This window comes from Cavia porcellus, unplaced genomic scaffold, assembly GCF_034190915.1.
Source record: "Cavia porcellus strain 051 isolate PalLab524CR breed Dunkin Hartley unplaced genomic scaffold, mCavPor4.1 scaffold_24, whole genome shotgun sequence".
Classification (NCBI taxonomy): Eukaryota; Metazoa; Chordata; class Mammalia; order Rodentia; family Caviidae; genus Cavia; species Cavia porcellus.
In genome coordinates, this window is record NW_026947507.1 from 49,472,420 (window position 1) to 49,616,598 (window position 144,179).

At 42.9% G+C, this 144,179-nt stretch overlaps 4 protein-coding genes, 1 long non-coding RNA gene and 1 other non-coding gene across 7 annotated transcripts; 3 read left to right on the top strand and 3 right to left on the bottom strand.

The window, feature by feature from the left end:
* Positions 1–311: 311 nt before the first annotated feature.
* On the bottom strand, positions 312–35,476 carry Gopc (golgi associated PDZ and coiled-coil motif containing). Of its 2 annotated transcripts, XM_003479400.5 has the most exons (9): positions 35,034–35,476; positions 15,993–16,157; positions 14,243–14,266; positions 11,226–11,401; positions 10,095–10,260; positions 8,186–8,281; positions 7,122–7,286; positions 4,530–4,710; positions 312–3,199 (listed from the first exon to the last, which is right to left on the bottom strand). In XM_003479400.5, exons 1-9 carry the CDS (start codon positions 35,310–35,312, stop codon positions 3,066–3,068), a joined length of 1,386 nt encoding a protein of 461 aa, XP_003479448.1. In that variant the 5' UTR covers positions 35,313–35,476; the 3' UTR covers positions 312–3,065. The 2 variants fall into 2 exon arrangements, with proteins under 2 accessions (XP_003479448.1, XP_003479447.1); XM_003479399.5 differs by lacking the exon at positions 14,243–14,266.
* Positions 7,175–15,689, top strand: LOC134472760 (uncharacterized). The gene is made up of 2 exons (XR_010042723.1): positions 7,175–7,305; positions 10,905–15,689. It is a non-coding gene; the product is annotated as an uncharacterized LOC134472760 (long non-coding RNA).
* Positions 35,477–35,610: 134 nt separating the features above from the next.
* LOC100725620 (nephrocan-like) lies at positions 35,611–67,533 on the top strand. The gene is given in 6 exon segments (XM_023561561.2): positions 35,611–42,540; positions 47,064–47,402; positions 47,404–47,975; positions 56,490–56,518; positions 56,521–56,664; positions 56,667–67,533. Coding segments are annotated over 6 exon segments (1,542 nt in total). The 5' UTR covers positions 35,611–42,351; the 3' UTR covers positions 56,936–67,533.
* LOC106025603 (polyadenylate-binding protein-interacting protein 1-like) lies at positions 49,517–53,423 on the bottom strand. Its single transcript, XM_063234512.1, is given in 3 exon segments — positions 49,517–50,254; positions 50,257–50,971; positions 53,418–53,423. Coding segments are annotated over 3 exon segments (1,188 nt in total). The 3' UTR covers positions 49,517–49,787.
* A 1,043-nt stretch (positions 67,534–68,576) lies between the features above and the next one.
* Nus1 (NUS1 dehydrodolichyl diphosphate synthase subunit) lies at positions 68,577–91,123 on the top strand. The gene is made up of 5 exons (XM_003479401.5): positions 68,577–69,105; positions 79,443–79,568; positions 80,354–80,503; positions 85,621–85,720; positions 87,901–91,123. The coding sequence occupies exons 1-5, from the start codon at positions 68,715–68,717 to the stop codon at positions 87,989–87,991; spliced, it is 858 nt and encodes a 285-aa protein (XP_003479449.1). The 5' UTR covers positions 68,577–68,714; the 3' UTR covers positions 87,992–91,123.
* A 16,184-nt stretch (positions 91,124–107,307) lies between these two features.
* On the bottom strand, positions 107,308–107,444 carry LOC111754565 (small nucleolar RNA SNORA2/SNORA34 family). Its single transcript, XR_002789240.1, has one exon. It is a non-coding gene; the product is annotated as a small nucleolar RNA SNORA2/SNORA34 family (small nucleolar RNA).
* Between the last annotated feature and the right edge of the window lie 36,735 nt (positions 107,445–144,179).

Here is a 144,179-nt window from a genome sequence, read left to right on the forward strand (position 1 = left end):
ACTGGTTTCTAATTTTTATCAATGTTACCCTGAAATTGGCTGTCAGGTTTCTAATGTAAAACTCAGTCAAGCAGACCAAAGTTTTTTTACCCTTTGCTAAGTTTCTACAGAAAACTGGCCTGACAGTTGCTCTGGAAGTTCTTTCAACAGATGTTTTCAACTAATTCATATTAAAAATTTCTTGCCATTAAAAGTTAACTCCAATCCTTTCCAAAATCCAGCCCTAGCACAGGGAGCAGGTCAAGCCTGTGTATGGCCTTTAGTTGGCTGGTGTGACCTGGAATAAACAATAAACCAAAATATACTTCATGTGAAAGAACAAAAAAATGTTTATTTTTTAAAATGAGACCCATACTGTTTTAATGTAGGCGATGTCATCTTTATTTACAGGCTAATAAAAAAATATTGAACTCACCTAGATACAACACATCTGATAGATCTGAAGCCGCCCCTAGAAGAAGGCTGGCAGGTAGACAGCAGATCACAGAACGTCAAGTAATGTGCAACTTGCATTGAACCATCGGTCTGGCTTCTAAGTATGAAACAGTCAGTCCACAGCGGTGGGAAAAACAACTGGCACCAAGCTGTGCTAACTTTAGGTAACTTCAATTTTAAATGCCAACACTCACAAAATTTCCATCTTTCTTGCATGTGTTTTAGCAATACTGTATTCCATCACACTCCTACCAGAAATACTGGAGATGAGAATCTAGGTTAATAGTAAATATATATATATATATACACACACACATACACACATATATATATGTATTTATTTATTTTGGACACTCTCAACAATTGCTTTTCTATGTTAATTTTTTCTTTCCCTTTTTCACTGTTCCTTACCTGTTTGGCTTTTTCCCAGAAGTCTCAGTATTATATGAATTTTTTTCCTGGAAATGTGGAACCACCAGAATTGGTTTGCACTTGGGCCTTTGGGAAAAGCCTGTAACTACAAATCCATTCCCAGGATGATGTGTGTTTTCTAACACAAGTGTGCAGCAAGCTGGGTATGACACACAAGGCTCACAGTGGCCTCGGAATGCACGAATACTCACAGGAGACAGACCAAAAGGGAGCGGCTGTGTGCAAACCTACCATCTGCTGTCAGCTGAGGGGGGAATTTCCATCCTAACCATTTCACTCGACCCTTTGACTGACAAACAAACTCATGAAAATCCTAACGCAAGGTCTTGAAAACCTTTTTAGACCTTCATGTACTTCCTGAAAATCTAAAGAGTACAGCTCACATTTGCTATGGGCTCAGGCCTAGTGGACAGGATCTTTCCAGAAGAAATGCCATGGTCAGTCCACTCCGTCGTGTTTTAAGATAGTAACAGCGTGGTTCCGTATGTCCAGCCCTGCTGCGGTCCCAGTTTTCCTTATTAACAAGTACACAGGCTAAAATCCAGTCTGCTGACCTTATGTATGTCTGGCATGGGGGATGCTAAAGAAAAGACAAGCTATTTCTTAAAAGAAGCTTAACCCCCACCCCTGTCAGGAAAGAAGAACAGTGTACAACTTCCTTATTCATTAAATACTAACTCCTGCTTAGAGGCAATATTATACTACAAAGTATTTTAATATCAGTAACAATATACACTATGAAGTGCACTTCTAGTTGCAAATTAACACGGTGATATACAGATGCATAAAGCCACCCAAAACAAAACCTAAATGAGCTACAGGTAAAACAAAAATTTATAAATAGCAAAATCATGAAATTAAGTATATACAGTTTATAAATTTGACTTTGAACAAATATATAGTGCATCTGGGGAAGACAAGAAAATGTTTCATCAACATAACATCTAAATACTTGAAACGAGACACTGATAATATTCTTAAAGCCATACAGACTTTCTCCCCCTCATATACCCTTAAATGTTTAATCCTGTGAAACGGTGACAGAAGCAGCAAGTACCACCTCTTCAAATGCAATGTGGAACAGCAAGTGGAGAGCGGGCTCCATGCTTGCTCCTGGGATAAGAGAAGGAGCAGTGGTGCGCACATGCACGCCCTGCAGTCACACAGGCACTAACATGAGGAGCATATGGCTCAGTGACTGGCTCTGTTCTGGCCGCACCAGCCCCAGTTGGATGGGTGACTGGCAACCCAGTGCTGAGGCAGAACTGCTGTTTACAACAGCTCAGCATACTTCAGCCTTTCCTGCCAGATACCTTATCTTCACCTGCCCAGTTCATCACAAGACAAACTTTACGAACAATTCAAAACATAAAACTCTTTCACGGTCCCCAGAAAATAAACACTTGAGACTAAACATTAATAATATAATGTTCCAATACCATGCATACAGATCAACATAATTGAGAACAGGTATTTTATACTCATCTCCACTTCCTTTAAAACCAAAAGTAAAATTTAAAGTAACTTCAGAAACTCTTTCTGGTGCACCACTGATTTATAAAGGATTGCTCAAAGAAAACTATTTTGTATTGCATGGAACGAGGCTAGAAGGCAAACCTACTAAAATAAGTGACTATAAAGAATTTATGTATCAGGATGCACAATAAAATTTTTTTAACCCTAAAGTCATTCTTTCTTATAAAAAATTAAGCCTACATTTCTCTCCCAGCATTGTGCAGACTCAATTCATGGAGTCAATTCTGTCCTTTGAAACACCACAGTTAACATTCTGAAATATATAATGTGAACTCCCTTATTCTCGTGAATTTAATGGTTGTTTTTCACAAAATTGCAGTTGGCACTGTCCTACTCCCAAATAAGAAAAGAAATCAAATAAAATAGTAGTGCTTCATTTGGTACCTAAGAACCTAGAAATACAATATTCCTTTGGGAAACACATGCTTTGGTGCTTACAATTCCAGGTAAACCAAAAATGCTTTACATGCAATAGCTAATCGTGGGGTACCACAGAAATGGGGGTTGTGCATTTAGAACTGTTTGCATGAAGCCCTGAGGTACCTGCCTTTCTCTAGGCAACAAAACAGCCTCTCTTGACCCAGGATGGTCTTTGTCACCATTCTCTAGTGCCCCCAATTCAAAACAGTCTGGCGAGCAATCCTGTCTGGAGATGTAGATGCTCAGAAAGACTTTTTATGATACAGACCACTGTGCAGGTCATCTAATTTCGAAGCAGCATCATCTAGTGGAGTCTCACTTGAAGTCTCCAGGTCTCCATTCTCCTGGGCATCAGTGACTGTCTTCTTATTATACCCTGCAAGACAGACAAAAGAAAACAGTGAGTAATACCTAGTTTAAAAATATACTTCGTTTTATAGTTTTTACTGGATAAAAACCAAAGAATGCTCACTGTGGTCAGTACCAGGAAAACAAAAATAACAAACTAACTATCAGTAATATCTGTCAAGGGAATTTTTTCACATGTAATGGTAACACTTAAGTCAACTATACATATATCCAAAATATGAATGGATCTTTCAACCATAAACCATTCTGCAGGGTCATCTATCAGTCATTCACTGAGTGTGTAGCAATGCTAAATGCTTTGCTGTATGAAAACTCGCATTCGTCAGTATCACCACAGATCCGTGACAGTAGTGAGTTCTGAGGTACTGGGGGGCTGTCAAGGGCACAGTGGCTGATGGATGTTTTACAAAATTCTGAGTTTCCCCAAGAGCTCACATTTTATCACTGGCAGGAAATACCATCTGCTGTCTTCCTAGAAATGACAAAAATTTGCATTCATTTTTAAGAAACTGACCACTGAGAAGTCTGGATGACCATAATCTGTGTCATTTTCGCAAGAATCATCTTCCCTGACAGAATAGCAAGTTCTACAGTCAGTCAGGTGGCCCTGAGACTAGCATCTCTGTGCAGTGCGGGAGGAGGGCGTCGTGCACCCTGGTATCCCAGCGCCCAGTACAGGCACACGCTAGGTGATATTTCATAAAATGAGCAGTTTTTGCATTTTCATCACATATGGCTATTTTACTGAAGAAAAAAAGTTCTTACTGTTTCCTCAAGGGTATGTTTCAATAGATTACCATTTTCTTTTCCTTCTGTGTGGGTGACAAGGAAGAAAGTCACACTTGCTGCTAGCCTGGGTGCCATGCATTGACTACCCTCAGGGACCAGCAGTTCTGCCTCAATTGCTTTTATACTACAGGTGCAAATTCCAAAACAGGAGTGAAGTCTTAACATTATTATGACTCCCAAGACCCATGAGTCCTAATTTTCCAACCACTGCTCTGCATAAGCAGCTTCTTCAGACCCCACGTGTGACTCAACTCACTGTATCTAAGAGCATAATCAGCTACATTAAGATAGATCTACTCTAAAAGCCAGGGGACTCTTGTTTCTGTCTGGATGGTTGAAATTTTCTTTATCTTTTAAGGACCTCAGTAGCAGGGAGACAAAATCTGAGCATGGCTACTGGTTTACAATAAAACCATGAGTAGGAAAAAACTATTCATTTGTTGGTTTCCTCCTCCTTAACACATTGTTACTACAGAATATCCAAAGCTTTACCTCTTGAAAAGGTACAAGCAATGCACATATTCACAGTAATTTTCAGTGAGTTCTACCTGGGAACACTTTGACTTCCCCGCTGGTGTCTTTGCAACTAGCACTAGGGTTGCCGCCGCCCTCCAATTCATCCAGGTACAGACGATAACGATGCCCGCTTTCATCCTCATACTCCACATTCTCGTCATCAGAATCCACTTCAGGAGCCACGTACACCACTTCAAACTCAATCTCGCCTCTCTAAAGGAGGGAACAAATGGAGGAAGTCCAACTGTTATCATCATATGCCAAAGGGATCTTCAAGACCCTTGGAGGTAGGCTCAGTGGTAAGAGACTTCAGAAGTTGCTCCTTTGCAGTCCAAAGAAGACACTCAACTCTTGGGACAGCTCGGGGCCAAGAGACCATGACCTCCAGACCAACCCTGGGAATCTGCTCTGCAAATCATCTTATCTTACTCCTACAGTTCTACTAGTCACATTATGTTCTGTAAATAGATCTAAAATTAAAAAGGATGCTTAACTAGTCATAGAATTCTGGAAGAAGTATTCAAAGTCATTTTGCAATGTTGTGCTGTTACATGGCAAATGAGAAAATCCATCTAGAAACTGGATGTTAAGTTAGCTTGTGCATAAGGACATCATATGAACTGTCTGTACTAATTGAAGAAGTCCCTATGTAATGATTTATCAAATAAATCTTAAATCTTTCCGTAACTTTCAAGCAAGGACCAGACACGGCGTCAGTCCAGACAGTGTGTGTAGCTGCACTGTGGTTATCGTGTCTGGATCCTCAGAACAGTCTCATGACAGTCTCTGGCAGGACTCAGAAACCCCAGTGAGCACACATGAAAGTGGGCACTTGCCAGACAGCAGGCTGACCAAGAATGCACAAGACATGCCAGCCCTAAGTCCTTGCTCTTTCTCTGTGCTACACTAAGTTGTAATTTCTGTACCGTTACTCTTTAATAACGCCTGTTTGCACAAGTACAATATTACTGGTCACAGTATCAGAACAATTTCAAGCTGCACTTGTCATTTCAGAAGAAGGAATAACCACTGCATACAAGTCTATGGCTGCAGCTCACGCAATGATGGCCTTTGCTCAAAATGCCTTTTCTGAATGCTCCCCTCCAGGTGGGCCCCTGAGGTGTTTTCTTCCCAGCTTCAATGTTGGCAAAATCATGCCTGATGGTTGTGAAATGTGCCTTGGTTTCCTTTATGACTGCCTAGGCAGCCTCCTCTTGGCTATTAGATCACAGTCACATATACTGAGAAAACACAAACTTACACAATCCTTTATCATCAGATGATGTATTAAAATACCACTGGGGGAGACAAGTGATAATACAGTGATCTCCCATGAAGTTCTAGAGAATAGCAGCTGTCTGTGGTTGGACAAAGGCTGCAGGTTGAATGTGAAGAAGGGATTTTTTAAACAATCAGCAGTGCACAGTAATGCAGTGAACAGTGCTGCTTTAGCATCAGTATGTCTTCCCTTTCACTTCCCACAACTACTCAGACGCTGCTGCTGCTGAAGAACCTACTCATCATGTCGAGCTGAACCAAGAGCTACAATCCCACACCCTACTAAGGTTCAGTCTTACACCAGATACTCCACTGGTGATCCAAAAATGTCTCTAGATACAAATCTCACTCTCTCAACCTTATTCTCACCAGCATGAAAAATAAATGTCATGGTTTGTGTCTAGATGTCCCCTCAAAGTCTCACACAGTCACAGGTGAGGCTTTTCAGAAGGGGCAAGATCTGCAGTGTGTGATGGCTGGGCTTAAGGGTGTACGTCTACTAAATTAGCCCATTAATTGGCATGGCACAGTTCTGCTAGAATGAAGGGTACCCCACCTTGAGTGGGAGTGCTACCCGCCTTAAAGGGTGGTAGCCTGCATACAATACAAAGGGGCAGGAAAAAAATCCATCATTTGCTGCCTGTTGCCTTCTGCCCACCTGCTCTGCGATGCCCCTCTGCCATGCCACCCCATCTTGCTGTCAGCCAACCACAAAGTGAAACCTCTATGAACTGTGAGCTAAATAAACTTTTTCTCCTTTCACTTTGGGTGTTGGATATTATCTCAGCAATGAAAAAGTAACTAAGAAAACAAACAACTTTAAATATTCTGGATAACTTGGATATGAAAGCTCATTCTAAACTTTAGTTGCTCTGCAACTATGAATAAATCCTTAGTCTCTAACAACTTGAACTGACTCATCTTCAAATAAGATAGTTAGGCTAGATGATGTCTAAGGACCCTGTCACTTTGATATTCTACGAGCAAAATCTGCCCACTTCTGGCACTATCTTCTTTATGCTCTACTGTATCTGTAGTGTCTCTGTGATTACTGATGTGGTTTTCCAAGTACTGTATCCTGTTCCGGATACCAACACATTCAGTCCAGCTCTACTTTCATCCCTACCACACCAATGAGAAACTGTAGCACAGAGAACATAAGTGACTTGCTCAGTAATGTGCTCACATGAAAGAGCAAACAAAACAGTCCTTTGTCTGTAGAATCTAACCAATGTCATTATGAATTTCCAAATCAAAGGAAATAATGCCCACCTACAAACACTTTCCTCGTCAATAAACTTCACTGGAACACAGAAACTGTTTATGAGGACACAAAGGGATCATACCTGCTGGGAAAGGATGGCTACAGCTTCTTTATGCTTTGTGTCCCTCAGGTTAACTCCGTTGACTGCCAGGATGGCGTCCCCAACATGTAGGCCTCCACATCTGTCAGCAGGCTGCCCGGGGTGGATCTCAGAGATGAGGATTGGAACACCATGCTCCTTCCCACCCTAACAGCAACAGAAGTCTGTAAGTCAGTTTACACACTGCCATCTACAGCCACAGGTCATTCCAGACATAAAACATTTTCTTAAAAATACTTTTCATTAAATAGTTATACTGTCCCTGTAAGTGCTGGGTGACGTGGTATTTGCTATACTGGTCACAGTAAATAAATCTAATGAACATCAATGAATTACCTCCACAGAAAAGAATTCGTAATTATGCTTTTTTTCACACACATTCCAGAGTCACAAACATGTCAACATAAACAATAGTCCTAACTCTTAAATATGAATAAAAATACTTACAGATTAGGACTACACAGCACTATATTATCAAATCTAAACTGCTACGTATAGTAAGAACAATTATTTAATATACCAAAAAGCTGTAAGATTTCAGATGAATTTTCTGAATATTAATGTGATTGACAAAACTAAAAACAGCCAAGTTTTAGAATGCTGCCCAATAGAACTGTCTGTAAAGGCAGCAAACCAACAAAAGAAGACGTAATGCTTAGACCCGGTGCCAAAGAAACTTAATTGTTAAACATGAAACAAGAAATTGTTAAATATGAAACAAGAAAATCTGTACCTAGAGCATTATCCACAGGAAAAAACGGCCATTATCTGGTCTTAAAGGCTTCCACAAGCATCACAGTATCTGATACAAGACTATGACTTGGGTCATAATGAAAATGCTAATCCATTCCACAAAGGAGCATTGAACAACTGTCAGAAGATTCACATACCAAGAAAGTACACATAAGTGCTGGCACCCAGATGTTGTTAGATGCCTGACTTATCAGACTGTGTATCCAGAATACTCTGTTCCCACACTATGTCCTCCATGGGAGCAGGGCTATATCAGATTACTACACAGAGAAAACTAAAGCACTACTTCTTACTGTAATTGAAATGCCGAGGCCTTCATGGTCTTCCTTAAGCAGAAGAACTTTTCTGATGGGACCAACTCCTTGGCTTTTCTTTAAAGAATCTTGATCCTTATTGAAAGGGAAAAAATTAGTATCAGTTAAGTCATGTACCAAATAAAAGTACTCTCATGCTGTATTATTTGCTTTTAGAAATCTATTACTTTCTTGATATAGAGTACAGTATTAACATACTAAAGTAGAAAAATGAAAACATTTTGTTAATATGGTAACATTTATAGATTATTCTCTCTTATCAATAGTTTTTTAAAAATACTAAAATATTGATACATGTCTTTATATAATAGGACATTACAAAAGAAATTATCACCAGGAATTAATCAAACAAGTGTCTTCCAGGAATAAAAGTGGGCAACTACCTATTCGCTAGAAAGTATCTCAAAAGACTTACATCAGTTTCACCTGGTTTGTAGGGATGAAAACACATTTGCAATGTGATCATTTCTACTTCTGTCAGCTCTGTGATCACTACCATTGAGATCCAGGGCAAACCTGTGCCACTGTGCAGGTTTCTACCCCTGGCTTCCCATTCTTTTGCTTTATACATACTTGCTCTGATGTGTGAGTCAATTCCAGTTGTAAGAGAGGAATGAATGGTTTTTCCTAAAACTCCAACTCAAGCCTCCCCTCCTGAATCCTGGTCACATGGCTGTTTGGATGAGGATCCTGAAGTCCCTGGCAGCTCAGGCATCTGTATAAACATCTGACCTCGTCTTTCCCTTCCGAGCTTCCTTTTTATTCTATTCCTTTTCTCCATGGGAGTTGGATCACTCTCAGTTGGCCAAAACAAAACTCTGGATACTTCCTTCTCAAAGACTTAAGCACTCTTGTGCTCCTGGTTCCAATTCTCTAAAAGCACTTCTTCTGACATGCTGCTTCCCCTGCCTTCATCACTTTCTCTGTGGAATACCACAGTATCTTTCTGACTGGGCATATTACAACAGGGTTACACTATCTCACTTAAAAGCCCCAGATTACCAGGGAAGTCAACAATGCCTTGTTAGTATGAAATAACTTTGGCTATCTGCTCACTGTATACAATCTGTCTCTTCCTTAGCGACTTTTATCACTCAGAAATCACAACACTGACTACTGTTTTCTGAACCTCTATTTTCCCAAACTTCCACACCTACACATGTATGGTGTGACTGATGCCTTAGAGGAGACAATGGGGTAAACCTCTTCCTCTTCCAACAATTCTATGCACACCTCAATTTTTCTGTGGTAACTGCCACAGAGGCAACAACACTAAGACACACAACCCACAAGGCCAAGGCTAGACGTGCTTTCATATATCAAGCTCTGGGCTATCAAGCATCTGCCATCATGAAGGGCTGCAAAGGCACGTGTCACAGAGCCTGTTCCTATCCCAGGGCAGCTTTAGCAAGAAGTCATAGGATACAGACCTCGAGTCCTAGCTTAACCCAGACCTAAAAGGCGTAAATGTTATTCAGAATCTGTACTAGGACTTGGGTTACTGAAAAATCTCCTTAAAGAACTTCCCTCAAATATTCTGTCAATTCCCTGAAATGACCACACACTTTAATCTAACCCTAAACAAACCTCAGTGAACAGCCCAGTCGTGTCAGGAGCACTGCGGCACTGATCCGGAGCACTAGCAGTAAGTCTGCCTACAGTGGCTCGGCATCCTTGGAAATGTCACTGTGAGACATCAGTACATCCGCGCGACCCATCATGACTCCACTGGGCTTACTGAATCTTCCAATGTTTGTCCACTGCAAATAAGCTGAATCCCACTTTCACTCTAGATAAAAGTTCCAAACCGCACCAGAAGAAAAGACAGAACAGAGGGACTGAGGAGTAAAGTGAAGAGGTGGCCCAGAAGCAGCAGCAAAACACGTACATGGCCCGGAGGGGCCTGCATGGGTCGTTTTAGGTCATTCCGTCCCCTGCAGGCTCTGATGACAGTCTTGTGCCGGTGCAAATGGATCTCAGCTTCTAACTGGTTCCAAAGCTTGTCATGAGCAGGGCCTTTCATGTCTCGTCCTAATAACTGTATCTGCTGGACCCTTCATGTCAAGAAATGAGTTCAGTTACTTTTTCAATATACTTAGGAAGAATTACTAAATATAAGTACCTTTTGCCTAAATCTCAATTGGTAATAAAAATATTCAACAGCCTCTCCATATTTCTGATTTATAAAAATATGAAACCTCTACTAAGAACAGGAGTCAAGGGAAAACCAGTAAAACAAAAATTTTTTAAAGGAAACAAATGACAACTCTTAGTCATACACTGTACTTATTTCAAATATTCCTTAAAAAACAATTTATGAGATCAGTATCAATTAACATGTTTTATGTCTTGCATATGATAAAGGTAACAATATCTGAACTCAGATACAACAGTATTAAGTATTAGCTTTTAGATGATCTACTGAACAAAAGCCTTTCTTCTACTGAGTTTCTTTTCATAAAATGATTCTTTTAAATGTGGTAAAGTTAACAAAATGTTTACGTCAAGATGCTATACTTTTGCTTCACATCGGGTGTCAATGTAATATTAAAACAGTAAGCATAAAACCATTTAGTCCTAATAATCATCAAAGTTTGTGAACACAGCAAAATGAATGCCAGCAGAACCCATTTTTTTATTATAAAAATCAGCTGTTAACGTAATCTTCTTCCTTTTTTTTTTTTTTTTTTTTTTTAAGTTTTTGGAAGGGAAGCAAGCTCAGGTTTCCAGGTGACAGGAAGGACTCCTTGCAGAAGCTATGCTGGCTATGACCCCAACTGTTCTGGCACTGAGGCAGGAAACAGGCACATGATTGCAGCAATTCCCAGTGCTGGGCATCTGCACAGACCACACTTACCCAGGGCGAGTGAACTGCAACACAGGATGCTACTGACATTCACTTAAGAAAACCATGTTCTAACCCACTGAACAGTAATTCTGAGGGTCCGTGTTTCATTCCCAAAGCACCGAGCCTCCCAGGTCATCTGTCACTGAGGACGCGACACGACCCGCTACACACCTGCCAGCCAGCTCCTTGTCCAAATACTTGGCAGCCAGCCTGGCACCGTACACCTCGGCCTGGAGAACAGCTATGTGTCTGCGCAGGGCCTCATTCTCTTTTCGCAACAACTTCACTTCAGCTTCAAGCTGGGCTTCTTGCACCTTTTCTTTTTTGTTTGCTTCAAGCTCTCTTTCCTATTGTAATTTTTTCAAAAAATATAATTTGATGTACGTTTCTTTATGGGTTTTAGCAGTAAACCAGATTCCTTAAAATAGTCTCTAATACCCGCAATGGAAGCAATGATGAAAATGATCACATCATTTCTACAAAATGGAACACAAGGGTTGGGAATCAGTACTGTACCATCTCAGGAGTACTGGCTAGGAACATGCCAAGAGGCACTCTGGCACTGAAGACAGTAAGAGAAGTGGTTTTCTCCAAGGGCAGGAGGTAACTGAGGCTGCTGCTTACTTTCTAAACCTAATAGAAGACATCTACTGGTAACAAGAGCATTATAACATCAAGAGACATCTACAGAGAAATGCACCTATGGTGTCAATTCTGACTGAATTGGGGACACAGCTCATCTCTGTCTACAAGTTTAGACAGAGATTTGGCCTTGCTCTGGCTCTTCGTATATGTTCACCCATTTTCTGCTCCCACAAAAAGACACTAGCCTCTGCTCTACCTGTCAGACCGGCTGTCTGTGTGACTCTACAGGTGTCAGCCGGAAAACACCATTCCAAGTTTTAATGACAAATTCACAGGTGAGAAATTGTATTCAATTTCCCGTAAGATACAAAGCACAATCTATATAATCCTACAAACTAGAGGTTACAAATGGAAATGCCCTCAGGATCCAAGCGCAAAATCAATGAGCAGCTTCAACACAAAGTGCAAGCTGGAAGAGGCCTGCTCAGTGGCAGACTAGTACCAATACCAGTACGCACACAGTGTGTAGCCAAAGAGAAGCTCCTCAAAAAATCACATGTGTCCTGGGAGACTTCAAGCTGCCTTTCCCAAAGCACCTGTCTGCAGAACCTCCAGTCCTGCAAAAGCACAGCCTCATCTGCTCCCGTGCATGGAGGGTGCCCATACTGCGAACCATGCCCCACTTGAGCACTTCAGTGAAAGTCCACTTGGCACCAGAAATCACGGAAACTAAGCAGCAGTTTCCATTCTATGGACACTCATTAAGTACTTTTCTTTTGCTTCTAGGTATCAGAAGCTACAAAACAAATTGCTTTGGTCTACCATCTTGACCAGTATCAAAGTGCAATATATTCAAATATAAGGCAATGCATTCGATAATCTTAAAAACTTGGTACTGTCAAAAATATGTGTGTGTATGTATACACACAGAAGTTAAAATGAATAAAAACTGAGCCAGGCATACCAGCACATGCCTGTAATCTCAGCACTCCAGGCGTAACAGGAGGATCATAAGTTCAAGGTCATGCTGGTCTGCACAGTGGTTCAAGGCCAGCCTAAACTACCAATGGCCCCTGTCTCAAAAAACCAAAACCAAAACACACAAAAACATCCTAGCAAAAACCATGAAATGCTGTGTATGTTATTTTTTGATTAAAATATTTGTTTTATAGGTGGCAAACAATTAAGATGAGCAGGTTTGTTTAACTTCTACAAACAAAAATACAACCCTTACACATAGTTTCTAGATTAAAAGATTCGAAAAACAACTAAACCAGGCATGTTGGTGCATGCCTATAATTCCGGTACTCAGGAGGCTGAGGCAGAAAGATTGCTGTAAGTTCAAGGTCAGCCTGGCTTACACAAAGAGTTCAGGGCCAGCCTAACCTACAAAGCAAGATTCTGTCTTGAAAAAGCAAAAAACAAAACCAAACAAAAGAAAAACTAAGCCAGAATTCTCCTTTTATAACAATTCTGGAATAACATATCAATTTATTTCAAAATGTATTTCCTAAAAGAGCACATATCATTTGCTCCCCTGCCCCCAAAAACCAGCCCCAATAATGTACAAAAACCTTTTTATGACATTTATTATCATTTTATGACATTTTTAGAAAATGTATTTCTAACAGACCAAGATTTCTTTGGACTATAAGCTAAGTACACTTGATGGTGAGAATCATCCACTTCCCATTACTTTTACCATACGATAGCAGTGGAATATGAAAAACATACTAAGCTACCACTGTTTTAATGACTTAAACCTCTAATAAATCTACTACTCTTAGGACTGAAATTAAAAGATGTAAGCAAGAATAAGATTAATGAAACTAAAGATAGTTACTTCTAGATTTAAAGGCAATTTTTGTTTTTTAAGTTAACCTGTCTGTTACTAAGTAACAAACAATAGTAACTTAGTTATTTTACTTGCAGGGCTAGGGACTGAACCAGGACCTTGTTCGTGATAGGTTAAGTGCTTTAATGATGAGCCACACCCCCAGCATTATTTTACATTTAGCTATGCAAGTACATATCATGAAGAGAAGTCATAAAACAAACTGAGACCTGATTAGACTGGGGTAATGGGAATGACATTAAAAATTTATTATTGTTATTTCTAAAATAATCTTTGGTAAAGAATTTTTAAGATCTAGTTGTTTTAATGGTAACACAATTATTCTCAAGACTGATGAAAGTTCTAACACATGCAGTGGATGAAGAAGAAACCAACATGCATACTCTTTTCCCAGGAATAAATTCAAACAAACGGAATGAAGTGAGAAGCAGGCTGCTCAATCTGTATCTGTACTCTCATGTGGGCAAACCACTTGGTCTTCTGAAGGAGATGCGGGAAGCAAGTCACAAAGCCCAAAAGCTGTCAAAAGCAGACAGCTCTGCAAATACAGTAATGGCTATAAATCACAAACAAAAGAAAAACCATTAACTCCATGCAACAAGTAAAATACAATGGCCATCCATTAAACTTTTCAGGCATGGGAATTTTAAATTTCAGATACACAAGAACGATGACATAGAATATGCACATGAAGACATGGAATACTTCAGCACAACATACTAAAGCCAAACAGAACTGCTGTACTCACCAGCTCTTCCACAGAGAGGTTAGACTTAAGATACAAGAAAAAGGGTTTATGATTAGAAAACCATCCAAACAATGAATTTATCTAGCGGTAAAGTCATTACAAAGAAAATTTCTAAATGATGAATATCATTTGGTAAAGTTCATTACAATAAATACATATGCAAATCTACAAATAGTCAACTGCATAGTATTAGATTAAAATCTGTTTTACTAAAATTAGTCAACACAACTGGTTCATTTGCCCTTATTTTGTGTGCCAGGGATTGAACTCATGACCTCACGTTTGCCAAGCAGGCACTTATGCCATTGAGCTAAACCCCCAACCACCACTGGTTCAGTACTTTTCTCTACCATCTTGGTGTTCCAAGTCTAACATTAAGGTAAATTATTTTCAAATGAAATTGTAAATTGCTTCTCCGTGTTAACATCAACTATTTGAAGGAAGCAATTATGATCTGATTTTTATTTCAGTTAAATAAAACACTATTTAGGTTCATATAATTTCAGGATTTAAAAGGACTTTGGAAGAATACAATATTTAAACAGATTCTATCACATCAGTATTAGAAACCAATCAAACAACATTAACTGAAGGTAAGTAAGGCCTACAAACCTATCACTCATCACCTCATCACCTCACGTCCTGCCTTTTCCAAGCTCTGCCTGTCTCGTCTACTGCTGTGTCTCCTCATGGTTAATAAGATGTCTTGCACACGGTATACACCCAATACACAAGAGGGTAAACTGAAATGAGACTAACATTTTTTCTATTTAAGCAACTGAATGTGTTAAAAAGATACTCGTTAATTATAATAAACTCATAAACACCAATATGCAGCCTTTCCTGTGATTACAGTGTTCAGCAGGAAATGCTCATAGTATAAAAGAATGTGCTATTGATTAGCACCCAGTTCTGTATTCACCTCTTTTCTGGTTACAGAACTGATTTTACTGCAGTTGACCATGTGACCAACTAAAAAGCTCACACAGGGCTATGTACAGCCAATGAGATATTGGCAGAAATCACTGAGGAGAATGTTGCAAAAAGTTCTTTGGACAAAGCGAACCAGCCCTTTCTTTAGATGTCTGCCCGTTCTTTAGATTCCTATGCTTCCTGCCGACAATGCAGACATGAAGAAATCCTGAAATGCAGACATGAGCTAAGGTGGGACCACACAACAAAGGGACTTGTGTCCTTAATCCCTATGGGGCTGGCATATCAGACTTGTGCTGCCTGCCTTCAGGTTCCTATAACAGAATGTAGCTACTCTTCCAGAATGAGACTACTGGATATGCTTGTAAGCTACTCTTAGGAGCCTGAGGCAAAGCAACTTAGTAAGACTAGTCTCAATAAGTCCAATGGTGGAACACTTGGCTAGCATGAGTGAGGCCCTACTAACAACAACAACAAAAAAAAAACCAACAACACCACATCAGAATAACCCCAATTTGTTATACGCAGCTGAATTTAATCCTAGCTGGTAAAGCAAAACAAGAAAACTGTTCATATGTCTTAATTACAAGTACCTCTTAAACTTACTTATGCACAAGTTTTTAAATGGGAAAAAATTCTATCAGCTGGTTACTGATATCGCTGATTACCTATTACTGTGAAGTTGCAAATGAGCACGGTGATTACAAACTCTGCATCTCCTCTATTTAAATTACCCACACTGAATACACGAACATTTTATACTTAGATGGCCTCACCCTCCAGATACAGAATACATACCACTCTTTCAACCACTCACCAATTTCGCCTTGATGGTACCGGAGTCAACACTGGGCCCAGTTTTCGCATGAAGCTGTAGCTGGATGGAGTGCAACTGTAAGAGCTGGTCGTGGACCTCTTTCTCCAGCACAACCTTCTCTGCCTGGGTCTCTGTCAGTTCAGACCTCAGGTCTACCAACTGCGCCTTAGAGAACAAGTAAAAGCATTAAGTATGCTTAATTTTATTTTACTCTAATAATTAGTATCCAAGAATGACAGTCTTTGGGACACTAGAAGATTATTCACTGACCAAGACACCTATCTAAATTGACAGGAAATAAACAGGACAAGAAAGACACCTAGGTGACAGGAAAAACTCCATGATCAACATATTTTTAAGACAAAATGCTGTTTCTATTTTATTTTAGGAAGGCTCTTCACTGATTTGGCTTTATTTTCAAAACTGATGAGAACACATATCTAGTTCAGCCCATCACCCTGCACAGTACAGACAGGTGGTATCATGGTAGCCATTCACATTAACAGCTGAGTGCAGGGCCAGGCAGAGGTGCTCTGTGTGCAACCCAGAAAGCTTTCATAGCACCCACCCACCCCGAGACCTGGCTTATTTCTTTAGTCCTCATACTCACAATTAGTTTGGCTAGATTGAGACTTCTGGCTCACATTTTGGCTCATTGATCATTTTAAATGCATCACCACACTGGCTTTTGATATAAAACACTGCTACTGAGAAATCCAGTCCTAACTCCTCCCCACCCCCTTACAAGTTAAAAGACTTGGTCTTTTGTCTGAATTTCCCAAGTTCTTTTTGCTTCTTCTATTTTTTTTTTCTGTACTGGGGATCAAACTCATGACCCAGCGCTTGCCAGGAAGGTGCTTATCCTACTGAGCTCAATCCCCAGCTTTTTGTTTCATTTGTACACTTCAGGATTCTATCAACATATATCTTGGGGTTAATCATTCTAGGTCTACTGCAGATTCAATCCTGAGTTCTTTCAGTATGTTCTGTTTATAGTTTTTTGGTTTTGTAAAGAGTTGGTTGGTTATTTTTAAAGTGAAATTCATGTAAGATTTAAATAACTATCTTAATGTGAGTCATTCAATGGCATTTAACACAGTTGCAACCACCCAAAAGAACTGGTCTACAAAAAAAAAAAAAAAACCAGTCTATGTCTGTCAAGTAGGTGCTCTGCATTTTCCCATCTCTCTCACTGGCTTCTGATGGTCACCAATTTGCATTTGGCCTCCAATGATTCCAAATTCCAGACACTTCACATAAATGGAAGTTATCTTCTATGTCTGGCTTCCTTCGCTTAGCATGTGTTCAAGGCCCATCCATGAGATAGCATGTGTAACTGATTCACTTCTCTTTATGACTACCACTCCATTGAGTACATACGTTACAACTGCTTAACCTGTTCACCTGACCAACATTTAGCTATCATTGTCTACCCACCGACAGAACTTCTGGCCTGAAGGTAGCCTGGTATTACCTACAAACGCTGGCTACCTGTGTGGCCAGCCCTGCAGTTCTGCAACACCTCCTACAGTATGTATCCTATCTTGAATAAAAACCTTTTCTTTCCTTCAAAATTATTTCTGCCTGGATGAAGTAGGATTCTACCTATCAGTGATCCTTTAGAACTGATTAAACTCTTTTTCAAAAGAAGCTTTTCTGAGGAACTTCTCAAATCCCCTGAGTCTATCGCTGTCATTGTTGGTCTTCTCGTAGCTCTTCGTGTGACTGACGCTGTCATTGCCTGCTTCCACTACAGTCTAGCTCTGGACGCTGCCACTGTTCTGCGACCCCCAGGGGATCTGCTGGTGCCTGGGTCTCTGGACCCCTCTATTCCTCTGCATGCAGCTGTTCCTTCTCTGGAACAGGATCTGCAACAATATCCCACATTTCCTGCCTTGAAAAATTTCCTCATGTGATAAAAATGTCTCACAGACTGGTATTCATGTAATACACTATCCACAGAAGAAAAACTTACACAAAGAATCACCTTTCCCCAACAGTACAGCACATCCTGAAGAACGTTCTAGAAGTACAAAAAGCCTGGCCTAGAAGTCCTACTTGAAAGGGTTTTGGCCCAGGCCGGACACTGTAGCTGGTAAAGCCAAGGAGCTCCTATCTCCCCCACCCCTAGAGATTTACCTGTAACTCTATCTCCCCCCCACCCTTAGGAATCTACCCCTGGCGCCAAACATGTGCCAATGAAATACCTGTGCATCCCTAATGGCCCTAGGGCACTACCCTAAGCTTAGGCTACTTATATAGCCCCACGCCACGTGTCCGCCACGTGTCCGCTGGAGAGATTGCTGGACTCCAGCGGGCGGGGGCCAGTTATCTCTCTCCGTGTTCTCAGAATAAAGGCCTCTTTTGTTTCATACTTCATATCTTTTGGAAATAATCCTATCACTACTCAGTAAGAGAACACCAAAATGACCTGTGAGACAGGATGGTCTCTAAAACAAATATTGGCACAGTACTATACATGTACTTTGAACAGTATGCAGCTTATATTAGCATTGACATATCCAGAAAGACATACCCAGCCATTTAAACTGTAAACAATTTTTTTAATTGCATTGACTATCATTCCACATTTGTTGTGTTTCTTTGTAATACTAAGATGTTCCTCTACTCCTCATGCTTCCTGTAAAATGCAAATTAAACCCAAGTATTTTTATTAGACTCACGTACTCTTCCTGATAAAGATGTAAGGATGCTGTGTTTTATCAAGAGTCACATAGTATCTAGTTGCCCTACTGTTTTTCCCTTTAAACTGTAACAGCATGATTTATTCATAAATGAATAAAATCTTCTGGAATTAAAGAGGCAGAGTTGGGTATGAAGGCACATGCCTGCCATTCCAGCACTCAGGAGGCTGAGGCAAGAAGACTACTATCAGTTTGAGGACAGCCTGGGCTACATGTAAGTTCAATGCCAGCCTAAATCATACTGAGACATCATCTCAAAAAAAAAAAAAAAAAAGAATAAACAACAACCAAAAAAAAAAAAAAAAAAAAAAAGAGGCAGGAATGATATTTAATGTGTAGACCAAAATGCAAATTAAACCTTTTTTAATATTTAAGTGTTCTAATTGCAAAAAAAAAAAAAAAAAACCAAAAGCACATAGCTACATTTTAAAGATAGGGCAAATAAAACCAGCATAAAAGTCTTTTGAAAGTGGCTCATTATGTGAACTCTTGATTAAAAGAGGTAATTGCTCCTAAAGTTGCTCAAGTCAAAAAGTAAACAATTCTTTAAAATGATAAAGACATCAAAGTTTAAAGTATAAATTTTTTGGATGATTTAAATTTACTCTAAATTTAGTGATGTTTAAGTAAATTTTCTCATCTATGATGTAAGCATTTTCTCTAAGAAAAATTTTTGATAGCTTATTAGAAATTTCTTTTTAAAAAAGAAATCTACATATTTAATAGAAATTCTTCTAATGTCATAGACTTTTAGAATGAAAAGGTCCAGAGAACACAAAGACTATGAGTGCAATTACTGTTTAGATAACAAAACCAAGGCCCATATATTTTCAAGCACTATTGCTGGTCAGGAGCAAAACAACACTGGAATTTAGTGTTCTTGACTGCCCGAGCAGGAGAGAATAACTGAGCAGTGGCCTAAGGACAAATCTGTTTCTACAGCTATGGTACTGATTACTGGTGGCTACAGGTATGGTGATTACTGACCATATTTACAGCACATAAAACAAGCATCTACCTAGCATATGGCAAGGCGGACAGTTCCACACATTATCACACTCAACTTTTTTTTTTTTTTTAAATAGTTAAGGAAACTCAAAGTTTCAGGCTTTGAACAATTTGTTCAAGATCACATATTGAATAAACAAAAGACCTGAAACCCTCAGCCATAAAAAGCACCTGGATTTCTTCCATTTGTCTCAGGTAACCTACACACCTTAGTATGAGAAGAGATACAGCTGATTTCAACCTTTCCCCTACAAATGTTGAATGACACTCAAAAAGCATTTTAAAGAAAAAACAAACAAATGTTGAAGATTATATTACCTACTGATTTTATTTACATCTGGTCACGAAGGTACATTTACAGAAAAAATAAGAATGACCCAATCTCATTCCAGGAAGATCTCTAGGCCCTGAAATCCTGACCTCTGCTCCACTCAATTCATGACATCAACCACTATTTCATAAGGCAGAGATTCTCAAAATGTGGCCCATGAAGCCCAGTATCAACTGGAATGGAGCCAGGAGACAAACTAACGATAAAAGACAGTCACAAAGCCTTCTTCCTATGCTTATGTACCTCTAGTAGTTTCACAGCATCAGGTCTCACACTGAAGTCTCTGATCTACCCATGGCTGACCTGTGTCTGAGGTAAATAATAGGGGACTTATTTCCCAGTTCTGTCGGGCTACCCTGGATTCCCAGCACTACTTTCCCCAGTGCACAGGAGTAGATCCAACCCTGCAGCCCCTAGTCTGTCCCACTGACCTAGGTGTCTTCTCCCTGTTTCCATCCTGCTGTTTCCACTCGTGTACCACGGTGCTACCACAGCTTTGCTCGCTCTCAAGACTGCTCTGGCGACTTAGGACTCAGTCCTTCTCTAACCATTCTGAGCTAGCGTCATCTCTGCTTCTGTGAGTGACGTCACTGAATCCCTAGAACACTCTGAGCACCATGGGCATTGTAACAGCCTTCTTCTTCCAATCCATGAACACGAAGTCTTTCTCTGTTGTGTGTGTGAATTCTCTTATATATATCAGTGTTTATCAGAAAAACAGTTCCCATTCATATCGCTATTATAGAAGACAGTGTGATGCTTCCTCAAATAGCTGAACTACCACATGATCCAGCCATCCTATACCTGCACATCTACCAGGCTCAAAGAGAATGAGATTAGTAGGCCAAAGCCACCTGCAGGAAGATTTATACAATAGCCAAGACACAGCATCACTGAGATGTCTGACGGGTGGATGGGGCAAGAAACATGGGATGCAGATCCAGTGGAACACTGCTCTGCCAAGAGATGATGTCGTCTGCAGGCGCAGGAATGGACCTGGAAGTCACCGTGTCTGTTAGATGGGACACAGGCACAGAAAGGAAAATAAACACTGCATGAGTTCCCTCATGGGAAAAGTCACTCTCACAGGAGGGCACACAGTAGCAGGGACCAGGAAGTGATCAGGGTTAGGTAGGATGGACAGGGAGAGGGTATCTAATTAGGCAGAAGTCAAGGTTAGGGAGAAACAATAAATCCCAGTGTTGCACCACATAGTAGAATGACAATGATTTATATTTCAAAATAACTAGAAGACTGGTTTTTAACTGCTGTCATCATAATAAAAAATGTTTAAGGTCATGAACATGTTAATTACATTAGTATATACTTGGGACACAGAATGATGTGTCCCAATTAAATATGCATAAGTGTTATATGTCAATCATAAACTAAATTTTAAATTTCAAAGTATACTCAACGAAGTGGAAATGACTACCAGAAATAGCAAGAGATAGAGGATTTTAAATAACGTTTATAGAACTACCATAACCATTCTTTTGCATTTAATGAAGTCATTTTCATTTTATTTCTCATAACAAATTCTCTTTTAAAACACTCAAACTTTTCTAGTCTCACGAAGTTATCCAGGCTGGTCTTGAATTTGTGCACTTCTGGGAGTCTAGGAGTCAAAACTTTGTTCACAAAATAATTCCTAATATAATTCTTATCTACTGGATTTTGTAACACCAAAATCGAACTAGATTTTCCCATTATTCTAACTTTGTCTAGATTTAAATCCTCTGCCTGTATGATTTTCTAAAAACATTTCTTTCTACACATAAATTAGATTTCATAGTATTTCTAAACTGTCTTATGGACAAAAATGTTAATTTACCTTAAGCCTCCCTCTAAAAGCCTCAATTTGAGAAAAGAAACTAAAACAATAAATTAGTGAGCATCAATTTGCACATCAGGGAATCTGCATGTAGCTCACCCAGCAGTTTCAGTACAACATACGAGCACAAACCTTTGGTTAAGTGTTAAACGGCCAAGGAACCTAAAACACAATCTGGTACAGCATCTTTATTTTGCACATGTGGAAATGCAGGACATACTGCTACAAGTGTTGCCCCAAATAACAAACTGCATGGGAGTAAAACTCAAGATTCCTGACAACTTTGTCATTCTGGCAATAATGGGAAAGTTGTGAGGAATCAGTTTCTGAGCTCCAAGTGAAAGCATCTGTCCAAATTTCAGAACCAAGAGATTCTGCACCCACCCCACATCCTTATACCTGTGTGCACACTGGCCAAGTACAGCAACATGTGTGCACACACAGGCATGTAAACAGGCAGACATGCACGCACACATTCCCCATGTTGTTTAGGAATTATAAAAGAACAGCTGACTCCAAACAGCAATTTACCTGTAAAGAACTACAGCACAGAAAGTGCTTCTAAAGACCTGTTATCGTCTACGTGTGTTCCTGCATGTTTTGTTTTGAAGTGTATAAAATGTTATCTACTAGAAAGAAACAGTCTGTTAAGTCTATATAAGGCTTATATCTGAAAATGCAATTTAGGATGGAAGGTACAAACTAGAATTCAAATCCCTGGTAATTTATCATTTAAAATTTATCATCCATACCCACCTACTGTACTTTCCAAAACACTTTAAACTCATAAAGTCAATAAAATGAGGATTAAAAAGTAAAAATCAGAGAGATGGTAGGCTATCACTATAAAAATATCTGTAATTTATTGAGTATCAAATACTGAGCTTCCAAATAATAAAATTTTTACAGATGACACAATCCTCTCATTAAAGGAAGTAGTGTTTTATTTATTGTTTTGTGGTACTGGGGACTGAACCAGGGTCTCACACATGTTAAGAAAGTACCCTACATTAAGCCTATTATGGTTTGTGTCTAGCTGACTCCCTAAAGCCTCACACAGTCACAGGGTTTTTTTTTTTTCAAAGGTGGCTGGATCTACTGTGTCCGATTTGTAGTGCAATGCTGGGATTAAGAGGTGCTATCAAGCTTTGACACTGCATTCAAGTTTCCCAACTTTCTAATTTTCATTCGAAAACTCCAATTTTCACCTCCACTGAAGAACACAGTTTTTTTGAAGTAACAAATTTCTTCATTGTCAAGGACATGTAAATACACTGATTGGATTGGCAGCACTCTAATTCTGGTAGGCTGGACACAATGTAAGAGACAGAGGTTTGTCTTGCTCACTCATTTTGCTTTTGCTATCTTCTGCACCATGAACAACATGTTGGCCCTTTGCCATGTCCCACCCTGTCTTGGAGTATCGTGGACCTTGGAGTATCGTGGACCTGACCTAGATCCCCAATCTCCCAAACTAGTGTATGGCAAAGGCTTAAATAAATGAGATAAGTGGTATGATTTTAGCGCTCCAGGAACATACAGAGTTCAACACTCTGAGGGCTACAGAGAATGTCTCTGGGCAGCCTGTATTTAATATTTTTTTTCAAACACCACAGGAACAGATCTTGGGAGTAGTTTAAGGACTTTGCCAAGTAACAAATTATGTTTAATTCAGTAGACTATCTTATGTTAATTTAGGAGAAGATCTCCATGTTGCATTTCACTGCAGGAGTGAAATGCTTGTGGCTACAATCTAGTTAATTGGAGTTGGGGCCAGGTGTCCTCAGCTGTGATCTAATCTTGCCCTTTGAGGCATCTTTTTGTTCTTGGGTTGGCTGGGCCATGATGCAACCCTACACATGCTGAATTTCCAGTTTTAATGGCTCCCAACATTGGAGCCAGCTGATCATGGACTGAAACCCGTATGCAATGTGAGCAGCTGAAGAAATCTTTTCCCTTTTAACTTTGGGTGCTGGGTATTTTGTCACAGCAATGAGAAAAGTAGCAGAAAGCTACATTCCCAAATCTTTTCACATTTTTATTTTGAGAAGCAAAGCATGGTGGCCCATGCCTGTAATCCTACCACTTGGGAGGCTGAGGCAGTAGGATCACTGTAAGTTTGAGGTCAGTCTGGGTTATGTAGTAAGTTCAAAGTCAGCCTGAACTACAGTGAGACTGTCTCAAAGCAACCAAAAATTGTGAGTCAAGGTCTCACGAAGTTATCCAGGCTGGTCTTGAACTTGTACACTTCTGAGAGTCCAGGAGTCAAAGCTGTGTTTACAATGTTGTCTTTTTCACCCTGCCAACCTTTTTACTGAAGGGTAAAAGCTAAACACCAGCACCTGAGTACAATTTAACTGTCCAGAAAGTCAGTTTATTTAATACCCTTCATGAAGTAACCAAATTATTGATTTTTTTTAAACTTCAATCTTTGATTATCTCTTAACAGCCGTAATGAAACAGAAAGTTTGCATACAGCATTTTTAGCTACCAAACTGCAGTCTTGAAAGGGCACTTAAAGAACTTCTTGAGTAGCAAACTGAACTTTCCTGAAGAGTGTTTTTACTTGAAAAAAATTCAGATTTAGACATTTGGCAGACATGTCTTAAGAACAAAGACATTTATTACTTCATGAAAACAGTATTTCTTAATGAAGATAAAAATTGGAGCTCTCGAATGAAAATTAGAATGCTGGGAAACTTGAATCCATTATCAAAACTAGACAACTTCCCAATACCTGAAGACTAACTTTTAGGTTTCAAGACTTCTTCATACTCCTAAAATACTGAGGATCCCAAAGAGGTTATTTGGTGTGAGTTATATGTACTGATGATTGCAGTATTCAAAATTAAAATGAAAAAAATTTTAAATACTTATTATGTCACTTTAAAATAGCACTAAGCCCACTACATGGACACCAGGGGTGGTGATGCAAGCCTGAAATCCAAGTCCTCTGGCAGATGAGGTAGCAGGAATGCAGGTTCCAACTCAGTCTAGGTAACTTAATGACTTAGGGAGACCATGTCTCAATTAAAAGGGAAAAAAAGAAAGAGGAGGAGGAGAAAAGAGGACAAAGAAGGAGAGGGAGGGGGAGAGAAGAAGGAGGGGAAAAAGGAGGGGAAGAGAAGAAAGGGGGAGGGAGAATAAGAGTGAGAAAGGAGGGGAAGAGAAGGAAGGGGGAGGGAGAATGAGAGTGAGAAAGAGGAAGGAGTAGGATGTAGCTCAGTGTGAAGATCCTTGTTCAATTCCCAATAAGGAAAAGAAATAAAGATCCAGAGCTCAGATCAGGCAGTGCATATCAGTCACCTATGATGTGCCCAATCAAAATAAAGATAAATGGAGGCAATCAGAAAGAGGTCAAAGGTGAAGATTAGCTAACACATGAACAAGGAAGAAGAGTGTATGAGACATGAAAACTCTTGACAGGTGAGATGAGGTCATAAGGTCAGAAAAGCTGGTGTCTAATGTGTGAGTTCCAGATTTAAATTTTAAAAAGGTACCAAAGATCAATTTTGTAATCCTATAAATTAATGTCATCTTGATACTCAAAGGATTTAATACCAAGTAGAGCACTATAAAAGACAAAAACTCCTAAAAAAAACAAACGATTCACAAAGAGACAATACGAACCCTAAATTGGCCTTCACAAGGCATTTAAAAGCTGATTTTTTTTTTTTTTTTAGACCTAACAGGGTCCTCACCCTCAAGCAGCTGCCATCCCAGAGGCAGAGACAGGGTGCTCAACTGCACACACCTAAAGGAACAGAGTGAGGCACTGGGGCTGCCTCTGCCACAGAAAGCAGGGTAAGCGGGGTGACAGCCCTCACAGAATGGTGGTATGGAGGTCAATAGGGGTTTGATACTGCAGTTGGCACACAGAAAAGGCATACTATACAATAGCATATGCCAAAGCAGCAGGTCACGAAAGAGCAAGGTTGTTTCAAAAGCTGCAAGTAGACAGCTCTACCGAGGCCTCAGCAGCTACCAAGAGACAGATGAGAAGCCAGACAACCCAGCACTGAGCAGCATGCTTGAGTCTGAGCTTAGGGCAGATGGATGACAGGGAGGTACAAAGAGAAGGCAGACAGAACTGGGTCCATCTTTTTAAATTCTGTTACAGCTCAGATCTGAAATGTTCCCCAAAGTCTCAGGTGGTCAGAGGTGAAGCTTTCCCAAGGCACCAGGACCTCAAGGACACCAACTGTTTATGGGTTAGCTCCAAGGGCTGGCAGGACGCGCCTACGGCAGCTTGTTTTGGAAGGTGGGCTTCTTGCTCACCCTGAGCAGCTTTCCTCCACCCCACCATTTCTGCCTGAATCCACAAAGCCACAGTACACCTTTTCTCCTGCAAGCTGTGTGTGCCACGTATTTTACAAGAACCAATAAATGAATCATTGCAGAATTACTAGGTAAGAAAATGTTTCCTCAAGTAGAGCTAAGACAATTAGGAGACTATGCTAGAGATGTGCAAAAGAGAATGAAGACTTTAATCATGTGCAATATCCTAAACTTACCTCATTTTCCCAACAGAACTGCTCCTTCTGGATTTTCTGCTTCAGTGAACAATACTATATTCATTTCCTACAGCTGTCAGAGCAACTTATTTCAAGTCTGGTGGCTTAAAATACTAAGTGCATTCTCTTACAGCTGTGCACCTGAGAAGTCTAAAATCAAGGTGGTTGGAGAGCTGATGCCCTGGACACATAGGTGCAACTGACCCAGGTCTCTGTTCCTGGAAGCCCGTAGCGTTCCATGGTGTGTAGACACATCAGTCCCTGTCCTCGCTTTCCGCCTTCTCCCCATTTCCATGTGTCCTTTCCTGTCTCTTATTAATACAATCTCAATGGGTTTAGGGTCCACTCTAATCTACAATAATCTTATCTCCACCCTTGTTTATATGTATACAGAGCTTATTTCTAAGTAAGATCATATTCTGAAGTTCTGCTGGGTACAGATTTTACGGGTATGCTATTCAAAACATTATCAAGTCAAAAATCTTTCCCCAAACAGAACTGTAGTCTCATAACAAAAAATGTGATATCCTCCTCATCTACGTCTCTCTCCTATCCTTTGTATCAACATGATGATGAACTGTCATTTCTACTTCCTCAGCTGTCAAACTATCTCCTTTCTTCATCCTCACCACCATTTCACTTCAGGAACATTCTTGACAACATAAAAACTCCTTTGCTACAACACTGGACGAACCCCAGTACCATACCCATTATTTGCCTGTTCTCAGACACAATAAGTGAGGCTTGCCGGAGAAAGTCACAAGTCAGACTTATGATGGCGATGCCCTCGGCATCACTGGGTGATTGATCTAACCCTCTGGCTTTCCTACTCCTTCCTACTTTCTAGCCTTTCCCACTCCCGCCAGGTATGGTTCAGCAACTGACCTAGCTCCCATTTTATTTATGTTTTTAAATTACAGATGGTATTTTTTACTTCCTCTGAAATCTGCTTTCTCATTTCTAATATTTTAACATTAATAACACAATTAAGATATATACATATTTATTAAGACAACTGAGAAGAAAACACTTAAAAAATCATTATCTCCATATTAACCAAAAATCTACTTTTCTTGGTACATTACATTAGAGTACATTAAAAAAAAAATACCTGTATTTAAAGCCTTATTCTTTTCCAAAAAAATTTTGTGACTAAAAAAATGGCAATTTAAGGCAAGAAGTATGATGCTGACTTTGAATTCAGGTGTGTCAGAACTAAAAGTTTTACTAACAAAATATTATGGACCCAAAAAATATAATACAAATTTCTATTTGAAGAGTCTGCTCTTACTTCAGGTTTGTTCATCTATCTTGAAATTTTTTTATTACCAGTCAGGAGGTCTGCCTAGGAGCAAGGCAGGAAACCTGCTGGGATTCCACATGGTTAATCAGTTTGTTTTATAAATGCTTAAATTTTAAAATGAAAACAGAAAGTAAAAACAATGACAGAATTTCAGTATCAGGGGGTGAACAATGGTCAATGTGTTGTGTATGGTTGCTTTCAGAGTAGTTGTTCAGATTACTAGACATGTGTGAAAAAATGACCAAATAATGAAAGCACAAACCATTCTTTTTGTTGAGCTAACAGGTATTAGTGTGTAATTATCTATCTTGTACATATGTTTATATATCTTGGGGATGGGGACTTAGCTCAGCGGCATAAGCACCCGCCTTGCAAGCATGCAGTTGTGAGTTGGATCTCTGGTACCAAAAAAAAAAGGAATGGGTATATATAATCTTTTCCCTTCCTTTTTTTTCTCCTTTCTCCCATCCTAGTTGTTCCTTGCCTTTTTAGACATTACCTCCACTTTCACTTTCACAGTATCTATTGTACATTTTGGATCCCATTAATTCCTTCAGGTTTTTATACTAGTGAAGACAACAGGATGTTCATACTTGTGAGTCTGAACCATTTCACCCATGAGCATGATCTCAAGTTGCATCCATTGATCTACAAGAGCCTTGAGATTATCCTTTCTTTATACCTGAGTAGCTTTCCATTTTATATAAGTGCCTTATCTTTAAAAAAAAAAAAAGTGCCATATCTTTCTTACCAATTCTGTGATTGATGGGCAGTATACCCCTGTTTTTTTCTGGTTACCTGTTGCATGGAACATTGTTTTCTCACTTTTGACTTTGTTTATGAATTTCCTTTCCTAAATGCTTATTATCTACAGCATATTAATGAATCTCATTTCTTGATCCAGTTTTTTTATTAGTAAATTGATGCTATCTATATTAACTGTTATGACTGACATGCAATGGCTCCTCTTTGCCATGCTATTTTGCTGCCTTTGGCTCCCTACTTATCCCCTCTGTTCAACTGCCTGCCCTGCTCAATGATCCCCCTTTGCTGCTATTCCTGGAACCAAGGTCATCTTTATCTTTCTCTAGAATATCATTCAGTACTCTTTGTAGGGTTGATTTGGAGGTCATGAACTCCTTCAGATGTTCTTTGTCATATAACTATCTCATTTCTTCAGCAATCTTCAAAGATAGTTTTTCAGGGTACATCAGTCTGGGTTGGAGGTTGTTTTCTTTCAGGACTACAAGCTCTTCTTGACTTAATGGGTTGTGTTGAGAAGTCTGACAGGATTCTGATTGGATTTTCTTTATAGGTCATCTGTTTCTTTTTTCTAACAGCTTTTAATATTCTGTTCTTGTGCTGAATTTCTGAGATCTTGATTATTACATGTCTGGATACTGATTTATTTTGGTTAAGGTTCTTTGGAGGTCTATGTGCCTCACTTGTCTGTATGTCAGGTATTTTTCCCATGGAAGTTTTCTGCTATTACTTCTGTAAATGTCATCTGTGTTGACTCCTGCTTTGTTGCTGACATTTATAAATCTTAAAATGTTTTTGTGTTGCCTTCCAGCTGTTGAATTATTTCATAATTCCTTCTAAGTCTTCTTTAGATATGCTCAACAATTCATTACAGTTGTCATAATGAGATACTATTTCTAATCTGATTTCTTTTATAGCCTCATGCAGTTATTTCTTGACTTTAGTTATCATTTCAGAAATTTCAAGTGTGCAACTTACAAATTTTTCCATATCTATGTTTCCTGGACTTGTTCTGTGTGGGCTGGAGGTCTGAGATTGCATTTTGCTCCTTCATCTTGATTTCCTGGGTTCCTCCGGACAGGCCAGTTATGGGAACCCAGGTGCTTCCTGTGTTGGCTGCCCCTCTGTGGTATGGGGGAATGAGCCAGATCCCTGGTTTCTCAGAACCCAGTTTCCAGAGAGGCAGTGGGGCATGAGGCATGCTTCTCCAGACTCTTGAGACTATGCCACGTCTTCCCCAATGCCTATGTGGGGTCAGGGTTGCTTCTTCTTCCAGTCTGCACTGGTTATGGGCAAGAAGGTTTCAATGGTGGACAGTGGGCGCACAGCTGGCTCCCTCTCCCAGTCCGCACTGGTTACCAGCAGGCAGTTTCCCAATGGCAGCCAATGGAGGCACAAGATCACGGCTGGCTGGCTGCTTCTCCTGGCCTGTGTTGGCTACCGGCAGGAATCTCCTGCCAACACACAGGCACACAAGGGCCTGGGCTCCCATTCTGTAAGAGGTACAGGAGGAAACGGAAGGAGGGAGAAAGGGAGAAGACAGGAAGGAGAGAGGAGAGGAGGAGGACAGCCACCAACAACACAGACGCCTCTGTACTCATCCTCTCAATAAGGTCGTGCTATCTTCTTGAACTCCATATCTCACTGTCACTCAGGATCTTACTAATATAATTCTGCTCTCCTTTTTTTCCCCATTTTTTTGAGATAGGGTCTGGGGACGTAGTTCAAGCTGACCTCAAACTCATGGTGATCCTCCTGTCTCAGCTTCCCAAATGCTGGGATCACAGACATGCACCACCACACCTGGTTCCTTTTTCTATAATATTCAACTCTTACCTCAACTAGATGCTTCTCACTGATGTATGTTCAAGTTTATTTTTTTGATTAAACCAAAATGAAATGATACTAACCTTGAACTGCACATTCTCCATCTATCCAGCCACACTCTTTCTGGCTTTCTCACCATTTCTCCTAACTACTCCACCAAATATAAATGTGTTTGTACAGAGATTCATTTCTAGCTCTAGAACCTGCAGACCCTGTAAAATCAAAGTAATCATACCAATAATCACCTATCTGGTGGTTACTGGTATGATTACTGGGAATGAGATGAATTGTGTTAAGGAAAGATTCAGGACAGACCTAGGCCATGGTCACTGACCAGCAAGGTGAGTGAAGAGCATTTTCATTGATTACCACCATCCCCCACCTTCCTGTCCAGGCAGCTCATTGACATTGCTGGGTCATACTGAACCCCCTCTCACTCTAATCCACTCCTAGAGGCTGTTGATTTTTATCTCATCATCTTTTTTAAGTTTACTAGTCTATTCTTATTAGTGCATGTTTCCAGTACATAATGTTTACGTCTGTTGCGTGTAACTACTACATGTTTATACCACTTAATTCTTTTTTTTTTTTTTTTGGTACTGGGGAACGAACTCATGACCTCACACTTGCCAGGTAGGCACTTATGTCACTGAGCTACATCCCTGGCCCTAACACTTAATTCTTTTTTTACTTTGTTTTGTTTTTGAGACAAGGTCTCAAGGCTGGCCTAAACTCTTGGTTATCCTTCTATTCTGCCTCAGCCTCCCAAGTGCTGAGATCATAGGCATGCACTACCACACCTGGTTTATTTTTACTCTTTTTCACCCTTTTCCTTCCTTTCAACTCCCCCTATCTCTTGACCCTCTTCCCATCTGAGAAAGATCTATGTTCCTATTTCTCATTATCTATCTTCTATTCTGTTCTTTATTTACCCTTGAAGTTTCTGACTACTTTCCATGTCTCCATTCTCCCATGGATAATAAAACTGCCCAGATGACTGCCTGCATTTCCATTTCCTTCTTCCCACCTTCCTCCACACTGCAGCCAGAGTGGCCAATTCTAAGCTCACACCTGAGGTTACCACAGGGTTTGAACACTGGTAGGGTACAGCCCCCCACAAGCCATGTACAAACTTACCTTATGTCCTATATCTTCTTAAAACACATGAAGGACTACTGTCACTTCCTCAGATGCACCATGCTCAGGGTTATTCCACCTCCTGGTCAGTTTACTGCAGTGTGGACAACACTCTTAATTCGTTGAGCCTCGTTAATTCCCACTCAGTGCTTCTGTTTTCACTCAACTCGAACTTTCCCAGGGAGCCTTCTCTACCCTCCCAAACAGGCACCCATCAGTCTGTGTCCTTTTCACTGCACTCATCAAAACTACCATTTCTCATTTATGCCATTACTCCCCAAACAAATTCCCCTAATGGGACCCAAGCTTTATAATAGCAATGACTATGTCTTTTTTTTGCTATTTTATTTTAGTTGCCCAATACAATATCTAGGCCATTATTAGAGCTCAACTAATATGTAGTATGTCAATATTCAACTTGAAGGTTGCACAACAATCTAATTAAAAACAGGACAGATTTCACACAGCACAGAACAAGTGTATTACCAGCTTATTATGAGTGTTTCTCTACAGATGGTGGTGAGCAGGAAATCACTTTACATGCTAACTCAGCATTGCACAGGGAAAGGAAGATGTGACACAAGCCAACTGTTTTCCTGTTATTTTAAAGGTATAGACAAGCAGGACACTATTTCCATATACCTATCAGCTACTTCTATGGCATGTTGACAGAACAAAGGTTATGAATCAATACTACTACAAGGTTATGAACTACTAGTAGTAATAGCACCACTAGTGTGAATACTCGTAGTAATAGCACCACTAGTAGTAAAGCTCAGAAAGTGGCTCACCACAGCAAAAATTCATTCTTAAGCAAATGGAAAGTTTAAGAAAGAGAGGTGCCAGACATGCCTATAATCCCAGCACTTGGGATGTTGAGTAAGGAAGATCGCGACAAGTTTAGGCCAGCCTGAACTTTAAGGCGAGTCTCTACCTCAAACAAATAAAAAGAAAGAAAGAAAGAAAAAACAATTTTGAAATGGTACTCCCTCAAAATGTCAAAACATCCTAATATTCTCTGTCATCCCCTACCTCCACAGGTATGTTGCTTCCTACATCTAACTTCTGGCATAAAGCAGCCACATAAATGTCATTCATATTTAATTTTAAAATGTAAGATTTTTTTCAATATAAGTGTTTTCATAACAAATAGATTTATATAAACTGCAGTATTACCTAAAACTATAAGGACTGTGCAGAAATGGCAATCTGGAAGGTAACTCAAACAATTTAAATGTATTAAAAATCACTTGCATATATAAACTACTTGGAAATATCTGTGCCTTGATAATATAAAAACACCTTATTATGATACTATGGTTTTAAAGTATTAGTCTCTAAAATCACTAAACTTTGGCACTCATTTGTTACAGAAACCATAAGCAACCTCAAGTATTACACCTTAGGGTTCATACAATTATAACAGTATAACTCATCTGCTTACTAAGGAATAAAACAGAGCAAGAAAGTACAGAAATCAGCTACTATTCTAAAAATTCACACGATTAACTGAAATTGTGCAACTTGTGCATCAGTAGAGCTACTATAAAAGGCACTGTTGACAATGGACTTTCCACAGCATTACAAATAGATTCCATGAAAACTACAGATGCTACAAATGTAAAGATCAACACCAAAGACAGACCAGGTAACAGTAACTGAAAATACACATAAACAACTAAAAACATCAAGTTATGTCTCTCTCTTCATCGCTTTCTAACTTTCTGAATTGGTTTCACATGTGTTGAAAAAAACATGCTTACGGCTGGGGATTTAGCTCAGCGGCATAAGCGCCTGCCTTGCAAGCAGGCAGTCATTAGTTCGATCCCTGGTACCGATAAAGATGAAAAAGACAAAAACAAAATTAAAAAAAAAAAAATGCTCATACTGTCATATGCTAGCATTTCTTGTTTTCAGAAAAAAATGCTACCTCCTAAGCCAGGACAAAGAATCAGAACACAGAATTATAATTCCTGAGAAAGAATTTATTACACCTCAGTACTTATTCAAAATATTTACACAAACATTTAACACTACCTCCTACTCACACACTAGAATTTCTTCAAAATCAGATTGCATATTTCATATCAAAAACCTCACTACTTCATTTCTGTAGGTCATTTTTAAAAATAAGAAACTGTTTCATTTAAAAAAAAATTTATCCCCAGCAGTGATGTAAAGTTGTAAATGATATGCACTTTCCCATGTGATCAATAGCTACTCTTGATGCTTGTTTTAGGGCGAGGATTCAGCTCAGTGGCACAGTGCCTGCCTGGCAACTGCGAGCTCATGAGTTCAATCCCTAGTACCAAAAATAAACAAATAAATAAATAAATAAAAAGTTTTAAAGATAAAGCACTATTTCTAAAAAGCCATGAATGCAGTTTCACTACCAGCTATAACTAACAGCTAGTTTCTAGAAGTGTCACTCATCAAGACATTTTCATTCATCTACAATAAGTGCTCACCTTAACATCAGCACATTCCAGCCAACATTTTCAGAAAAAAATTAACAATTTTCTCAAGTCGCAGTCACAAAACTGGGGATGCAAATCTACATTAATTGAAGGCTAGTTATACTAGGTTTTCCATGGATAACTAACATGAAAGAGGAAATGCTGACCACTAAGTAAGGACAGGAGGGAATGCTTATCTGGCAGACATTAATTTGGATACGATGGTCAGTCTCAATTCTTACAACTAGTAGCAAAGATTTCTTAGGAAAGTGAATGCTCAGAGCTCGGCACATCATTGATTATCCGATTTTTATCTAACTGAAACACCCATTTCCTAATTGCCTAATTAGAAAGTGTGGCATATGTAATAATGTTCATCTCTCATAATTTCTAATTTTCTGCACAGTGTGACAAATTTTATTTTGCTTTGGAACAGCTAGCACTCCCCACCGCCACATCCACATCCAGAATGCCAGACTAAAACAAATACATTTTCACCTACTCTCGAAAACAAATCCAGATTTTGGGAAACAAACCAAAGTACAAACACATAAACCTTAAAGTCAGAAGTTACTTGAACAGGGAGCTCTGAAGATATCTGCCTGTAATTTAAAGACATCTGTAAGGTAAACCAAGAAAGACAACAATATCATCGTATGTATACATTTCATTAAATTGTCCTAAGTGGTCTGATCAGATTTCCCTAAACAGTTCGTGCATGTCTCTTTATGCAACCAGACGTTGATCTGCAATATTTAAAAGAACCAAGGCTGTGACCATCTGAAAACATGCCAGTCTGGTTTATCAATGAGAAAGCAGATCTGCACAACTGTGATGCTCAGAGTGGGTTAAAGGATTCTCTTGACAGCGCACCTTCCAAGGACTCAGCAGCTCTGTCTGGGAGGCTGCTGGAACTGTTTGCAGCCCTCCTCAGTAGCAGCCTAACAAAGTGGGCGAGAGGACCCCAGGAAACGTGCAAGCGGGCGGTCTCACAGCCTCCCACCCACGTCACCGCTCCCGCACTCTCACGCTACGGCTCCCCAGCACACTCGAAGCCCGGGTAACCTCGCCGTGCGTTACAGGCTCTAACGCCCGCGGCCCACCCTGGCTCGCACCACCCGACAGCCCAGCACCCCAAGACTGCCTGCTCCCCGAACCACACACCTCCAGCTTGTGGTTGATCTGCGACACGGTCTGCGCTTTATGGCACAGCTGCGCAAAGCAGGAGCTCAGGCTCGTCATCTTCTGCCTCCCCTCGTAGGTGATGTCCGCCTGATCCGGGTCGATTTCGCCCAGCAGCAGGTCCACGTCCACGAAGGCCTTGTCAAACTCCTTCTCCAGCACCTCCAGCCACCGGAACATGGAGACCCCACCCGGGGAGACCCCCGCAGCGCCCCCCGGGTCCCCTCCAGCGGCCGCCGGGCACGGGCCGCCTGTCGACATGGCGCCGCCTCGGCCTCCTGGACGGCGCCGACCCCCGCCACCGCCCGCCTGCGCGGGACTACTGCAGGCCTGAGGGGCCCCGCGCGCCAGTCGGACCTTCTACCCTCTGCGCTCACGCCGCGAGGATGCCTTACCGCGCCGGGAGCCAGGCTGAGGAAGCGGCAGCCATACACGGAAGCCCCAGCTGCTCCGCCTCCAAGCCACGCCGCCGCGCACGCACGCATGAAGAAGGACAGGACGGCGCACGCAGTACTAAGCGGGTGGGGCGGTGAGATCGAGACCAATGGAAGCGCTCCTTTGGGCTCCGCCCACTGGCGGCCATCTTGACTACTGGCAAAGTCTGAGGAGGCACCCTCAGAAATGGAGGCGCTTGTGTTGGCTTCCAAACAGGACGAGCCCGGGAAAGAGTGTCCACGTCGCAGAAAGAAATAGCCTGTGCCAGACTGACTTCGGAAAAGTTGCTTCAGTGGCGTCCAGGGTCGCGGTTGGGAGATTGGATGGAAGGTTATGTGAACATGCGCAGTCACCTCGTTTTGCCTCCAGTTCCCGCTCAAAGTGACTAAACAGTGTGAGCACGCGCAGTCGCCACGTCTGGCCTTCCTAGTCCGGTTCCAGCGCGGCGTGGAGAGGGCGGACTCAGGTTTCTACTTCTGCACTGCGCAAGGCTGCCGGTAGATGCGACTGACAGGTTTTACGCAGTTGGTTAGGAGCCCTTTGTGATTAGAGCCAGGCAGGCCGAAGTCTATCTCCAGTATAGACTTCACTCCCCAATGAGGTAGAATGCTTGGTGTTGCTATTTTGTACACGTTAAAGCAGCGATATATGTATTTAGTGATAGTGGGATTGAATCTAGGGACTTAAAGCTGAACTACATCCCCAGGGGTTATTTATTTCTGAATTACATCCCCAATTACATCCCCCCTTCTTGGGGGAGGGGGGCAGGTCTCGCTAAAGTGACCAGGTTGGCTTAAACTTGTGACCCTCATGCCTCAGCCTCCCACAGTGCTAAGATTAGGGGTGAGCGTCGTCGTCACACCTAGTTTAAGGCAGTTACTTTAATTAGTGTACTTACTTCGAAAGCTAGTAATGTCCCCAAATGGGACATTTCAGAAAAAACAAAATTCTGGCAATTCAAATGTTTATAAACACTGAATGCAGATCCAGGTAAGGCCTGAAGCCGGAGCTGAACTCCTAGGCCCCAGGAAGGGAATTTGCACAGTTGCAACCTGAATTTGAATTGTGTAGACACCTGGAAGCCATTCAGCAATTGCTGTCTTCACTCCCCCGTCCTCTCTAGCCCCTTCTAGTCCAGTGCCCTGTTAGGAGGTAGGAATTGTCTCTTCTGGGTCGCCTATGGAAGTAGTTTGGAGGCTCTGCTGAATCTGCTTCACTGTCTTCTTGGGATGGAGCCTTTGCATTAATCCACCCGGTGCTAACAGACAACTAAAAGCAAGAGATGCTGCTATCAGCGCTTCCTGGTTAGCATCAAGCAGTGTCAAGAGATTCAGCCCTTGGCTCTCAGCAGGCGACTGCACCAAGGTAACCCTGAGCTTGAGGGAGCCTCCACAGGTTCTAGCACACGGTCAGTAATATAAAGTTAATGTGCATCTCATCTGCGACATCATTGGTACAGCTATCAAACCCCTGGCCACTTCCTCTACTCAAAATGTAGTAGTTAGCAATTATTTGCTGTATTTCTTTGGTCTTCATGGAGGCCTGTGGCAGTATGCATCGTCGCTTTTTACAGACGGGAAGTGCTCAAGTCAGTGCCAAAAGTTAAAAGTTCCTCCCCGTTATAAGCCACACAAAGCTATTAACGTATACAGGATATTAACCAGAAAGTAACACTTAACTCTGCTTTATACGGATTGCGCCCGAATATAAATTGCATTCTCTTTAAAAAGTACCATTCGCCTTCCACAGATTGCAGCGCTCTGGCCTCGTCTTAGCCGCAGCTGCAGTAACCCGGAGATCGGGTTCGGCCCTATCTTGGTTCCACGGCAGAAGCCGGCAGCGTTCCCTAAGTTACAACCTCCTGCCTCAGCAGCTTCCTTGCTGTAGTCTCTTCCCTGTACTGTGGGAGTGGCGGTGCCAGTGCCGCAGCCCTGCGTGCCCGCCTCTGGCGTTGCTGTGGGTTCCTCGTCCGACCGAGCTAGCAGGGCCGAGGGAGCGGCTGCGTGGTCACGTGCGCCCCCTGCTGGTGGTGTGCTGCACCCGCGCTGGCTCCTCGCCCTGCCCCCCTGAAGTCTGGGACTGCGCGCTGGCAACACTCTTGTGGGATTGTTTCCGACGGATGAAAAAAAAAGTTGTAATGCTTCTGTGCGCGGTGCGGTTGGCGGAAACTTCTAGTGACTGCTTCACAAATCATGCGTTTGTGGTTTGAAACAATCCAATATAACCACGAAACCCCGCCAGGTGTGGTGGCGCGCATCGGCACCCTGGCACTTGGAAGGCTGAGGCAGGAGGATCCTGAGTTTGGGACCAGGCTGGGCTACACGGTGAGTAATAAATTCTGCACAGGATATATATATATATATATATATATATATATATTGTGTGTGTGTGTGCGTGTAAGAAAAGTAAAGTAGACACCGAGGACACTGGGACTAGTGGCGAAGGTGCTGCAGATTAGCTGTGGAGTGAGCGTGCAGATCAGGTGCTCATCAAGCACCCCTGACTGCAGAGAGACTGGAAGACATGCAAGACCACCCTACACAGGAGAGGCAGCTCACCCATCGCACTCTACTGTGTCCTAGGCTTTGCGCTTGTTAATTTCCAGTGACCGTGCCAGAAAAAAGGGAGAAATTAAATAAGTGCTACTTGTGGTTAGAAACAGATGCACAATGAGTGAATAAAGTCAGCGTAAATCCACTGCCATTTACTGGGGCAAGGTGAGAAAATCTTGGAATGTTGTGCTCATACGTATTATTTATATTTACTGTATTAATTACTGTTTGATAATTTGAAATTTTCAGGTCATACTAAAGTAAGCTTGGACTTTGTACAGTGATTTATTGCCTAATTCTCCTTCTAGCTGTTCTCTTTTAATAAAATAAGGTGAATGTTTAGCATTTAAAAGTTTACTACAAGGGCTGGGGATTTAGCTCAGCAGCATAAGCGCCTGCCTGTCAAGCGTGAGGTCCTGAGTTCAATCCCTGGTACTACCAAAAATAAAAAATAAAAAAAATAAAAAAATTAAAAAAAAAAAAGTTTACTACAGCCAAAGATTTAGCTCAGTGGCTCAAGCACTTGCCTGATAAGCACAAGGTAAAGAGTTCAATCCCTGGTACCCCCCCCAAAAAAAAAAACTCCTAAACAAATAAATAAATAAAAGCTCACTACAATAAAATTAATTTCTCCTCAAAATGCTCAGCCTCCCATAGAACATGTTTATCACATCATTCCTGCCACTTTCTGAAGCAGTTCTGGAACTCGTCTTTCATATGTTTAGAAGGTGAGCACAAAAATACAGCAGATGCTGCTGCCTGGTGCCATCACAGAAGGGCAAGCCTGTGAGAACACAGTGTGTCTGGTACCAAGTTCATTGGATCTGATGCGTAAGACTCTTGAGCTTTCCCAAAATGACCATGAGAGGGGAAGGTATGAACAGATTCAGGATGCTAAGGCAGCCACAACAGTGCCACTGAAGGCACTCAGCAAGGGACTCCAGAGCCTCTTCAGAGAGCACAAGAATGACAGGATAAGTGCCAAGCGAGGGAGAATGGGTGGTGAGTGGCAATGTATTTACTGTACTAATAATTTTTAAAAATTGAAGCATTCACTGTATTTTTGTCCCATACACGGGACAGCTATTTGCTGTCTTCTTTTAAAACTTGAAGATTTCAGTGGCATGACAAGACCAAGGCGGATGGACACTCCTCTTCCACAAATGGTTTCTGAAAGCAAACCCGAACAAAAGCAGACCTGGAAGCAAGCCTAACCGAAAGGGTCCGACCAACCCACCGGGAATCACATTTCCAGGCCTCTGCAGGCAAAGGTTTTTCCTTTTTATCGGTGCCGGGGATCGAACTCACGACTGCCTGCTTGCAAGGCAGGTGCTTATGCCGCTGAGCTAAACCTCCAGCCCCCAGGCTGTCACTTTTGAGGCACTGGTTCAGGTCATCTACAGTCCCTATTAGGGGCTGTGCCCATCCTCCTCAGTTTCTGTGGGATTTACTTCTCAGGGCCTGGCCCATTCCCCAGACCCACAGCGTCCTGGCTTTGATTGCGAATTCTTTACTGTACCCACTCCAGGCCTGTGGGTGACCAAGGCAGAGATTGCCAAGTCCAGACCAAAGTCCTTGGGAGCTGCCTCACCTCAACTCTGGTTGGGGAGAGTGGCAATTGCTTGGGCGCAGGGAAAGGGTACATCCAGACCAGGCCAAGGGCCTCAGGCTCTCAAGGAGAGGGCCGGGACCCGGTTCTAGTTCTGTCTACCAGCCCGGCCAGCCCTATGTGGGTGGGGGCTACATGCCAGATAGGTCTGATCTTGGCCACCCTCCTGGCTGTCTTGTCACTGTCCTTCCTGCCTGCTTCAGGTCTGGGTCTCCAAACTTCCCTACCATCCTGGTGCTCCCCAGCTTTCTCTCAGCATTGCCTGTGTTGCTCTAATCAGCCAGAACTTGGTTTTGTTGCAATTAACAGCCCAAAGTAATATAACTTTCATTAACTGTCTTTCTTAAGACCTCACTAAGTCCCCAGCATGCACAAACCCCCATGTTTATGTTTTGTTGTTGTTTGGTACCAGGGTTCGAACTTATGACCTTGTGCTTGTTAGGTAGGCACTTATGCCACTGAGCTAAATCCCCAGCCCTTCCCCCATGTTAAAGTGGTCTAGGAGCTGAATTGCTTATCCTGGACTAGAACATGTGGCCCTTCTGCCTCAGTCTCCCAGAAGGCTGAAATGGTAGGTATGTGCCATCCCCCAGATGCGGCCTTATGTGATGTGAGGAGCTGTTTGTTTTCTCTTTTCCTTTCTGTAAAAGGGATATTATCCTTCTTTTTTCTCTTCGTTTTACAGAAGAGAATGAAACTTGCTGAGGTTAAGCAGTAGAACTTAACTTTCCTGTTTTACTTTCAGCTTAACCGTGTCTCTGAGACATACTCCAGAACAAGAAGATAACTGAAAAAGAATCATAATTTTTATTCTTTAAAATTTCTTTTATCTGATATACAGAGGTTTTCATTTTTTATAAAAGGCTTCTGGTTACTCTGTTTTACAGTCTGAACCCTGCACTGACGAGTCCCTAGCCACAGATCTGGGGATTTGAGTTTGTTTCCTTTGTGGATTCAGTTTCCTGCCTGTATCTTCCTGCAGGGCGGTCTGAGTTCTGCACTGTAGGGTGACCTGCAGTGTCCCTGGCCATGACTCACTGTTCCTTCTCTCTCATGACAATTAAAAACGTTTCCAAGAAGGATGGGGAAAATAAAGTAGGGATAGTCCTAGTTTGATAATCTGAACCAAGAGTCCAGGCCAATGTAATCCAGATTCAAAGCAGTCACTGAACCTTCTTGTCCCTGTACTGAAAGACTACATGAGGTTCTGGGTTAGAGGTCGAAGAGTTGCTAGCTAGGTCACTGAGTTCCTATGCACCAGAAAGACATCTTACATTCCTCTGCATAGATTCTTACCTGAAGAACCCAAGTAAAAATACTCAGATAAGGTGTTGTTAAGTCCTTGGAGAAAAACTATAGGCCTCTAACTTAGTCTCAAGGACCCACAAAGGCAGGGGCGGGACTTTACACACCAGCCCTCAGTCCCACATGAAAACTCACAGGCAGCAGAGGCAGCCAGATGTGGGGCATCCATGCAGCTCCGAGGGCCACGCTCCACGCAGCACATCAGTTCCTCGCACCGCCCGCAGCTGCAGCAAACAGTCCTTGGAGAACTGAGGCCATGTCTCCCGTCCTTCCTCTCAGATCAGAGTACTCACAAGACCTGTCTTCCACCTGAAAAAAAGCTGACTTCTTCGCTTAACCTAAATAAATGGGCATAGCTCTCTGCTCCTTTAACACACTCTCAAACTTTCGTTATCATAGTTAATTATGATGGTAAAATTGGGAAAACTTAAAAACCCCATGCAGAGAAAGTGGTGAAGTTAGGAATAATAATCTTCATGGAAAATTATTCAGACATTTAAGTTTATAAAGACTATGAAGTAATATAAAAACTATAATAGCAACAAGATTAAGAAGTTATATATAAGTATATTTACAATCTGACGAAGCTATTTACAGCGTAAATAATGCCAAAATTAGAAATAATGCCAAAATTGCAGCAAAGCTATAGAACTTCCATGGAAAATAAGTAGTTCACAGTGTGATCCCAAAGCCCAAAGGGCTTCACCACAATGCAGAACTTGGAGCCTTCCTCACACCACAGTTCCCAGTAGCCAAAGACAAAAGATTCATCTATGATGTTTTGTTTTAATGGAATCAATAATATTTTTGAAGGACAGAGATATTTTCCAAAGTGAGAAGTGGATTCAATGATAGATGAAGCAACTTATCCACAGTTCTAACTATCTCCTCATCCTATTTCATTGTTTCAGCTAGCAATAAAGTATCACTGAAACAATGCTAAATAGAAAACCTGCTATGTTCCCTTACTAGTTAGTGTGAGGAGAAAACACCTGCCAGGTTCAGTCCTACAAAAATGGTTTTAATATTAGGTCACAGAATAGTCAAAGGTTTTATGGCCTACTATAAAACAGCTCTCTCTTTTTCCCACTAATTCCCTGGTGTCACATTTAACAAAAAGGAAACCACAGATAATAGAGGTATTTGCTGATTGGCCTCCAAGTCATAAATAACATAGGGTTTTGCTCACCTACAAATATTAGGGCAGCTTGTCAATGTTTAAGCCCCTTCTTCTTTGTAAGGGCTGCTAACATTTTAACCCAGGTGAATTGAGAATATTTTCCTTTTCTGTCTTCTCACAATGACAGAGTACACATAAGGTTCTGTTATCAGATCTATGGCATAAAGAGCAAGGCGGCACCTCCATACTGCCTGTAGCTGTGAGCCCTTTCTCTGGAAGATGCAGCTGCTCTATGCCTTCCTCGTTCTGCTCCCTCTGGTCCCTGGGTTCAGGGCCGACTATCCTGGAAGATGCAGCTGTGAGTCCCCAAACTCAGTGCAATGCTACAGACTCACTGGGGTGCCACCAGGGATCCCGCCAACCACCACAAGGCTCTACATCAGCCACAGCAAGATCCAGCACCTCCAGGTACAGGGCCTTCTCTACCCCTGTCCTGCCTTCTTGCATTGCAAGGTGGGCAAGTGGGGCCCAGGGTCAGAGGACACCAGGCTCCCAACACCAGGCCACCGAGGAGGGGTGCGGGGTGTGCATTTATGTATTTGCTCTGAGGCTTAAGCTGCCTGCTAGGCCAGTAACAATCCTGCTGTGCTTTGTAGCCAACAGGATGAAATTAACCTCACATCCAATTCAGTTACTGAAGGAGTCATTTGTTGAACAGGAGTTTTGCCACTTCCCTGAGCTTAACACAGTTAACTGGCCCACCCGGGGTACGCAGTTCACATCTGAAGGACTGGTGAGGAGAGGCCTGCTCTGTGGAGGACTCGAAGAGCTCTGGGCAATAGTGCTCCTCCCCAAAAGACCAGGTTTTATATTGTATGTTACTCAGATGAATCAAATATTAAGTATATTCAGGTTTCCTGATTTGAATTTACAGAATCAGGTTCCTGTATTTAAAGGAAAACATCTTAAATGAATTCTCAGATTAAAGGTACTGTAATCATTGTACATATCATTTAATCATAAATACATATTAATATCCATACATCAATTTTAAATGCTTGCTCAAATAATTCATCTGTGTTTTGGAACATGAATACTTGAAGCTAATCATAGAGAGTTGAAAATTAAGTTTCTGCCCTCAGGAAGAGAGGGGTTGTATTTATCCATTCGTCTGTGAACTCCCCGCTGCCTTCGGTTTGTGCCGTTGCTGTGTCGGTCTCTAGGCTCCTGTCTGTGGGTGTCAGTGATGTTTTCCTCCTTCTGCATGGATGGCTGCTCCCAAATCCCAGTCTTGCATTTCCTAGATGCATAGGAAAGTACCTGTCCACTTGGCTTGGCTGTCTTGGTTATGTCGCAGTCATTGTCATGCTCCTCATCACCTAGAACTTTCCGAATTTGGGAAAATCTCAGATTCGTGGTTGCCATCTCCTTTCTGTTCAGCTGCTGTGCTTGATTCCTATTCCACAGAGACTTCTAGTCCTCGAGTTCACATTCTCCCAGCTAGTGAGTTTATTTCTTATTGCCCTTCTTTTGGGTACATTCCCTACTGCTTCTCACCCAGGCAGCAAGGCCTCACTGTTAAAGTAAGTTGTAGATTCTCCTTTTGCTCCTCCCACACCTGGGCAGTGGACAATGGACACTGCCTGGGAAGACATCTATCAGGCATCTATCAGGCATGGCATGGAACCGAAGTCGCCAGCCTCCCCTGGGCCCAGGCTGCCCTCTGGCTTCTGGGTCAATGTCTGCTACCACCTTCAGCATCTCTTTCTACCGTGAGCCGAGGTCTGGCTATGCCCCCCAGGGGCCAGCCATGCAGGGAGTCCAGCTCCTTGCCCTGTGCCCTCGGCCTGGCATCCCTCTCCTGTGCCTCCTTCTGGGTGTTCACTTGCTCCTTGCGTGAGGATAGCAGATAGCAGTGAAACCCTAGTCCGAATCTTCCCTTCGTTAGTCTCCTGGGCCTAGCACCTCTGCGCTTTAGCTCAGGTTTCCCTTACTCCGCAGTCAGGATGGTTCCGAGCACAGCGCTCACTTTGGTATCTAGGGACTTGGCATCCTCTACCTCCTCTGGGTCTGTGCCTGCGGATGGGCCTGCCGGCATCTGTCTCTCCAATACCTCTCCCTTTGGAGCATTCCCCACGAGTGTCTGGGCCCTGCCCCACACCCTCCATGGGACTTTTCCCCTTGGGATTCGCTGGCTGTCTACTGGGATTCTTCATGCAGATGAAGGCTTTGCAGACCACATTCCAATGGGAATTAAGGCTCCCCTTCCTTGCTGTTTGGGAGCTTGGATGTCTCAACACACTGTCCTCAGTGCTCAGCCAGGTCCTAGCAGAGATCTGAATTTCTTCCTTTTAAAGGCTGAATGCCCCCCTCCACCATACCACTATGTTTCCCGAAAAATAAGACCTAATTAGAAACCAAACAGCCCCAGCGCACCTGTCTTTGCTTTCCTTGCCATCAGGGAGGAGCCAGTGAGGTATCTGCTGCCTGACACTGACCATCACCAAGGTAACAACCAGCTATTGATTACAGCGCAGTTTACTTTCCAGGTAGGTCTTATTTTCCAGGAAACATGTATAACATACCGTGTATGACCGTGTATTAGTTGACAGATGTTTTGATTGTATCTTCTATTATAAATGACACAGTTACAGATATTTAGGTTTCAGATATAAGCTTTTGGGGTTTTTGTTTGTTTGCTTGCTTTTTGAGATAGAGTCTCAAAAAACTTTGTAGATCAAGTTGGCCTTGAACTCACATGGTGGCCTGCACCACCATGCTTGACTCAAATACAAGTTTTTATTCGGACTAAGTTTTCTTTTCTCTCCAGTTTGTACCTAGCAGTGAAATTTCTGGGTCATACATAGTCTCTGAAAACATTTTGAGGAGTTGTCCAACTGTTCCCCAGAGTGGCCGTGCTGTCTGTCCCTATTCCCCCATGTGATAGTTCAGTTTTTCCACAAGCTCGTAACACTTCTTATCTTTGTTCTTTCCTTCCTGTAATAGCCTTTCTAGTATATGCCAGGTGGTATCTTGCAGGTTTGATGTGAATTTTCCCATTGGCTAATGATGTTTAACATCGTTTCCTGCTCATTGACCAACTGTGTAACTTCTATGGAGAAATGCATATGCAAATCTTTTTTGTCTTTGTAATTGAATTGTTCATCTTTCTAGTATTCAGTTTTAAGCATTCTTTAGATGTTCTAGATATAAGTCTTTTATTAGAGATATTATTTGCAAAGAGTTTCTTCCACCCTGTTGATTTCTTCCATTTTCTTGATAGTATCTTTTCATACATAAAAGGTTTCAATTTTGATTCATTTGTGTCTTTTATTGTATGTCATTTGTGTCATTGATGTTATGTATAAGATAGTGTTATTTAATTCAACGGTGTGAAATTTATGCCTATAGTTTCACCTAAGAGTTTTAAAGTTTTAGCTTTTATTTAGGTCCATGATCCATTATGAGTTATTCTCTCGTATGGTGTAATAAGAGTCGAGCTTCATTCTTTGGAAACATCCGTCCTTTTCTATTTGTGTTCACTCACTCCCAGTTGGCTCTCAGCTCTTGATAAACTGCTTGGTTTTGATTGTGTTGAATGGAAGCTTGGAGGGGCAGTTCATTCCATATGACACCAACAGACACTGCCTGGTGACCCAAGTCACTCCTAGTTTGAAGCAAATTTGTGTTCACACACAAACCCTAAATAATTCATCTCACCGTTGTCATTCAGATGGCTCTAACTCAGAGTGAACCTTTCTCCTCTAAGGGGGCAACAAATAAAAGGTGGCTGTTGTAATCAGTTAAAATGATTCTCCTTCACATCACTTTATAGAAGAGAAGAAGCTATATTCAATTTTTCTGGCTAAGAAATATATAAACAGGGTTACACTGAGCAGTGGGGCTGTGGATTATTTTTATCCTCTTTCCATAATTTTAAGACTGTTTATAGAAGACAAACATTTGGATGATCAGGCAGAATCCAGTGTTCCCAACTCCTTGCTGCTGTGGCTCACACAGAGCAGGGCTAGCTCTGTGGGTCTGTCAACTTTGTCGCATGCTGGACCTCTGAGAACCACAAGCAGTGAAAGGTCTCTGCTGCTGGGAGAAGGGCCAGAAACAAAGCCTTTGGGGGGAAAGCTGCGGGGACTCATCCTGGCCTCCAATATACATTACTTGCCCTTGTTTTAAGCAACATCAAGTAAGCTGCCAGCAGCTCCTAGGTTAACTCAAGGGCAAAAGTTCTCATCTCTTCTCACCTTCCTGAACACAGCCCACAAAGGCTGTGGAAATGAAACAGATCTGGCAGGCTTTTCCTCAGTTGCCAGCTCTGCACACCTAACTGAAAATCAGTGGTGTCTTCTCGCAGTTGGCAGCACCAGAGCTTGGTATTCTTCAGCTAATTGGCTGTTACGACAACAAGGCTAAGCAGAAGTACACTGGATAAGATAAAACTAGGGGTACCCTGAGTTTTAAACCTGGCAGCAGAATATTTTGGACAAATGACTTCACTTTCTTAAGCCTTTGTTTCCTTTCTAAAAAAGCAATAATCGTGCAAGTGTATAGGGCTTTGTAAAGAGTAAACACAGTAAATATCGAGTGCCAGATGTTTTAATTAGTAATCAAACAACAAAGACAAAAAGAAATGGTTGTAAAAGATTTGTAGATTGTTCAGTTTCTGAATAATATAAGATAATGCATGAAAAGAACATTCTAATACATGAATCACTGTGCAGTTTGTGAGCACTTCAGGTAGCAAGAATTGGCTAATATATGTCTATCAAGAGTGTATCAAAATGCTTACATTATTTTTAATATCTTACACTAATATCAGCAATCATAAATTAGGAACAGCCAGGACCTGAGTTTCAACCCTTTTCTGAGACAACTGTAAATAGAACCTGGTCTGATATCATTGGTCTTGTAATAATAATGCGTATGGCATTGGTTTGAAACAGTTTTAACTCCCTGGACCCTACTTTCTTCTGTAGCTGTCTAACCTCACAGCAGTGTTGGCTCTAGAAGATTTCATTCTGCTGGCCAGTGGAACAGAGTCTGTAGGAAGTGACACCTTCAAAACTCTGAGTACTTTAAAGACCTTAGAGCTTTGGAAAAATAAGTTAAGACAGGTCCCTCGAGCTCCCCCAGCCAGCCTTGACGTGTTGAAACTAAACGAGAATGCAATCGGTACCCTGCGTGGGTCAGACTTCAAAGGTCTGAAGAGACTGAGAGTGCTCGAGCTGCAGAACAACCTGATCTGCTCCCTGCCTGCCCGTGCGCTGGCCCCACTCGTCAGCTTGGAGAGCTTGGCTGTGGACAGCAACAACATAAGAGTCCATAGCTGGGTCCCTGGCACTCTCCCACCTGAAGCACCTGAGCCTGGAGAATAACAGGCTGCATCTCGTCCCAGGCAGCTTCTTCAGTGCTCTGCAGGCTTTGGAGTCCCTCAGTTTCAGCGGTAACTTGCTGACTAAAATTCCTGTTAGTCTACCGAAATCCTTGTTGTCTTTGAAGGTGGAGAGAAATCCGCTCAAAGTCGTGAGGTTCTGAGACCTGAAACACTTGGAGAACCTTTCTCACCTGTACCTGTCGGGGAACTGCATCTCCTCCATTGAGGGGGTGCAGCTCCTCGCCAACCTAACCACTCTCGAGGTGTCCCAAAATCAGCTGCAGGCCCTGCCCCTCAGGCTGCCAGCAAGGCTACAGAAACTGGACTGCAGCGGCAACCTGATTGGCAGAGTGACAGTGCAGGACTTCCAGGACTTCCAGGACGTGCGAGACCTGAGGCACTTATTCCTGGACAACAATAACGTCAGCCTGTTTGAAGCTGGAGCCCTTCAGTGGTGTGTGCAGCTGTCCAACCTGGCACTGGAACAGAACCTGCTGGGTTCCATCCCACTGAGGTAAAGGAGTGCTCGCGGTGGTTGGTTAGCCTGAGGACCAGAGTTTAAAGATAGATGTGTACCCCAGAGCTGTGGGTCTCCAGCCCTCAGCTGAATCCTTTTCTAACTTAACTATTCATAACCTATAACTGTTGTGCAAGTTTGCATTAATTGATCCTGTTTATTGAAACTATTTCACATCCTACATTTCATTCACTTCAGCTTTTTGAGACAGGGTCTCACTATGTAGTTCAGGCTGGCCTTGAACTCAGCAATTCTCCTGCTTCAGCCTCCAGAGTGCTGTAGTTATAGGTGGACACCACCACACCCTGCATACAGCCTACATTTAAAAATAGATAAATAAAAAAATCAATAAATAAGGCACTATTACTTTCTTTTAAAAGACACAAGTATATTGCTTACTGTGTTGTTAGAGAATTCTTTATCCATTCAGTACTCTATTAAAAAACAGAAAGCTTTCTTGCCCTATTAGCATTACCAAATTTTTTATCAGTAATGTACCAACTTTTCTGTAGACATCTAAATGGCACTCATTTTATCTAATTTCTTTTTTTTTTTAATTTTCAAAGTCTAACTTTAATTCAGACTGAACAAGCAAAAAAGTGAGGAAGCTAACTGTATTAGCAGACACAGGTGTTCCAAATGTAAAACAGTGGGTTATTAACAGAACTATTTACATGCATATTTACAGGCAATTCTTTTATAAATGTCTTTTAGTTAGTTGAAAAACATTTGACATTAGGTAAAAATATTACTTTGATTGGGCTGAGGTGATAACACATTATAGTAAAAGTATTAGAAAAATGATCCTCGAAATGTATCAATTATAAAGCAGATGAAAACTTGAATGACAAATTATCCAGTAAAATTCTCTAGTAAAAAAGTCAATGCAATCCATGCTACAAAATAAAAATGAGAACGTCATATAAATAAAACAGAAAAATGTTTTAGGCCTTAGGGTACTAAAGTTAGTCAAGTATAAGAAACAAAAAAATAATTCTTGGGCTGGGGATTTAGCTCAGCGGCATAGGCACGCCTGCCTTGCAAGCATGCAAGTCATGAGTTCGATTCCCAATACAAAAAAAAAAAAAAAAAATTCTTGAATTGAGATAAATCCTGAGTGAACAATCTTGGCTGTTTAGTTGGGAATTCTAAGTTTTTTCCTCCATTAATGATATTTTTACAAATATGTGTCAAATACAGTCTACATGTGGTAAGTCAGCTGTTGATATATTCAAAGACTAGTGCTACAGATGTTTATGACTATGATCAATTTTGTTTTGAGACAAGGTCTCACTATATAGTTAAGGCTGACCTCAAACTCACAATGATCCTCTTGTCTCATCTTCTCAAGTGTGTGCCATCACAACCAGCAATACTTGAAACTCAATTAATTGAGACATAAGTATCAAAATAAAAAAGCTTTAATATTCCTATCTTTAAAAAAAGCTACATTTTTGAGTAATCTGTATTTCTAGGCTGAGTCTTTTTCACTCAAAAAAGAAAAGCATCTAACCAGCTAGCAAAATTTACTTTCACCATTTCATTTATTTCAAAATCAATTTTATTGTAGCCAAAACAGTGGAATTAACTGTACATAATAAACTATTTTATATATATACACATTTTAAGTTATAGGGAATAAAGTTTATTTTGGCAGATAGTGTTAAACAAAATTAAAGTTGCATACATTAGTAACATAACTCAACATACTTAATTTGGTATAAGTATGACACATGTTCTTGCTTTCTTGTGTTCTGCTAAATCATCATACCTAAACTTTTATAAAAACTGATACAGTGAAATTTAACTTTACTGTTTTCGCTTATGCTCTGATTCCAAACAAGACTTTTCATAAGCTTCTTCAATTTCTGGGTCCATCTCATCATCAATATCATCCAAGTATGGCTCACCAGCCCCTGATAAATCTGTTCCATTTTCTTCATAATCTGGAAAAAAGTCCTCTCTTTCAAGTAACTCTTGATACTTCTCTTGGTAATCTGGATCTGCTGCAGTGAAAGGTACACCATCAGATGTATAAAATGTTGGTTCATTCATAAAGTAGGTAGGGTCATTTTCAGGTGTTGCTTTTCTGTACGTTAAAGTTGCATGTACTCTGCCCCAGTTACTTGACTGGAGTTCTACAAGCTTCAAGAGCATCTGTTTTACATCTATGCTGCAGTTTGCATCTAGGACAACATTTTCAATTCTCTGAATAATTTCTTCCATATCAGTCTTTAATTTTTCTTTCCAAGCATCTTCCAAAACTGGTCTTGTAACTTTAATAATTTTACTGCACAAATTAAGTTGTCATCCATTGGATTAGAGAACAAGGCATTCAACAATTCCCGCAGACCAACTTGAAGAATATCTGCTCTCGTAACCTGCCCATTTGTTCCCTTGATCTCCAGGTTAAGATAAAGTTTTCCCAGAAAGAGTACAAATGCATGAAATCACTTTCGAGTCACTTCATCTCCTTTCGCAGCTTCATCTTTAACTTCATATTCAGTCCGACATCTTTGAAGTAGCAATTGGTGGAAGTTGCCACTCTGTGGACTAATTGTCAGATGATGGGACAGGTAATTACACAGGCGAGCTCCCATGTAAGAGAAGTTTGGGATAGATGTGGCCTGTTGGTAGATGAGTTCCACAAGTTCTTGCAAAGCATCATCAGTTGTAACCCAGCCATTCAGGGTCTCTGCAAATTGTTCAATTTCAGTTTCAAAACTGCCAGGTTGCTCTGTAAGATGATTCAAAAACTCTTGAACATAGTCTGATAGAGTGGGATAATCCTCACAACCATCTTCATAGGATTCTGTATAAGCAGAATAACCTGATGGGTAAAATTTGGGGGCGTTGGCAGACAGCTTAAACATTAACACAGGAGTCACAACCACCTGGGGCTTAGCCTTTGCTGACTCTGAGTTCTGCTGTGGGGTTTTATCCTGTGAGCTAGGTCTCAGGGGCCTCGTTTGTTCCTGAGCTCCTTGGTGGTTCTCCCGAGAGATGTCTTATCTAATTTCATTGTAAGTTATGATACTATAATTATTTTATGAGACAGGAAAAATTATCTTTCATATATATGGGTATTTATTTCTTCTAATTAAAAAATTAGTATTTTATTCTATAGTAGGGTATCTGTACCCAGTAAAAATCATCAAAAATATATTTTTACAAACTGAAATCAGTACTTAAAAATATATACAAAAGGTGATTTGAAAGTGATCAATTTATTTTAATGCATAAGCATGTACAATTATTAATTTAATTCAACAAAAATGCTTTGAATTCGTATTGTGTCAAGCACTTTACCAGATACTAGGAACACATAAATTCCATAAGAGATAAAACTTCCCATTCTGGACAACCTGATGCTCCCAAGGGAAGACTGACAATCTGCAATAAATGGGTAGGTAAAGTCTATCCCACTTAGACTGTGTCAGATGCTGAGGCACAGGGACCCCAGGCTCAGTAGTACAAATGGGGGTGACAAGGCATGACTTTAACATGTGCTAAGAAAGGGGCCCTCACAAAGAGGGACTCTTTGGACACAAGCTTCCAGGAGATGAGGGCCTCAACACAAGAGCACCCTGTCCCATTTCAAGATCTGAGACTTGTTTTTAAAATTATTTCTGCCACATTTTGAGCCTTATTTTCTATTAGTAAATGAACCTACTCCAAGAAAAAAATAGTACTTAAAACAAACTCATCAAGTAGCAAAGGGAGCAACCACATTGCACAAGGGCCTGATGGCCAGCCTTGACAGCCAGGGTAAAACTGCAGACAGCAGCATTTCTGCTCCGGCACCTTCAGGCAGCATTGGGTGAAGTAAGCCTGCTAAATTCAGTGAGCAGAAAATAGCTTAATTACTTACTCTGGCAGAGTTGTGTGTTTCTATGAGTGACCACAGAAGGAGCAGTCTTTACCCAATGGTGTGGTGAGCCTGGCAGCTTTGGTTTCCAAGTCAGGTTTCCTGCTGGAACCCTCTGGAGAAGCACACAAATGCAGACCCACGCTGGGCTCAACCTCAGACCACTTAGACCAGACACCTGAGTTGGGGCCAAATATCAGTATTTTTAAGATGCTCACTGTATGAACTGAAATGTGTATCCTGGGCTGAGAACCACGAGGCAGGGACAGTGAACTATGCGATGTGAGGTTGGGTGGGCTTTTCTGTGAGCTTGAGTCAAGCACATGGTTCAGCCATGGCCCACCAAAGCTCATGGCCATTGATGATAGAAGAGCTGGAGTAATTTTAGAGTACCTGTCACTAGCACCCCTCCACACACATACACACACACAGCTTTTTTTTATTTTGGAAACCGAGAACAACTCTGAGAAGTTTTCTGTGTTTTTCCTCCCATAAAGAATAAAGACACAATGGTTTTACGTTGGCACATGCCTGTAATTCCAGCACTCAGGAGGCTGAAGCAGGAGGATCACTGCGAGTTTGTTGCCAGCCTAGATACAAAGTGAGTTCACAGCCAGCCTGAATCTCACAGTGAAACCCAGTCTCAAAAAAAAAAAAAAAGACCAAAAAAATGGGGGGGGGGCACAATAATATCCATTCCATATCTTTGAATTTTTATTTTTATTTGAGAGCTTGAGACAGTACGTTTTTTTCTTTTTATTTGCATGCTTCTCATTCATATAGAAAAATCTACGCTATAAAATTCAGTTTTCCTTTTTTTTTTTTTTTTTTTTTGTCTTTTTCCTGGTACCAGGGATCAAACTCACGACTGCCTGCTTGCAAGGCAGGCGCTTATGCCGCTGAGCTAAATCCCCAGCCCCAAAATTCAGTTTTCCATAAATAAACTGTAAACACAAGCAACCTGCTCCTGTCACCAAAATGAATTCTACAGGTTTCCTCCTTGGCCCGTCCTCCCGCGTTCCACCTGTCACCAAGCAGGCAGCACAGTCATCCTGGTATGGGTGTACTCTGGTACACAGTGATGCCTCCCTGTGCTCACTGTGTTTCTCGAGTGCTTGTAAGCCCAGAACTGAGCTCTCATATATTCATTATACCTTCTTACTCCACATGAGAGTCCTGTGAGGGCAGACACCTTGCTTTATCTATTATTTTACAGATTGGGGTCTTAAGGCTTAGAGAAAATAAGAAAATTGGTCAAAATTATATTTTCAATACATGGTGAGTCGGGATTTAAACACAGTAGTTTCAGAGCTGGGAGTTTCAGCTGCCTCTGGGGTTCACTCTGCCATTCCCCAGACAAGCTGCTGCTGAGGGTGCATGAGTGAAGCATCCTCTCTCCAGGTTTACCAGGTTGCAGCCTGTGGGCAGAGCAGAGCTCCACCATCTCCTCTGCCTCCCTGGGCGGCTCAAGTCCAGACCAGCTCTCTAGAGCCTTCAGGCTCAGCATTTCATCTTTAGGCACAGTGCTATTTGCTGGCCAAACCCCAAAGATCATGTGTCAGCATTTCTACGAGCATGTTTGCCTTCAAACCCGGGCTACTTTAAAAGATACAGGTTTTATTAAAGCATTAAGTGGCTGACATACAGATACAAATCAGGAAAATTGGTATCTTTCCTGATGTCACTTTGGTTTTAGTTCCTTAGAAACAAGAAAGAAAGAGAAACTTAGACTTAAGAATAGCCATGATTTTTGGCTACACAGTGTGATAACTCGGACCCCAGTATAAAATCCAAGGAAGCAAGAAATTAAAATTTGGGAAGCAAAGGCTTTATTTCCAGGCCTGGTGACGAATCTCTGGGAGCCAAGTTGGAGACTGAGTATCGCTAAAAGTCAGGGCTTTTATCTTGTAAATCCACAAACAGCTGCAGGTCACACAATGTAAAGAAGGGGATGGGGGTGTGGTGCAAACAGAAAGGGTGATTACACGTCTTGGGAAGGGCAAGATCAGGTAAGGGTAAGCAAGTCTCCCTGCATACAAGCAAGTTTAGATAAGAAGAAATCTTGTTTTTCTTAGCAAAGAATAGAGAATTCTAACAGCAATTAACAACCTTAGCTACCCTACTTCAGCACCACAACTGTTATTTGTAGAGGGCAACGATGGATAACATATCAATTAGATAAGATTTTACAATTCTTTACAGAGGAGAGCATTGATTAACATATCAATCCTTTACTCAGAGGGAAAAGGAAAACACATATACAGTAAGGCCAAGTCACAGGTATTGCTATGATACAAAGGAAGCTATTTTTGTGAAGAATAGTACAATCTGATGCAATTAACACAATTTGTGACGGGCTCAGGTCTTTGTTTTGTGGCCTTTTGGGAAGTTAAAACTTAACCGAGTTAGATGTGAAGGGAGAAGGGGAGGGGAAGCAGCAGGTGGGCTTATACAGAACAGGCTTCGGAGCGATAGTTAGGGGGGGCTTAGGTTATAACACACAGCACAGAATTGAATAATTGCTTAAAAGAAAACCCACCATATTGGTTTTCATTATCTAAGGGTTGTTGTGTGACTTCTGCATCCTGAGCACTTTCAGCTGTTAGGCAGAAAATTGAAAGCCTTAAGAAAAGAAACTTACACTACTAGCAAGTGCAGAGGCAAAGATCACTACTCGCTTAGAGAGCAGGGACAAACTCCTCACTCACCTTGTCAGTCCCCAGCTTTGCTCCACGGTATCAGGGACCTGGCCAAGATCTCCAATTGCCTGTGTCAAGGTACAGTGAAAGGATAAAATGGAAACAGAGACAATTTAGTAATACATGAGGAGTGACTGGGAAGGTGATACCTCCAGATGGGCCAAGAGAACGACACTCCAAGACAGCCACTCTTCAGTGAGTGTTCACAGTGACAGCGGGGCTGGCAAAAGATTCAAAATTGGCGGAAGACTCAGAGGCTCATGACCCAGTGGGCAAGTGTGATCTTGGGATGACTGAAGAGGGCACAGATGATCTTATGCCAAGAAGGACCTTGCTTGCCCTAGAGTGTTTTTTAAACCTAGTGGTCTTTTGTAGTCTCAGTGGGAGAGAATGGTCCATCCCTAAAGAGTTAATGGGAAATCCTCAAAAGGGTAATAGGATAATCCTAAACCTCTGTTTATCCCTGAGGGAAGTATGCAAAATAAGCCATTGTGAATTTGTGGTCCCCTGCTAGGACTGGTATTTGTTCCTAGTCCTTCTTCCTTGGGGAAGAAACAAAGCAAATCAAAGGGAAAGAGATTTTCTGTAAGCTTCTTGGAAATTCACCTGACATAAACTGGCTGTGCACAAAATTACATTTTCTTGAAGATTAATTTCCAGCTGAATTGAATGCTCAAGCGGTTAAGGTGTATGAAGGGGGTTTCCGCAGTAAATGAATCTATGAGGTAAGTTTTATTCCATCTAGAGAGAAGACGCTTCAAATAATGAAGACTTTAGCATGCAGCAAGGGGCCAAGTAACAATGTTTCCAGCAAGGCTGACCCCCTGGCAAAGATCAGGGTCTCATGAGATTAATTCATTTGCAATACTGTGGCTGCATGTTTTGTGAAAGCATCTATGTGCTGTTCACATGGTGGCCAAAACTGCCTAACAATCCATTTTGAAGCATTTCCACCAATACTGAAATGCATGATCACTCAAAAAGCATAAATATTTATGCATAATAATAAGCAACAATAATATTTTTCTACACTATGGCTAAGTTTGTTCATTTTCTTTCATCCAGCAAAATGCAGGACTGAAATGCAGGACTTACAGTGCACTCAAGCTGTGAGGAAGACATTTGGATGCTTTTTAATCAGGGAGGGCCTTTATTATTTCCTATAAAAGTTTCCGGCTTTTCTTGGCTCATAGTAAGAAAAGCTCTTACTGGGAAGTTTTTGACTGTAAGAGATTTTCAGGTTCGTTATTGTGATTCTTTTGTATTTTTATTAACAGGCGTAGCATTTTTCAAATTGGTATTTGAAAGAATCTTGCCCTAGGCCGGACACTGTAGCTGGGTGGGAAGAGGCTGGGAGGCAGAACCAGGGGGCTGTATCTTGAGGTCAGCTTTTCCCGCCCCTAGGAATTTACCTGTGGTGCAAAATGAATACCAATGGGCTACCTGTGCATCACTAATGCCCGTTAGGCACCACCCCAAGCCTAAGCTACCATGTATGCCCCCACACCACATATCAGACAGAGAGAATGCCAGCTCCCAGGGACAATGCCAGATCCCAAAGGGTCAGGGGGTCTCTCCCCACGTCCTTAAATAAATTTATATTTCATACTTATCTTTTCAGCCGCACCAAAATTCTATCAGTATTTATAGTATTTTTTTAAAAAACCTTCCCCTTTTTATTATAAAGCAATTTAGCTGTTCAAGGTTGAAAACACAGCGTGCTAAAGATAGATATTATCTCTCACCATCTAACTGCAGCCTCTGTAGACATAAGCAAAATACTTAAAAATATTTGCTTTTATGCAATTGGAGTTACACCTTGGGCTTAGGGTAAGCCCTTGCAGGGTCCCACTGATTTCCTGACAGAAACTGGATCCCTGTGTGTGCTGGTCGTGCCCATGGCCCGCTTCAGCTACCCCTACTTCCCTTACTCCTCCTCCGCAGGCTCCCTGGCACCCTGGCCAGGCTGGACCTGAAGGGAACGCCATCCAGGACATGGCTGAGCAAAAGCTCCGTGGTCTCAAGCAGCTCCAGGTGCTCAACCTGCGCAATAACAAGATCTCGGCCCTGGAACTCAGGGCCCTCAAGGGGCTGCCATGGCTCCGGCACTTCTACTTGGACGGAACCCCTGGAACTGTACCTGTGGGTTGCTGCGGGTGCGGGAGCTGCTGCGCGCCAGCGGCACGGATGTTCGGGGTGGGCGATGCGCAGCGCCTGCAGAGCACAAGGGCGAGAGTTGGATGTGGTCGCGCACGATCGTGCAGCAGTGCCAGCCACTGCTGCGACCAGGTGCCGCTGGGCCAAGCACACACAAGGGTGAGGATAAAGAAGTGGACGAGGACACTGCGGGGCTTGCTGAGGAGGAGGATGAAGACTATGAGGTCGAGTGACAGGTGAGTTCCAGGCCATGAGCCTGGACACCAGGACTGTGCTGTGAGTAGGGTGGGTAGTTCCTTAGGGAAGAAAAATAGAAACATGGACCCACCCACGTGAGCTGTTTCCGGTTCTAAAGATATCTGTGTATCCTGAAGCCTGTGCAAACAAAAATGCCAGACAAAATCACTGTGGCCCATTTCCTGAAAATGGGCCTGTGTTTGCCACTGAGAAGCCTTTGTGCATCGCCAGGCTCTGGACCCTGAGCTCAGCTTGGAGAGCCTGGTAGGCGGGATCGGGTAGGGGAGGATCTTCAGAGTCCTTGGCAAGCTGAGGGACTGCCCCACCACTTGACAGTATCCTAGGTAGGGTTGCCTAGGCCCAGGGCAGCATAGGCTTGCGTCCACGGTCACCGGCCCTGTTCTTTGGGCCTTGCTGGCGGTGCACAGGTAAGCACTCAGCTAATGCACTAGGAAAAGGGTGAACTAAGGCCCCAGTCACCAGTCAGGGAACTTCACTTCTTCCCATTGCGTCCCAGGTGTCCCACCACCTCCCCTTCCCAGCTGGGATGGGGCTCAATCCCTAACAGGTGACCTCAGAGGACAGTGCTGCCCAGGCCGGTGCAGAGAAGGAGCAGATGCCCCCTCAGGATGATGCTGTAGAGTGAGGCTCCTCCTGGCACCCTCCCTCTGGCCTCTGCTTACCCTAGAGAGGCCAGCTGGCCTAGCCCAACTCACAGGTTTGCCTCTTGGTTAGGGGACTGAGGTCTTAAGTGACAGTCTTACCAAGACCAGAGGGACACCAAAAGGGAAATGTGAGTGGCACCTCAGACACCAGATGTCACCGGGGCCTTCCTGCAGGGCTGTGCTTTGAGTTGCGTGCTGCCAGCCCTTGCTGTCCATCGGCGGCGGAGGGTGTTCAGGGTGGCTGTGGAGGAGCTGTAGCTGTGGCAGAGTACATTTCTATCAATCCACTGTGTGAGTAACTCAAAATCCTATCCAAAATTTGTTTCTGTTTTCGTTAGTAAGGTTTGTCTACTGTAGTACTTAATATATCATTTTCCATCAAAATATCACTAATAGCAGACAAAGTAGACCAGGGGAGTGGACTGGCCAGGATAGCCCCAGGAGATAGAACTTTCCTCAGAAGGCCACGTTGCAGCTTAGCATTTCATGCAGACTTTGCGTTTCTTGCTGTCTGGACTTTCTTCCTTTGAACCTGACACTGCCTGGAGAAGAACCTGACTGTCCTGCGGTTCTCCCTCTCCCAGGCACGCAGACACAAACTCCCAAATGCACAAAGCACAGAGATGAGGAACATTTAGATGATTTTGCGTGCAGTGTCAGCTTCTTTTAATGTTTTAGATCTACAGTTCTCTCTAAAAACAGACTATGGATGGGAGATGTATAATAATTTATAGCCTCTGATATCACCTGAATTTTTATTTATAATCAGAATTCCCCGGCTGTGAAGATCTTGAGAAAGAATATGGTAATTTTCAAATGAAGTTCAGTGGTTTTGTTTTTCTTTGTTTTGTTTTGTTTTGTTTTTGAGACAAAACTTTACTTAGTCACTAAGCTGCCCAGCCTAGGCTTGAATTTACGATCTCCTGCCTCAGGCTCCCAGAGGGCTTGGATTACAGGCGTGAGCCACCATGTCTCTTGAAGGAGCTCAATCTAAGACAGTGAAATGATTGACAGACTGCACATTCAGGAACACAGAGCTGGAACTTGATTGCATCTGGGCTTTGGCTCCGTTTTTAGTTGTTTGTATGTGTTTCTGGTGCTGTGTGTTGGGTGTTTTGTCTCAGCAGTAAGATAAAGTAACTGAAACAAATAACATTCCAGTAAAACACCACATTCATCTGCTTGGAAAAATGTAATAAAATACCACAGGCAGATATCTTAGGCAACTCAGATGGGCCTAAGATAGCTCAGTCCACAACTCAAGTGGGCCTTCCCATCTACACTATGAACTATGCCAAACCAGTCAGTTTACAAATTTAGTAATTATATACCTTGGATCCCAGTATCACACACTTAATCCTAGCATCACTCTAGATCCAGCCACCTCTGAAAATCCCCACTTATGTATGACTGAGGCTGGGGGGGGGTTAGATAAAAGTCATAAAATCCTAAATAAGCTTAATTGCCTCCTATATTAGCTTCCTGTCACTAGGACAAAATATCTGATGCTCACAGCACACAAGAAGAGAAGTTTATTTTGGTTCCCAGATTTTAGTGGGTTCAGTTCATGGTTAGCTGGCTCCAAGGCAGAAATGCATGGTGGAAAGGCCTGGAAGAGGACAGCTGCTCCCCAAAGGCAAGTGGAGAGGAGAGAGGAAAGGAGCTGGGGAGGATAATCACCCTTCTAGGTCATGACCCCAGTGACTTGGGTCCTCCAACCAGGCCCCACCTCCTAAGAGAGCATTCAACTATGAACTTATTTGTGGATTAATCAACTAATAAGCATAGCACCCCATGATCCAATCACTTTTGAAAAAGCTTTGCTTTGGAATGAGACTTTTGGAGGATAGTTCAGACCTAAACCGTAACACTTCACTAAGGTCCTGTCTCCAAACATTATTACATCCAGGCCTTAAACATAGGAATTTGGGGGAACACAATTCATTCCACAACAGCACCTATCTATTCATCTAAATTTCTGGTTCTTGATTAACCTTAATGATTAATTTACCAAAAGAAAAGGAAAAACAAATATAAAAGGAAATTGTAAAGCTCAGTTATGCATTTCTACTTGTGACAAATCTTATTTTTCATAAAATCAGATAATTACCTATTAACCTTGGATAGCAGCAGGAGGTCAGATTGGAATGCAGGACAAGTGACTGGTGGAATAAAGATTGGAATATGGACATTTCTTTGAGCCCCTAGAAGGTGGGTGTGAATTGAAACTCCATGCAATTGGAAAGAGAAGGTGTCCTTGGCACCAGGTTCTATTTGGTGCCTAAGAAAAAGAATTGCTTGGGAACAGATGTTTAAAAATGAAAGATCCACTTCCCAAGACATATTTTTCCCACATTAATTCTGTGTGTTTCCTCATGTGTAAAATGATGACAGTAGAGCCCGGAGTGGGGGCTCACGCCTGTAATCCCAGCACTTGGGAGGGTGAGGCAGGAGGATCGTTGGTAGTTAGAGACCAGCCTAGGCTACAAAGAGAGCTCAGGCCAGCCTGGTACAGAGAGACTCTGTCTCAAAGAAACAAAAACAAAAAAATGATGACAGTAGTGCTGCAATTACCACTATATGAAAGGAAAACATTTTCCTCACACCCCCATGACAGGTGAATCTGTCCCTTTCCAGATGGAGCTTTTTCTGCCCACCCCAAATGCCAACACCCAGCCTGGCCAGGTGGAAATAAGCCCTAGGGCTATGCAGTGGGCTGCACATATCCTTCCTGAAGGTCCTTCTCTTTCTTCCAGGAACTCCTCACACTGCAAGTCACACCTGCCTTGACCCACAGGAGTCAGAACCAAGCTACTGCTTGGTCCTACCACGCTTGCTGCCTTTTAGCAAATCAAACCTGTAGGGAGCTGTTGAAGCTGGAAACTGATCACATCTGGGTGGGCCAGTTGTGGAACAGAGTGCCCGTTGCAAACCACCTAAACAAGGTGCTCCAGCCCAGAAAACCACCAAGCCACTAGACAATCCAAGCAATGAGTTTCTAGGCAATGGGGATGAAATTGGCATCATCCTCTTGAGTGTATAAATACATGTGCTACAGTGGTTGAGCAGTCCCTTCTCTCCTATCAGGAGAGGAAGGGCTCCACCTGACCTCAACTTTTCTCTCTTATTTTCCCATCCTCTTGCGGTCCTTCTCCCTAAGAATCTCAAGAGCTGCGTGGGTTGTGGCACAAACCCGTGTTGAAACATTTGTGTTGGTGGCTGCAAGGATCTGATCCTTCTCTGGTGCAAGACTTGTTCCTCTCTTAGTCTTGGGAATGTCATCCCTGTTTGGAACCCCAGTGAGAGTAAATGACATGAATAATCTGAAAGGAAGGCACTGTGCTCCTCTCAGGCACACACGCTGGGTTCCAGGGAAAGTACTGCTATCATGTAGGCTGGGATTGTCAAGAGAGATCAGTCTTAGCTTTTACTCAGAATTGCTCGAAATTTACCAGTGCTAGAAGGTTTCCCCACAAGGCTTACACAAGGTACATGACAGCAGGAAATGCATACACTCACCTCCATCTGGTGTGGGTTTTCTGTAACACTTTTGCAAAGAGTTTGCTGTCTCCAAGTGGGTTTATTGGACCTATGAGTCTCCATTCTTACTTCAGGGGGAGAAAGCCCTTGGACTTACCGGTTATTGGAAAAGAAAGTTTTCTTCCAGTTGATCCCCAGAAAAACTCACCTTTCTCACGGCTGCTTTTTCCTTCTGCCAGTTCCTTGGGTCCCCTCATCACACAGCACTTTGCACATCAAGGCTTCGGCCCATGATCCTGGTCTCAGTCCTCATAAAACAGACACTGGTTTGAGAGAGGGTCCAGGGACTCTTCTATGCCTCTTACATACAGATCGTATCCATTTCCCAGCACCAAGGAACTGAATTTATACATGCTCTAAAGCCCTATTTTTTTAGGGTCATGGTTCATTTATGTCATTTAGTTAATTATTCTGCTCAGCTTGATTTGCTTAATTATCTATATATACAAATGAAATAATTGCTTTATCCAGAGCAGATCTAGATGTTCCTGCAGGGAAGGACAGGGAAAGAATGGGAAAATAAAAGTGGTGAAAGCTGAGGTCAGGTGGAGCCCCCTTCAGCCCCTTTGCTTTGCAACTTCATGTGACTGCCTGAGCACCTCCTGTTCTTGGAGTTGGAACAGCTTGTTTACTTGGCTCTCCTGGAGATCTCATGTTCTCAGGGCTTGCTTTAGTCCTTTAGTGTTGAAGGAAAAACTCACAAAACAGAATTCTGTATCCAACAAAATTTCCTTCAAAATGAAGGTAAATATTGACTTTTTTAGACAAAAGTTGGAGAATGTGTTACCTTGCAAAAGATAGTGATGGAAATTTTTTCAGCGAAGCAACATGCGATCAATTAGAAATTCAGATTAATGCAAAGGAAAGAAGAGCATTAGTACAATAAATAAGTGAAGGTAAAATTAATTCCTAATTGACTTGGGGTAACAGTTTGCTAAAAATGACAGTAACAGTGCATCTGACCATCCAGATATATATGATTGTGTCTACACACATTATTACATATACATATGCAAATCTATAAGCTGAGACATGGAGTGAGAAGGGAAGGAGGACCATCTCATTATCATAATACAGCTGCATTCTCTGAAGTGGTGCAGTGTCACTTGAAAGAAGAACAGGATTATTTATAAATAATACTACAAATTAAAGAAACATAACGGCTGGAGATTTAGCTCAGCGGTATAAGCACCTGCCTGGCAAGCGTGGCATCATGAGTTTGATCCCCAGTACAAAAAAAAAAAGAAGCATAACTCACACTCACACTTTTTTTTTTTTTTTTCTTTTTATGGGTACGGGGGATTGAACTCATGACCGCCTACTTGCAAGGCAGATACTTATGCCGCTGAGCTAAATCCCCAGCCCTGCATAACTCATACTCTAAGAAAGCAGAGGAAATGTACTGGAGTCTGTGCCTAGATCCCCAATCTCCCAAACGAGTGCAGAGTGAAGGCCCAAACAAATGAGACAAGTGGTCTGATCTTTAGGGCTCCAAGAGGACTAAAACCTTCTGCAGAGTTCTTTTTTTTTTTTTTTTTTTTTTTTGTATTTTTACTGGTACCAGGGATTGAACTCACGACCACACGCTTGCAAGGCAAGCACTAATGCCACTGAGCTAAATCCCCAGCCCCCTCTGCAGAGTTCTTAACTTTGCTGGCTGAGACAGTGTCTCTGGGCAGCCTGTATTTATTTAGTACTCAAACAAAGGAAGGGGTTAGAGTGAAAAATGCAGGAAACCTGAGCAGGGCCTTGGGAGAGGTTCAAGGACCCCTCCAAGTAACAGACCTTGCTAATGAAGGATAATTAGCCTAGAAGGAAAAGTCTAGGTGTCCTCAACTGTGGCCTATCTTGCCCCCTGAGGCGTCTCCTCATTCCCTGAAAGCCACACCTGGGCTGGGCCATGCCACAGCCCTGCACATGCATTCAGCTTCAACAGAAGTGGAATTATATAAAGTGCTCAGTTAACACCAAAATAGGCAGGAAAAAAAAAAAAATAGAAGACAAAAGTAGGATCCAACAATATAGGCAAGAAATAGAAAACAGTAGTAAGTAAGTAAGGTAGCTTGTGTCCAACTGTCTATGTCATGAATCACTGTAAACGCTGGTTATATAAACACACAAACTGAGAGACAGATTGTCAGCACAGATTTAAACCAGTGACACAGGGCAGTGGCCCGAGGCTAGAATCTGTTTCTGGAGGTTGACATGTGAGGATCCTTTGTGTCCAGGAGTTGAAAATCAACCTGAGTAGAAAGCAAACCCTGTCTAAAGAAAAAAAAAATATATCGCCTAAAGGTCCAACTAAATGTTACCTGCAAAAAAAACTCACTTTACATGTGAAGACACATATAATCAAAAAGTCATAAGATGGAGAAAGATACACCATATTAAAAGTAATCAAAATGAATAGCTGTATTAATTTGGATAAAGTCAACTTTTGCTTTTTTTTTTTTTTTTTTTTTTTTGAGAGGTCTTGCTATGTAGTCTAGACTGCCCTCAAACTCACACAGTTAGGTGAAGCCAGTTTCTGAACAAAGCAATTTATTAGGGGCAAATATAGGCAATAATGACAAGGTTAATTCTCCAGGAAGATATAAAAATCCTTTATTTGCATGTACATAATAAGAGAACACCAAAATATATGAGGTAAAAATCAACAGAAATGCAAGAAAAGATGAATTTATTATTATAGTTGTACTCTTCCCACTCCTAACAGATCCCAAAGGTGGAAGGAAAGTCAGCAAGCACATGGCTGAACTCATCAACACCCTCAGTCAGCTGATCAGTGTATCAGCTACTCATCAGGCAACAGTGGAGCACACATGCTTCTCATAGCCACATAGGAAATTTATTGTGGCAGGCATTCTTGGCCCTAACATACGTCTTAACTGATGTAAAATAAGAAAAATGCCTACTCTCAGATCATAAGAATTAACTTAGAAATTAATAACAGGAAGATGCTTGGACATTAAACAGCACATTCTTCAAGAAGGAAACCTCAAGAGAAAGTAAAAATGTTATTGAAAATAGAACTTGGGGCTGGGGATTTAGCTCAGCGGCATAAGCGCCTTCCTTGCAAGCAGGCAGTCGTGAGTTCGATCCCTGGTACCGATAAAAATGAAAAAGACAAAAAAAGAAAGAAAAAGAAAATAGAACTGATCAAAATATGTAGAAGGTAGCCAAAACGTGAGTATGTGAAGTTATCACTGAAAGGGTTTTGGCCTAGACAGGGCGCTGTGGCCAGGAAAGCCTCAACTGGAAGCAGGAAGCCCCTATCTCCCCTGCCCCTAGGAATTTACCTGTGACGCCACCTTCCTGCCCCTGGAAATTTACCTATGGCGCCAAACCTAGGACCAATGGGCTACCTGTGCATCCCTAATGCTTCCATTAGGTTCCACCCCAAACCGAGGCTACTTATGTGCCTCACTCCATGTATTCTGCCAGAGAGATCATGGAACACCAGCAGTTGGGGGGGTGCCGGTCATCTCTCTCCGTGTTCTCAGAATAAGGCCGCTTTTTGTTTTATACTTCTCATCTTTTGGAAATACTTTTCATCTTTTGGAAATAATCCTATCATCACTTACTGCATATACTAGAAATGAAGAAAGATCTATAGTCAGTAATCTATGGTGCCACCTAAGAACTGTAAAAAGAAGAGCAAACTAAATCCAAAGTAAATATGAGAAAAGAAATAATAAATGTTAGTAAAATCAAATATGGGAAATTAGTAGAGAAAATCAACAAAAACAAAAGCTGGTTTTTTGATAAACCTCTGGCCAGGCTAAGAAAAACAATGGAGAAGAAAAAAATTACTAGAGTTGTAATGAAAGAGAGGCCATCACTACAGATCCCATGATCACCAAAAGGTTAATAATGTGATACTATGAAAACTCTATGCCTACAGAACAATTTACAGACTAAAAGTAAAAAGATGAAATGGGCCAAGTCCTTCAAAGACGCACTGCTACAACTAAGAGAGGAAGGAAAATCCATTTGAATTGGCCTGTATCTATTAAAGAAGTTGAATTTAGTTATGAATAACTTTCCAAAACAGAAACTACTTGACCAGACAGGGTATACTGGTGAATTCTAACAGACATTTAAGAAACAAATTTTACCAATTCTTTATAGTCTTTTTCAGAAGATAGAAGGAATACATCCTAACTCATCCAATGAGGCCAACATTTTCCCTACGCCAAAAGCAATAGGACATTACAAAAAAAGAAAACTGCATACTAGACTCGCATGCTCATGAACACAGATGCAAAAAGCTCCAAGAAAACATCAGTAAATCAAATTCAATGGGACACAAGAATACATGGCAACTTATTGGGATTCAGCCGAGGTAGACAGGTTTGGTTCAATATTCAGAAGTCAACTAATGGAACTCATCATATCAATGGGCAACTACATATTTAACAGTAAGAAAATATCACTAAAAAGAAACAAGGCGGGGGCTGGGATTTAGCTCAGCGGCATAAGCGCCTGCCTGGCAAGCAGGCAGTCATGAGTTCGATCCCTGGTACCGACAAAAAAGAAAAAGAAAAAAAAAAAAAGAAAAAAAAAAAAGAAACAAGGCATGAACCCATAAAGAGGCATGAATAGCCTTATGACGCACATCAGTAATTGAAAGAAGGTGATCCAAATGGAAAGCTGCTTGCTCAGGATTGCACCTATCAGCACCTGGGAAAGGCAGAGCTGTGGAGACAGGATCAGCGTCAGAGGTTGTCAGAGCCTTGCTGGAGAGCAGAGATGATTTTCAGGTCACAGAGCTAGTCTGTGTGACACTCCATTGGTAAAAGCATGGGTCGTACCTTTTTTGAAACCCATAAAATGTAGGACACAAGCCCCCCTGTAAACTGCCCACAGGGAGATGGTGATGTGTCAGTGGTTACTGAAATTGTACTACACTGATCAGGACCCTGATAGTGGGAGAAGGCATCTGGGGCAGTGGTTACCAGGAAACCATATGGCTTACCATGTTTACGGCAGTGCGAGGGCAGGCTTGGGACCATGTGTAGCCCCTAAAGTACACCTGACCACTAAACATACCCAGGAGTGTGGGTCACCGAGCCCTGGGAAGCCCCAGTCCCAGACGTGGAGGTCAGCCTTGCTCTCCACATGGCTCATTTCTGCCTGAAAGCTGCAGGTGTGGAGCAGGCATCAGTGAGCTCAGGCTGGGCTTCCTTGTCTGTTCATTTCTTCAGTGATTTTGCTCTGTACAGTCCAGATGTCTCCTCCTGGCCTCCACAGAGAGGATTAAATAAGCATAGAGCATTTTGTAATGGAAAAACAAGTCCAGTACCATATCCATAATGTTGGGGACTTGATTGCAGTCTGAGGTTGCATTTTCTTGATATTTTTCTGTCCTTGGTCAAATTTGGGGGAGGGTTGAAATTTAAATGTTTTTAAGTTCAGACTTTATAAACTGAACCCCTCACATTGCTAAAGGACCACATTTATTCTTTTGATGGGACAGCCTAAAGCACCTGTGAAGATGTGGGCACCATGGACATTGGGGTAAGTGTGTCCACAATGCAGTTTAGCTCTGCTGTCATCCTGGATTGTGGAAAGCGATGGATACTGACCTTACCACCTTGGAAGTGGTAAAAACTACACAGGCAAAGTGGGTTTGCCTTGCATTGGTGATGGCGTCCACCCCCTTGTTTGGTGAGGCAGAACCCTGGCACACAGGTTCTGGGAAGTGCACATGTGACAGGCAGGCAGGAGGGGCCAGCAGAAGCCCAGACCCAGGATGAGTCTGTGTCCCCACAACTCAGAATGCTGCCAGTGAGGATAGGGCCCCTCCTGTATGTGTTTCAGTCCCACAGCAGCTGAAGGGCCTCCAAAGAGGCTGCTTGATTCTCTGGGCCAAGTGCAGTGGTCCTGTCTCTGGTGGGATTGGAGCAGAGCCAAGCCACATTCCACAGATTCCCCTGAAAACCGTGCGGGGGAGAGCTATGTTAGTCCAGGGTCACAAAGAGACAAGTCCACCCATACCCTGCTGTAGTTCGTTTTCTCTTTTTCTTCCTTTTCTTTCCTTGGCTCCTTCCCTCTCTCCTTCCTTCCTTCCCGTGCTGGGAACTGAACTCAGGGCTTGTTCATGCAGGCTAAGGATAATAGCAGAGCTACTTCCTCAGCCCATTCTTGGCCCTACTGCAAGGTGTGGAGGACAAGCAGCCCTATTACCCACCCTCTAAGGATAACTGTTACCCGGTTCTGCTTGTTCTAGGAGCACACACCCCTGGGGAGCGACGCAGGGGCTGTTAGAGGGACTGGCCTATAGGGATGTGGCCAGAATCCTCGTGCTTCTGTTCTTCATTCCAACAAGTGCGAAGAGCAGGCACCAGTGCGCGTCCCTTATCTGTCACAGCGGCCCCGGGGACCCGAAGCTGAGTCAGGCGAGGGATGGGGGGTGGCGGGTGGGGAGCAGTTCCTGAGGGAGGAGTGTGGATGCCGGCGGTGTGGGCGGCGGGTCCCGGCGCCGGGGCGCAGAGCGTACAGCCCAGAGACTGGCGCCCCCGCCGGCCGAGCTTCCCTGCGACTGCGCCTTGGCCTCGCGTTGGAGCGGCTTGGGATGGGCGCAGATGGGAGTTTGGAAATCAAGTGAAGTGCCCCAGAAACGCAAATGAGCCTGGCCAAAAAGGAGACAGTGGTCAAAACAGGAGCACATGGCCGGTCAGCTAAGGTTTTCCAGCGGGAAAAGGGAGTTTTGGAGGGGGGAGATGCAAGTGGCTGCACGCGTGCGTGTGCATTTAGCGTCCCACGGCCGGGACAACTGCAGGCTCGGGCAGAAACACCTGAAGCGCGGGCCGGGAAAGTTTGAGCAGAGGGCAGAGATGGCGGCCCGGCCCGGGTTCGGCCCGGGTTCGGCCCGGGCCGAGTACGGCGTGCACAGGCGGGATGCGATCATGGCGACAGGCTGGCCACTGAGGCCGGAGCTGCACTTCCTGCCCGTCCGCCCGGCTGGAGCTGGCGGGCGGCAACTCTGGGAGCGAGTGCGTGAATGCAGGAAATGCCGCGGTGGCTGCAAGGCCAGCTAGCGGGCGCCCGTGGGCCTGTGACCGCTGCGGAGCGTCTCCGAGGCCGTCCCTCGCGGGCGGAGCTAACTCTCTAAGAGGCACTTCTTCGAGGGCCTCGCTGCTCCACCGCGTTAAGTCGACACCGGTAGGGTCTTCCTGGCGTGTGTCATTTCCGAGCCTCTTAAATCACTTGTGTTCCTCGAACACTGGATGCTGGCTGGGTTCCTGGAGCCACTTCCCCGCCCACGCCACGTGTCCTTTCCCAATGTCCTGCCGGAAGCGCGTCGGCCCCCGCCGTCAGTCCTCCGACCGCCAGGGGGCGCAGTGCGCGCTGCCTTCGTACTGGTCCGCGCGCCCTCCTCCTCGCGTACGTTACAGCCGCGCCAGCCAACGAGCGCCGTCCAGGTATCCGGGGCGGGGCGCCGGGCGGGAAGATGGCGGCGGGGGCGCGGTGAGGCGTTGGTGGCGGCGGGGCCTGCGCGGGCGGACGCTGAGAGGATGGCCCGCCGCGGCGGCCGGGGGTAGCAGGCACCCGGCGTGGAGCGAGCATGACGGGCCCGCACGAGCTGGCGTGGCGGCTGCTGCACGCACTGCTCTGCCTGCACCGCGCGTTGTCAGCCCGGCTGCGCGCCCGCTTCGGCGCCTGGACATTGGCCTGGAGGCGCTGCTGCCGCGCCGCTGCCGCCGTGGTCCTAGCGCCGCTCGGCTTCGTGGCGCGCGAGCCCCCGGCGCCCGGGAGGCCCCGGCGCCAGGTCGCCAGGGCCCGCGTTGGCCTGGCCCGTCTGCGCTGGCGCTCGGACGGCCGCGCGCTGCGGAAGCTGCCGGTGCACATGGGGCTAGTGCTGGCCGAGGACGAGCGCAGCCTGCCCGACGTGGCGAGCCTGGTGGTGTGGGCCATGGCTGTGGGCATCTCGTACATCAGTGTGTACGACCACCAAGGTGAGCCCTGTCCGGGGCGTGGTGAGGACTTGGGGCTGGGCCAGGGCCTGCGGTGTGGCGAGCCTGAGTGCCCGGGTATGTCAGTGACACCCCTGATCCCAGCGCGGACTCGGCGAGCTTCAACACCTGGTCGCGGCTCTTGTTCATTAGCGCTTTCCAGGTCCGTGTACTTCTGTTACCCAAGAGAGCAGCGGTCCGAGAGCTTTAGCTGATTTGTCAGCGGGTGCACAGGCAGGGATGGGCAGGCTTGGTCTTCAGCTTGTCGGTGTCACGGTCGCACCCTTGGTCACCCCGTGTCTCTGGTCGCTGCTTTTGAGAGCTTCCACCCGGGACACCACAGGGTCTCTAGTCTGTCCTTTCACAGTCTCACCCCCAGGTCACTCCAACCCTAGTCTTTAGTTAGTGCTGTTACGGTCGTACCCCCGTCACTCCAGTGTCTCTAGTCGGTGTTGTTCGTGATCTAATCCTTCCTCAACCTGGGTTGTTTCTTAGGCTCCGCAACTCCCTAATGCGCAGCCAGGTGCGGGCAGGATATACACGTGGTCTGGAGGTGGACTCTGGAGGGAGCCGGGTGGATTGAACTAGGTCTGAGACGCAGGTGAGGTGGGAGTAGGAGAGTGATACCTGGTGCTTTCTGTGAGTGGCACTTGACAGTGGCTGCCACAGTGCTTGGTGCAGTTGCCCACTGTGAGTTTTGACTGAGTCAATGAACTTCAAGAGGAATTTGTGTAAGTGTGGAAAGTCCACAGTGATGTGGCAGGCACATTCCTGGGAACCCACGTCAGTTCTGCAGACAATCAGGCTTGTGGAGGGAAAGCACACGTGTAGGTGACAAGGTGCTGGAGTGAAGTAACCAGGATGCAAAGGAACTGGGATCGCACTCAGCAGGACATTGGAGAATAGAGGATCTAAAGGTGAGGAAGGCTGTGGGTGTCAGGTTTGAATTTCAGTCTAATCCTTAGTAATGTGACAAGAATGACTTAGTAATATTGATATGAAAGAAAATTGATGTTTTCTCTATTCAATAACTTAAATTACCTATCTGCTCTAGAGAAGCTGCAAACTTGATTTTTATCTTTAAATCCTCCTCAGATAGCCAGACTTAAGTGCAGGGTTGGTCAGATAAGTGGTAATCTCTGGGTGCCTTGAGCAGGAACCTGTGGTCAAATGATGATTGCCCTGTAGGGTAAAGTTTAATGTATCCACCGCTGACATAATGGAGCATGAACCCCACAGACCAGCAGAAACTATGAGTCTGTCAGAAGGTGACACAATCCTGGCCTGATGCAGCCACTCTTGTCTGGGGAGTAAAATAAGTGGGCCAGAAGTGGAGATTAAACACAGCAGTGTGGTGGATTGTGGTGGTTCTTGTAAATCAAGTACATTATTTTATCTTGCATAAGGAAGGAAATTGTATAGTTTAATTGCTTGAGTTGGTGACTGCTTTGTAGCACGGATTGTGATGTTGCCACACTTCCTTGTTCTGGCAGTTCCGTCATTGACTCAGACTCAGACACATCCTGTGGCATAGTCACTAAAAGAATAGTAGTGAACAGGGAAAAGTCAGGTTATACTTGAGCCCCAAAGAAAGGGGTGTTTTCAGCTGGCGGACTTGGGATTTGTGTCCTTTTGTGAAAGCAGTTTTTAAAAAAGAGATAAGGGACAGTTTAATAAGTTGTGTAAAAAACCTTTTATTTACCTTTCCTTGTTTTCCATTGATCGGTCCACTGATTAGTAGGTGACAGGGTGGTTGTCTGGTCAGTATCAGGTCCTTTTTGGGGCACACTGGTGCGCAGGAGAGAACCCCGGATGGACCTCCCTCTGCTGGGATGCCTGAGACAGATGTGGGCATCTTCCTTGGAAGAGAAGGGAGTGACATCCAAGTGGGACCAGCAGACTGCTAAGCAGGATGCCAGAGTAGTGTGGCAAGCTGCAAACAGCATAGGAAAGCTGAGTTAAAAGTTGGAAAATGAGGTATGATGAAGCCTTGGGCAGTTCTTCTGTTTTTCTGTTTTATAAAGATCTACCCCCAAATATAATATTTTAAGTGATTTTCCTTGAGGTCACTCAAGGTCGTAGACAAAGCCAACGAAGATGTGAAGGTTTCTTGTCTGGTGTAGCTGGAGGAGAGAAAGTAACTTGCTGCCTGCCTTCACTCGCAGGGTCACTCCACATGGCTGCTGTGAGTTTTCTTGGAGTGACCAGAAGTCCGCAGGGTTATGCTTTCCAGTGTGCTTCTGGCCTCCCTAACTTCTCTCTTCCTACTCTGTGTAGCTTTTATTGTTTTTAGGTAACTGTTTCCCCTTCCTACAATGTCCCCTGTCTTCTGGCAGGTGTCTGCTTAACCAGCTGGGCAGTGGTCAGCAATCCCTATTTCTCCTGTCCCTCCTGTTAGGCTCTTTTGACCACTGTTGCTGTCTTGCCCTGCCCTAGAATTTCCTAGGACAGTGTGTCTGAGGGCACTTCTGTTTCCTGCTTGGGTGTGTGTGTGTGTGTATATGTCTGAGGTGTTGTAGTCAGGGTTTGCAAGAACAAGACAATATGGGATATGTAATTTATAGTATTTTTTGTGTAATAGTCACCCAAAGAGATAAACACAAAAAGTTCAGGAAACCTGTCCACACACTAAAACCTCCCAAAAATCTGAGGACCTGGATCCCATGGCAATGTTCTGCATGAGTCCAGCTGAAGACCTAGAGCCCATTACAATATCCCCAATGCGTTCAGCTGGAGGCCTAGAGCTCAGGACAATGACTCATGTGAGTCTGTTTCACAGATCTGCCCTGGGGAGGCCCAGAGGTCAGTGGTGGAAGCTAGAAAGTCAGTACCAGCAGGATGAAGGATCTGTGCCTCTAGGTTGAGAGTTTGACACTGGAGCCAGGAAGCAACACTCAAAGTAAGGACCAGAGATCCCCCAAAGTGACCTGCAGTCATCCTCAGCAGCAGCAGCAAGGTCCCGAGCTCCTCTGACTATGAGAATAACAAGTTCATATCAGGAAAGAAGCTTGACAAGCTCCTCCAGATGAACCAACACCACCACTTCTTCCTCTCCATTTCCCCTTTTATGCTGGCAGCAGTTCCCAGGTGGGCTCCCCATTCAGTACCATGTTGATTCAGTTCAACTGGGGTTAAGTTGGCCACCGGGTTTTAATCTCCCACACTCAGTGACTGTGCCACACAAGCACTTCTCGTCTGTGTGTTTCCTGATGTGTGGCTTTGTGCTAGGTGGGCAGTGTGTTCTGGCATTCACACAGGGTTGCATTCCCTGTAGGTAAGAAGTTTCTGTATCCCAGCACTTGGGCCAGTTGAATTACGCATTTACTCTTGCACACTGACAGACCCTGTTGGCAAGTGCGATTTTTCCCATGCTGGAATAGAGGGGCTGGAAGTGGTAAAAGCCCAGGTGGAAATGCAGTTGTATTGGCTATAACACAAAGCACCACTCTAGTGCCTGCCTTGCCTCCCACAGCAGGGCGTGAGAGGCAGCCTCTGCTGTCTGGACTGTTGCCTTGGTGTCCTGCGTCTCCCGGTTTCAGCAGTGAAATGTACTCCGGTCCTTTTCCAGCTGGGGACTGGCTGGAGGCTGGCAGTTTTACTGACTTGATTATGTGCAGGCTTCTGTGTTCCCTCATCAGTTTTGAAAAGGAACCGGGAATCTACCTCAGCGGCACAAGCTGAGGCTGGCAAATGTGAGGTCATGAGTTCAATCCCTGGTACAAAAAAAAAAGTTTTGAAATAATTTCATTCTCAGAGTACCCTTCTCTTTCACCATAGTCCCAGATATCTGCATTGAAATAATAGTAATACGTAGTTATAGTTTCATTGAGCTCGTGCTTTGTACAGGCTACTGTAAAAAAGGGTATTAAATCTTTAGTGATTCCACAGACAAAAGACTGAGAATGAGAAAGCCAAGATCCAGTTTGGTAAGCAGTAGCTCTAGCATACAGACCAGATTTTACCCAGAGGCTTTGCACTTAGCTTCTGTGTTATGTTGGTTTCTGCTGTTAAGAGAAATGTCGGGGCTGGGAATTTAGCTCAGCGGCATAAGCGCCTGCCTTGCAAGCAGGCAGTCGTGAGTTCAATTCCCGGTACCGATAAAAAGGAAAAAGACAAAAAAAAAAAAAAGAGAGAAATGCCGTGGTAGTCCCTCTAGCACTTACTGCGCATACTGGGCTGTCTGAAAGCCCTGAAAAAGGGATGCTTACCTACAGGTGATAGGAGCTATTTATCACAGAAATTAAAGATAACAGCTCCCTTCATGTCAGTGTTCATCCTGAGGACTTACCTTTTAATGAGCTCAGTTTAACTTTCTAGAACTCCTGCTCTGTGCTGAACTGTTACTTTCTCAGAGGGGCAGAGTTGCTCTTCCAATAGCATCCTGACCTGGGCATGTAGCTGAGTGGGGAGCCCAGGACCCATCCCAGCAGCTGCTGTAGTGCCGTGTCCACCCCACCGCCACCCCACCCCCAGCACACTTTCCCACCTTTCCCAGGCTGTGACTGCACATCCTTTAGCTTTTTTTGTGAGGTAGCTCTGGGGCTCTGTTGGAATAAATTGTTTGATAGTTAGATTTATTTGGTTATAATGACTTCAGTCATGTAAGCTTCACTGGATTCTTCTTTAAATAACAGCATGATTTCTTCTCCGAAGAGTCCCCTCCAATAGTGTTACAGTTGGGTCCTTGGAGACATTAAATAAGGGAAACCATTCGATAGTTTATTTAGGTGGCTTTTTTAAAAAAGGCAGATCAGTTGGTAAGAGTGGGTGTCTATAGGTAATTGTTGCTTTAATTCCTTAGATAAGATGCTTGTTTCTTAAGGAAAAGCTCTACTTTTAGATTTAAAAAGAAGATATCCATATATATATTAGAAGTCTATTTTATAGACTTGATGATATGTTTGACATAAATTTCGAACAAGGACTAAGGAAGGCAGACAAGATTTGCTGGCTATGTACTTTCCTTAGAACTCCTCCCGCATGGTTGGTTGGGAATGAGTTTAGGCTAAGCATTGGGGCTTGGAAATCATGTGTCGTTTTACTTCTTCATAGAGGTTCTAGAAACCCCACTGAGGACCTGAAGGCAGGCAGTACATAATTCCTTGGTAGATTGGGCACGGTTCCTCCTGGTCCCTCTGACCTCTTTACTGGCCCTTGCTTCTGTGATAACACATGGGTGAGAATTTCTCTTCTGCCTGTCTTTTCCTTTTGTCTCACTTCCAAGTGTCCTCAAGGTTTGAGCTGTGCATGTATACCCCCGCTGGATAGCCTGAGAGGAGCATGAATGAGCAGGTATGGCTGTGTCCCTGGAGGACACCCTGTGACCCTATCCCAGAGGAGCACTCTGCCCAGGGCTTTCAGGAGCAGCTAGCTGTGTACTGATGCAGTTTGCACCTCCAGTCTTGATCGCTTTGTAGTATCAGACTTGCGTTTGCAGCTCCTCTCCTGAAATCGCCGTTTGTCTGTTACTGGACATCTCATATCTAACATGTCTGAACTATTACTCTTGTATTTTCTCTCCAACCTATGCCCTATCATTTTTTTTCCAATGTCATAAAATATTACTACCTTCTCTCCAGTTGCTCAAGCAAGAAACATAGATATTGAGAGTCTTCTCTTCCACTCCACCACACTTGTTCTATCAATACACTGGCCTCTGTGACCTTATTTGTGAAACACATCCCAAACCTGCCACTTGTGGTCCCCATTGCAACCGCCCAAGTTTGAATTCCCATCAGTAATGTTTGAGAATGTAGAAAACCCTGCAATTGACCTCCAAAATTTTTGTGGAAAAAATACCGAAAACATTGTTAAGTCTGTTTGAGGTATATAGTTTTCCTAGAATAATACTGTGTGTCTTTCCTATAGATATCTAATAGTATTTACATTTGGGAAATTGCATTTCATGAGATGTGACGGAACAACAAAACATAATGTGAAATTCCTGAAACCATTTTCGCAAAGGCTTTTGTAGATTCCTAGGTCATTCACAAAATACCCATTCGCCCCTGACACCTCAAATGCTTTTAAAGCCTTTAGAAAGGAAAAATAAAGCCATATTCCTAGGTTTTTTTGTGTTTTTTTAAAAGAGACTTGTAAGAAGATGAGTTTTATTTAATATAGTACATTCTTTTTTAAGAGAGGCATTCAGAATTCAATAGTAGAGTACGTTTAGCATTATTCCTTTATGAGAGTTAAAAGCAGTTACTGAATTGAACACTAAAGGCAGGGAATTGGGCTTTTAGATCAAATATTTAGGTCTGTAAAGACAATTGCTTGACCTTTCGTGATCTGTTTCTGAATCTGTAAAAGGATGAAATAAAACATTTCTGAAACTCAGTATTATGTAAATATTTTCAAATGTTTTTTTCTTTCCCTCTCTTTATTACAACAACATTTACACATTTTGGGATTTATTGCTCCCTTAGATCTTATTACTTTTTTTTTTTGTAAGAGAATAAAATCAAGCATGATAAAACAAAGCTGTCAGTCAAAACCAAGGATAGACATAGCACATGATGTAAAAACAGTACAAGGTTATCAACAATGGTTACCATAATGCCTCTTATATCCTTAAAACGAAAATGTTTTTTCTTAAGTCTGTTATTTCTGGGTCTTTAATGCATTGACAGGTTTCCTGCACTCTTCTGCGTTTGACTCTGTGGATGACTTACAAATAATCCTATAAATTAATATGTCCTATGTTAAATCTGTTCCCTTGAAAGTCCTGACTGTAACAGCTGTGGAGAAAACAGTGCCATACAGAGGCTGAGTATTGTAATGTGAAATACCGAGTTCAGTCATCTTTTTTGTAATCTTTTTTTTTGGGGGGGGGGGGTTTCCTCACAGTCCAAAAGTTGTATTTGTAATCCCATTGAGACATTATTGGAATCCCAGCAAGTTAATTCCAATCTACCACCACCAATGCAACCCACAGCAGGAGTAAAGACACCAAGACATTCCAAGTTAAGGGCAGCCAAGGGGTCCTAAGTCTAATCCTTATGAGGACAAGGGGACAAAGGCTTTGATCCTGGGCCTCTCCCAGAATTTATTATCTTGTGAAGAAGGGGAGTGGCTTAAGGATGAGTGACAGTGAGGGTGGCAGGAATTACATGAATAATTTGAGCTGGCTAGCCAGCAGAGATAAAAATATACAAAAGGATCAGTTCACATAATCTAATTAACGTAGTGGAATTGTTTTGGGAGGCTGTGGCTTTGGTTTCTGATAAGCAAACTTTTGTGCCCTGGGGAATCATAGCCTCTTTATCTTGAGGCTGTACCCAGTTGACATTCTGGGAGCTATTGGCTCTAACATCTCACGCATTCATATCCTGTACATATCCTGTACTGAGAACACTATTCAGGAAACAGGACTGTCTGTTGGCTTTAGAGATTACATACCAGCACCTCAGCTAGCTGTATTTGCAATGCTTAGTGCCAGTTGAAGGGAGAAGGAAATACCCTGGCCACCTTTTTACATATCAGTATAAGGAAATGAGTCTCGCTGTAACTGTTTTACATTCAATGGGAGTCTCTGGAGTTGTTTCCCACAGTGAGGTTGAGGATTCTGGAAGGAACGCTAGAAACAACGCAGGCCAGGGCTCTGAGGTACCGGTTAGTTTCTGTGAACAACTTAGCAGTGGGTTTGTGTTCCAGTCCCCTGTGCTGTGCCCTGCCACATGTACTGCTGTCCGTTCCAGGACCACATCCCTGTGTGCTTGCGTGCATGTGTGCGTGCGTGTGTCTGGTTTACTCTCAGCTTTGCTGCTGTCTGTTTTAAACTTGATGCGTTGAGAGAGGCCCTGTCCTGTGTTGGCTTTGTTCACTCCACAGGTGTGCAGAACTTTGAGGTGGAGTTAGGAGTGTTAAGAACTGGAGATATTAGGACCAAATGAAGATCCTCCTTTCATTTAAAATTTTAATGTTTTATTTGCAAAATACATTAAGTGATTTATTTTAATTTTTGGCATCTTAAATTTGCACCCAAGATTTTGCTGCACTCCTCTATGCTTGTCATGGCTCTTACGATGTCCTGCAGATGTCTGGGCTCAGGAGCACATGGGCAGCAGGGCTGACGCAGAAGAGGAGCTTCACAGTGGTGGGAAGTGGGGGAGGACATTCAGACAGCTAGGACAGAGGTGGAAGCAGGGTGGGAACAAGGAGTATCCCCTCAGGAAAGAGGAGAGCAGGAGAGGCAGCAGCTGTTTTAGTGGCTGAGAATCTTGTGCTGAGGCCTGGGTTCCTGTGGAGCTCTCCTTGTATCAGGATGAGTGAGCTGGCGGGAGGGGAAGCTAGGGTCTTCACACAGCACAGAGTGGAGCCACTCAGAGTGAGCAAGTGTGGTTTATGTGGGGAATGTGGTCGTTTTATTTGTAATAAGCTTGTGTCTTAGCTGGAACATGGTGGAGCTTTTTCTCTTGAAATTGAGGAATTCTTGGTAAACTGAGAAATTTTTGAAATTCAGGGGGCTTGCAAAATTGGTATCTATAGTACCATAGCATGTATGGTCTATCTTTTTCTGTGCCTGCATAGATAATCGGAAATTTTGTAGCATTTATAAGCCTGTAGCATGTGTCTGTATATAGCAGAGCAGCAGCATATGCTTTTCTTTTATCGTATGTGTGGGTTTTATTGATTTCAATCTAATGATTATATCCTCCATCTTTAGTGTCACTGTGCAGGTACCTCCTGGTTACAGCCACTGCCCTTTAATCCTGTGGTTACTATTGGAAACATACTTTCTTGCCACCTTGCTCTGCTTCCATTCACTTTCCCCTTTTTGTCTGGGTGTTGATTGGCCTGTCTTTCTGGATGGCACCATTTCCAGGAGGGTGCCTGGTCAGTCTCTGGTGGTCCTCTCTTAAGCAGACCACACCTGCTGTGTTGCTCTATGTCCAGCTGCTGGGCCAGGCCTCGAGCTGAGTGGAGAAGGCCCAGGCTGCTGCAGAGAGCTGTCTGTAGGCCTTGTGTGTTCGGTGGTTCTCGGTTACCTGGAAGCACCCTCCCATGTGACTGTCATCAGCAGTCCAAACTGAGCTCATCTTTTCCTTTAAACCAGTCCTTTTCATAGAATTTCCCCACTTAACGTCGTTATTCTGTGACCTGGCATGAGACAGGACATTCTGATGTTGCCCTGAGTGAGACAAGGGCCCGTGGGTGGCTGTTCCTCATAGTGAAGCCTCCTTTTTACTCCTCTACTGCCCTGCTGCTGGGCATACAGCGCTCACACCCGCGACTAAAGATCCACATCCATGCATCTGCTTACCCACAAATTGGTGGTTACCTGTTTGCTAGGCAGTCTGAAAAATTCAAGCCCCTTCTTTCCTCACACAGAGGTGGATTTATGTTCAATGGATGCCACATCGAGTTTTTCAAACCTTTTGCATCAGCAGCCTCTCTCTGTCTTCCAAATGTTGCAGACTCCATTTTTTCTGAAGCATTTTCCCCACTTAATGTCTCTCCGTTTTCTTTTTAACTTTCTCAGTTCAGCTCAGCTCAAATCTTCTTTTGCAAAACCTCCTTCCACACAAGGAGCCTGCTTTCGTAAACTGCTGTTGACACGCACAACTGCTTGATATTTGTGTGTGGTGGATTCTGGGCTCTCACACTGCATACCCGACTCCACTGTGTTCTTTTCCCAGTGTCTGAATCCCGTCAGGCCTGAGAGCACATAGCATAAACACTTGATAAAGATGAAAAAAGGACAGGCACTGGGAAGCTGTCTCTTTAAAAATACTTTCAGATCTTGAGTTCTATCAGATTTATATTAAATGTATGTCACCTCAAGTTTCATGGTTCTCAAGGATGATAAAGTGTTAACTTTTCTCTACATGGTTGGAGGATCAGAAACTAGTTTATTGTTTTATTTCTCTTTGAATTTATTCAATTTTGGTTTTGTTTTGTCTATTTTTAATATAATTCATGTTTTTCATTAAAAAGTCAAAATGAGGCAATCAGTATTGATGGACAGGGAATATCTACAGAGAAATATGTTAGACTGGGAGTCAGGAGTAGATCATTGTTGGGAAAGCCCCTGAGGGCATTTTGTGTCTTAATCTATAAATAAAAATTTCTAGTAAATGAGCCCTTAAAATCCCTTTCCAGGTCTAAATTTCCATCATTTTCCTATCGCCTCTAAGTAATTTATCCTTGTCAGCTTCTTCTGTTAATAGATGATGTTGTCATATTTGCCTTTTACGTTCTAGTTTAGGGTTAGTCATTATTGCTTTATTTAGGTTCTGTTCTGATCTAGTGATCTTTTTGCATGGAGCATCCATTAGTAATTCAAGGAGATAAATTAACCTAGTTATGATTTACTTGTTTACTGTTCATTTTTAAAGGTATTTTCAAAAGAAATAATTCCAGACTGATGGACGAAATTCTAAAGCAACAGCAGGAACTTCTGGGCCTAGATTGTTCCAAATATTCACCAGAATTTGCAAATAGTAATAACAAAGATGAGCAAGGTAAGCGTGCGTGGGGCGTGAATGTGCATTTCAGGGCATATTCCTTCAGGGTTTTCCCTTTCATTTTACTCTTTAGTCTTTTTGGTTATGATTTATCATTGGAGTTCAACTTTTTTTCTTTTTATCATGTTAATTTCATTAAAAGATAAAATAATTTATATTGATATTAAAAAGTGAACACATGTTAAAGATTTTATTTCAATAGGCAGATTTTATAACTGGGTCATTAGAGAGTTTAACGAACAGTATTTATAGATCAGGAAATGAATATGTAAATAGGGGCAAAACTGATTTAGGAAAGGGGTAGAAACTTCTGGATTAGAAAGAATTTGTATGTGTGTAGGTAAAAATTTTGCATTGGTATCAGTTACCTAGAATCACCACTTACAATGTTGTTCCAGTCAGTAAAAGTTTTTTTTTTCAAGTCTTCACTTTGTTAATAATTGTGCTGTGATTGTATGTGGAATTTTGGTTGAGTAAAATGTGGCAGCTGGGATATAGCTGAAATTCCTATTTCCTGGAGGATTTGTTCGCAATACAAGTCATTCTGAGCCCTTGAAAAAGGTGGCAGTATATAAATACACATGTCAGTGTGGCCTGGGGTTTATTGGTTCTTTCAGAGGAAAACAGCTGAACATGTTTCAGTATTGAAAATGAAGGCTATGATGCTCCTTTACTCTGGGACCTCTTATTTTACTGGTTTGAACTGTGTGTCTGCTAAAACTGATTTTCAAATCAGTTTGGAAGGGTGTTTTTAACAGTGTCTTGTTCACCTCTTGCTCCAGTTTTAAATAGCCATTCGGCAGTGAAGGTGCTGTCCCCCGAGGATGGGAAAGCCGACGTTGTACGAGCTGCTCAGGACTTCTGCCGGCTGGTCGCCGGGCAGCAGCACAGGCCTGAGGACCTGGACGTGGACATGTTGGACAGTTTGATTAGTGAGTCATAGATCCATGTCTGGTTTGTCTCAAGGACACGGTGTGAATGAAAATATGCCTACTGCATGTTTCCTTTCCTAGTCTAAAACCTAGTTTGTGTTGGTACACTGTTGATCGTACTGAAATTTAAAAATCCACATATGAAAATGATTTTGAGATAGTGAAATTTGTAGTATACTAACTTAGCTGAGGACATAATGGCAAGAGAAAGGGTCTTTGTGTGTGTCTCCGGGTCTGGGGATCAGACCTAGGACCTTGGGTGTGCTAGGCAGACACTGTATCACTAAGCTACATCCCCAGCCCAAGGAAAGGTTCATGAGTTTTTTTGCAGTGGTGAGTATTACGTTCTTAGAAACAGAACTTTTGGGGCTGAGGATTTAGCTCAGCGGCATAAGCGCCTGCCTTGCAAGCAGGCAGTCGTGGGTTTGATCCCTGGTACCGATAAAAAGGAAGACAAAAAAAAAGAAATAGGACTTTTGCTTATCAGCCTTTTCTTCTTCCCCCACCCGCTGTGCTTTCTTTTTAGTTTGAACTTTCTGTTAAGTGTGAACATAATAGTTTCTTAAAAGCAATGTCAAGAATATAATCAGCATCTTTCTTTTTTTCCCTTTGATTGTACTGGGGATTGAACCCTTCCTTTTTAAGACAGGGTCTCACTGTGCTGTGTAACCCAGGCTGGCTTCTAGCTCTTGGCAGTCCTCCTGCCTCAGCCTTCTGGAGTGCTGGAATTACAGGAGTGCCATCACCACACCCGGCCTGTGTACTCCCTTTTTAGTATTCTGTTATGCTATGTCAAATAAACCTCTATATTTGTCATACTAAAATATAACTATGCATATGTATTTTCAACACTGTTTATTGTAGCCTTATTCTCTCTAGAGTTCCTTTGGGAACTTTTCACTCTTTATGGTCCTTCTTACTGGGATTATTCTTTTCTCTCTTTTTCACATTTTAACATTTTTAAATTAAATATGTAAAAAAGATCAACACAAGTCAAGTGAGTTACACATTCAGACAAGAAACTATTCTGCCTTGCAGCAGTAGGTAGATAATGTAAAATCAATGTGCTGCATCTGAATAAGATGCTTCATCTGTTGCATCATTATTTATCTGTATTTACAATTAACAATGCATGTGTTTACATTTTTTAGTTCACATTTAATATATAATAAAAGCTTTATGGTGTACTATTTTGTAAAAGTAGTGTGAAATGCATATTAAATTGTAATAATGGAAATACTCACCGGGGAAGGGAGGAATTCTTGGTTCCCTTCTAGAGTTTACTTTTCTTGGTCATTGGGGTGTTTGTCTTTTTTTCCTGCTTTTCTGCTTACAGTGAAATGAGCTTTCTCTTTGCTCTCTGCCACAGTCACTTCCAGCCTGGCAATGCTAGCTAACAGTGGGCATGCTAGCTAACAGCCTTCGCCATCCTCTTTCTAGCACATGTATATCCATGATAACTCCCGTCACCACAGGATGCCAGGACATTCACTGATCTTTCATTCATGCATAGCGGTCCTTTATCTTGTTTACTCCTCGACATTTCCTGTCTCAGTTGTGTACTTGGCTCCTCAGTCTCTGCATCTTTGCCTATGTCAATGTCAAGGGAGACAGTCCCCCTTGGGCCTCTTGATCTCTCTGATTCCTGCTTGCACTGATCCTAACTTCTGTTTTTCCTCTCAATGGGGGCTGTGTTGCTCAGTGGTTGCTGGGATGGTGACTGTTTCTGCACTCTGAGGCCCACCTAGAGAGTGGATTCTGAAGACCCCTAAGTGGGGGCACTCAGGTGGTCTTTGGTAGCCTGGAGGAAAGTGCTGAAGTGTTGAGCCCAGGTATTTTGCACAGGATTGTAGGTCTATCCTGAAATGGGACTCACACGTCACTGCACCAGCTTGTGGGTCTGACAGAGCTAGCAGCCCTGCACTGTGACTCCCAAGATTTCCCCCTGCATTCAAGGCCTCCCGGCCTCCCACGCCAGGCAGACACTGGTTTACTTTCTGACTCACTTGTGTGTTCTTTAGATCTTTTATGTAAAAGGAATCAGATTATATGTAATCTTCTATGCCTTCCGTTGTTTGTTCATCTATGTTGAATGTAATAGTGTTAACACATTACTTTTTATTGCTGTGTGGTAGTTTATGGTTAGACAGCATTTTGTTTATCCATTCATCAGTTGATGTGCTTTTTGGTTTAAACACTGCCAGACTGCTTTCCAAATAAGATGTGTTTTTTTTTTTGTTTTTTTGTAGCCCTCTCTGGTATTGTTACCTAGTGTTCCTTTTTTAATGTACTTTGACCATTCTAGTATGCATGGTAGTATTTTCTTGACATTATAATTCACATTTTCCTAATGACTAGAGAATGTTTTTCATGTGTTCATTTGTCATCCTGGGTGAAATGTCTGTTTAGATCTTTTGCCCATTTTTGATATGATTTTTTTTTTTTGTCTTTTTCATTTTTATCGGTACCGGGGATTGAACTCACGACCCCCTGCATGCAAGGCAGGTGCTTATGCCACTGAGCTAAATCCCCAGCCCCTTTTGCCCATTTTTATTTAATAAGTTGTTTCACTACTGAATTTCAAGAGGTATTATATAGTCTGGATGCATGTTTTTTATCAGTAAGGTACAATTTACAAATACGTTCTGGTCTGTAACTTTGTTGTTTCTTAGTGTTTTAATTTTTATAAACTGCATTTTACCTTTTTTTTTTTCTGTATGGGTCATGTATTTGGATTCGTATCTAAGAGATCTTTGCCTAACCCAAAGTCACAATGAATTTTTTTCTTGTGTTTTCAATCTAGAAATTTTAATAGATTTTACTGTTAGATTTAGGCTTGTAATCCATTTGACTTAACTTTTGTAAATTATATGAGATAAAGATCCGAGTTGTTTTTCTGTCACTATTTGTTGAGAAGACTTTTTTCATAAAGTTTGCCCTGATTACTATAATGTAACATAGTAAGTTCTGAAATTAGATAGTATAAAGCTTTCAGCTTCAAGTTACTTCTTTCTAAAATTGTTTTGGATATTCATATCCTTTGCTTTTATATCTCTGCTTGTATGAGTTGAAGTGAATCAGAAGCTCAAGTTGGGAGAAATTCACATTATATAATAGTGAATCTTCTAATCTGAGTCTCTATTTATTTGAGTCCAGATTTTTTTCTCACAACATTTTATAATTTCATGGTTTAAAATTTCTACTTTTACTAAACGTACTCCTAAGTATTTTAGATTTTTTTGACCCTGTTGTTAATGGTATAGTTTCTTACTTTTATTTTTAGATTGATAGCATTTGGAAATACAAATATTTTTAATACTGATTTTGTGTCTTATATTCTTGCTAAAATTCACTTATCAGTTGAAGTACTTTTTTGTAAAAACAGAATTTTCTAAAAAGATCATATTACTACAAATAACGATGATGCTGTCTTTATTCAGTTTTTTATTCTGTTTCCTGTAACTGCTAGTATAGTAGTCATTGGTGGTTTGCACACTGGTTATGCTCAGACACCTGTGTGAGGCTGTAGTATATTCTTAGGTCTCTTTGGCCTTTGCTTTTCAACAGCTGGAAATCCAGCAACTGCTTTGGCCACTCTGTGGCCTCAAGTCCTGCTCTGGCCCTAGCTCCTTACAGGTGAGTAGTTTCCCTTGTCAGTGTGGCTATATGGAATTTTATGTGCCCTTATTTCCCGAATCGTCCTCGGTCTGTAGCCTTGGGCCATAACACTTCGTGTTTTCCTTTCTTCCCTATTGCGTGTCCATCTCATAGCTGGCAGCCTATGAGAATTTGCATGTTGTTCTCTTCCTCCAGGCTGCAACTTCCAGTTTAAAATTCATTCCATATCTTTCAGCAGTGAGAAGCTATTCAAGTAGTTTTGTTTTGTTTTCTTTTTGTGGCTCCTATGCTAGGAAAACTATTTCTCTGTGTTGATTAGTAGTAAAATCTCATTCAAGGCTGCCATAGGCTCTTGCCTTTCTTTTTCTTTTTATCTGAAGCTCTAGCTAGTTTTTATTTACTTTTTAAAGAAATAATTAACTTTTAATGGGTGTTTTTGCCCAGTTAACATGTAAGGGGAGGATATGTCACTCTGTGCACATGAATATTATCAGAAGTCTCTTCTACATTTTTTACTAAAGAGGATTGCTGTTTGGTAACAGAGCAACATGTGACCTGCTTGCTTCCTTTGCTCTGCCGACCCAGATTATGTGGGGACCTCCATATTACTGCAGACAGGCCTGCCTAGCCTGTCTCCTCCTTAACAAGGAGCTGAGCCCTGGAGAAGACTGTGTGATGTACAAGTTTGTGGCAGAACTGCTAGAACTCAGATTTCTTAGGTTAGAGTATCACATCTCTTACCCCAGTGACTCTTCCTGCATTTTTTTTTTTTTTTTTGTCTTGTTCCTTTTTATCGGTACCGGGGATCGAACTCACGACTGCCTGTTTTCAAGGCAGGCGCTTATGCCGCTGAGCTAAATCCCCAGACCCCCTGCATTATTTTTAAGCAGTTGAAATGTGTGTACCTCTTCCCCAAAAGCTGGATATTATATGGAAACTGGTTCATAACACACACAATGTATGTGTGTACTTGCTGAGTCTAGGACACAGCTTTCTGTACCCCTTTGAAGGTACTTGGGCTCTAGCAAGACTGGAAAACATTGTACCACATAGCTGGGAATCCGGGCCTGGGGAGAGAAGGTGAGGAGACAGACTTAGGGGACATTTGCTCGGGTTCTTGTATTCTCTGAAGTTGTCTGTGGCCCATATAGTCATGCCCTGAGCGGTGCCTTTCCAGGATGCCAAGAGAACACCCATGCTGAAAAAGCAGAGAGAGTGTTAGAGGGGTGTGCACTGGATTTAGGGCAAAAATCGTCTTTCCTTATCAAGTATCAGTCCAATGACATGGACTTCTGAGTAAATGTCCACATTTGGAGTGGACATAGCCTCTAAAGTACCTGTTAAGGAGTGTGAGGACGCGTGGAAACAGAGGTAACAGTCCTAAGGAGAATGGGTCCATCATGCAGCACGTGATCACTGTGTGTGTGTGTGTGTGTGTGTGTGTGTGTGTGTGTGTAAGCAGTGTGTATTAATTTCATGTGTATGCCTTTATTCCCAAGGTGCTAATAAATTCCCTGATCCTGATTTAATATTGAAGTTTGGTCCTGTGGACAGCACATTAGGTTTTCTTCCCTGGCAAATCAGACTGACCGAGATTGTGTAAGTAGCAAAGAATACCAACTCTTTCCACTCAGCACTCTGCTAGATCTGGTGGGAATTCCCAAAGAATTGTGATACCAGATCTTTTCTTCAGGCATTTCACAGTGTCAGTGGCAAAGCACAAATGTACACAAAAGTTAGATATGAGAGTAGAGACTGTGCGTGTGTTTGGTACTGGAATTCACATCTTAGGAGATCAGGAGGGAGCCGGGTGGTTGATTGTACAGAAAAGCTGAGATGCAGCCAGGGGTATAGTAGGTATAGAGTGTTTGTATTTAGGATAAAAGTGGAGTGTGGAGGAGGCAGACCAGAAACAAAGGAAAAGCTAGGGCACGTTTTCTTTTTTTGTTTTTTTTGTACTGGGATTGAACTCACAATCTTGAGCTTACTGGGCAAGTGCTTGAGCCACTGAGGTAAGTCCCTGGCACATTTTAAAGACACAGGGATCTGGCTTGGCCAGAGCTGGGTGTTAGGCAGTGTGTGACAAGGATGTCAGGGTTGGGAGACTTTCCTCACAGTGCAAGGAGCATGTGTCCCAGGAGACAGGATGGAGGTGGAAGCCCAAGCCCCAGGTCGAGTGGTCATGTACTGAGAGGAAACTAGAAAGTGAAGGGAAGGGGCAGCGCAGCGGGGCAGATTCTTGTAAACTTGGTGATTGAGAAGTCAGGCTCAAGGTGTTTACTGAGATCATCAGGGCTGAGGAAGTAATTGAACCTACAAGAATAGAAGCTCTTTCTGGAGTGCACAAGCGGTCTTTAAAGAAATGCAGTTTTGGGGACAGTGACAGGAAGATGTATTAATCAAAGAGGTGCAGGAAAGCATGTGTGTGTCAGAGGAAGAGAAGGCTATGAAGGTGCGCCTGCTGCTCGTACAAGTAAGGAAAACGGGGAGGAGAGGTGGTTCACGTTTAGAACACAGTGATGCTAGAGCACAGGTCTCCAGCCTCTGGGTGTCCTTGAGTGGACACACAGGTTCGCCAGCCGGTTTTGCCCGGGGTTTTCCAGGCTATTTCAGTTGCCTTCCACATGGGCTCTAAAACTGGCTGTGGTGATAACTTGGCATGGTGATGTGAGATATTGGTTTGACTCTTGGCATGCAGCTCAGCAGTGTGACCTTGAAAAGGAGCTCTCTGTAAAGGTGGCATTTTACTGTGGAGCGAGGATTGGCATCTGCATTAGACAGCAGGTCCTCACTGTGACGGCGCCCCTGTCCATGCCACTGCTGTGGACCTCCCCTTCGAGCCTGACACTCTGTCTTCTCCCCTCGAGGCGGAGCCCCTACCCAGCAGGGAAGGTGTCATGTGCCCAAGGCACTGAGCAGTGGTGGCTCTGAGTAGATCTTAAGGAGCAGCAGGAGATGAGGCTGTTGGTAAAGAGTGTCAGAGGTGCAAGACTGAGGGCGGGTGAAGAGCACGTGAGAAGCCAGTCTGTCTTTGGAGGCTGCACCAGAGTAGAAAACTGAGACATGAGAGTGGTGGTAGAGATTACTGCCATGTTACTTGATGTCATTAAGAGATTCAGTTAGGACTTAGGAGTGGTGGCTTGTTCCAGAATTTGTGACAGTCAAGAAAGGTGACATAAAGGCAGATCTAGGGTGAGCCCCTAGAGTCAGGCAAATTGTTTCCTGAATGGGGCTTGGTGTCTGTGACCAGGAATGCTTAATGTGACTTGCAACCTGGCTTTGGTTTGAGTCTCTATCATTCGGAGTTGCCAAACTTAATCATAAGGCTGTAGAAATCAGTTCCTGTATTAACCTAACAAGGAGCCCTCTGATCATGCTTATTCTGTCCTTTCCCTGTCATTGCTCTGTGAGCTGGGTTGTGGAGTGGTGGAGGCAGAGGTCCCCTCCCTCAGCACACACAGCTGGGGCTGCTGGCAGGACTGGCCCATGCTGGCCATACTCTCATGTGGGCCTCAGGGAGCCTGAGTGGAGTTCAGGGAGATTTTTGTACACAGATCTGCAGCTTTGAGTCGGTCTAGGCCTTGCATTAGCTGGATATGCTTGCTTTTGTCTTCTTGGGGAAATACAGGCAGATTTTTCACACAAACTTCCTCAGTGGGGTTAACAGCCTTTGGGAGAGAGGACATTGCGGTCACACTTTGCCCCTCCTTGTCACTGTTCTCTGCTTCCTACCATGTCACAGTGAGCCTCTGATGGTTTCCCCTGTGCTTCCTTTTCAGCTCTTTGCCTTCCCACCTAAACATCAGTTACGAGGACTTTTTCTCTGCCCTCCGCCAGTATGCAGCCTGCGAGCAGCGCCTGGGGAAGTAGATCCCTGCTGCTCCTTGGGGCTGGGGGAGAAGAGGACCCTGGGACTCTGATGTTTACAGATACCTGCGAACCCTGTATCCACCTGTTCGTATTCCTAATTTATCAGCAAACATGAAAAAGTGTCTTACTTGAGATGTGTGAGTGAGAGAGTGTGTGCGTGTGTCTGTGTGTCAGTGAACTTATAAATGGGGGAAGTGTTGGAGCGTGGAATGAACCGCAGCCATCTTTCAGGAGCGGCGGTTTCGGCTGTGAAGTCTTCAGGCCTTGCCACTTCCCTGTTTTGAGGGGAGTGGAGGAGTGGGTCAGCAGTTTCAGTGGTTGTTTGGGGGAAGGGACTCATTTTGTTCAGTCTTTCCTGGTGACCAAACTTTAATTTCCAAGAATAGCATTGGATGCAGTAAACAGCACCCCTTGATGTGAGGGGGCTTCCAAGAAGCAGGGCCAGGTGTGCCAGGTCCACACATCCATCCACACTCGTCCTGGACTTCACCGCAGCTGGGCAGGGTGACATGGCATGGAGTGGAGCGTCTGTGTCTCTGGAGTCTTTGCTCCTGTTGTGAAGAACATTTGAAAAAGAACTTGTATGAAGATGCAAAGGTGTAAAAACTTAAACATTGCATTAGGCAGCAAAAACAAAAATGAATAAGGTATCATAAAAGTAAAAGTGGAATTTTCCTTCTGGGAAAACCTTGATTTGTTTGTGGGTAAGCAGTGTGCTGTGTAGCACCCAAAGTTAGTAACCTATTTCCACAAACTGTTGTGAGCATTTAGAAGACAGAGCAGCACTGTCCCTCAAAAGTAACTTGTACCTCTTTGGTATAACACGTGGGCTTTATTCCTCAAGCCTGATTGGTGACATTGTGTGAACGATTAAGGATTGAGGCCTGTGTGGAAAATAAAATATTATCAAAATCTACAGAAATAATTGAATCTTATAGGCTGTCTCTTGTGAAAGAGAATAGCACTGATTCTATTAGTTTAAAATGAATACACTACTCCTTGGAGGGTGTTAGTATATTCATGGGCAACCTGGGACAGCAGCATTCTTCATATTTGAGGACAGTTTTTGGGTTACTGTCTTACTCCAGATCCCTAGTGGTCAGCTAAAACTGTGCACTGAGTATAGTGGCCCACACACTAGGGCTCAGAAGAGAAGACTGGATTTGGAAAGCACGATTTGGAGTTGCTCCTCAGATTCTAAAGTAGTAAAGAATAAGTGTTTTGTCTTTGGATTAAAAAACCCCATTTATGATTTTAAAAATACCCTTGAAATAAAAACGATTAAACTAAATTTTGGTCCAGTGACATCACTTTGCACTTCATAGTTTTTTTTTTTTTTGTATTTTTTTAAGTCTTAATTTATTTCCAAGTTATATGTGATGCGACAGCATCTCTAAACTGTTAGAAATGTCCTATTTCTGTTACTTTGTACTGTGATTCATGTCCTGTTGAGTATTTTACTTTAACCCTTTTATAAACACAATAGGTAATGAAAATGTCATTTATAAAAATTTTGCAGTGTGTACAGCTTTAGCAAATTAAATTTAATGGACCCAATTGAAGTATGGATTTAAATGTTTGTTAAAATGAAGCTAAATAAATTTCTTACTGGGATATAGTCCAGATCTCCACAGGATTTAGTATGATTTTTTAATTTTTCTTCTCTTTCATAGTAGTGTATGTCAAAACAGCTGTAGTCCATGTTCTCAGTCTGTCTCAGACAAGTTCACACAAGCCTTTCTAAAACCTTCTCCTGAAGTGCGCCTGCTAGTGCAGTCTATGGTTTGAACAGCATTGCTCGTTCTGGAATTCTGGCAAGACCCTCCCAATTTCTCCATTGTCGGGGCTCCCTTTGTGCTCCTCAGAGTCAGTTGTTTATGTATATCGAAGGTGTTGTATTTAAATTGTTTCTTCTGATTCTCCCCACAACGGATAAACCAAATCCAGCCCACTACCTGCACGGCAGTGTGGAGCAGAGCAGGAAGGGAGGATCTGAATTCCATTCTCAGTTCTAGGCGTTTCACTTCTTTTTAACTAATGGGTTACTGTTGTAAAGATGAAAGGCTGATTTTGATACGAACAGCAAATTCTGGCTGAAGATGTTTAATATTAACAGTGCCAAATACACTGTGTATAATCTTCGAATGTATGTTAATCAGCTCCTCCTGTGGGATAGAACCATGCCTAGACTCAGATCTTTGTGATATTTTATAAGGTTGTAGACTGGCAACATGTAAGTAGTGTGTACAGCAAGTTTCTATGATTAGGGAATCAAATTTATTGAATTTTATTGAAAATCAAAACAAAATGTGTGAAAACCAGTAAGAGAATATACTCTTCATGGACTGTAGTATGTGAAATGTTAACAGTTACTCTGAACATGTAGGGACTGCAAAAAAAATTTGAGAAACTCCTATGACTAGATAGCAGTACTATTTTTTTAAGATAGTATGCTCTTGATTGAAATGTATTTGCATTTTTAACAGGTTAAACATTTGAAATCGTACAATGCTATTTCCTTTTTGTTAGATAATGGTAAAATAAAATTCAGCTCCACAATTATCAGAATTTTCAGACTTCCCCAATAACTACAAATCTGAGTTATTTTCATTGATGTGGAATTGACAAGTTAAAAACATACACATATACACCTTAAAAAAGGAATTCAATAGCTCTTATCAAACCAGGAAATTGAAAAGAGCTGTAGGTTGTCTTATGCTGCATATTCACTGTTTAACTTGAAGACCTTATTATAAAACAGTTGGTTTTTTGTGCATGGTTTTCACCCTAAAGTTTGTCAAAGGTCACATTTTAACTCTGGGAAATGTTTTTAACAAAAATTATTTAGAGGTTTAAGGATAGTTTTAAAACAAACCCAGGAAGTAAGATTATTGTCAGCAATTGCCCAGGACCCTAGATAACTCTGTACTGATAAAATTGGTGGAAAAGAGGAATGCAGAAAGAACGTGTAAGGTTTTAAAAAATTACACAGCAACAGGATTAGAATAACAAATACAGGAAAATCACCTCATTGATTACATTTTTGCTGACAATCCTTCCAGAATTTTTTTGTACTTTTATTTTAAAAAATGTATCCTGTATCTGTTTTAATAAATTCTTTTAAAACTAAAAGCTCTAATGTGAGTTTTGTGTTGTATGTTTGATTTCTGTGTCTGAATGTAAACAATTACATTGGCCCATGAAAATGTTTGGAAAAAGTATAGTCAGTGTTCAGTTTGTTTCACCTCAACTGGTTCTGTGTTCATTTATTGCCGTCCTGAAATGATTCACACACTTAGCCTTGATGTTTTGCATTTTATCAGTTTTCTAAAGCCTATCAGCTTATTTCAAAGAATGTTTTCTTGAAAGATGGTAATGTTTCTTCATGTATAAATATAAGAAATGTCCTGCTTCAAATCATTCAGTGAACATTAAATGTGTTTCATCTGACAGGTAATTGTGATTTCACAATATAATAACTACTAAAATTGGTCTTAAAATGATCTTAAAATACTTACTTTACTTTGTTTATGCTTATTTTTGAGGTCACATCTTCAATACTACAAGAAGTCTTTCAGACAGTGTATCAGTGAGAAATCGGCTTCTTGGGGGGAGAGGTCTGGGTCCAGGGCCAGCCGTGAATGAGTGGGCACAGCTCTGTCCATGGCAGCTGTGGAGCAGGTCCCACGGGGTCCAGCTAAGTCTCCTGCCTTTACACAGGGAACTTAAGGACACTCCTAACTGTGATAGGGCCGTGTCATTGTTAAGCTTTTCTTTTAAAATAATTCTGGTTTTTAGCCTTGTTAAAGTAGCATTGATTGAGGTTGATATCCCCAAGTATTAGTGATTGCAGTTCAAGCTCGTAGTTACAGTGTGCCCCGTAACGGCAGGTACAGTGGGGTCCTAGAGGAAGACGACACATCTGAGGGGGGCGCAGGGAGGCTCACCTGCTTGTGTTTGGTTGCAGCTGGGATGGAGATGTGTGGAGAACCAGTGCTGATGACTCTCAGTGACCTGGGTGTGACTGCACTGCAGTGTCAAACACAAGGGACTCGGAGCATCTCCAGGCAGATGATTTCATCAATTTGGGAGTCACTTAGAAGCTGAAAATCATCTCCACGTAAATATACAAGCTATCATTGCTTGTGGAATCCATGACGTTCATGGCATTTGAGCTCCCTGTGCTTTTAACTAACATGCAGCTTCCCCACGCCTTCCTCACCGGAAGCCTGGAAGGGGAACGCAGTTAGCAGAACGAGTGCGTGCTTTCAAATGTAGGTTTTAAGTTCACTTTTAGGAGGTAGATGTATTCACATGAAGTACTGCTACTACCTGCTTGCTAAACTGATGTTTGTGTCTGAGTGTTCTGCTGTGTGTTTCAAAAACACACAGTGTGTTGTCTGAAAACATGAACTTCATCCTTAGCGGTCAGGCCTGGCTCCTTTTCCTGATTCAAATCCCTTTCCCTGTGTGTGGAAAACAAGGATTTCTTCATATTGTCTCCACTCCAGCCAGTATTTTCAGTAGTTTCCTTCCTATTTTCAGTATCTTCCCCTCAGCTGCAAATGGATTTATATTTTCAATCTTCATTGTTCCCTGAGCTATCGCTTCTTTCCTTTTTCCTTCACTTTGCAGACATCATTATCCTGAAGGTCTTGAGCAAGGGGGAAGCTCCTTCCCTGCATTGTCCGAGTGGGCCCTCATGCTGTGGCGTGTCTTTCAAGGACAGAAGCCAGGGGCCTGCAGCTGGCACTTGGACAGCAAGGAGCTCAATGTCCCTACACTGCCCAGAGAACATGGCCCATCCAGAGCCAGAGGCCGTCGCTGACTCCAGAGCAGCAGCTGCTGTGGTGCTGGTCACCAAACCATGCAGAGTTACCACAGCACCCACAGGGAGCTAACCCCACAGAAAACACAGGAGGCTGGGCGGATTGTGAGCATTCCGTGGTAAAAGAAAACAGCCCGTGAAATGAATTTCCCAACAACTATCTTGTGTGATTAATTAAAGTTCGACCTGCTGCTATTTGTATGATGTCTGAATTGGTTCAGATAAACCTGGTCGTCTACATAGCTTTTGAAGCTAATTTCTTAAAAGGCAGAGTCCACTTTGCGCTGATGAAATGTGAATCTGGATTTTTGAGACTAAGTCACGTATGGGTTGCTCTCTTTATTTATTTATTTTTTTTGAACTGGCAAACTCCTGGTGAAACCTTTCAGACGGTTGCAAAGGTCATGCCAGCCACAACTCCTAGTATCCTTCCAGTAAAGTCCCTTGTTGCTTGAAAGCACCAGTATTGGTTTCTGTTTCTTCCCCTTTAAGGATTTCTAAAAGGTGTGCTGGTTCTTCTGGTATCTTGGTATTTGTTTTAGGTCTTTACATCCTCTTAGCCATCCAGGCCTCATTAATCCAGCAGGACTTATGACTCGGAGGCATTGCGTGCACCTAAATCCATCAGTCATCTCCATGCAAAGAATGGCAAGGTGCTGAACTATGGTAGGCTTGTTGAGTAGAATTCTGGTTGATACTAAAGTAAAATATAAAAATAGGCATTTTGTTGAATGAATTGTATGATGCATACAGAAAATTATATAAACAGCTTTTATCACGCCAATGATTGCGTTAGGTGCTCACATTTATCTCAGGTGGTCCTAATGCTGAAACCTTATAAGGAAGGTACCCTTAGCATTTCCACTGTGTAGATGCAGAAATGGAGGAGGCAGTGGTTTTACTGCTGAGACCTAGCTTTGGGTCATGCCATTACCCGCAAGCCTGGCCTGGAAACGTCAGGCTCCCATGGCACAGCTTCCCTGCGTGCTTGTGGGTCTCGCTTGTCAGTCTCGTGGCAGCGTGGCACCCAAAAGGGCCATCTGCAGCCATGGTGGTGCCACAGTTCCACTTGCTGAGGCGTGAGCAGCAGTGCTGTTCATTCTTTGCACTGCTTTGTGAGGAACATCTCTCATCTGCATAATCATTTTGGGTGACCTAAAGCAATGTCAATTTTGTGGTCAGCTGGAGTCAAAGTATCTTGATGCTGAAGTGTAGAAAAAATTTAACTTAAATTAGTGCGTCTTGGGTTTCATGATTAAGTTGCCAAGGACACACATCTTTTTAGGCTGTTCTGCCTTCGTACCACACTTTGGCCCAAGGCTATTTTACCTCTGTGTGGAGCTGGAGGTGTGATGCAGAGAAAATGGACTCTAGCACAGGGCTATTCTAGCAGCCACCTGCTTTTCAGCACCACAGACAGTGCTGCAGATGGAAGAATGTCTCATCGATCATCTGGCTTTCTTTGGAGGAGGTTAGTTATTATTTATTTTTATTAGTATGCATTTTCAGAACCATTTATATTTTGGGTTTCTCATATAAGAAAGCAAGTGATAACTTTATGTTTTACGGTCTAAAAATCCATTTTCTTCCTTTTTTTGTACCAGGGAGTGTGTGGAGAGGTTCTCTGACACCTCTAAGAAAGCCCTTGTCACCTTCGGGGAGGATTCACTTGGGTTCCTTGAAGCCCTGGCTGTGAAACCCTGGCTATGAAACCCTGTAGCTCTGGATTTTCTCTGATGTTTTTTGATTCTTGGTAGCAGAGATCTATGAGGTATCTTCTAGCAATGAATCATCCTCTTACAACAGCTGTCTACTATAAAGTTCGTGGGCTATAAGTTAATGGACACAGTAGGAAGAAAATAATAATAAAACACTACTGAGTGTCTGTCTTCATCATCAACATCATCTTTGTTTAGTAAGCACTTTCCCCTCCTGGTAGCTTTAAACATTACATACATTCCAGCATGACAATAGTTAATTTCCTCACCTTTATATCTTTACTCATTTTAGATTTTAATTGCTTGGCGACATCTTAGTTCACAGTTAACTACTCTAGAAGTTGAGGGTTGTCGGCGGCTCTGTCTCATGGTGGGCAGGAGGCGGTCACCAGGGAGCATCCGTGGCCTTTGTGTGGACCCTCCTCCCGCGTTCTCTGCTGGCCATGTCCCCTGTACTGTGACATTACCAAAGGCTTTGTGTCCTTGGGACAGAGGCTTTGGTGTGTGGTCTGTGGGGTTGCAGGGCTGGGACCCTCTGCTGGGCTCCCCTGTGTCCTTTGTAGGGAAAAGGGTGTTATTTTGGTTCTGTTCCAGAAGACTGGACTTCGAGGCCGACGATGCCCTGCACTGTGTGGTGATCCAGGAACCAGTGTGGGCGCAGGATGGGTGGGGCTGGGCCCAGGTGGCTGCCAAGACCTCTATGGGGTGAGTAGGACGCTCCTGGCCTCCCCCGTCCTGGGCCCTGGCCCTTGAACCTGCTCCCTCCCCGCTGCACTGCATTGCTGTGGTGAGGGCCAAACCTCCCTGGGCCCTGTGCCACCTTTGGGTGCCTCGTCATGTCATTGTGCTGTCACCAGACCTCGGGTGCAGCCTCTACTTTGGTCTCTTTCACCCTCAGCCTGCGTCAGTCTCTTCTGGGGTTCCTCCGACACCTTTTCATCAGCACTAATGGATGCCAATCATGTTTCCTGTGGCGATTTGACCAGAGTTGTCTCTTCCAGGGGGCTGGGCACATTCAGTTCACATGTGGCAGGTACCTGTTCTAAAGAGATCCACACTGGTTAATCAACTATGAATGTGAAAGTAATTATACATCACTGATTATTCAATATTAACTTGTAAATAGTATTCCAACACAAGATGAAATTTTATAAATTAATGGAGGTTTAGAGTAAACCTTTGGGTCTGGAGAGATTATTTTCAAAGCCTGAAGAAAGTATGCTTCGTGGATTGGTAATTGGTGGTCACCTTGTAACACCCAGCTGAACTGAATCATCGTGGTGCTGAGCGTTGAGGACTTTCACCAGCATAAAAAGGAGACCTGGAGAGGAAGAGGTGGTGTAGTTCATTCTCTCGGGTGTTGTTGGTTCTCCTGTTGCTGTGGGGTCTCCAGGAGGAGCTTGGCATGCTGGCTCCTCTGATATGAACTCAGATATTGGAGGAGCTCGGGACCTTGTTGCTGAGAATGGCTGTGGTCCTCACAGTCCTCACTTTGGGGAGCTCTGGTCCTCACTTTGAGCATTGCTTCCTGGATCCAGAGGGGAAGGTGTGTGCTGTTCAATCTCCAGAAGCTTGTCACACTGGCTTCCTGATATGAACTTGGCTGTTATCATTAGAGAAGCTTGTCACTGAGGATGGTTCTCTTTGGGGGAGCTCTGGTCCTTACTTTGAGTGTGAATTCCTGGCTCCAGTGCAGATCCCTCAGTCTGCTGGCACAGATCCTTTGCCATTTCTGCAGACTTTCTAGCTTCCACCACTGACTTTGGGGCCTTCCCAGGGCAAAGCCTTGGTACAGACTTGCTTGAGACATTTCGTGGCTCTTGGCCTCAGTTGGACTTGTGCAGGTTATTGCCAGGGGTCCAGGCCCTCAGTTGGTTTCTTGGGGATCTTTAGTGTGTGGACAGATTTCCTACATTTTCTGTATTTGACTCTTTGGGTGACTATCATAAAATAGTTCTATAAATTATGTATCCTGTACATAATCGTTTTTCTTGCAAATTCTGACTAAAATACTGTGGAGTTCCTAAACTCAGTCTCTACAGTTCTGAAAAATGTGTTGAATTTTTCTTCTCCGAAAGTTTTGCTTATTAGTCATTTAAAAAAATCACATGAAAATGGTCCTTCTGTTGCACCCTATGTGCAAGCAAGAGATTCTGAAGTATTTGAGTTTAGGGAAAAGTTAAGTTTCTTTTTTTTTTGTCTTTTTGAGTCAGGGTCTCCGTATGCAGTTCAGGCTGGCCTTGAACTCACTTTGTAGCCCATGCTGGTCTCAAACTCGCAACAGTCCTCCTGCCTCAGCCTCCCGAGTGCTGGGATTACAGGCATGAGCCACCACACCCAGCTGAAAAGTTAAGTTGTTTGACAAGGCGTGTAAGGTGGATGCCTGACACCCATGTTTATTTTTAGGATTATTTCAATCGATTTTATTTTAATTTTATACACTTGATTGTATTTAGTAAACTCTTACAGCCAGACAATGTGCTTTTGGTCAGTGTTGGTTTTCAAGGATATTACACATTTTCATCTCTAAATTATAGTGAGCTTTCAGAAGAAAAGTCATCGAGACCACAACAGAGACTTTCAATTGAAAATCCAAATTTGTTTGTTTTAATGTATTAAACATCTGTAATTGAGGCTGTGAACATTAAAATCTTGTTAAAATCATTAGTAGACAAAGATGAATTGAACAGTGGTTCATATTATATCTGCTGGAAGAATTGTGCCAAAGGGACTGTGACTCCACATCTCAAAAACTGCAAATAAACTTACCTTCCATGTCTTGTCGGCTCACCATCACAGCTTCTTTGGCTTATGTGATGCAAATCATCACTGGTCACTGAATCACTGGGTGACCCTCAACCTCCACCCAGAGTTGTGAAAGCAGGTGGGTTTTCATGTGGCCTTGTACTGAATTTGGCTAATTCTACAAGAAATATCGAAACAAAACATTTAGCAAATTATGAATGCACAGAAACGTAACACAGAGCGTATGGTGAGAAATTCACCTGTTGATAATTTGCCACTCGTGTATGCGCCTTGCTGCTGTCACAAAGATCGCTTCCTGTGTCCCTTCCTTGGACCAATGTGATGCACAGCTGCTAATGTAATGGAAAAGTAAATTTCTTCATACTAAAATTACTATCCTGTGCATTTCACCCACACTGAGGAAAAGACAGCACCTTTCTTTACATCCCTAGGCAGGTGCCATCTCCAGGGCCCCACAACCTGCTCACCTCCTTCGGTTTGGACAGATGCCCAAAGAGGCCATCAAAAGGGGCCTTAGGACTGGCTCGGGCCTGCTGGAACCCGACTTGGGCTCAGCATCAGCCTGCTCCACGTGGAAACTGTGGCCGTGGGAATTGACTCAAGGTCCAATCGTCAGGGGCAGATGTTGGCTGCAGCAAGGTCTGCTAAGCTCATGCCATGAACCAGTCCACTTCCTGTGAAAAGCAGGGAAGGGGAAACAGAAGCAGCGGCAGACATGGGAAGGTTGTGGAAAGTGGTGCGGGACAACACAGAAGCTGCCAGATGAGACACTAGAAGAGTTGCGTGGCCGGACAACAGGTGGAGAGGGCAGGAAGGGAACCCTGGGCAGAGATGGCCAAAGCCTATCCCAGAGGCAAGAGAGCGAACTGGCCGCAGACTTCCAGGACTGCTGCCCTGCTCTGGCACTGGTAGCACCGCTATGAGCTGAGTCAGGACTGCAGGCTGCTTCCTAAAATAATGAGGTCCTCTGGATGTTTGAAGCGTCTCACTCACTGCGCAGAGGGTTGGGGCAGGTCGAGCCAGGGAGGATCAGCACCAGCTACAGAATTTTGAGGACTTAATGTACAATGAAAATTCAAGATCCTGTGCTAAAAAATTATTATAAATTTCAAGATGCTGACAGCAGAGCACGAAACCAAATGTGGGTCTTTACAGCTGAGGGCCACACACACATCTCACACTGCAGAGGCGTTTCTGGGGGAAGCCGCTTGTGTATTCTACGTGGGCCTTGTCACGGCCATGCAGCCGCCTCCTGGGACCCCGGAGCCGGAGCAGGGAAAGCCCGTGTTTGTTTAAATGACATCATGAGTTGTGATCTTGCCTCATGTGGGGGTGGGCAGAGGACGGAGCCGGTTGTGGATGCCGCTGTCCTGCCTGTCACCATACCATACGGGTGGCAAGCAGGTGACAAGGTTTGGATGACAGGCAGCTCCGTGGGTGCCCCCCCCCCCCGTGTCCTCGGGCGGGGCTGGCATGGTGAAGACGCCTTCCCCAAGACGCCTTTCCCCATCGCCCGGAGTGCGCGCTGTGTCGGGTACGGATGTGGCTGGGCGTCTGTCTGTCTGTCTGTTGTCCCAGGCGGCATGGTACCGGTGGAAACATCCCCAAGGCGCAGGAGGGCAGAGCAGCCAGATCTGGGGGCGGCTAGCGCCCTCCGGTTTCGGGTCAGCATTGACCCGGCCGCTGCCACACCGCAAAGGCAGTGAAGGTAGCGCAGGGCAAGCAGAAGCCTGGGGCAGGCGGTGCCTCGGGGCTGGGGCTCCTTCACTGCCATAGAGCTGCCCCCCCCCCCCACACACGCACGCACGCACGCACACGTAAGCTCACACACAGGGCAAGCAAGGGCCTCTGCCAGCAGCCGCGGGGTGGGGGCCGTGGCTCTGGAGCCTGGGGGCTGGGCCTTGGGAGGTGCAGGCATCAGGGTAGCCCCTTCTCTGGCCCCACAAGTACACCTGGCCTCCCACCAGGGGTCACCCCGGAGAGGTAGGGTGGTTCCTCGTTCAGGCTGCTTAATAGGCTCCAAGGCCTTTCCTCTGTAGCGCTTCCTTCTTCCGGATCAAGGCCTCTGTCTCTGACCTGGTACTGGAGGCAGCCGGTGAGGTCCTTTCCTGACTCCATGGCTACGGCCTGCATGCACCCCCTGATTTGCAGGCATGACAAGGGTCACCCTGTCTCCTCCTGGGTGACTCTGTCCTAGCTCATTCACTTCATTGCTGCCTGAAGCCCTGCCTTCTTCCAGCCCAGTCACTGCAGGGACCAGGAGCCCTCCCAAGTAAACACAGAGTACCCTGCATGTGAGAGCAGTTCGTGTGCACTGCAGGTCACGGTGCAGTTGGGCATCTTGCATTTTATTTGCTAAATCTGGTGTTTTACTGCTTGGGTCATGAGTTGCCTGGAGCGGCCAGCTCGAACTGTCCCGGCCTGGGGAGCATGAGAAGCCATGAGTTCCGAGTGCCGTGGGTTTTTGCAGGGCAGGGAGAACTTGGCCTAAAATGCATCTCCCTGCCCTTCACATTTCTTTCTGCACCGGTGGGCGAACACAAAGATCGCTTCCTGTGTCCCTTCCTTGGACCACTGTGATGCACAGCTGCTAATGTAATGGAAAAGTAAATTTCTTCATACTAAAATTATGATCCGATGCATTTCACCCACGCTGAGGAAAAGACAGCACCTTTCTTTACATCCCTAGGCAGGTACCATCTCCAGGGCCTGGAGAAATTTCTGAGGAAATTTTTCTTTAGGGACTTTGTCCCAGGCTCTTCCTGGAGCCTGGTGGGGTTTGCCTTGCTGAGGGGCAACTTCCGGGGTGTTTAGTTCCAGGGCCTCCTCAGGCTGCCTGTTTATGCACTGGGACCTGGTTTTGTCTCAGGTGGATTTGCACAGCACGGCCTGTCCTGCCAGACAAGCTCTGTGCACCAGGAATCAGAGGCGCTGATGTGACAGGGGCTCTTGCTCCAGGTGCCTCGGCCACCTTTGGCTTGCAGACTGAAGTTTCTGGGCCCTTGGTAACCCCTGTGCTGGAGGCTAATTTGGAGGGCACTTGTCACATACTTTAATTTCTGGCCTTTGCTTTTAAAGCTCCTGATAGTCCTGCTTTCTTGAGGTGGTTGGAAGTCAGGCAGTGCCCTGGCGGGGTCCATACTCCTTCGAGAGGGACTGGAGAAGGACCTGTGGGTGTGGCCACACACCCATGTAAATTTGCTGTCGTTGCCACCGGTGACTTTTCATCAACGTCTGCTCACTTTAAGCACTGCTGTCACTGAGAGGGGACCAATGCCAGTGTTTTAAACTAAATGCAGAACGTTTTTCTGGGTTTCCGTCTCAGTGACTCTAATTCAAATCAGTCTTTCTTAGAGCTTTGTAGAGCCTGTTAAATCACATTAGGCAGAATTTGTTCCAGAACAATGATTGATGCTTCGAACAGACGAAATATTTCTCCTCACAATTTTTTTCCAATACATGAAATGCTGTAAAGAGACCGGAACAAATGAGTTTTTGCTCACTTAACTTGCCATTTTTAGTAACAGAATATGATGTTTTCTGAGTTTGGGAAATGAAAATATTAAACTTCAGGATACAGTCCTAGTAAAATGAACAAACCACCAATCTCTCCAGTGCCCCCTTCGCCTCTCCGCCCCTCTGCCCCCTCAGTCTCTTGGGTCTGTTGAATTCCTCCACCCGGATCTGCTTTCTCAGTGGAGCCAGGGTGTCTCTCAGGAGCGACCCCACCTGTTGCTGACGTCCCTCTAGCAGGAGGTTTTAGGACCAGAGCTAAGTTCCTGCCAGCCATCCCTTAGATCAGTCCAGGTTCCACCATGCTTGATCCTAGGTCCTCTGTCAGATGCTTGGCCATGGCTGCGGCCTTTGTGTGGGAGCTGTGGACCACAGCCATCTCTGCCCTCCTCGGAGGCGGGGGTTGCCGACCTGCTTAGCTGTTCAGTGTCTTCGTGAGCACGCAAAGATCGCGCGGGCCACCGATGTCTCTGCAGGCTGGGTCTCTGCAGCCTTGCAGTGCAGACGCAAGCTTGAGCGTGTTTGCCCCTAACATCTCCCCACCTAGCTGACTGGCCCTCAGGAGCAGGCTCACGCACTGTCCAGCTGGCCCGCCTGCCACTGGCTTTGAAGCTGTGTTGGCTCTGTCCCCTCTGCTGCCTGATCCAATAAGAGGCCATCACACTGGGCTTAGCTAGAAGGGTGGAGAAGGCGTGGTTATCAGTCCATTCTCTTCCCTTTCTGTTTAGGGCAAAGCAAATGACTTCTTTTTGTTGACCTTCTGCCCACTGGTGGTCATGCCTGAAAGCCATCTGTGAAGGTCTGAGCCCAGCACTGCCTCCACCTTCCTCCTCCCAGCTGTCTCTGTGTCGAGAGGCAGAGAGAGGCCATGCTGTGATCTGTGTCCGTGGACGTGACGTCTGACTGCTGTGGCTCTGAGCACCCTGGGCCTAAAGAGCCTTGAGTCCCCCAAGGGAGAGCCTTATAAACACATTCAGAGATGTCAAAAATAAACAAAAAAGGTGCTTTCATCACTTCCTTCAGAGTCAAAGAAATGCCCTTTCCCTTCCCCTCATTTCTCAGTCAGTGCAGACTCAGGATGCCATTTCTGTCGGTCTTTCTGTCTGTCTTTCCGCTGCACTTTTCTGATAAAACCTTACTCCTGTTTTTAGACCAGGCATGAGAGGACCTTGAGGAAAAGACACAGGGACTTCAGAATGTGCCTGTGTGCTTGAGTCCACCTCTGCCTCCCCATCCCTTGCCCCTCACATGCCCTGCACCTGTCCCCTCACCCTCCACAGCTCCAGGCCAGCACCCCGACTCCCACATGGCTGGGAGCTCTGTGGCTGGCCTCTGTCCCAGCACCTCTCCACCGGGCAACCCTGTGACCCACAGCTCCTCTCCTAAAGTTCTCCCCTGCCCTCTGTGTGTCAGCTTGTCTTTCCCGGCTCCTTTCTGCCCCTCCCTGTCGCTTTGCCTTTCTTGGCTCCTTGCTTTCTCCTGTGTGTCCTCTCTTCTGCTTCTCCCCACATGCGGTTAGCTGGGCTCTGATTCTCGGTGGGTCCCCATCTCTCTGGCCAGGCTTTCTAGCTAGCCATCACTCAGCTTTCTTCCCTCCCCTCCTCCTCCTCCTCCTCCTCTTCTTCCTCCTGTTCTTTCTCTTATTCCTTTTCCTTCTCTCCCGCCTCCTCCTCTTCTTCCCCTTCCTCCTCTTCCTTCATCCTTCAGTAAACACGTTAGTGTTTTTCAGGGTTCAGTCTTAAACCCTTTCCTATTGTCATTATTTTTTTCTTGACACAAGGTCTTGCCATGTAGCCCACACTGGTCTCAAACTTGTGGTGATCCTCCTGCCTCAGCCTCTGGAGTGCTGGGATGACAAGCGTGAGCCACCATGCTGGCTTCCTGTCATTATTCTAGATCACATCATGGGTGGACAGCAGTCACAGTGTTTGGTGAGTGGTGTAGCTGGAGCTGACACTTGGCATGGATGTCGGTCTCCAGCCATCCTCAGCCTGTGGCAGCCAAGCATCAGGCCTGACTCCCTGGTGTCAGCGTCACCGGGTTTCAAACCTGCACTGCCATCTGGAGTCCCTTTCCCAGGGTGGCCACAGGTACCATGAGCTTGGTGTTTTCAGAACAGCTCTCCCCTGTTGTCTTCTCCCTCCTCCTCTGGGGGCACATGGGAGGCAGCGGCATTGATTGGTCACATGTGATGCGCTGGACGGTGTGGGGTACTATGCGTGGGAGGCCATTATCTCCTTTGTGCTCTGACCTGGGGATGGGGTGATGTTCACAGTGGCTGATACACACCGGAGTTCAGAGGGTTTGTGTGATTTGCACGTGGAGCATGGTGCATGGGAACTTGGATTTAGATCCTTTTATAGGAATTTTGGAAGCCTACCGCTCTACTACCACACAGTACCACCTCCTAAGTGACCAGGAAGTCACACACCATTTAGGCTTTAATTTCTCTCTTACTTCTCATTGACTTTTATTTTTAATCTCAGTGTGCTCCTAACTGCGTCTTTGTGTCTCTTATAAACTGCTCTGAACAGCACCATTTATGCATCTACGCCTCCAGGACGTCCACTGGAAATACGAGTGCTGATGCACTAGAACATTTGGCCCATAGCCTTTTTCATAGTCCTGATTTGAGAGTTTTATACTTATTTATAAAGGCCGGGGATTTAGCTCTTCAGCATAAGTGCCTGCCTTGCAAGCACGTGGTCATGAGTTTGATCCCCGGTACAAAAAAAAAAAAAAAATTATAAAATCAAAATGCGCAAGAGCAAACGACTTCTTGACATAGACCAGGACAGCTCACAGAGCTCTTCCACCCCCATCTACCTGTCCCCACGCATCACTGTGGCCTTCATAGACACCTTTTCTTGCTGGGATGGCAGCCAGCCGTGGTCAGTGATTGCACTGAGGTGAGAGCATTGGCTGGCGGTGCTGCTTCTTCTAAGCACGTCTTCGGTGGCTGAGCCACGCCAGCTTGGGCTGTGTCCTCAGCACATGCAGGTGTCGGTTAGGGTTGCCAGGGAGCTGCACCAACCAAGGGGCTGGGAAGTGGGGCGTTGGTCCATTGCTGGTTTCCATTTCATTCCTTGAAAGCAGTCCACCCTGGGAATGGGGTGAAGCCTCCCACCCCACAAGCACATGCAGAATAGGGACTGCTAAGGAGGAAGAATTTCTCATAAGAGGAAAGCTTAGTTCAGCATTAATTTAGTATCTACTTTGTTCAGTGATATGTAAATAATAAGCAGGGGCTCATGTTACTCAACTGTTTCTTTAAAATTTTAAGTTTTCATTGCTATGAGTTTGCAGTACATAATGACTGCGTTCACTGTGGGGAGCTGGCATGCAGAAGCCCCCTCCCCACTCAACTATCTTTTAAAAACCTCACTGTCTTCTGTACTAAACACGCCCAGCTCCTGGCCTTCTAGCACCTGCTTTGAACCATCTGCCCAAATCGCAGAGATATCCTTGCTGGAATTCTTGAAGGCCCGGGTGGTGGTGCAGCTGCCCCACCTCTGTACTATGCAGCACCCAAAGCCCTGGAAAGAGGGGCACAGTGGGCAATGCATCAGTGTCTCAGGGCTGTCCGGGCTCATGCAGTGGTGGGCAGAAAGCAAAAGGCGCCTTCTCTTAGTGATTGTCCTTGGTGCTCGTGGCCCTCAGGAAAGGCAGAAAATTCTCTCAGTTTGACTCACATTTTGGAGACACAAGGAGCTGCTGAGGCCCCTTCCGCTGTGTGTACTCCGTCTTGCTTCTTTTCTTTTGGATGCACAGCAGGTGACGCTGTCCAGACTCCTGGTCAGCCTAGGAGGCTGGAGCTCAGTCTACTCAAGGAGGGTGATGAGACCTGGCGCTGCTGATGCCTAGCTTCTTCCTCTGCTGGCTCCAAGGAGAGGACTCTTAAGGCCAGGAGGAAGGAGGAGACATGGAATTCTAGAGGAAAAGTGACCCGCATCACCACATGGAAAGTTTCCTGTTAAGTGTTTCTGATGAATTGTGTGGTGAGCGTGGGGGTCCTGGAAGGCAGAAAGATGCTGCAAAGAGCTGTGGGCTCTGAGGAGGGAGGCGAAACCCTGGCTCTGTGACAGACTTCACCAGGAGGCGCCTCCTCACGGAGAGCCCGGCATGGCAGGATGCACAGGGGCACAGACAGCCCACAGAAAGGCAAAGGTGCCCTGGGCGGGGGCCATTTCTCAGAGATGATGTCAGAGGTTGGTGTCAGGCATCTGTGGTGCTTGGCAGATGAAGGGTGGACAGGAAACACAGGTTTTTACTTCTGTTGTTATCTCTTAGGTTTTGTAAGCAAGTACACAGCTATGAAAATATCATAGAACTCTACAGCAAAAATAATCTTTGCTTCAATTGTCACACCCAAGGCAGTCTTCACCCATGACATCTGCATGTTCTACACACTAATACCACTTACGCTGACAGTGTGTTTTGTTTTCCTGTCCTCTCTTGTAGGGCACAGTTGACATCTTTGTTTTCCTGTTATGGTGGTAGTCTTTGTGCCTGTCTGTTCACCTGTCAGCTCACCAGTGTAGTACACAATTTTTATTTTATTTTTTGTGTAGTTCTCTGGGCAGAGGAAAATTTTTTTTCTTTTCTGTAAATGATCTGATGAGTTCCAGTTCTAATCTTCTAAGAAAATTTCCTGGTATTTTGCACTTGTTTTTTTCTTTGTAAACTATCAAACTATTCATGCCACACATGTTTAGGGTAGAGTGAAACACAACCACTGAGCAATGCTCTGTGTTTCAAGTGACATCATAGTTGCTGCAGAATTGATCAATAATATCTACTCTGCCTTTGGTTTCATTGTAGAAAGTTTGCATCTCAGGCTTATTTTGTCAAGGTTTCCCTACCAATAATTTCCATCATGGTGCAGTGCTGGCATCAGCAGCACCAGCTGTTTTTTGTTTGCATAAGGCCAATGTTGTATCTTTCTGAAATCCAAAGATTGTATTATACAATTCTGTTTTGAAATTACAGCATTTCTTTTGGAATTTCTGCTTTGTCCCTGTTTACAGTTCTTGCACTGTCAATTTGTGCTCTGCTAGCAAATGTGATATTGATCAGAAATGTAAGCCACTTGTTGGATGTCACATTCTGAGCAACAAGTCTGTGCACAACGTCATTTGATAATTATCATACAAATGACAACATGATAGTGGAGAATCTCACCTTCTACGTTATTTTACCAGTGTAATCTGGGTCCATGTCTCCCAAACTCTAGGAATGAATTCAAAGGTAAAGAAAGTAGACAGGAGAAGTGTAAAGACAGGAACAGCTCTCAGTTATGGGTGGACCTGAAAGTGGGTTGCCAAGGGGACTCTTTGTCAGGAGTTTTATACCAAAAAATGACTGGGACTCAGACCACGCTGAGTCAAAGTGAGGTCTGCCTTGAGGACCGTAAGTGGGACCATGTGGAGTCAGTGTGTGTCCTGCAGGTGCCTCCTGGCCTCTCTTCTGTCTAAATGGTTCATTAAAAGAGCATAAGGGAGAAGAAAAAAACCTCTTCCAGGTAGGAGGTGCAAAGGTTGTCACAGTGGCCACCCCTTAACTTGCTGTCACCTCACTTGTTCCATCCTGGACTTAATTGTTCCCCTGGTTCTTGTCAGCTTCGACCTCAGCTCTTGCTTATCTGACCAAGGCCTGGTTATCCTGATTCTTAGGCCAGTACCTCTCTAGCTGCTTGTTCTCTTGCTTAATTGATTGTCTATAATAATATGTTTCCAATAGCCTGCTTAAGGATTGTGTCTTTCGCATCCTTGTAAATAGAATCTGACTTCATTTCAACTGCAGCCTGCTCAGTTTAGGGGTGAATCATGGATGAACTAAGTTTATTTTTTTATTTTAAAGGAGGTAAAACTAAACACAATAAGACAGAACAAAATAGGACATAAGGCAAGAATGTAAGAGATATAAATTTCAAAGCAAGATGACCCAAGATCTTCACTATCTATCATATTGTCTCTTGTTTTCTTCCAAATAGTTGTCCATGTCTTCACATACAGAGAATTCATACAAAACAACATAGTATAAAACTGATTTGAACAGAATGAGGAAGGCGTTTTAGGTCTTCAAAACCAGACAATAGGGAAGTCACCAATGGCTGTCTTAGAGTCTCTCATTCTCTTCAAAATAGCTGTCCATACTTTCAGGTATATTGAAGTTCAACAAAACAAAACAGGCAGTGGGGGAAGGGCGCTCCCAGTATGGTGCTGGTCCTAGTAAACGCTGGTTTACTAGGACCCACACCCTGCCCACACCCTGACCCACACCCTGCCATGCTCACAGCCGTTCACGGGTGGGGGGGCTGGAGAAGGTGGGGGGCTGGGGGAGGTGTGGGTGTGGGGGTGTGGTTGCTTGGTTCCCCAGTGCTCCAGGTCCCAGCATGGCACAGGTCCCAGTAAACGCTGGTGGCTCCCATCCTGGGCCGCTGCAGCCTGCCACGCTCACAGCTGCTCCCTGGGTGGGGAGGGGTTGCTTCAAGCTGTTTCTTTCTAATGAATTGACCATTTCAGTGCCCAAGTTCTGAAATGGCCAACAGACCATAAAAAGATATCTCTTTAGGCTCCTGCTTGAAACCAACAGTGTCAGGAAGTTACCAGCCTTGATTCAGGGCTAGCATGGATGTACTAAGTTAATCCCAACAGTTCTGTTCCCCTTGGCCATGGTCAGCTCAGAGGTCTAGAGGAGTGTGCTGGAGACTTCAGGAAAGGGCTTACTCCAGGAGCAATGTCAACAGAGTCATATAGGGAGGCCAATCCATGAGAAGCAAGGAGTGTTCTCTGCCTCCGTGTCCAGTGGTGCTGAGGAATGGACCTAAGCCTGGAGAAGGAGTCCCTTATGATCTTTTAATGAACCATTTAGACAGAATAGAGGCCAAGAGGCACCTGCAGGACACACACTGACTTCAGCTGGTGCTCAGGGTGGGCACCCTGGTGAGTCTGGGACATGCACTGGTTCACATCATCATGCTGGGGCTGCTGAGTTGCAGCCTGCATTTTTTTATCTAATCAGAATAAGCCACAAACTAGGACATGAGTAGTGTTTTCCTGATGGTTGTGTTTTTTTAGTCTACACTGGCTTTTTACAAAAACAGTGTTTCTTTGCCAATCTTTTTTTTTTTAACTTGTTGAAATCTGCTGAATATTTGACACACAAAAAATGTGTTTTACTTGCTCTAATGACTAATTATTTGAAGTGGAGAAGAAATTTCAGCACACTGATTAACAACATAAGCTTGGAAGTTGCCACCCACACGTGGAGCCATTCTCTAGTAAAGAGTTTCCAGAATGACACAAAATCATGCAGAAGCTTAAATCTTATCTTGAGGGTGAAGAGGAAGCAGGTTTCAATGGAAAGACTCCAGCAAGCTAGATTCAACCACCCAGGAGCTTCACACGTGTTTATGGCCTTGGCAGACATCAGAGCAGCAGTGTACACTGAGACTTCTGGAGATTTTACTAACATAACCTGACTGGGTATGCATGTTTGGTGAGTTTTAGAAAACATTCTTATAAGCCAGTAGTAGTCCATACAGCACTTTCACATCACTTACCAGCATCCTGTAAAGCTCTAAAGGAGCCCTCTCATTTTAGGACAGGTGTCTTGGTTTTCTTGTGATGATAAAAGTGACTTGGGCTCCAGGAGAAGCTTTTACCTAACTTGTTGACCTTAATGGGATGTACATCTCATAAGTTTCTGTCAAAGGCAGATGTCTGAATCTGAAAGAATAGTCTCACTATGAATAATACTTGTTTTACATTTGGAAGACCTGTATATCTGAATACATTTAATGCACCACAAGAATAATAACAATCAATTGCCACAGCCATATGAAAACCTTTGTATCAGAGCATATTTAAATAAAAACTTTATTGTCTAAAAATAATTTTGATACATAAATGTATCACGATACTTAATAACATGTTTTGGAGTGTTTCCCATAAGGCTATGGAGATCATTGGGACTTCCTCGTAATGAACAGAAGCTGGGAGACTTCCCAGGCAGCTGCTCCTTTTTTACCAGAGACTTCTCCAACAATTTCTCCTCACCCTAAGGGATTTTTGTTTAATTATCTTAATATTTTGATGACCAATGACAAAGCCAAATTTGATATTATTTTTACCAGCTGGCAACCTGGGTGGAAGATGATTTTTAAAACTATAAACCAAATTGAATTATGAACAAATGATCCAAAAATGCAAAAGAAAAAGGAAAAGAGAAAATTGTTGAGTTCAAATGAAAAACAGCTGTTAACTGAGAGAAATGGACAAACAAATACACAGCTTAATAGACTGGACAAAAAGACAATTATCTTATAAAATCAGAGTATACTCAAATATATTTTTTGTCAAATTGCATTATAATAACTGTTTTACAATTTTAGAAGTTTATAATTATAAATAGACCAGTTAGAATTATTTGTAGGTCAATTAGCAGAGCTCTCTTATAAGAAGAATGTAGAAAGAACAAAATCTTTTATCTATAATTAATATATAATTTTTTATTTTACATTGTTTTAAGAATGCTGTTAACTTTGTGTCCCTTTCTTTCATGTAACTTTCAGCTTGGTTATCTCTGTATACTCTATAACTGACTCAGACCTTTGGTTCCCATTTTTGGTTACCATCTCCTGGGCATCCTGGATCAATTTCTTTAATTAGCCCCAGGTTAGATCTAGCCGCATCTTGTCTATCAGTTGTGATCTGATCTCCAAGACATCATTGTCATAGGACTCAATGTCAGATTCTTGAAAGGTGGAGTCAACTCCTTCTTCAGGCCTAGGTCCATGATACAGCCAGACAGCATGCTCTGGCACCCAGATAGGCCATTCAGTGTTCTCTGGAAAGATGCAAGCACACCCTCAACCCCAAATTAGCACTGCTTTGGGTCCCTTCCATCATCTAGTATAAAGATCTTTCTGAAGGATATTTTCTAACTTCTTTTCTTTTACCTGATTGAATTTTCTTTCTGCTGCTATAGTTTCTCGTAGAATTTAAAAAGTTAATAGTGCCAAATGAAATCTATTACGAGGTATAAATTTTTGTAGGGAAGGATTCTCCCTTTTGATTTCATGGTTGAATTTTGAGTGTATGGTGAGTATGTTCAACAATTCCTTGACTTTAAAGGTTATAAGGAATTCCTGAAGTAAGGGAAATATGAAAAATTTTACAAAAATTTGGAAGGCAGCACTCATACGGGCTGGGCCATTGTCAATCTTAAGTGTCCGCAGGCAGCCAAGCTCACTAAAGGCATCCAAGTCATGTTTAGCTGCTTCACCAGTGAGGCAGAAGCAAAGATAAACCCTGAGGAAGTATCAACTGAAATCATAGAGAGCCAAAGTCAGGAATGTGAGTGAGATCCATCTGCCAGAGATGACTATAGTGAAACGCTAGGGATTAACCCCATAGGAGTGAAAGAAGATGTATTATGCATGAAGAACATTGTTTAACAGTTTGTTGAGCCTGCTCCCAGGTTAAACAGAACTGTTTGCATAAAGCAGAAGCCTTTTGATGGGAAGCAGAAGCCTGTTGAATGGCATCTGAGAGAGTAACAGTGACAGCAGCCAGCAATTTGTCTATTAATGCATTTCCCTCAGTGAGAGGCCCCAGCAATTGGGAACGCAAACATAAATGATGGCTAAAACAGGGACATTGTGTGACTGAATGACAAATTGGAGAGCATGAAATGAAAAAGATCTTGGCCATGTTAATGGTGGTGGTTTCGATGTGGTGCACTACACCATGGACACGAGCACCCCCTGAAGAGGCTGATGGGAATGAATGAATAATCTTGCGAGGCCCATGTAACAGCATGTAATTCAGTCTTCTGTGCAAATGAGAAGCCTGTATCCTGCATTTGGGTGCTTAGGGCTCCTGCTCACCACTCATGCCTCCACCTGCAGCTCCTGCCTCACCACCAGGAATGGGCTGCATCTCTCTCTGGTTGCCCCTTTCCCAGGGGACTTGGTGGTTGCTGCCTCTGTAGCCACAGCCACCGTTTCTTTTTTTCCAATTTGGGCTGCTGAGACTCCTACACCCCTGAGCCAAGTGCAAGACCAGTGCTGTGGCATGGGTGGGTTGGCAGTTTAAAGACTCTGTGGGGCCCTGGCAGAGTTTGCACCACAGCACACAGGAGGCAAGGCTGGCCTGGCTTTTGTCCTTGTTGCCCACTTATCCAGGCCTACAGTGGTATAGTCTGGGAGCCACCCCTGGCATGGAGTTTGACCCGCTGTGCCAAGCTGGGCCATGCTGTGTCCTCTCAAGGAAGCTCTCCATGCCCTAGTGCTCCCACTGTTTGGCAGGCCCTGCCAGAAGTTTCCTGGAATAGGTAGGCTTTCTACATCAGCTTTTGATTTACTCTTTTTTGCTCAATGATACCCTCATTGACACTTTGTTCAGATACTAGAAGTCTTTAATAAAGGAAAAGATAAGGCTGTGCTGCCTTACAGATGCAGCAGTGCAGTTTCAGGCAAAATGTCCCTTGGTCTCAGAACTGAAACAAGCAGCCATGTGTTCCTCTATGCTGCAGATGAGTAACCTGAGTGGTAGCTGCTGCCTTGTACGTATGAGGGGCCACTGTCTGCACAAATCAGAATTATCTCACACAGCATAGCCTGTTTTTGTGGGCCCTTAAAGCCTCTTTATACCATTTAGTTGCATTTTCAAAGCCCAATTGTTCAATGATTAATTTGGTAGCCTCTGTGTCACTCATAACCCTCCCCTCAGCGTAGAATAAGCATGCTGCAAAATCTTGAAAATGTCCATCAGGATCCTGGTGAATGGAAGTCAAACCAAGAGATGTCTTATTCTTTGAAGGAAGTTCCCCCCAAACCCTTGTAGCAGTATTTTAATTTGTTCATATACTTGCAAGTCAAAAGTAAGTGGATTATCTGTGGCAGCAAATCTTCCACTATCATGTCTTTGGTAATGGCTATATTGTGATTGGCATTGTGGGCAGCCTGAGGTACTGAGCTAGTAATTGTTCACACATACTGAACTGGCAGCGCGAAGTACCCGAGGCACACCCTGAGTGCTTGGAGCGTCCCAGGTGAACAGGTGTTCCAGCCCTGAGAACATGGGGCATGAGATGCAAGCTGCTTACGGATGGGAGTCACATGGCAACTCATATGGCAAATTATAAAGAAATGCGTTTTGGTGGTAGATCAGTTCCTTTCTTCCCATGTGGAAAGAGGGCTCTCCTGGACCTCAGCATTGTCTCTTGTCTTTATTTCTCCATCCTCTCACCATCCTTTCCCCTGGGACCTTCAAAAACTGCACTGGACAACAGCAGCCTGATCCATGCACAATTTGAAAAAATTTATTTTCCATGATAAACAATCCCCTCATCTTAGTCATGCTTTAACTACTCCTTTCCAATCATCTGGAGTCACAATCTGTTGTCCTAGGTAAATCCAAGGTAAAGGGGGCCATGGGGCCATAGGGTAGTGGTAGTTTCTTTTAGAGTCTTAAAGGGTAATGCTTCATAAAATGTATAATTTGTTCCAGGGACTCAAAGTTCAGTAACAGGGTAAATATGTTGACATCCCTCCAAAGAATTCTCCACCTGTCTGGCTTCTTTTAGTGCCAATTGCAAGGGAGAGAGAGAAAGTGGCTCTATTCTGTGAGAGGTGGAAGTTCCAACCTGTGATGCAGCAAAATTTCTCCAAACTGGAAAAGTAGATATTGCTGCTTGTGTCTCAGTTAAAGTTACTGGCTTTACTTTGTGTGGCTTTGAAATGGAAGTTGCAGAGAGACACTCCTCTTGTGGGAAAAGGTCTTCTTCCTCCCCTTCAGCTCCTTCCATATCTGATTGAGCAAAGGATTTAAGCTCTACTGGGCAAGAAGGCTGTTGTTCTGCCATTTTTTTCCACTCCAGACTTGATTTTAAAATAGTTCTCTGAGCCAAATCCTTTGTGGTCATCTCAATAAGTGTATGACCATTAAGACTTCTAATTCAACCCCCCCCAAAAGAAAATAAATACAGGAATCAATAATCTTGTAATCCACAAATGAGCCCCCCAGATCCCCAAACTTGAGTCCAAAAATGAGGCAAGACATGTTTTTAAAAAAATCAGCGCTGATTTATTTTATTCTGGGCCCAGTGACACAGTGCAATTGGAGTTTGCAAAAGCTGTGTGTCTCCCTCAAAACTTTTCAGACTTTTTGTAGAAAGCAGTTTACAAAGTAAGGGGTTATGGGCGTGGATCAGCAAATCTGCTAACAAATGAGGGAGACCTTTCTTTCCCTTTGAAGAGGACAGAGAAGTCTAGCAGGAATTAACAATCCTTTTTCAATTTATTTTAGCACAACATCTGTTATTTGTAGAGGGCAGCAATGGTTAACGTATCAATTAGGTCAGGTTCCCAGGGATTTACAATTCTTTACAGAGGGGAGCATTGATTAACATATCAATTAGGTCACCCAGAAAAAAAAAGACACATACAAACAGTATGGCGGGTTACAGGTACTTTGGTCATATAACTTAGGCATAACACAAACATAACGAAGCTCTTTTTGCTAGTGTACAGCAAATAATACAGCAAACATTTCTATATACATCTGTTGTTCTTGAGAACCTGTTTGCCACATGTTTTTATACCCGATGATCTCACTATCAATATATCTCTAAGATCAACCATTGATGCTGTCAATGCACTTCTCTCTTTTGTGCACCAAAGAGAAGTGTCCTCTCACCTGCTATTTCTTCATTCTCTGGTCCTGTTCATGCACCAATATGCCATGTCCAGTGCATCTCTCAAGTTCCCAGGGTGAAGGATAGTGGGAGGATGGAGAAATAAAGATCAAAATCAGAATACAAAAAGCCAAGGTCAGATGGAGCCCTCCCTCCAGACAGGACGAAAGGAGCTGCTCAACCATTGTGGCATTTATTTATGCAGGCTGATGTCACATAACATCCCTCTGCCTAGCAACCTATTTGCTTAGATTGTCTTACGCATTTGGTATTTTCTGGACTGAAGCAGCTTGTTCACCTGGCTCAACTCAGGTGCTCTTTGTTCTTGGGACTGGCCTTGCTCCAGCCTTGCATGTGCAATTGATCTCCAGCTTCAGTTGTTCCCTACATACCATGAACATTATTCCAGTTGGATATGTCTACACAGCCATCCTTCCACATCTGTGGTGGGCTGATGCCAGGACCCAGGCAACACCATCATCACTCTGGATGCCCACATTCTTTCTATAAAATGAGTCTTTATTGGCACGTGACCTACACACACAGTCCTGAATACCTTGTATCACTGCTGCATTACTCATGGGATGTAAATGTTATATAAATAGCTGTTGCACTACATGAAGTGAAGAATAATGTCTAAAAGTACCCGCATATGTGTATTAGCAGTGCAGTTTTCCCCCAGTAGTTTCCATTCACAGTTTGTTGACTCTACAGATGCAGAATTCAGAGACATGGGTGACTAGCTATTCTTATCTCTTCAAACAGACATTAATAGTAAAGTGGTTGGCAGATGATATTTTACTGAACCAAAAACAAAAATTTAAAATACATTTTAAACTATTTTAGATTTAATTCACAGGGGACATGTGCTGAATCCTTGTAATCTTGCCTGCTTATCTAGAAATAAACTCTAAGAAGTTGAATTACTTTAAAGCAATTTAAACTTTTCTCTAGAAAGCTTTCATTGATTTTTATTCTTGTGCACAATGAATGAAAGGATCTATCCTTCTCAACATCTCCTCTGTTGCTGAATAATAACCTTTTAAATGTTTATCTGTCTGAAAGATAACACCTTTTTATTGGATATCTGGACATCTTTTCATTGGTTTTTTGACCATTGGTTTATTATACATCATATTTTGTTGACTTCTTGAGAGTATCTGTTTTGGTTATTTTTAGATGTTTCCCTAAAGCCTCATGCATTCTAGGTGAGCTGTTGGGAGGTGACTGGATGCTGGTGGTGCTATGCTCATTGGTAGATTGGCTCACAGATGAATTTACAGTAAAGTGTGGTATTAGGTGGTACTGTTAAGAAATGGTAGGAAAACAAAAAAGAAGAGGTGTGTTACGGTTTATGTCAAATGCCCCCCCCCCCGCAAGTCTCATGCAGTCATGGATGCAACTGAATCCACATTCATGATTGGTGCATTGTCTGGCCCTGGGATTGGTGGTGTGAGTACTACACCTGCCCAGGGGTGGAGCCAGCACAGAGGGTAGGTGGGAAGAAGGCTTGTCTTTCTCTCTCTTGCTGTTTGTGCTTGCTGTTTGCAACCACCATGAACTACTGCCCCTCAGCCATGTCATTTTATCTTAGAGCCAACTGAGTATGGACTGAAACCTCCAACCTGTAAGAAATAAACCTTTCCTTCCCTAGCTTTGGGCATCAGGTATTTTGTCTCAACAAAGTGAGAGAAAAGTAACTAAGACAAGGTGGGTCACTGGAGCATGGCCTGGAAGGTACATCACCCTCCCCAACTCCTTTCATGTCTTACTTCCTGGTTGCCGTGAGGTAAGCAACTTCCGTCACCAGACTTTCCACCCTGCTGCTTCTGCTTGGAGTCAGCCAACCAACATACAAGAACTGAAACTTCTAACATGTGAGCCAAGGTTCAGGTGTCTGGTGAGGGCTCTTCCTGGCTTGTAGATGGGGTGATCTCTCATGGCAGAAGCAGGGGCCTCTTGGCGACCCACTTATGAGAGTTCTGATGCTATTCAGCTTACACATCTTTGGAGATAGAAATTTTAGGGGCACAAACCCTTACACATGGCAGTAGATGCTTGGAAGAGGAAGGATTGTTCACATGTTCCTAGTTATTTGATTCTTCTTACATCAAGAGAAAGTGGTCTGTCCCCCAAATTTTGGAAATAAGGGTCAAAATATTAGAGCCATTGTCTGCATATGTGGTGCTGTGTGTGAGCAGAGAGAATTAAAATAATATGACTGATGCTGAATTAGCCTCACAGTGTCTCAGCTTCAGAGCTGAGGTAGCAAGGACAGTGTCCATGTCCTGAAACAGGTATTCATTCGTTTCTGGATATGCACATAAGTGTCTTGGGCAGATTATGTTTGCAGCTTATTCTCTTTTCAGTACTGATAGCTGAGATTTGTGAAGAACTGTTGCTAAGCAATGTAACTCAGAACATGTAAGGAAAGTTTCCTGTGACTACATGAATGGAAAAACATGGGCTTCAGTTTATTATTTCACTATCAGCTTGCCTACTTTAGTGTTTAGGTGACCACATTCTTCTTGCTTACTTAATTTCAGAGTTCATATAGTCACCTAACTGACTTCACACTCTGGCAAAAATGTAGGAGGAAAATCTTCAAATGAAAGTATTTGTATAGTGACATTGAGACCAATTTTGATCTTTAATGTCAAGTTATCTCATTAGCTGGCTGGGTTAGGGTTAGAGTTAGGTAGGCATGGCTCTTCCTCCTGCAGGAGAAGGCCTGAACAAACAGGGGAATGTATTATGTTAATAAATGAAAAGAATCAGTCCTGTGAGTGATGTTATTTTCTTCCTAGGAAAAAAACTCAGAAACTCAATAGCATTCCAATAAAATCTCCACAGAGTTTTACATGGAACATGAAAAATTGATCCCAAAATTCATATGAAACAGACCAATAAGCATCTCTCTGGAAGGGCTGAAAGAACCTAAAACAGTTTTGAAGAAGGCAAGGGAGGAGAGGCTTAGCCTTTAGATATGAAGATGTAAAGTTATAGTAACACAAAGTGTGCTTTTCTTCCATAGAAAGCAGAAAGACTGATAGAACAGATATTGGTGCTAGCAGAGCCCAGCGAAAGCCCACACATGTATGAGCACTAGATCCACTAGAGAAGCATTATATATCATTACAGAGATGATGGCCCTCATTTGAAAGGTTCTAATAAATTCCAGGTAAATTAAAGCATTAAATGTGAAGGATGAAAATTTAAGTCTTGAAAGAGAATTTTGATAAATACCTTTAAAATCTCTGTATAAAGAAAAATTACTTAAACATAAAGACAAAAAGCACAAACAAGACTGATAAATATGATTATTTAAAAATCTAAAAAGGCTTTTTACCATGAAATGCATTAAAAGTTTCAAATATAAGTTACAGACTGAAAATATATTGGCAATAAATATAACAGAGAGATGATTAGTATCTAGAATATATAATACATGAATGGATCCATATAAATGGATCATATAAAAATGGGCAGAGTCAGCCAGTCACTGAAGAGGAGCACACCTAATGGCCAATGAATGCATAGAAACAGCTCAGCTTTGACTGAGGAAGTGAAAATAAATAATAAAATAATCTGCAATTGGCAAAAATGCAGAAGCTTGATAACAGCAAGTATTAAGTCTTTGGCAAGATGGGAACCCTTTTGAATGACCTTTGGATCCCAGCGAGAGGAAAGCTTAGTATTGGAGTACAGACGCCAATAGGAGAGGCAAATTGAGATGCTGTTAGGATTTAGAACAAGGAGCCTGGAGGTTCATTAGTGAGCTCAGAGGTGGGGCTTTTGGAAAGTGATTGGACCACAGCTGCTGTAGCTGCCTTGCTGTTAGGAGGTGGTGCTGGCTGGAGGTAGTCACTTGGGTAGTGATCTGGGTCTCCCTCTCTCCCTGGCTGCTCTCTTCTCTCTGTTTCATGGCCACTGTGATGTAACAGCTTTTGTCTAGTGGGCCCTTCTGCTATGCCATTTTGGCCTTGGATCCAGTCAACTATGGACTGAAACCTCTAAAATCTGTGAACCTAAATAAACCTCTTTTCCTTTAAGTTGTAGGTGCTAGGTATTGTGCTCAGCAACAGGAAAGTGACAGATTTGGTACCAGGGGAGTATGGCTGTTGCTATGAATGTATCTGACCATGTGGTTAAGAAGCCTCTGTACCTGGTTTGCAAGAGGAACATAGAAAGGTGTGGAGATGCAGCCTGGAGAAGTTCTGGAATTCTGTCAGCTGAGTGGGTCATACTGGTTGGAGTCCAAAGACCAGAATCCTGATAGAAATGTAGGTAGTAAAGGGCAGGCTTTAGAGATTTCAACTGGGAATAGTTGCCAGAGTCCGTGTACATGCATACTTTGGTAGAAAACTTGTCTACATTTTGCTCATGCTCAAAGACTTTTTGGGAGACTGAGATTAAGGGAGACAAACTAATCTGGTGGAAGAAATTTCAAGGCAGCCCAACATACAGGCTGTGGGTACTGCTATTGATTTTCAGTCAGGGTACTGCTATTGATTTTCAGTCAGGTTTATAGTGAGAAACAGGAACAAAACGTTGGTTTGAAAAATTTTCAGTTTCACTAGAAAAGAAGCACCTGCAAAACTGGGGCAGAGAAGATCATGGTTGCTGAAGAGATTAATATTAAAAAAGGAGCTAAGCATTTTGCATTAGGACAGTAATGCAAGGAAAGACACCTTGAGGGCATCTCAAATTAGCAAGACCACATCCTTTGCAGGCTCCAAGGTGCAACAGTGAGAAACTTGAGATCTCCAGGGCACCCTGCTTGAGGAGTACCTAGTGAATTTGTTCCCAGGATCAGTTAACAGGTCTTGGCCATCCAGACACTCACAAACCACTGCAGCCATGGCTCTTGGGCCCCAGCTGTGCTGTTTTTACAGGTATACAGAATACAAAGCGGGGTGGGGTGGGTGTGTGTCGGGGAAGTTCATGTAGAATTTGGATGAAGGCCTGGGGGGCCAGGCTGGGTGCCCCTGAGAAGCTCTAGAATTCTGTGAGCTGAGTTGATAGATAATACTGGTTGGAATGCCAAAGGCCAGAATGCTGATAGAAGCATAGATGGTAAAGGTCAGGCTCAGAAGGTTTCTGGTGAGGACAGAGACTGCATTGGCAGCTGGACTAGAGGCCATGGATACACATGCTCTGGCAGAAAATGTGTGCCAGAACCTGTGAGAGTGAAGCCAAAGGTACAGTGGAGACCCCCGGAAGCTGGCGATGTTGGATACATGGATCATCTGCCGAGGAAAGCTTTAGGAAGCAAGGAAGCTCATTCAAGAACAATGCCTTCAGGCAAGGCCACTCAAGCTATATGGAGCTCATGGTTTGCTATGTTTTGCCCAAGATGTTGGGTCTGCTGCTCCAGGACTAAAGATTTGCTCTGCAAGAATTGGGAAAAGTAACGGAAATGTGTAATAATAGGTTTTCTGTTATCAATACACCAATGACCCTGGCCATTCTTGCCCACAATTCCCTGTCCAGATCCATCACTTGGTCTCACCCATCTGCAGGGTGGTCAGTATCTTCCAAATTTGGCCTCATGTCTAAAAGGAGGTAGAGCACCTCAGCTCTAGAATAAGTAACTTCAGAACATTTTATTGCTTTTGATCTGAAACTCCTCAATAACTCACTCTTGCTGGATGCCTTAATATTTGGACCTTAGATTAGGTCTTTCCAAAAATGCGTTAATGGGGACCAATTGCTTTTTTCACAGAGTCACCAGATGAGAGCAGAGGTTACTAGGATCTTATCCAACATTGACTCACAAAGTCTGGAATAGGTCCACATCCTTAGAAGACTTTGTGGAAGTGTCTTGAATAGTTTTGATTTTTAAAACTAAATGATAAACAGTAATCATTGTGCTGTACCCCAGCAAAAAGAGCTTCGTTATATTTGTATTATACCAAAATACCTGTAATGTGGCTGTACTGTTCTGTATGCGGTTTTTCCCCCCTCTGGGTGACCTACTTGATATGTTAATCAACGCTCTCCTCTCTAAAGAATTGTGAATCCCTGAGAACCTAACCTAATTGATATGTTAACCATTGTTGCCCTCTACAAATAACAGATGTGGTGCTAAAATAAGCTAACAAAGAATTGTTAATTACTGCTAGACTACTGTATCCTTTGCTAAGGAAAATGTCCTCATTTCTTTAGCAGATTTCTTGATCCACACCCATAACCCCTTACTTTGTAAACTGTGATATGTACATAAAGGCTGCAAGTATAGAGGAGCGACACACAGCTTTTATAAACTGCAACTGCACTGTGTCGCTGGGCCCAGGATAAAATAAATCAGCACTGTTTTTTAAAATATGTTTTTGCCTCATTTTTTAAACTCGAGTTTGGGGGCTCGTTTATGGATTACAAGAATTGTAGTGATTATTTTAAAATAATTTAGCATTTACTTTGTAGAGGCACAACAGAGTTTTCCATTAGATAGCCTCTGAGTGTGATGCATGTGGTCTGGTAGAACTTCCGCGGGCTTGGGAGGCTTTGAAAGGCTCATTCATCACACCCAGCAGTTTTGGCAAACTCTGAGCTCCAGTTTTAATTTGCATTCATATTGCTTTCTTCAGTTTCAAAATTTGCGTAAGTTAAGCAACCAGGAAAATATTTTACTAAAACCCACCTGCTCCCTCAGCAGTGCCTACTCCTTTGGCTTTCAACACATAGCTTAGGATGAAAAGCCGACATCTTGTTTCCATACTCACTGAGCATAGGGAGGGGTAGAGTTCGGGGGCTTTGTGATTCTTCCTGAGCCTGGGATGTGGGGACCCCAGGTTGTTCCCTTAATATCCCTTATCTGGCTCTCAGGTTGGGCACTGGCCTTATAATTAGCTAGAGCTTTAGCTGGCTTTGATGTTGTCCTGGTGAGCTATTTCACTCTTTTCCGTGTTGTCCTTTGACACCGGTACTTTCAGGGCTGCCTGGCCTCTTTATTTAAGCACTTGTGTCATTTTGTCCTTTAGTTATGCATAGGTGTTAAATGATTTGTCTCAGTCATTCCCAGCAGGAGGGAAGAGGCAGAGGCAAATGGGTGGCGTGTGCTAGTTGTGGTTCTTCCATTTGTCATGATAGGAAACAGTTTAGTGCTTTATTGCGCGTGGAGTAGGCTTTCTGTCCTCTGTTCATTCTGGAAATGGCTATCTCACCATGAACACTCTCCATATTTCACAAAGTGTACTGCCCCCTTAGAGCTAGTGGGCACTTTCAGTGTCTTCTACACAACTAAACAGAGAGCGCTTGAATGCATCTGCGTTAAGTAGTGTGCTGAGCTCTGGCTGTGTTTCCCGGACGCCCTCTAGTGGAGCACTTGCTGCCCAGTCTTCCAGAAAGTCACCACCTGTTCCTCCAGTGTTGGCCTCAGCTACCAAGGCTGGACTCTCTCAGGGTGGGCTTCCTTCCTCTGCAGCAGCAGGCACAGGCTGGGTTCCAGCTTCCTCTTGGCTTTCTGTCGCCTGCCTTGCAGGGACCCAGCCCAGCCCAGCAGGAGGTCCCTGTCTCCTGCCCTGCTCAGAACCAGCCCAGCCCAAACTGTCCTTGACTCTCCTTGAAAAGGGGAGCAACCCTCTCCATTTTAGATAATCTCAGCCCTATCTTCATGTATCTATATGCACAAAGCTGGCCAGGCTATTTCTTTGTCCCTTCAACTGGCTTTAAGCAGTGTAAAATGGGTTACTGAAGCAAGGTGACAGGTATTACCTCACCCAGTGACTTCCCAAATCTGTGGTTGAGCCCAGTGGGACGGAGGGCCGTGCTCCACGCTGTAGGCTGGGAAAAGCCTCAATAAAGAGGCTGTGGCTTCTCAGGACAAGAAAGATTGTACATCACAACTGAAGCATCGACCCCATGAACAAACTCACGACCTCACATTTGCCAGGCAGTCTGTTGTCACCTGTTTGTCATCACAGGAGGGTTCCAAGGATGGCCTTCCAGAGTAGACGATGAACCAAAACTGAGGGAACCAAGTGCACAGTGACCCAAGGTTGCCAAGTGAGCCTCTTCTGCTGTGCTGGGAAGGTTGGAAGTCTCTCTGGGACCTGGAGACACAAGCTTATTATCACCTTTCCCACAGTGATACCGTTTTCTTCTCTAAAACAGGCATGGTGCACACCACGCATGTCTGACTGTGCAGACATTGGCATGACTCCTTGTCGGCACTGGAACATATTTTTCTAATTTTATCTTCTTCTTTTTTTTTAATTGGTACCGGGGATTGAACTCACGACTGCCTGCTTGCAAGGCAGGTGCTTATGCCGCTGAGCTAAATCCCCAGCCCCTATTTTTCTAATTTAAAATGGGAAAAAAATTTCATCTTCCCAGAGCGCACCAGTGCTTACCGCGAAGGTGGATTTCCAAAGGTCATCAGCAGGAGACGCTGTTCTGTGTCACTATGCTGTCCCAAAAGGGCTTCTACAGGATCATTTGATACGCCCAGTCTGTTTGGTTGCCTAACTCGGTTTGCAACTTCTGGTGTCAGCAAATAAAACCTATTTCTCAATTCCTTGCACCACTTTAATCTATATTTTGCAATGGAAAAGAAGTGGAAATCCAGAGATTGATTTTCTAGTTTCTTAGAGACCAAGATGGTTGATATTAGAAATCTATCAGATGGCTTTCAAGTATTCAGGACAAGATTTAAATCAAGACACTTAACGAGAACTTGACATTTACGTCCTGTCCTGTACCAATGGAGGAGATCTTGCTTAGATAAATTTGTGTCTCAAATAGTACTCAAGCTAATTTCCTAATCCCACAACTGGTAATCCCCTTCCCAGGCCTGGTGATGCGCTAATGAGGAACTGGAAATGCTAATTCAGGGTGAATGGTGCTCCTAGCGTCTCTTTCTATGGGCCAAGAAGTCCTCGGTATCAAGCCCAGGCTCCTGCTGTGCACCCTTTTATAAGGGCGCAGACTCTGCCCAGGAGTGGGCCCTGCGAGGCCTTGTCACTTCTTCCAGATTCATCTGGAAATGGCCTGAAGAGATGAGGACCTGAGCCTCAGCAGCCACCCTTCAAGGAGGATTTTCTGGCAGCTTCTTCCACATTTTCTCACTAGTACTGAAGGGGAGGGTTGGCTCCTCCGAGGTTCTCTCAGTGGCAGCAGACTCTTCTGAGGTTCTCTCAGTGGCAGCAGACTCCTGCCATTCACAGTGGCCTAGCCTTCCCTGGCTCTCTATTATTTTCATGGGGCACAATTGATTACCTTACACACAGGAGAACATGTATTTTTTAAAATGTAAAGGAAGTGGATTTTCTAAAACTCCATGTCTCATAGACATTCGGTGTTAAAATGCTCACAGATGTGTTTCCCGCCACACAGGTTCCAGGGAAGGCAGTGTGCACCAGGCAGCCTGTGGGTTCCTGACGACCACTCATTTTACTCTGCAGCATTGCATTGTTGGGCGTGAGCCCGGCAGCGGGTCTGCCTGTGATGAAGTAGGACACACTGAGCCCATTCTGGGCGATAATTCTGTTCTAGGTCTGGATCTCATGCATGGAATGAGTCAGCTGGTGAGTCCATAACTGAACATTCTGGTGTCCACTCCATGAGAGGCAGTCAGCTGGGGCTTCGCTGGCCTGGGAAAGGGGACCCAGGGAGGGACTAGCAGGATCCTGCTCTGTGGTGCTGAGCAGGGCACTGACTGTCTGAGTGAGACTGTCCACCCGATGTGGTCAGAGGTGCCCTGTGACTATGGGCAGCAGGGTGCATTATTTTTCTATTATTGTCCGTCAAACTTCACAAAGGTCAGGAAGACCAAACCAGGAGCAACAAGGAGATAGATGTAAGGATTCTCTTTAAGGAGTGACTGAGAGATCACCTGTGTTATTTCTGTTTCATCTTTTCTTTGCTGGCTGTTTTGGAAGGTGCCTTGCAATGCATTTATAATGAGAGGATCATGCAAATACTATGGTTGTCACACAGCTTGGCACATGTTTGTCTAAAGGCCCAAGTGGTGACTGGAGATTTATCTGGCATTTTTATATAATTCTCTAGCACTCTAGGTGGTTAGTAATAGATAACAAAGTGGAAGAAAAGCTGTAGAGGCAATTATAAAAGTGAGAAAGGTTTATGCTCTAATACTTTAAAGTAGTTTCATTTTAGTTACAGTGAATGTTAAAGAATTTTCTTTACTTGGGATTAGTTATTGGCAGCTCATTAACAATTTTCTAAAGACAATGATCAAAATTTTTGCACCCCACTGCATTTGTGAAGTACATGAAAAATACCCAGTGTCGGTTAATATTCTCTCATTACCAATGTCTCAGTGAAGGTGACATTACTCTAGTCAGCTGAATCTGTGTGGATCACTCAGAGAAGACCACACCTGTGTGTAAAAGGAGCGTGTCCAGCCAAGGCAGTGCCTGGGGTAGTTCCCAAGGGGAGCAGCATGACATTGCTGACACCGTAACGAACTTGACCTAGGCAGCCTCTTGGGGAAATGTCAAAGTTGTTGGAATTTAATGAATTCAGGCTTGAGCTAGGACAGGTTAGCCTAGGTCCACTAAATTTTAGATGTAGGGCTTCTAGTTCAGATTTTGAAGTTACTCTTAAATCAGGCTGCCCAGCTATCACAGTATTAGCATGGAAAAGGGAAAGAGCTATCACCCCATTCTGAGACCCCACTGACCACAGTGGACTGTAAATGTTCCATGATAGATATTTTATATCTAAGACATTTTTATTAACATAAGCATTCCAAAAGTACAGACAATTTATAACCTCATAGTTTAATATAATGGTAGCCTTAAATATTTGATTTCTATGGTACTGTACTCAAAAGTTGTTTACTACCACTTCAAAGCCAAATTAAGAGTCCATTTTTCAATGTTAGCTATTTAAATATTTTTTTATCTAAATCTGCAGTGGTTTTCAATTTAGACAAATGATGTTACAAATAATTCTTTATTAGAAAAATGAGATGGTTCCTATGTGGTGGATTGATAACTGGTGGTTATCTTGTAACACCAGCTGAACTAAATCAGATGGTGCTGACTGTGGATGGCCCACTTGAGGATTGCTGCCAAGCAAAAAAGGAGAACTGGAGAGCAAGAGTTAAGCACTGTTGGTTCTCCATGGTGTTGTTTGTTCTCTTGTTTCTATAGGTTTTCCTGGAGGAGTCTGTCGAGCTTCTTTCCTGATACAATCTCAGTGGTTCTCATCGTCAAAGGATCTTGGGACCTTGATGTTTTTGAGAATGTTTTGGGGGGAGCTCTGGTCCTTACTTTGAGTATCACTTCCTGGCTCCAGAGGGAAAGATATGTGCTGTTCAATCTCCTGGAGAAGCTTGTTGTGCTGTATTCCTGATATGAACACAGCTGTTCTCATCATTGGAAGAGCTCCAGACCTCACTGTTGCTGAGGATGGCCATGGTACTTTTTAGGGGAACTACTTTTTAGGGGAACTCTGGTTCATACGTTAAGCATTGCTTTCTGGCTTCAGTACAGAACCCTCAGCCTGCTGGCATAGATCCTTTATCCCACTGGTGCAGACTTTCTAGCTCTCACCGCTGACCTGGGGTCCTTGCCAGTACAGTTACATGAAATGAGCTCGCACGAGTCATTGTCCTGGGCTCTAGACCTTCAGTTTGACTTGAGGGCTCTAGGTCTTCAGCTGGACTCATGTAAGATATTGCTGTGGGATCCAGGCCCTTGGCTGGATTTTGTAGGTATTTAGTGTGTGGACAGATTGTTTTGTATTGTCTTTGTATTTGACTCCTTGGATGACCATTATAAATAATATTATGCATTATGTGTCCTATAGTGTCTTCTCCTTGAAATTCCTTACTACAACTAAGTGGTACCAGGAGAGTAGGGTCAGTGCTGTGATGTTGCCTGGTTATGTGGCTTAAGAGCCTTGGGAAAAGTTTTGAAGACGGGTCCAAGAAGACAGCCCCCGTATGCTGTAAACTGTATGGAAGATTCTAGTTGGAGCCTGGAAAATCTGAGTCCTGGTGGAAATGCTGCTGGTTAAGATGAAGCTAAGAGAAGGCTTCTATTGAGAAGGACTACATCGGTTGCGGGATCCCAGGTAGTATATTGTATTTTGGTGGGAAATTGGTTTGCATTTTGCTTGTGTTTAGAGATATTACCTGGGTAGCAGGAAAATTTCAGTGCAGTCTACAGTTAGGATGGTAGCACAGTTACTTCTGTGCTTTTAGCTGGATCTGTGTTGGGAATTTAGAGCAAGGAGCCAGTAGAGTGATTTGAAGCATTTGGTCAGATGGAAGGCACCAGGGGAACTGTGGGCTGCAAGGATGAAAGAGAGAACATAGTTGATGAGAAGGAACAGGATGATGGAAGAATAAACAAGCTTTCACCTGAAGATGAGAGAATATTTGAACTGCAGATGATCCTTGTTTTCTAGTCTTGCCATGGTATGTTAAAAGTTAATGGAAGCAAGGACTGTGATTGTAATAGTTCTTTTGATTTAATTTCAATGTTTTTATTTATTTTCCAGGTCAATTAGTCAAAGTATTGTGTTTTAACCTCAAGTTTTGGTTATCCTTGAATATTTTGCTTTTGGTGTGGGAATGAGTGCAGTAAGAATTATATATATATAATTGTTGTATTAATGTAAATCTGAATAGACCAAGACATACTAACTTTTCATAAATCTTCCACTAGAGACTATAAGGAAATGTGTGTGGTTATCAAGCTGACCAGGGTGGATCATAGTGCACTGATAACTGGTGGTCAACTTAAACACCAGCTGAACTGAATCACATGGTGCTGAGCGTAGATGGCCTACCTGAGGACTGTTGCCAGCATAAAAGGAAGCCAGGAAAGAAAGAGAGTAGTGTTGTGGGTTCTCCTAAGTGGTGGTGGTGTTTGGAGCCATTGGTTCTCCTTGAGGAGCTTCCCATGTTGGCCTTCCTAATGTAAACTTGGCTTTCTCATCATTGAAGGAGCTCAGGACTTCGTCGTTGCTGAGGATGGTTGTGGTGCTTTGCAGGGAGTCCTGGTCCTTACTTTGAGCATTGCTTCCTGGATCCAGTGCAGATCCCTCAGCCTGCTGGCACAAATCCTTTATCCTCCTGGCACAGACTTTCCAGCTTCCACCACTGACCTTTGGGCCTTCCCAGCACAGATCCATGAAACATTGTTGTGGGCTCTAGGCCTCCAGTTGGACTTGTGAGAGTAATGGGCTTTAGATCTTCAGCTGAACTCATGCAGGACATTGCTTTGGAATCCAAGCCCTTGGCTGAATATTCTGGTTCATAAGTGTTGTGGACAGATTTCCTGCACTTTCTTGTATTTAACTCTTTGGGTGACTATTATAAAATAATATTATAAATTATGTATCTTGTATTGTCTTGTTCACCTTGCAAACCCTGACTATAACACCCTAACTTAGAAGGGCTTATGATTTTTGACTTTAGGATGGTGTGAAAGTATACCCATCAAACTATCCTGCTTTACATTTTCACTATGGTATTCAATTAATTATCTGAAGTATTTATTCAGTGCTTAATTATAAAACAAGTTTTGTGTTAGATGATTTTGCTTATCTTCAAGCGAATACAGGCCTGAGTGCATTTAAAGCAGGCTGGAGCAAGCTGAATGTTCACAGTTTAGCTATACTAAATACGTTTGCAAACAAAACAAAACAAAAAAACCATTTCCAATTTATGCTGGAGTCACCAGGTTGCACCTCCCTGGTAGGTCAAGGAACCTCATATACGGCTGACTTTAAAGACTCTACAGGAATATTCACCTCTTTAAGAGAAAAACGATGCTGTGAGCCTGGGAATGCAGCAGCACAGCATCTCTGGAGCAGTGCCTTAGCCCTGGCCCCTCTAGTAGTCTGTGTCTCTGGCTGTGAGGCCGGCAGGGCTTCCTGGCCCTGTCTTCACTCAGTGTTCCACAGGACACTTGGAGCAGTCAGTTGTCTTGGTCTGCTTGGGCTCGAGCACTGAACACCATGCAGTCGGTGGATGGGACAGCAAATGTTTGTTTCTTGTGGTTCTGGAAGGTGGCATTTTGGGGTCTGGTGAGGGTTCTCCTTGAAAACAGTGGCCTTCGACTTGCTGCCCTCACACAGTGGAAGGGGAGGGAGCTGGCATCTCCTCTCCTCAGACACTAATCCTATACTGAGTGTACAACCTGCTGACCCAATCTAAGCCCAAGGAGGATCCAAAAAGCCATCTTTCAAAGCCAGCGTGAGTGTCGCAGTTGCAGAGATGCTCTGGCAGAAGAATTTCCAAGCTCACAGACTGTGTTGTGTGACTATTTCTGTGCCTGCTTGCAAATAAATGTTTGCCTGTGCATATAATTCAGTCTGGTGTGTTTTCATTCAGCATGCAGACTAGCAGCCAGTGTGGGCTGGGAGTGTGTAGTCCCCAGTTTTCTAATTGTCATTGTCTACCTTACAAGGTCCTGTCCTGAACATAGCTCCATCCTGGATCTCCCATTGTCCTTTCAAGTTGGGGGAGCATTGTCTGTTTCCTTCAAAATTAAAACCATATAAATAATGTGAAAGTGTGTTACTGAATGATGTATTGAAAGACATTTGAGCACAATCCTAAGAAACTTCCTCATGCAAAGAAATTACTCTTTATTCCTCTGAGCCTGAACCAGGGGGTTCACAACAGAGAGCTTGAAGCACTGAACACAGTCTCACGTGATGTGCACAGGGGCAGGGACAGTCACTGAGGTTTAATTCTCAAATTTGTCCAGGGGTGGCTTTGGACATTGCATTTGTTTTTCATGTCCCAGACCACAAGTCAGAAGAGCATTCTTTAGTGTGTTCCTTTAGTGTGTCACAGTGCTTGCAGCAACAAGTTACTTATTTAAGATTTGTTTTTATTTTTTCATTCATTAGTAATCCCTTCAGTATTATTTACAGGCATATGGTTTAATGTTTGAATCTTTTTTTCCTCTTTTTACTTAATATGTTGCAGATGTAAAATTTACATTCATTTTGGGGAACTGGCCTGTATTTTATATCATCGATTTTGACCCCTTTTCCTCCCTCTATCTTTCTCTCTCCCCACCCCTGATTACTTGCCCCCATTCTAAATTGCCTTTATTTTACTTTATTTGTAATTAGGCTTATCATATGACACAAACCACTCAAAATTTAACTTTCTTTGCCTGACTTACTTTGGTTAACATTATGGTTCTTATGACCCCTCCATTTCCCTACAAATGACTCAAATTTGTCCTCTTTTGGCTCTGGGCTGTTTCCAGGGCTTAGCTCTTTGTCGTGAATTGTGCTGCTGTACTGATGTGCCTGGATCACAACAGTATGATATCTTTATCCTTTTGGAAAGACATCCAGGAGAGGCATAGCTGGATCAAATGGGATCTCTAGTTTAGTCTTTGAGGAATCTCCATCCTGATTTTATAGCGATTGTGCTAGTTTACATTCCTGACAACAAGGCAGAAGGATTCTTTCGCCCACATCCTCACCAGTACATTTGTAGTTTGTGTGTTTTGATGATGGCCATTCTTACCTGATTAAGATGGAATGTGTTTTGATTTTCATTTCCTTTAAGGTAATAAATATTTTTTCATGTACTTATTCAAGTGTCTATTCAGTTCATTTGCCCATTTCTTGATGGGTTGTTATTTCTGGGGAGTGAATATTTTTTAGTTCTTTGCATATTTTAATTGTTAGCTCTCTATCAGAAGAGTAGCTGGAAAAATTTCCCCCATTTTGTAAGTTGTCTCTTCACTGTTGATTGTTTCCTTTGTTGGGAAGAAGTTTTAAATTTGATGCAGTCCCATTTGTTGATCCTTGGTGTTATTCTTGTGTTATTGGAGTTCGTTTGTGAAGTTCCTGCTGTCCCTGTGGCCTCTTTCCTCTTTGTTACCACATAGCAGTTCCAGAGTTTTGCTTTTCATTTCCAGGTCTTTGATCTATTTAAATAAGATTTTAGTGCAGGCTGAGCAATATGTATCTATTTCACTTTTTTGCATGTAGGTAACCATTTTGTCCAGCTTTATTTGTTAAAGAGACTCTCTTTTCTTTAGTGGATTTATTTTTGGCCTCTTTGTCAAAAATCAGATGGGCAGAAGTTGCTTCTGTGTCCTCACTCTATCCCACTGTTCTACATGTTTGTATTTGTGCTAGTGCCATGTTGTTTTTGTTACTATAGCTTTGGTGTTTAACTGGTTGTTAGCATATACTATTAATAACAAAAGTCATGGCTCACTAAGAAAATGCTAGTTTTTAAAATACACTATCCACTGCTTTGACAGTAACTGTGAGGAGGAGGTGTTCCCCTCATTCTCATCTAACAGGTGGCCAAAGGAGCTGTCACTCCAGTTAATTCTTGGTGATGAAATATGCTGGTGAAGACAGACTTTCAAATGCAAGTATAATACTCAAAGATAACTTCTATGCAACAGCTTTTGTCTTGATTACTTTTCTTTTGTTGCTGAGACAAAATACTCAATGTCCAAAGTGAAGGAAGGAAAGGTTTATTTAGCTCACAGCTTGTGGAGGTTTCAGTGCATACTCAGCTGGCTCCAAGGCAGGGTGGCAATGCTGAGGGGCAGCCATTCATGGTGGCTGTGGCAGACACCAGAAGAGGCAAGAGCAAAAGGGCTAAAGGAAAGAGCACATCTCTTTCTCTCTCTGATATTATAGGTAGGCTATACCCTCCTCTTTGGAAGACTGAGGAAATTACACAGTAAGTCCCCTGGCCTCCTGCTGGATCACTTAAACTTCTGGGCTTCCCAAATTGACACAATAAGCAATATCCTAGAGAGGCAAAGATGTGTCCTTTATACCCCGGGATGGAGAGCCACTCAGTTAAGCTTCTAGACGTCTGAAGTTGATACAATGTATGAACCATAACAGCCTTTTCTCCCAAGAGTTATCTCTACATTTTAATGTTTACTTGAGAAAAGTCACAAAATATGGCAGAAAAAGAAGATAAATATTGCCTCTTATTTCACCATCTCCCAGAAAAAATTACTAGCATTTTGAGGAGTTCCCTTTAATGTTTTCTTTTAAAATTTTATTAGTATACATTCCTAGTACCTAATGATAGCATTCGTCATGAGGAGTTGTTGCATGTGCATAATACATCATAATTATTTTCACATCTACTCCTTTCTCCTCCCTCCCCTTCTCTTTCTTAGTCCCCTTAACATTTGTAACAGATCTATATCTCTGTTTCCCATTGTGCTTTATTTTGCTTTTGAATTTATTTTATGCTACAGATCTCTCATGTAAGAGAAACGATGCAATATTTAAGCTTATGTGTCTGATTTATTTAATTTGGTCTCAAGGAGCAACACTTTTCCTGTAAATGACTCAAGTTTATCCTTCATTATGACCAGGTAGTCTCCATTGAGTATGAACTCCCATTTTCCTCATCCACCCATCAGTTAATGGACTTACAGTTTGCTTCCAAGATTTAGTGCTAAGGAGTTGTGCTACTGTAAACATGGGGGTGAATGTGTCACTTTTTTGTGTGTGACATCTTTAACTCATTTGTGGACATACCTACTGGTAGAAGAGGAATACTGATTTCCATAGTGGTCATATTATTTTACATTCCCACCAGTAATGTAGGTAATGTAGAAAGGCTTCTCACCAGCATTTGTTGTGATTTGATTTCTTGATGGTGACCATTCTTTCTGGCCTAAGATGTACTTTCAGTGTTGTTATAGTTTGTATTTCTCCAGTGGTCAGAGATGCTGAACATTAATTTATGTATTTATTGGCTATTCGTGTCTATTCATTTCAGTTGCTCCTTTCTGATTGGACCTTTTATTTTATTATGTTTTGAATTCTTGATATATATTAGATATTAGTCTTCTGTCTGAGGAACAGATGGCAAAATTTTTTCCCCCTCAGTAGGTCATTTCTTTGCTGGTTGTCTCCTTTGCTGTGAAAAAGCTTTTTCATTTGTTATAATCCCAACTGTTTGTTCTTGATGTTATTCTTGTGCAGTTGGGGTTCTGCTCATGCTCTGTCTGTTACTCTAGCTTTGCAGTATAATTTGAAGTCATGAATTATGACGCCCCCTGCTCCGTGTGACAGCCTGGATGGAGGAAAGTTCCCCAGTGTACTCTGGACCACCCTATGTGGGTGATCTGTTTCTCAGGCCTATTGCAGATACTTTGTTGGCACTGTGGACTCAGGGATGATGTATTTGGATTATGAAGTTTGAAGCAGAAATGTGAACAGTGAATGAAGGAGCACATGGGTAAATACAAAGGGTCAGAGTGGTAAGAAATTGGTGTATTTTTGGTATTTGCCTATGCAAGGATAAGATCCTTGTCTGTTAAAAACTCACTGTATGTATGGAGCTCAGTATATTAACATGTGCAGTTAGGGACTTACTAGGGTTTAATTGATCACATATTATTTCTAAATAATATCTCACAGAGCTCTGATGCACTTGATCACCTAGCAGGATTTTCCTCCTTATGCTGAGTGTCCACGTGTGGCCAGGGGCCTCCTTTGCCAGCGAGGAACCAGGCTCTTGAGAATCCATCTCCTCTTCTCTTTTTCAGTCTTTTCAGAGGATGGGCTTCGAGGGGAATCCATCAGACCTTCACTTCACAGAATATGCACTTCTACAATGAAACTTTGAAGTTTCTTCATTAGTTTAGGATAGAGTTTTAAAATTTCTGCCTTACCTTGTAGTATCTTTTGCTTTTGTCTAGAACAGTGATGCCAAACCTCTTAGAGATTTCAGTGATGACTAGCAGCTGGCTTTGGCACGCATGCCCTAGGCTCACCACCACGCTTCCAGAATATTCTTCCACACTTAACCCCAAGTCTCAATAATTTTTTCCTTGGCGCATTTATTTGTTAAGTTGTGTAATTTCCAAGCTTCTTGGGGGCTTTAAGAGACTCCTGCTGTAATTAGCAATTCTTTGTATCTTTCCTAAATCTTACCTTACAATAAATATTTCCATCATCATTATTATTTGACCTATTACTTCTTTTCCATCGGTGCCATGTAGCTTTGTCAGATGAGTTACATTTTCTAGTTTTCCAAGTGCAGAGTACTCACAGAAAGCTGATGTAATGGCATATGCCAATAATCCCAGCACTCTGGGAAGCTGAGGCAGGAGGGTCAAGTGTTCAAATTCAGCCCACACAACTTAGACACTGTATCAAAATAATCAATCACACCATCAAAGACAACTTAGAGACCATGTGCAAAGTGAACAAGGGTAGAAATGTAGCTCAATGCAAAGGCCCTGCATTCAGCTCTTAGTAACCCAGAGAGAGACAGACAGACAGATAAATGGAGACAGAGAGAGAGAGACAGAGGCAGAGAGAAATAGAGATGCAGGCAGACAGAAAGCAAGAGCCCATGGAGATAATATTGCTCTTTAATTGTTCAGTAATGGCCCACTATTAGCTTTCCCTTTAATGTGTGTCTCTTTATTTTTGATTTATTGACACCCAAATCCAGTGCCATAAGGCTTTAAAACTCCATGATGTCCATTTGCAAAGCTCTTGCTTACCTTCTTTCTTTCCACAGAAAATCTTAGGGACACACAGACACGGACACGTATAGACACAGACACACACAGACACACACACACGCACACACACTTTTTAAAAGAAAAAGTCTCTGAAGAAAAACAATCTAATTATGATGAATACTAATATTGAAGACCATATGTACTTTGAAAAGTGAAATAATTTAAAAATAAAATATGCAGTGAGTAGATCTCCAGAAGTACAGAGATTATTACAGTCTATATCTGCATGTTAATTCTATTAGGATCACTGTACAGTACAAATTTAATCAAAGTAGTCCTTACTAATCAATGGAATAAATTATCTTTTCCCTCGTGGATAGTTATAAAGAATCACAGAATCGAAGCTGTGATATTCAAAACACAAACTAGACTGAGGGAGAGGCCAGAAGTTGCTGATGCATTTCCATATTGTTTTTGCATCTATTTGCCAAGGGAACATAGATATCTGAAGGGGAAATCAGAAGGAAGCAATGCTTTTATCCTCCTCCAAGCCTCCAATGTCTTTATTTTTTCAAAGACTTTGCGTATCCACACGTGGCATTATGAAGTCATGAAGAAGACAGAGACTTCAATTGTTTAAAAATGTAAGAAGTGATGATGCAAAATATTTTCTGGTGTTGAATTTTAGAAAAATAATAAAAAGAGGAAAACAAGTTCTCTTTAGTGGTGTTTCTAACATCATGTGTTTTCATTTTTAAATTATGCATTTCAGCTTCTTTTTTAAAATTGGTACTGGGAATTGAACTCACAACCTTGCACTTACCAGACAAGCACTTGAGCCACTGAGCTAAAGCCCCAGCCCATAAGGGTTAATAATGTAAATAATGAAGATCCATTCTTGGATGTGTCTCAGGCAGGTTACTTTCTGGGGCTTTCCATTGTGCAGTACCCAGGCTGGTCCTGGGGATGGCTCTGCTCCCTGGCCCTGGCCCTGAGAATGTGAGGTCCTGTATGCCAATGGTGGTGACCTAGAGCTGACATTCCATGGTTGAAAAACAAACTTTTAAAAGTGCAATTTGCAAATTCTTAATTTCTGTGCTTTTGTCTACATAAAGGTCTGCCAACAAATCAACCAAACCATCAATCAAATCAGCAGCTATGACTAAAACTTGTTGAGTTCATTCATTTAATACATTTTATCAACTCCTACTCTGTACTAGGTACTGTCCTACTCACAGTAACTTCTCCAAAAACAAAAACAAAAACAAAAACAAAAAACCCTCCCTGCACTCAGGAAGCTTGGGCTCTAGCAGAGTCGACAAAAATACTAGGCACATGTAACTATGTGTACGTGTACGTGTAATGTGGTAAGCAATCTGATGGCACCCTAGAAATGTCCATGTCTTAGTCCATGGTGTGTGTTGTTAATATTTGACAAGGATGAGTGAGGTTACAGATAAAATTAAGATGACTTATCAAAGGACCTTAAATAAGGAACTTATCTTGCATTACCTAGGAGCTCACTGTAACCACAAGGCCAAACCACATATTAACATACAGTAAGTATCTAGTAAAGCAGTAACTATACCACTGTTAACAATAGAGACCACAGAGCTAACTAAATAGCTAAAAATTACTAACGCTTAACAGTAAAAGTGGAGGAGGTGGGAGAGAAAACTGAGAGAAATAAAATTTGAAAAATAAAGAAAAGATGGGAAAGGGGAGAAAAAAGTGAGATAAAATCCAATTAAAGAGTTTTAAAAGTTTAGAAGTAGGTAAGGTAATTGAAAAAGACAAACAAGAAAAAGGAAAGTAATGAAAAAGAATAAAAACAAACAGCAAAATATAGGGGAAGAAGTAAAAACAAACCTCAAAACAAAGAAAAACCCAAAGATGCTTTCCTATATTTGGGTGAGTTGTTTCTTTCCAGGGCCACATTTGAGTGGGGGATACTGAGTCCCATTAAGGCCCATATTGTTTCCATGCCTGCTGTTTGCTGAGTGAATGCTGTGTCCTGCCCCCCTTTCCCACTGGGCCTGGCCAGTCAATGCTATGGTATCTGTCTCAGGGCTGCCTTCACTCCAGTGGCTCTTAGTATTTGTGTTCTTCTGTGAACCCCAAATCCCTGCTTTCCGTGACTAGCTTTACAGCTTGGGGGCTCATGAGGTACCCCCTTGCTCCAGAGGCCCCTCTGTCCGTATACCCCAGGATGTGGTAAATGTCCAAGCTGAGTCCTATCTCTGATCACTTTGGCAAAGAGACCACTGAGCTCTGTGCTGGAAGCAGGCAGTGAGGGAAGCCACTCCGAACTTGGCGTCAGCACTTCAGACCCGGCTCTCTCGGGGAAGCACGTGTCACTTGCCTGGCTTCTTTTCACAGCAAGGGACTGCCATGCCCTTCACAACATGAGCTCACTGCCACCTAAACATCTCCAAGGTCCAGGACTAACCCTGTCCTCTGGGACCTTCTTTGATGTCTGTGTCCCACTCAGTTACAGTGGTGGGATGGCCCAAGAGGCCAGGCAGTGTAGTTGTTCTATGACTTCTAATTGCTGGAATAGCTCAGTCTTAAGCAATGAACCCTTTCCTGAGCTGGCCCCTGATTATGTCACTCCCAAGTATGGTGGACGCTGCAGGAAATTTCTTCTTTGGCTCTGTCTGTCCATGCAGAAGGAGTCCCTGTTAGAACAAAACCCACGCTAGATTTGCAGCTTACAGTAACCATGGGCTTTTCCTGGGGCTAGTGCTGCAGTCTGTGGTTTTCCCCTGGACAGCAGGCCCTCTCCAGCCTTACCTGGTGTTTGTGGAGACAGGACCCCTCCTGGAAGCTGGGCCAGCATTCCATAATTCTTCTCTGTTTTTCTTTGCTTTGTCTTCAGTTTCTCAGTGGTTTCTGGGTTTTCTACCTGCTCTTTCTTGAGACCTTGTGCCTTACTTTTTCTCTCCAAGTTGTTTTCCTGGTGTCTTGATTATCAGTCCTACAGAGGCTCTATTTTGTTACTGGCTTTTACTCTGCCATTTTAAATCTCGGTGTGACCAATTTAAAGTGAAATCATTAAAGCGCCTCCTTTCAATATGACTGGTGTCCATTAAAAAAAAAGGAGGTGATGTGAAAAGACACAGAGAGAAAACAGCCACCCAGAAGCCAAAGACATGTGTTGTGCCCAGGCAACTGCCCAAGGGAGATGCCACACACACTTCTAGGGCCTCTCTGGGCTGGCTTTTCTTGATTGTGCCTCAGTGTGGGAATTGCAGCCTCTCAGCCACCCGTGCCCGCCCAGTTCTCTGCCTTCTCAGCACAACTAGTCCGTGTTTCCTTCCTTACCTCATGTCCTCTGGCTGTCAAGAAAGCCCCTGAGGAAGTGGACTGCAGTGAATGCACGTGTAGAGCTGATTTTTTTAACACAGCAATCATTAAAGTCAGTGCTCTTTGTTTTTCAATACCTGAAATAGTTTTCCCTTGTAATTTTCCAGTTTTGTGCTTCTTCATGATGGAAGAGTAACTTCAATGTTATTTACCTCTTTGTTGCCCAAAGTGGAAATCCAATCCTCAATATACTTTTACACAAAAATGAATGAACTTGACTTGTGTTCCTAGATTTAGTACGAAGCTTAGTACAGATCTGATTAGCACTTGAGGTTTGTTAGGTAAATTTCTAAGATTTCAAGGAAAATCCATTATTGATCTACTATAAATGTATACGAGGGGAAACCAGGAGTAGAGCAGGGCATTAAGTGTTAATACAGTGCTTTATTTTTTCTGTTTCTGTTATCTTGTGCTTCCTGAAGACAGAGATGTCACTGTTTTCATAATTGTTGTGTTGATAAACTTTGCACAGGAGATGGAGGGGCACTGACAGAATGCAGGTTTCTTCTACGCTGAGTGTAAACTGACATCCATGGTAGACTTGGCTGGGAAGAAGCCAACATGTTGTTGAGATCAGAAGAAATAAACACACACAGCCTTCTGTGAGGAGAGAGAAGGTCTCACCAGGACTCTCATAGCTTGTTTGCCTGCGGATGCCATTAGGAACTCTCCATACTAGAGGCCAGCCTTCGCTCCTTCCTGGCAATTTTCACCTTGTTTTCGGAGGGACTTTCTTTTTTTTTTTTTTTATTTAAAGAGAAAAAAAAAAGAAAGGAAATAAAATTAAAAAAAAAAAAACCAAAGCAGTAAAAGGGTACAAATAATACAGAATTTCAAGAAAAAAAATACAGTAAGATATCACTAGTTAATAGGTTACATGTTGTCATCTTTGAAATAGTTGTCCAAATTATAAAATTAAAGCATGTAAAGTGAACATTCATACAATGAGATTGCAGACAGTGCCGATCAATGATCCAACAAAGGTTCAGTAATATGGATTTCCATCCTACACACTCAAACATACCTGTGATTATATCCCTTAGTCCACCTTCCTTTCCTCTATTTTTAATAACAATTATACTTTTTGGGTTTTTTTACTCCCACAATTCTTATTATTTTTTTTGGAGAGAATAAAACCTAACGTGGCTAAATAAAACAGTCGGTTAGAGCAAAAGGATTGGCACAGTACATGATGTAAAAATAGAATATCAGGTGATCTAAAATTGTTACCATTGTGCCTCTTGCTATTTCTTTAAAAAGTTGCCTATATCGTCAGGTATAATGGAATTGATCAAAACAGTACAGAACAAGACCAATAAAACCTACACTGGAGACCTTACAGGATTTCAAAAGAAGATAATAATCAAACCATAATGAGCATCTTAGTGAATCTTATTGCCTTCAAAGTGGTTGCCTATACCCTCAAACTTGATACTATCAAACAAAATAGAATATAGTAAAATCTGACAGAACAAAATCATATCAGGTTAATAGGAAAACAAAAAAGTTACTATAATATATCCTGCTATTTTTTAATTTAGTTTTTCCTTAATTGAAAAAAATGTAAGAAAAAATAGATTAATTTTAAAGAAGGGTGGGATTGAGGTAAAAGAGGGCATTGTATTAGAACAACACAGATCAGAACCGAACAATTGAAGCATCATTGTACTTCACCCCCAGATAATCTAACATAATAGTAGTCCCCATAGTGCCTTCTTCCTTGAATTGTTTGAGTAAAGCTTCATATACTATAGCATCAAGCATATCAAGTCAGTCTGAAGCTATTCAAGAGAATGAAGAAATTACAGGGTATTTAGAACCAGTTAACAAAACGAACAATGGTTTCTATATTATCTCCTTGTCTATAAAAAATTTTGTTTATACTATTGCATTTAGTAAAATATAGTAAGACACCACGTGTTAAAACCAGCGGAAACAGGTATACAACAGCTTGATGGGACTTCAAAACAAGATTATATTAAATCAGCACTAGCTTTTATGATGTGTTGTTTTCTTCAGAATAGCTATTCGTACTATCACCGATACTAAAATTGAACAACCCAGGTTAAAACCAGTGCAATTAATGAATGATAACATTATATGGATTCAAACTATATGATTGGGAATCACGATTACCACATGCTTTTATGTATTCTTATCATTTCTTACACTAGGGAAACTATTCGGTATTTATACATGTGAGTTTGATTTATTTCACTTATGAGTATGGTCTCAAGCTACATCCATTTATTTATAAATATGTCAATGTGATCATTCTTTATAGCTGAGTAGTACTCCATTGTATAAAAATACCACAACTTTTTTATCCATTCCTCAGTTTATGGACACTTTGGTTGTTTCCAAGATTTGGCTATTACAAATTGTGCTGCTATAAACATGGGTGCACATATATCACTGTAGTATGATGCTTTCAGTTCTTCTGGGAATATGCCTACAAGTGGAATAGCTGGGTCAAATGGGGCTTCCATACCCAGCTTTTTAAGAATTCTCCAGACTGACCTCCACAGTGGTTGTACTAGTCTACACTCCCACCAACAGTGTAGGAGAGTTCCTTTTTCCCCACAGCCTCTCCAGTATTTGTTGTTGGTGGTTTTCTTAATCTTGGCCATTCTTTCAGGAGTGAGATGAAATCTCAGTGTGGTTTTAATTTGCATTTCTCTAATGACCAGTGATGGTGAACATTTTTTCATGTATTTATTTGCCATTTGCATTTCTTCATCTGAGAGGTGTGTATTCATCTCAGATGCCCATTTTTGGATTGGGTCTTTGAATTTTTTTTAAAAAATTCTTTATATGTTTTAGACAGAAGTCTTTTGTCTGAGGGACAGTTCACTAAGATTTTTTCCCAGTTTGTGGGTTTTCTTTTCACTATGCTGGAGATTTCTTTTGATGTGCAGAAACTTTTTAATAAGAGGCAATCCCAGTTATTGACTCTGGGAAGTATTTCCCATGTGGTTTGAGTCCTGTTCATGAATTCTTTACCTACTCCTATATCTTCAAGGTTTTTACCCAATTTGTCTTCCAGTAGATTTATTGTTTTTTTTTTAATATTAAGATCTTTGATCCATTTAGATTTTATTTTAGTACATGGTGATAGGCATGGGTCTAGTTTTAGTTTTCGGCATATGGAGAGCCAGTTTTTCCAACACTGCAATAAGGAGTGTTAAAGAGACTGTCGTTCTTCCAGTGAACATGTTTGGCCCCTTTATCAAAGATAAGGTGGTTGAGTGTGTTTGTAGTTGTGGTTGTATCTTCTAATCTATTCCAATGATCTTTGGCTCTGTTTTGGTTCCAGTACCATGTTGATTTTACTACAGTTGCCTTGTAGCATAACTTCAAGTCAGGAATTGTGATACCTCCTGCCTTGCCTTTGCTGCTTAGAACTGTCCTTGCTATTCTAGGTCTCTTCTCGCTCCAGATGAATTTTAGGAGTGATTTCTTGAGTTCTATGAGGTATGTTAATGGTATTTTTATCGGGATTGCATTGAATCTGTATAAAAGTTTTGGGAGAATGGCCATTTTCATAACATTTATTCTTCCTATCCATGAGCAAGGGATGTCTTTTCATTTTCTGAGATCATCTTCAATTCTATTTTTCAGTGTATTATAATTTTCCATGTATAGGTCTTTCACTTCTTTCATGAGAGTAATTCCTAAGTATTTCATTTTTTTTGGTTGCTAGTGTGAAGGGTGTGGCTTCTTTTATTTCTCTCTCTGTGACTTTGTTGTTAGTGTATAGGAATGCTATTGATTTTTGAGTATTGATTCTGTATCCAGCTATATTACTGAATTTATTTATTATATCTAGGAGTCTTTCAATGGAGTTTTGGGGATCTTCTATATAGAGTATCATGTCATCTACAAATAATGATAATTTAACTTCTTCTTTTCCTATCTTTATGCCTTTTATTTCTCTCTCTTGTCTAATTGTTCTGGCCAGTATTTCCAGTACTATATTAAATAGGAGTGGTGATAAGGGACATCCTTGTCTTGTGCCTGATTTTAAAGTAAACGTCTTCAATTTTTGGCCAGTTAGTACGATACTGGCTGTTGGTTTGTCATAAATGGCCTTAATTATATTGAGATAAAGGCCATCTATTCCAATTTTCTGTAAGATTCTTATCATGAATGAATGTTGGACCTTATCAAAGGCTTTTTCTGCATCTATAGAAATGATCATGTGATTCTTACTTTTGGCTTTATTGATATGGTGGATTACATTTATTGATTTATGTATGTTGAACCATCCCTGCATGCCTGGGATGAATCCCACTTGGTCGGGGTGTATGATCTTCTTGATGATTTGCTGCATCCTATTTGCCAATATTTTATTGAGGATTTTTGCATCTGTGTTCATTAGGGAGATTGGTCTGTAGTTCACTTTTTCAGTTGGGTCTTTTTCTGGTTTTGGTACTAGAGTAATATTTGCTTCTAGGAACGATTTAGGAAGGATTGCTTCCCTTTCAATTTCATTGAATAGTTTGAGGAGTGTTGGCATTAGGTCATCTTTGTATTTCTTGTAGAATTCTGCAGTGAATCCGTCTGGGCCTGGGCTCTTCTTTGTAGGTAAAGATTTAATTATGTTTTCAATTTCATTAATAGAAATTGGGTTATTCAGTAGTTTTACATCTTCATGACTTAGCTTTGGTACTTCGTATACTTCTAGGAATCTGTCTATTTCCTCTGTGTTATCAAACCTTTGAGAGTAGAGGTTTTTGAAACAGGTGTTGATGATCTCCTGTATTTCTATAGGATCTGTAGTAATTTCACCTCTTTCACTCCTTATTGCATGAATTTGAACTTTTTCTGTTGTGCCTCACAAGCTCAGCCGAGGAGCCCTTCACCACCTGTGACCTGCAAGTCTACCTCAGGTCACCAGCCCTGGTGGTTGTCAGCACCTTGATTGGTCCTCAGGGCAGTTCAGTGTTGTCACAGTGACACTGCGGTATCCTGCCAGCAGCAGAAGATGTCTGATATCCGTGGCTACAGGTCTGAATAAGGACAGTGCTTCTGGTTTTTTTTCTTTCAGCCAGGACTCTCAGTTGTGCTTCCATTAAAGAGATGATTGGGATCCCTTGTCACAAGTTGAATGCCCACATTTCCCCATTAGCTCTTTTTCCCATTTACCACGTATTTTGTATAGACGCACACCTATGTTCTTGTTATCTAAAGAAACCAAGAGGCAGCAGAGTTAAAAATCTGCCAATAAATCATGTGACCCTCTGTGGTACAGATTTTATTGAGCAACAGAGTAGAATTATGTAAATCTCCTGGGATGCCTGAGTCCTGACACTTCCTCCTTCAGAGAATTAACTTGATTCAAGCCTCTAGAAAGCAAGAAGATGAATAAGATATTAATAAGATCAATTTATGCAAAGTAAGCAATGACAATGAATACATTGTGCACTATGCAGATCAGAGGCAATTCATTTTAGAGCCAAGGACTTGAAATCTTAATTCTGGAGGTTATATATCGAAGTGCCCAGCAGAGACAATGCCCCATATTAAACCTTCAACACCAGAGCTTTCAAATAAATATGACAGTTGTAAAAGGAAGGCTTTAAAAAGCAATTTTAAAATCACACCTTTATTGTTACCAATTTCTTGCCTGAACAAGAGTGACGAGATGAGAAGTGAGAGAAGACAGCTGCGCACCTCTGGCGTGTGCCCTTGCGCTTTACAGCCCATCTTCTGTGTGTGATGAAGGGGGTCCTTTTCCACTGTAACCAGACCAGCACTCCCCCGGAACAAGACAGCCACGGGAGCTCGGAGTGTGGCTTCTGCGTGATGCACATGGAACAAGACATGCTCTTGCAGGTGCTTGCTGTTTCGTGAAATAGCAGTGGTAGTAATTCCTTCTTTTACTTGGTGATTTACAATTTAGGAGTGGTTTAAGATAAACAAGACAAAACCCAGTGAATCCCATTTCTTTGCTGTTGTGTGTGTCTCACTTTCCTACATGTCATGTGCACTTTGTTGGCTTAATCCCTACAAGTCTTTGAGGTGGCCAGGACACTACCCATCTTCCAAACCAGAAGCTGAGCTTTGAGAGATTCAGTAACTTAACAAAGCCCATGTAAGTAGTCCAAGGTCCCAGCTGAGGCTGTGACTCAAAGTCAGCCAGGTGTGTTTTGTGCTCCCTAGATTGATGCTCTCAATGAACAGTCCAGTGGTGGTGAGTGCAGCCAGCCCTATCCTGGCCCAGAGGATTACAGACTCTGCTGTGACTTGAAAACACTGTGCCCATAAGTAGGGAAAGCTGATGCTGGACTAACCCTCCTCTCTCCACCTAGGTCATCCTCCATGTCTTCCGCTTCACAGACTTTGTCACCTTGGGTGAAGCCCACCATTCTCTGGGCAGTGTCCTGTGCTCTCCAGCCTGGGAACCTTGCAGCCACTCAGTCATGAGGCAGGCTTTCTTCAACAGGAGACTCAGTTCTTGTACTCCAAATATTCCTGGGCAGAGGAATGACAGACAAAGACAGGCAGACAATGAGTGGAACCCCCATATCCCTGTGTACAAGGAGCAACACAGCTGTTCAATGACAATGTGACATAAATTTGGTTTTACTCTCTTCAAAAAAAAAGTAATAAGAACTGTGGGAGTAATAAAACCCAAAATGTGTAATTGTCATTGTACAAAAGAGAGGAAAAGAAAGTGCTCTAAAGGACAAAACTGCATGTATATTTAAGTGTATAAGATAGATAACCATATTACTGAGTTTTATTGGATCATTGAACAGAACTGTTTACAGTCTCACTGTTTGAATGTCCACTCTAATTTTGTAACTTGAACAACTATTTCTAAGATGACAATATGTAATCTATTAACTACTGATTTCCTATTGTTTATTTTTTCTGAAATTCTGTATAACCTGTACCCTTTTTCTATTTTTTTCTTTTTTCTCCTTAAATAAAAAAAAGAAAAAAATAACAATGTGACATCTCTAGTGATCATCTCTGAGCTTTCCTGAATTAGATGAGATACTATTCATAGAAATATATTCATAGTCAGTTACTCATTGATTCAATGAATAATTCTTAAGCAACTGCTCTAAAAGGTAGGAGCACAAAATAGAGCATATGTTGACATTTTTATAAAATGATCACAGTGAAGGACACATTCCTATTAACTCCCTTAAGATCTTCACCTTGTTTCATACACACTTGTTCCCTGTTTCTTCTGGTTTCTGCAGTCGCTCTGGAAGTTTCCCTTTGTGAGCGTCTTCAGCCCTGGATCCATTTAAAATTTCCCCCTTGCACAGTTATTTAGACTTTGAGCAAGAGCCAGGGGTCCCATGGTGCCAATTCTGTTGAATAAGGTGGAGAAGGGAATGCTGCAACCTTTTTATTTGTCATAAATTGCTGTGCTTGATTAACAAAGGGTGATCAAAAATACAGGCAGTATTTAAATAAAAAGTACAGTAAAAGACATACTGCCGACTTCTGGGAGAACATGGGACAGATAACAGCAGCTTCGGAGGCTCTCTGATAGCCAGCTTAGATTCCAGGAATGGTGTGATGTGGGGAGCCCTAAGCAGGGGGAAATATACCCTGCCAACCCAGGAACAAACTAGGCTGAGAGAAAACAACTGGAAATGCAATCCTGGTGCTACGACTGGAACAGCTAAAGTCTCAGTGCTGAAGCTGGAACCCGCACCTCTGGAAACCGTGGCTTGAATTTCCTGCCACGGCCGCTGCATCTGAATGGGCACAGCAGGGATAGAGATGAAAAAGCTCTGAGAGCGGGAATCCGTGAACTGAATTGAGAGCAGAGCTGGCGGGGAGCCCTGCATCGACCAGCAGTGAGTGAGAGGAATGGAGACCCTTCCATAGATAAGGAAGCTCCAACAGAG

What these genes read in the sequence shown, in the direction of transcription:
- Nus1 (XM_003479401.5), top strand. Translation starts at nt 68,715, where the DNA reads ATGACGGGCCCGCACGAGCTGGCGTGGCGGCTGCTGCACGCACTGCTC. An exon ending in CAGTGTGTACGACCACCAAG is followed by an intron (nt 69,106 to 79,442) that starts GTGAGCCCTGTC and finishes TCATTTTTAAAG; the next exon opens with GTATTTTCAAAAGAAATAAT. An exon ending in ATCAGACTGACCGAGATTGT is followed by an intron (nt 85,721 to 87,900) that starts GTAAGTAGCAAA and finishes CTTCCTTTTCAG; the next exon opens with CTCTTTGCCTTCCCACCTAA.
- Gopc (XM_003479400.5), bottom strand. Translation starts at nt 35,312, where the DNA reads ATGTCGACAGGCGGCCCGTGCCCGGCGGCCGCTGGAGGGGACCCGGGG. An exon ending in TGCAGGCCCCTCCGGGCCAT is followed by an intron (nt 8,282 to 10,094) that starts GTACGTGTTTTG and finishes CCTTTCAATAAG; the next exon opens with GATCAAGATTCTTTAAAGAA. An exon ending in TAGCCATCCTTTCCCAGCAG is followed by an intron (nt 4,711 to 7,121) that starts GTATGATCCCTT and finishes TCCCTCCTTTAG; the next exon opens with AGAGGCGAGATTGAGTTTGA.